Raw genomic sequence first — 144179 nt, forward strand, 5'->3', positions numbered from 1 at the left:
CATTCCCTGTGAGACCAGTATTAGTTTCCGATACACCTCTGCAGGTTCAGTTTATTCCTTGGACCTTCACATTGACGATGAAACACAGAAATGGCATCGGAATTAAATACAAAAGGCACAATGCGCCTTAAGTACAAGAATAGAGACTCTTCTTACTGTCGGTGCTTTGAGCATTCCCTGTGAGACCTGTATTAGTTTCCGCTACACCTCTGCCTCTTCAGTTGATTCCTTGGACCTTCACATTGACGATGAAACACAGAAATGGCATCGGAATTAAATACAAAAGGCACAATGCCGCCTTAAATACAAGAATAGAGACTCTTCTAAAGTTGGTGCTTTGAGCATTCCCTGTGAGACCAGTATTAGTTTCCGATACACCACCGCAGGTTCAGTGTATTCCTTGGACCTTCGCATTGACGATGAAACACAGAAATCGCATCGGAATTAAATACAAAAGGCACAATGCCGCCTTACGTACAAGAATAGAGACTCTTCTTACAGTCGGTGCTTTGAGCATTCCCTGTGAGACCAATATTAGTTTCCGCTACACCTCTGCAGGTTCAGTTTACTCCTTGGACCTTCACATTGACGATGAAAGACAGAAATGGCATCGGAATTAAATACAAAAGGCACAATGCCGCCTTAAGTACGAGAATAGAGACCCTTCTTACAGTCGGTGCTTTGAGCATTCCATGTGAGACCAGTATTAGTTTCCGCTACACCTCTGCAGGTTCAGTTTATTCCTTGGACCTTCACATTGACGATGAAACACAGAAATGGCATCGGAATTAAATACAAAACGCACAATGCCGCCTTAAGTACAAGAATAGAGACTCTTCTTACAGTCGGTGCATTGAGCATTCCCTGTGAGACCAGTATTGGTTTCCGATACACCACTGCAGGTTCAATGTATTCCTTGGACCTTAACATTGACGATGAAACACAGAAATCGCATCGGAATCAAATACAAAAGGCACAATGCAGCCTTAAGTACAACAATAGAGACTCTTCTTACTGTCGGTGCTTTGAGCATTCCCTGTGAGACCAGTATTAGTTTCCGATACACCTCTGCAGGTTCAGTTTATTCCTTTTACCTTCACATTGACGATGAAACACAGAAATGGCATCGGAATTAAATACAAAAGGCACAATGCCGCCTTAAGTACAAGAATAGAGACTCTTCTTACAGTCGGTGCTTTGAGCATTCCCTGTGAGACCAGTATTAGTTTCCGCTACACCTCTGCCTCTTCAGTTTATTCCTTGGACCTTCACATTGACGATGAAACACAGAAATGGCATCGGAATTAAATACAAAAGGCACAATGAGCCTTAAATACAAGAATAGAGACTCTTCTAAAGTTGGTGCTTTGAGCATTCCCTGTGAGACCAGTATTAGTTTCCGATACACCACCGCAGGTTCAGTGTATTCCTTGGACCTTCGCATTGACGATGAAACACAGAAATCGCATCGGAATTAAATACAAAAGGCACAATGCCGCCTTACGTACAAGAATAGAGACTCTTCTTACAGTCGGTGCTTTGAGCATTCCCTGTGAGACCAGTATTAGTTTCCGCTACACCTCTGCAGGTTCAGTTTATTCCTTGGACCATCACATTGACGATGAAACACAGAAATGGCATCGGAATTAAATACAAAATTCACAATGCCGCCTTAAGTACAAGAATAGAGACCCTTCTTACAGTCGGTGCTTTGAGCATTCCATGTGAGACCAGTATTAGTTTCCGCTACACCTCTGCAGGTTCAGTTTATTCCTTGGACCTTCACATTGACGATGAAACACAGAAATGGCATCGGAATTAAGTACAAAACGCACAATGCCGCCTTAAGTACAAGAATAGAGACTCTTCCTACAGTCGGTGCTTTGAGCATTCCCTGTGAGACCAGTATTGGTTTCCGATACACCACTGCAGGTTCAATGTATTCCTTGGACCTTAACATTGACGATGAAACACAGAAATCGCATCGGAATCAAATACAAAAGGCACAATGCAGCCTTAAGTACAAGAATAGAGACTCTTCTTACTGTCGGTGCTTTGAGCATTCCCTGTGAGACCAGTATTAGTTTCCGATACACCTCTGCAGGTTCAGTTTATTCCTTTTACCTTCACATTGACGATGAAACACAGAAATGGCATCGGAATTAAATACAAAAGGCACAATGCCGCCTTAAGTACAAGAATAGAGACTCTTCTTAGAGTCGGTGCTTTGAGCATTCCCTGTGAGACCAGTATTAGTTTCCGCTACACCTCTGCAGGTTCAGTTTATTCCTTGGACCTTCACATTGACGATGAAACACAGAAATCGCATCGGAATTAAATACAAAAGGCACAATGCCGCCTTAAGTACAAGAATAGAGACTCTTCATACAGTCGGTGCTTTGAGCATTCCCTGTGAGACCAGTATTAGTTTCTGATACACCACTGCAGGTTCAATGTATTCCTGGGAACTTCACATTGACGATGAAACACGGAAATCGCATCGGAATCAAATACAAAAGGCACAATGCCGCCTTAAGTACAAGAATAGAGACTCTTCTTACAGTCGGTGCTTTGAGCATTCCCTTTGATACCAGTATTAGTTTCCGATACACCTCTGCAGGTTCAGTTTTTTCCTTGGACCTTCACATTGACGATGAAACACAGAGATGGCATCGGAATTAAATACAAAAGGCACAATGCCGACTTAAGTACAAGAATAGAGACTATTCTTACAGTCGGTGCTTTGAGCATTCCCTGTGAGACCAGTATTAGTTTCCGCTACACCTCTGCAGGTTCAGTTTATTCCTTGGACCTTCACATTGACGATGAAACACAGAAATGGCATCGGAAATAAATACAAAAGGCACAATGCCGCCTTAAGTCCTAGAATAGAGACTCTTCTTACAGTCGGTGCTTTGAGCATTCCCTGTGAGACCAGTATTAGTTTCCGCTACACCTCTGCATGTTCAGTTTATTCCTTAGACCTTCACATTGACGATGAAACATAGAAATCGCATCGGAATCAAATACAAAAGGCACGATGCCGCCTTAAGTACAAGAATAGAGACTCTTCTTACAGTCGGTGCTTTGAGCATTCCCTGTGAGACCAGTATTAGTTTCCGCTACACCTCTGCAGGTTCAGTTTATTCCTTGGACCTTCACATTGACGATGAAACACAGAAATGGCATCGGAATTAAATACAAAACGCACAATGCCGCCTTAAGTACAAGAATAGAGACTCTTCTTACAGTTGGCGTTTTGAGCATTCCCTGTGAGACCAGTATTAGTTTCCGATACACCACTGCAGGTTCAATATACCTTGGGCCTTCACATTGACGATGAAACACAGAAATCGCATCGGAATTAAATACAAAGGTACAATGCCGCCTTAAGTACAAGAATAGAGACTGTTCTTACTGTCGGATCTTTGAGCATTCCCTGTGAGACCAGAATTAGTTTCCGATACACCACTGCAGGTTCAATGTATTCCTTGGAACTTCACATTGACGATGAAACACAGAAATCGCATCGGAGTCAAATACAAAAGGCACAATGCGGCCTTAAGTACAAGAATAGAGACTCTTCTAACAGTCGGTGCTTTGAGCATTCCCTGTGAGACCAGTATTAGTTTCCGATGCACCATTGCAGGTTCAATGTATTCCTTGGACCTTCACATTGACGATGAAACACAGAAATCGCATCGGAATTAAATACAAAAGGCTAATGCCGCCTTAAGTACAAGAATAGAGACTGTTCTTACAGTCGGATCTTTGAGCATTCCCTGTGAGACCAGTATTAGTTTCAGATACACAACTGCAGGTTCAATGTATTCCTTGGAACTTCACATTGACGATGAAACACAGAAATTGCATCGGAATCAAATACAAAAGGCACAATGCCGCCTTATGTACAAGAATAGAGACTCTTCTTACAGTCGGTGCTTTGAGCATTCCCTGTGAGACCTGTATTAGTTTCCGATACACCTCTGCAGGTTCAGTTTATTGCTTGGACCTTCACATTGACGATGAAACACAGAAATGGCATCGGAATTAAATACAAAACGAACAATGCCGCCTTAAGTACAAGAATAGAGACTCTTCTTACAGTCGGTGCTTTGAGCATTCATTGTGAGACCAGTATTAGTTTCCGATACACCACTGCAGGTTCAATGTATTCCTTGCAACTTCACATTGACGATGAAACACAGAAATCGCATCGGAATCAAATACAAAAGGCTCAATGCCGCCTTAAGTACAAGAATAGAGACTGTTCTTACAGTCGGATCTTTGAGCATTCCCTGTGAGCCCAGTATTAGTTTCCGATACGCCACTGCAGGTTCAATGTATTCCTTGGAACTTCACATTGACGATGAAACAAGGAAATCGCATCGGAATCAAATACAAAAGGCACAATGCCGCCTTAGGTACAAGAATAGAGACTCTTCTTACAGTCGGTGCTTTGAGCATTCCCTGTGAGACCAGTATTAGTTTCCGATACACTTCTGCAGGTTCAGTTTATTCCTTGGACCTTCACATTGACGATGAAACACAGAGATGGCATCGGAATTAAATACAAATCGCACAATGCCGCCTTAAGTACAAGAATAGAGCCTCTTCTTACAGTCGGTGCTTTGAGCATTCCCTGTGAGACCAGTATTAGTTTCCGATACACCACTGCAGGTTCAATGTATTCCTTGGACCTTCACATTGACAGTGAAACACAGAAATCGCATCGGAATTAAATACAAAGGCACAATGCCGCCTTAAGTACAAGAATAGAGACTGTTCTTACAGTCGGATCTTTGAGCATTCCCTGTGAGATCAGTATTAGTTTCCGATACACCACTGCAGGTTCAATGTATTCCTTTTAACTTCACATTGACGATGAAACACAGAAATCGCATCGGAATCAAATACAAAAGGCACAATGCCGCCTTATGTACAAGAATAGAGACTCTTCTTACAGTCGGTGCTTTGAGCATTCCCTGTGAGACCTGTATTAGTTTCCGATACACCTCTGCAGGTTCAGTTTATTGCTTGGACCTTCACATTGACGATGAAACACAGAAATGGCATCGGAATAAAATACAAAACGAACAATGCCGCCTTAAGTACAAGAATAGAGACTCTTCTTACAGTCGGTGCTTTGAGCATTCCCTGTGATTCCAGTATTAGTTTCCGATGCACCACTGCAGGTTCAATGTATTCCTTGGAGCTTCACATTGACGATCAAACACAGAAATCGCATCGGAATTAAATACAAAAGGCACAATGCCGCCTTAAGTACAAGAATAGAGACTGTTCTTACAGTCGGATCTTTGAGCATTCCCTGTGAGCCCAGTATTAGTTTCCGATACGCCACTGCAGGTTCAATGTATTCCTTGGAACTTCACATTGACGATGAAACAAGGAAATCGCATCGGAATCAAATACAAAAGGCACAATGCCGCCTTAAGTACAAGAATAGAGACTCTTCTTACAGTCGGTGCTTTGAGCATTCCCTGTGAGACCAGTATTAGTTTCCGATACACTTCTGCAGGTTCAGTTTATTCCTTGGACCTTCACATTGACGATGAAACACAGAGATGGCATCGGAATTAAATACAAATCGCACAATGCCGCCTTAAGTACAAGAATAGAGCCTCTTCTTACAGTCGGTGCTTTGAGCATTCCCTGTGAGACCAGTATTAGTTTCCGATACACCACTGCAGGGTCAATGTATTCCTTGGACCTTCACATTGACGATGAAACACAGAAATGGCATCGGAATTAAATACAAAACTCACTATGCCGCCTTAAGTACGAGAATAGAGCCTCTTCTTACAGTCGGTGCTTTGAGCATGCCCAGTGAGACCAGTATTAGTTTCCGATTCAACACTGCAGGTTTAATGTATTCCTTGGACCTTCACATTGACGATGAAACTCAGAAAACGCATCGGAATTAAATACAAAAGGCACAATGCCGCCTTAAGTACAAGAATAGAGACTGTTCATACAGTCGGATATTTGAGCATTCCCTGTGAGACCAGAATTAGTTTCCGAGACACCACTGCAGGTTCAATGTATTCCTTAGAACTTCACATTGACGATGAAACACAGAAATCGCATCGGAATCAAATACAAAAGGCACAATGCCGCCTTAAGTACAAGAATAGAGACTCTTCTTACAGTCGGTGCTTTGAGCATTCCCTGTGAGACCAGTATTAGTATCCGATACACCTGTGCAGTTTCAGTTTATTCCTTGGACCTTCACATGGATGATGAAACACAGAAATGGCATCGGAATTAAATACAAAACGCACAATGCCGCCTTAAGTACAAGAATAGAGCCTCTTCTTACAGTCGGTGCTTTGAGCATTCCTTGTGAGACCCATATTAGTTTCCGCTACACCTCTGCAGGTTAAGTTTATTCCTTGGTCCTTCACATTGACAATGAAGCACAGAAATCGCATCGGAATTAAATACAAAAGGCACAATGCCGCCTTAAGTACAAGAATAGAGACACTTCTTACAGTCGGTGCTTTGAGCATTCCCTGTGAGACCAGTATTAGTTTCCGATACACCACTGCAGGTTCAATGTATTCCTTGGACTTTCGCATTGACGATGAAACACAGAAATCGCATCGGAATTAAATACAAAAGGCTCAATGCCGCCTTAGGTAAAAGAATAGAGACTCTTCTTACAGTCGGTGCTTTGAGCATTCCCTGTGAGAGCATTTTTAGTTTCCGATACACCACTGCAGGTTCAATGTATTCCATGGAACTTCACATTGACGATGAAACACAGAAATGGCATCGGAATTAAATACAAAAGCACAATGCCGCCTTAAGTACAAGAATAGAGACTCTTCTTACAGTCGGGGCTTTGAGCATTCCCTGTGAGACCAGTATTAGTTTCCGCTACACCTCTCCAGGTTCAGTTTATTCCTTGGACCTTCACATTGACGATGAAACACAGAAATGGCTTCGGAATTAAATACAAAAGGCACAATGCCGCCTTAAGTACAAGAATAGAGACTCTTCTTACAGTCGGTGCTTTGAGCTTTCCCTGTGAGACCAGTATTAGTTTCCGATACACCACTGCAGGTTCAATGTATTCCTTGGAACTTCACATTGGCGATGAAACACAGAAATCGCATCGGAATTAAATACAAAAGGCACAATGCCGCCTTAATTACAAGAATAGAGACTCATCTTACAGTCGGTGCTTTGAGCATTCCCCGTGAGGCCAGTTTTAGTTTCCGCTACACCTCTGCAGGTTCAGTTTATTCCTTGGACCTTCACATTGACGATGAAACACAGATATGGCATCGGAAATAAATACAAAAGTCACAATGCCGCCTTATGTACAAGATTAGATACTGTTCTTAAAGTCGGTGCTTTGAGCATTCCCTGTGAGACCAGTATTAGGTTCCGCTACACCTCTGCAGGTTCAGTTTATTCCTTGGACCTTCACATTGACGATGAAACCCAGAAATCGCATCGGCATTAAATACAAAAGGCACGATGCCGCCTTAAGTACAAGAATAGAGACTCTACTTACAGTCGGTGCTATGAGCATTCCCTGTGAGACCAGTATTAGTTTCCACTACACCTCTGCAGGTTCAGTTTATTCCTTGGACCTTCACATTGACGATGAAACACAGAAATGGCATCGGAATTAAATACAAAACGCACAATGCCGCCTTAAGTACAAGAATAGAGACTCTTCTTACAGTCGGTGCTTTGAGCATTCCCTGTGAGACCAGTATTAGTTTCCGCTACACCTCTGCAGGTTCAGTTTATTCCATGGACCTTCACATTGACGATGAAACACAGAAATCGCATCGGAATTAAATACAAAAGGCACAATGCCGCCTTAAGTACAAGAATAGAGACTCTTCTTACAGTCGGTGCTTTGAGCATTCCCTGTGAGACCAGTATTAGTTTCTGATACACCACTGCAGGTTCAATGTATTCCTTGGAATTTCACATTGACGATGAAACACAGACATCGCATCGGAATAAAATACAAAAGGCACAATACCGCCTTAAGTACAAGAATAGAGACTCTCCTTACAGTCGGTGCTTTGAGCATTCCTAGTGAGACCAGTATTAGTTTCCGCTACACCTCTGCAGGTTCCGTTTATTCCTTGGACCTTCACATTGACGATGAAACACAGAAATGGAATCGGGAATAAATACAAAAGGCACAATGCCGCCTTAAGTACAAGAATAGAGACTCTTCTTTCAGTCGGTGTTTTGAGCATTCCCTGTGAGACCAGTATTAGTTTCCGCTACACCTCTGCAAGTTCATCTTATTCCTTAGACCTTCACATTGACGATGAAACATAGAAATCGCATCGGAATAAAATACAAAAGGCACGATAACGCCTTAAGTACACGAATAGGGACTCTTCTAACAGTCGGTGCTTTGAGCATTACCTGTGAGACCAGTATTCATTTCCGCTACACCTCTGTAGGTTCAGTTTATTCCTTGGACCTTCACATTGACGATGAAACACAGAAATGGCATCGGAATTTAATACAAAAGGCACAATGCCGCCTTAAGTACAAGAATAGAGTCTCTTCGTACAGTCGGTGCTTTGAGCATTCCCTGTGAGACCAGTATTAGTTTCCGATACACCACTGCTGGTTCAATGTATTCCTTGGACCTTCACATTGACGATGAAACACAGAAATCGCATCGGAATTAAATACAAAAGGCACAATGCCGCCTTAAGTACAAGAATAGAGACTGTTCATACAGTCGGATCTTTGAGCATTCCCTGTGAGACCAGTATTAGTTTCCGCTACACCTCTGCAGGTTCAGTTTATTCCTTAGACCTTCACATTGACGATGATACATAGAAATCGCATCGGAATTAAATACAAAAGGCACGATGCCGCCTTAAGTACAAGAAAAGAGACTCTTCTTACAGTCGGTGCTTTGAGCATTCCCTGTGAGACCAGTATTAGTTTCCGCTACACCTCTGCAGGTTCAGTTTATTCCTTGGACCTTCACATTGACGATGAAACACAGAAATGGCATCGGAATTAAATACAAAACGCACAATGCCGCCTTAAGTACAAGAATAGAGCCTCTTCTTACAGTCGGTTCTTTGAGCATTCCCTGTGAGACCAGTATTAGTTTCCGATACACCACCGCAGGTTAAATGTATTTCTTGGACCTTCACATTGACGATGAAACACAGAAATCGCATCCGAATTAAATACAAAAGGCACAATGCCACCTTAAGTACAAGAATAGAGACTGTTCATACAGTCGGATCTTTGAGCATTCCCTGTGAGACCAGAATTAGTTTCCGATACACCACTGCAGGTTCAGTTTATTCCTTGGACCTTCACATTGACGATGAAACACAGAAATGTCATCGGCATTAAATACAAAACGCACAATGCCTCCTTAAGTACAAGAATAGAGATCCTTATTACAGTCGGTGCTTTGAGCATTCCCTGTGAGACCAGTATTAGTTTCCGATACACCACTGCAGGTTCAATGTATTCCTTGGACCTTCGCATTGACGATGAAACACAGAAATCGCATCGGAATTAAATATAAAAGGCACAATGCCGCCTTAGGTACAAGAATTGAGACTCTTCTTACAGTCGGTGTTTTGAGCATTCCCTGTGAGACCAGTATTAGTTTCCGCTACACCTCTGCAGGTTCAGTTTATTCCTTGGACCTTCACATTGACGATGAAACACAGAAATGGAATCGGGAATAAATACAAAAGGCACAATGCCGCCTTAAGTACAAGAATAGAGACTCTTATTACAGTCGGTGTTTTGAGCATTCCCTGTGAGACCAGTATTAGTTTCCGCTACACCTCTGCAAGTTCATCTTATTCCTTAGACCTTCACATTGACGATGAAACATAGAAATCGCATCGGAATAAAATACAAAAGGCACGATAACGCCTTAAGTACACGAAAAGGGACTCTTCTAACAGTCGGTGCTTTGAGCATTACCTGTGAGACCAGTATTCATTTCCGCTACACCTCTGTAGGTTCAGTTTATTCCTTGGACCTTCACATTGACGATGAAACACAGAAATGGCATCGGAATTTAATACAAAAGGCACAATGCCGCCTTAAGTACAAGAATAGAGTCTCTTCGTACAGTCGGTGCTTTGAGCATTCCCTGTGAGACCAGTATTAGTTTCCGATACACCACTGCTGGTTCAATGTATTCCTTGGACCTTCACATTGACGATGAAACACAGAAATCGCATCGGAATTAAATACAAAAGGCACAATGCCGCCTTAAGTACAAGAATAGAGACTGTTCATACAGTCGGATCTTTGAGCATTCCCTGTGAGACCAGTATTAGTTTCCGCTACACCTCTGCAGGTTCAGTTTATTCCTTAGACCTTCACATTGACGATGATACATAGAAATCGCATCGGAATTAAATACAAAAGGCACGATGCCGCCTTAAGTACAAGAAAAGAGACTCTTCTTACAGTCGGTGCTTTGAGCATTCCCTGTGAGACCAGTATTAGTTTCCGCTACACCTCTGCAGGTTCAGTTTATTCCTTGGACCTTCACATTGACGATGAAACACAGAAATGGCATCGGAATTAAATACAAAACGCACAATGCCGCCTTAAGTACAAGAATAGAGCCTCTTCTTACAGTCGGTTCTTTGAGCATTCCCTGTGAGACCAGTATTAGTTTCCGATACACCACCGCAGGTTAAATGTATTTCTTGGACCTTCACATTGACGATGAAACACAGAAATCGCATCCGAATTAAATACAAAAGGCACAATGCCACCTTAAGTACAAGAATAGAGACTGTTCATACAGTCGGATCTTTGAGCATTCCCTGTGAGACCAGAATTAGTTTCCGATACACCACTGCAGGTTCAGTTTATTCCTTGGACCTTCACATTGACGATGAAACACAGAAATGTCATCGGCATTAAATACAAAACGCACAATGCCTCCTTAAGTACAAGAATAGAGATCCTTATTACAGTCGGTGCTTTGAGCATTCCCTGTGAGACCAGTATTAGTTTCCGATACACCACTGCAGGTTCAATGTATTCCTTGGACCTTCGCATTGACGATGAAACACAGAAATCGCATCGGAATTAAATATAAAAGGCACAATGCCGCCTTAGGTACAAGAATTGAGACTCTTCTTACAGTCGGTGTTTTGAGCATTCCCTGTGAGACCAGTATTAGTTTCCGCTACACCTCTGCAGGTTCAGTTTATTCCTTGGACCTTCACATTGACGATGAAACACAGAAATGGCATCGGAATTAAATACAAAAGCACAATGCCGCCTTAAGTACAAGAATAGAGACTCTACTTACAGTCGGTGCTTTGAGCATTCCCTTTGAGACCAGTATCAGTTTCCGCTACACCTCTGCAGGTTTAGTTTATTCCTTGGACCTTCACATTGACGATGAAACACAGAAATGGCTTCGGAATTAAATACAAAAGGCACAAAGCCGCCTTAAGTACAAGAATAGAGACTCTTCTTACAGTCGGTGCTTTGAGCATTCCCTGTGAGAGCATTTTTAGTTTCCGATACACCACTGCAGGTTCAATGTATTCCTTGGAACTTCACATTGACGATGAAACACAGAAATCGCATCGGAATTAAATACAAAAGGCACAATGCCGCCTTAAGTACAAGAATAGAAACTCTTCTTACAGTCGGTGTTTTGAGCATTCCCTGTGAGCCCAGTATTAGTTTCCGCTACACCTCTGCAGGTTCAGTTTATTCCTTGGACCTTCACATTGACGATGAAACACAGAAATAGCATCGGAATTAAATACAAAACGCACAATGCCGCCTTAAATTGAAGAATAGAGACTCTTCTTACAGTCGGTGCTTTGAGTATTCCCTGTGAGACCAGTATTAGTTTCCGATACACCATTGCAGGTTCAATGAATTCCTTGGACCTTAACATTGACGATGAAACACAGAAATCGCATCGGAATTAAATACAAAAGGCACAATGCCGCCTTAAGTACAAGAATAGAGACTCTTCTTATAGTCGGTGCTTTGAGCATTCCCTGTGAGACCAGTATTAGTTTCCGCTACACCTCTGCAGGTTCAGTTTATTCCTTGGACTTTCACATTGACTATGAAACACAGAAATCGCATCGGAATTAAATACAAAAGGATAATGCCGCCTTAAGTACAAGAATAGAGACTCTTCTTACAGTCGGTGCTTTGAGCATTCCCTGTGAGACCAGTATTAGTTTCTGATACACCACTGCAGGTTCAATGTATTCCTTGGAATTTCACATTGACGACGAAACACAGACATCGCATCGGAATAAAATACAAAAGGCACAATGCCGCCTTAAGTACAAGAATAGAGACTCTTCTTACATTCGGTGCTTTGAGCATTCCCCGTGAGTCCAGTATTAGTTTCCGCTACACCTATGCAGGTTCAGTTTATTCCTTGAACCTTCACATTGACGATGAAACACAGAAATGGCATCGGAAATAAATACAAAAGGCACAATGCCGCCTTATGTACAAGAATAGAGACTCTTCTTACAGTCGGTGCTTTGAGCATTCCCTGTGAGACCAGTATTAGTTTCCGCTACACCTCTGCAGGTTCAGTTTATTCCTTGGACCTTCACATTGACGATGAAACACAGAAATCGCATCGGAATTAAATACAAAATGCACGATGCCGCCTTAAGTACAAGAATAGAGACTCTACTTACAGTCGGTGCTTTGAGCATTACCTGTGAGACCAGTATTAGTTTCCACTACACCTCTGCAGGTTCAGTTTATTCCTTGGACCTTCACATTGACGATGAAACACAGAAATGGCATCGGATTTAAATACAAAACGCACAATGCCGCCTTAAGTACAAGAATAGAGACTCTTCTTACAGTCGGTGCTTTGGGCATTCCCTGTGAGACCAGTATTAGTTTCCGAAACACCACTGCAGGTTCAATGTATTCCTTGGACCTTCACATTGACGATGAAACACAGAAATCGCATCGGAATTAAATACAAAAGGCACAATGCCGCCGTAAGTACAAGAATAGAGACTCTTCTTATAGTCGGTGCTTTGAGCATTCCCTGTGAGACCAGTATTAGTTTCCGCTACACCTCTGCAGGTTCAGTTTATTCCTTGGACCTTCACATTGACGATGAAACACAGAAATCGCATCGGAATTAAATACAAAAGGCACAATGCCGCCTTAAGTACAAGAATAGAGACTCTTCTTACAGTCGGTGCTTTGAGCATTCCCTGTGAGACCAGTATTAGTTTCTGATACACCACTGCAGGTTCAGTGTATTCCTCGGAATTTCACATTGACGATGAAAGACAGACATCGCATCGGAATAAAATACAAAAGGCACATTGCCGCCTTAAGTACAAGAATAGAGACTCTTCTTACAGTCGGTGCTTTGATCATTCCCTGTGAGACCAGTATTAGTTTCCGCTACACCTCTGCAGGTTCAGTTTATTCCTTGGACCTTCCCATTGACGATGAAACACAGAAATGGCATCGGAATAAAATACAAAACGCACAATGCCGCCTTAAGTACAAGAATAGAGCCTTTTCTTACAGTCGGTGCTTTGAGCATTCCCTGTGAGACCAGTATTAGTTTCCGATACACCACTGCAGGTTCAATGTATTTCTTGGACCTTCACATTGACGATGAAACACAGAAATCGCATCGGAATTAAATACAAAAGGCACAATGCCGCCTTAAGTACAAGAATAGAGACTGTTCATACTATCGGATCTTTGAGCATACCCTGTGAGACCAGTATTAGTTTCCGCTACAACTCTGCAGGTTCAGTTTATTCCTTACACCTTCACATTGACGATGAAACATAGAAATCGCATCGGAATTAAATACAAAAGGCACGATGCCGCCTTAAGTACAAGAATAGAGACTCTTCTTACAGTCGGTTTTTTGAGCATTCGCTGTGATACCAGTATTAGTTTCCGCTACACCTCTGCAGGTTCAGTTTATTCCTTGGACCTTCACATTGACGATGAAACACAGAAATGGCATCGGAATTAAATACAAAACGCACAATGCCGCCTTACGTACAAGAATAGAGCCTCTTCTTACAGTCGGTGCTTTGAGCATTCCCTGTAAGACCAGTATTAGTTTCCGATACACCACTGCAGGTTCAATGTATTCCTTGGACCTTCACATTGACGATGAAACACAGAAATAGCATCGGAATTAAATACAAAAGGCACAATGCCGCCTTCAGTACACGAATACAGACTCTTCTTACAGTCGGTGCTTTGAGCATTTCCTGTGAGACCTGTATTAGTTTGCGATACACCACTGCAGGTTCAGTGTATTCCTTGGACTTTCACATCGACAATGAAACACAGAAATGTCATCGGAATTAAATACAAAAGGCACAATGCCGCCTTAAGTACAAGAATAGAGCCTCTTCTTACAGTCGGTTCTTTGAGCATTCCCTGTGACCCCAGTATTAGTTTCCGATACACCACTGCAGGTTCAATGTATTCCTTGGACATTCACATTGACGATGAAACACAGAAATCGCATCGGAATTAAATACAAAAGGCACAATGCCGCCTTAAGTACAAGAATAGAGACACTTCTTACAGTCGGTGCTTTGAGCATTCCCTGTGAGACCAGTATTAGTTTCCGCTACACCTCTGCTGGTTCAGTTTATTCCTTGGACCTGCACATTGACGATGAAACACAGATATCGCATCGGAATTAAATACAAAAGGCACAATGCCGCCTTAAGTACAAGAATAGAGACTCTTCTTACAGTCGGTGCTTTGAGCATTTCCTGTGAGACCAGTATTAGTTTCTGATACACCACTGCAGGTTCAATGTATTCCGTGGAATTTCACATTGACGATGAAACACAGACATCGCATCGGAATAAAATACAAAAGGCACAATGCCGCCTTAAGTACAAGAATAGAGACTCCTGTTACAGTCAGTGCTTTGAGCATTCCCTGTGAGACCAGTATTAGTTTCCGATACACCTCTGCAGGTTCGGCTTATTCCTTGGACCTTCAAATGGACGATGAAACACAGAAATGGCATCGGAATTAAATACAAAAGGCACAATGCCGCCTTATGTACAAGAATAGAGACTCTACTTACAGTCGGTGTTTTGAGCATTCCCTGTGAGTCCAGTATTAGTTTCCGATACACCACTGGAGGTTCAATGTATTCCTTGGACCTTAACATTGACGATGAAACACAGAAATCGCATCGATATTAAATACAAAAGGCACAATGCCGCCTTAAGTACAAGAATAGAAACTCTTCTTACAGTCGGTGCTTTGAGCATTCCCTGTGAGACCAGTATTAGTTTCCGCTACACCACTGCAGGTTCAATGTATTCCTTGGAACATCACATTGATGATGAAACACAGAAATCGCATCGGAATTGAATACAAAAGGCACAATGCCGCCTTAGGTACCAGAATAGAGACTCTACTTACAGTCGGTGCTTTGAGCATTCCCCGTGAGTCCAGTATTAGTTTCCGCTACACCTCTGCAGGTTCAGTTTATTCCTTGGACCTTCACATTGACGATGAAACACAGAAATGGCATCGGAAATTAATACAAATGGCACAATGCCGCCTTATGTACAAGAATAGAGACTCTTCTTACAGTCGGTGCTTTGAGCATTCCCTGTGAGACCAGTATTAGTTTCCGCTATACCTCTGCGGGTTCAGTTTATTCCTTGGACCTTCCCATTGACGATGAAACACAGAAATCGCATCGGAATTAAATACAAAAGGCACGATGCCGCCTTAAGTACAAGAATAGAGACTCTACTTACAGTCGGTGCTATGAGCATTCCCTGTGAGACCAGTATTAGTTTCCACTACTCCTCTGCAGGTTCAGTTTATTCCTTGGACCTTCACATTGACGATGAAACACAGAAATGGAATCGGAATTAAATACAAAACGCACAATGCCGCCTTAAGTACAAGAATAGAAACTCTTCTTACAGTCGGTGCTTTGAGCATTCCCTGTGAGACCAGTATTAGTTTCCGATACACCACTGAAGGTTCAATGTATTCCTTGGACCTTAACATTGACGATGAAACACAGAAATCGCACGGAATTAAATACAAAAGGCACAATGCCGCCTTAAGTACAAGAATAGAGACTCTTCTTATAGTCGGTGCTTTGAGCATTCGCTGTGAGACCAGTATTAGTTTCCGCTACACCTCTGAAGGTTCAGTTTATTCCTTGGACCTTCACATTGACGACGAAACACAGAAATGGCATCGGAATTAAATACAAAACGCACAATGCCGCCTTACGTACAAGAATAGAGCCTCTTCTTACAGTCGGTGCTTTGAGCATTCCCTGTAAGACCAGTATTAGTTTCCAATACACCACTGCAGGTTCAATGTATTCCTTGGACCTTCACATTGACGATGAAACACAGAAATAGCATCGGAATTAAATACAAAAGGCAAAATGCCGCCTTAAGTACACGAATACAGACTCTTCTTACAGTCGGTGCTTTGAGCATTTCCTGTGAGACCTGTATTAGTTTGCGATACACCACTGCAGGTTCAGTGTATTCCTTGGACTTTCACATCGACGATGAAACACAGAAATGTCATCGGAATTAAATACAAAAGGCACAATGCCGCCTTAAGTACAAGAATAGAGCCTCTTCTTACAGTCGGTGCTTTGAGCATTCCCTGTGAGACCAGTATTAGTTTCCGATACACCACTGCAGGTTCAATGTATTCCTTGGACATTCACATTGACGATGAAACACAGAAATCGCATCGGAATTAAATACAAAAGGCACAATGCCGCCTTAAGTACAAGAATAGAGACACTTCTTACAGTCGGTGCTTTGAGCATTCCCTGTGAGACCAGGATTAGTTTCCGCTACACCTCTGCAGGTTCACTTTATTCCTTAGACCTGCACATTGACGATGAAACACAGATATCGCATCGGAATTAAATACAAAAGGCACAATGCCGCCTTAAGTACAAGAATAGAGACTCTTCTTACAGTCGGTGCTTTGAGCATTTCCTGTGTGACCAGTATTAGTTTCTGATACACCACTGCAGGTTCAATGTATTCCTTGGAATTTCACATTGACGATGAAACACAGACATCGCATTGGAATAAAATACAAAAGGCACAATGCCGCCTTAAGTACAAGAATAGAGACTCTTCTTACAGTCAGTGCTTTGAGCATTCCCTGTGAGACCAGTATTAGTTTCCGATACACCTCTGCAGGTTCGGCTTATTCCTTGGACCTTCAAATTGACGATGAAACACAGAAATGGCATCGGAATTAAATACAAAAGGCACAATGCCTCCTTAAGTACAAGAAAAGAGACTCTTCTTACAGTCGGTGTTTTGAGCATTCCCTGTGAGTCCAGTATTAGTTTCCGATACACCAGTGCAGGTTCAATGTATTCCTTGGACCTTAACATTGACGATGAAACACAGAAATCGCATCGATATTAAATACAAAAGGCACAATGCCGCCTTAAGTACAAGAATAGAAACTCTTCTTACAGTCGGTGCTTTGAGCATTCCCTGTGAGACCAGTATTAGTTTCCGCTACACCACTGCAGGTTCAATGTATTCCTTGGAACATCACATTGATGATGAAACACAGAAATCGCATCGGAATTGAATACAAAAGGCACAATGCCGCCTTAGGTACCAGAATAGAGACTCTACTTACAGTCGGTGCTTTGAGCATTCCCCGTGAGTCCAGTATTAGTTTCCGCTACACCTCTGCAGGTTCAGTTTATTCCTTGGACCTTCACATTGACGATGAAACACAGAAATGGCATCGGAAATAAATACAAAAGGCACAATGCCGCCTTATGTACAAGAATAGAGACTCTTCTTACAGTCGGTGCTTTGAGCATTCCCTGTGAGACCAGTATTAGCTCCCGCTATACCTCTGCAGGTTAAGTTTATTCCTTGGAACTTCACATTGACGATGAAACACAGAAATCGCATCGGAATTAAATACAATAGGCACGATGCCGCCTTAAGTACAAGAATAGAGACTCTACTTACAGTCGGTGCTATGAGCATTCCCTGTGAGACCAGTATTAGTTTCCACTACTCCTCTGCAGGTTCAGTTTATTCCTTGGACCTTCACATTGACGATGAAACACAGAAATGGAATCGGAATTAAATACAAAACGCACAATGCCGCCTTAAGTACAAGAATAGAAACTCTTCTTACAGTCGGTGCTTTGAGCATTCCCTGTGAGACCAGTATTAGTTTCCGATACACCACTGCAGGTTCAATGTATTCCTTGGACCTTAACATTGCCGATGAAACACAGAAATCGCACGGAATTAAATACAAAAGGCACAATGCCGCCTTAAGGACAAGAATAGAGACTCTTCTTATAGTCGGTGCTTTGAGCATTCCCTGTGAGACCAGTATTAGTTTCCGCTACACCTCTGCAGGTTCAGTTTATTCCTTGGACCTTCACATTGATGATGAAACACAGAAATCGCATCGGAATTAAATACAAAAGGCACAATGCCGCCTTAAGTACACGAATAGAGACTCTTCTTACAGTCGGTGTTTTGAGCATTCCCTGTGAGACCAGTATTAGTTTCTGATACACCACAGCAGGTTCAATGTATTCCTTGGACCTTCACATTGACGATGAAACACAGACATCGAATCGGAATAAAATACAAAAGGCACAATGCCGCCTTCAGTACAAGAATAGAGACTCTTCTTACAGTCGGTGCTTTGATCATTCCCTGTGAGACCAGTATTAGTTTCCGCTACACCTCTGCAGGTTCAGTTTATTCCTAGACCTTCACATTGACGATGAAACACAGAAATGGCATCGGAAATAAATACAAAAGGCACAATGCCGCCTTATGTACAAGAATAGAGACTCTTTTTACAGTCGGTGCTTTGAGCATTCCCTGTGAGACCAGTATTAGTTTCCGCTACACCTCTGCAGGTTCAGTTTATTCCTTAGACCCTCACATTGACGATGAAACATAGAAATCGCATCGGAATAAAATACAAAAGGCACGATAACGCCTTAAGTACAAGAATAGAGACTCTTCTTACAGTCGGTGCTTTGAGCATTCCCTGTGAGACCAGTATTAGTTTCCGCTACACCTCTGCAGGTTCAGTTTATTCCTTGGACCTTCACATTGACGATGAAACACAGAAATGGCATCGGAATTAAATACAAAACGCACAATGCCGCCTTAAGTACAAGAATAGAGCTTCTTCTTACAGTCGGTGATTTGAGCATTCCCAGTGAGACCAGTATTAGTTTCCGATACACCACTGCAGGTTCAATGTATTCCTTGGACCTTCACATTGACGATGAAACACAGAAATCGCTTTGGAATTAAATACAAAAGACACAATGCTGCCTTAAGTACAAGAATAGACACTGTTCATACAGTCGGATCTTTGAGCATTCCCTGTGAGACCAGCATTAGTTTCCGCTACACCTCTGCAGGTTCAGTTTATTCCTTAGACCTTCACATTGACGATAAAACATAGAAATCGCATCGGAATTAAATACAAAAGGCACGATGCCACCTTAAGTACAAGGATAGAGACTCTTCTTACAGTCGGTGCTTTGAGCATTCCCTGTGAGACCAGTATTAGTTTCCGCTACACTTCTGCAGGTTCAGTTTATTCCTTGGACCTTCACATTGACGATGAAACACAGAAATCGCATAGAAATGAAATACAATACGCACAATGCCGCCTTAAGTACAAGAATAGGGCCTCTTCTTACAGTCGGTGTTTTGAGCATTCCCTGTGAGACCAGTATTAGTTTCCGATACACCACTGCAGGTTCAATGTATTCCTTGGACCTTCACATTGACGATGAAACACAGATATCGCATCGGAATTAAATACAAAAGGCACAATGCCGCCTTAAGTACAAGAATAGAGACTGTTCATACAGTCGGATCTTTGAGCATTCCCTGTGAGACCAATATTAGTTTCCGCTACACCTCTGCAGGTTCAGTTTATTCCTTGGACCTTCACATTGACGATGAAACACAGAAATGGCATCGGAATTAAATACAAAAGCACAATGCCGCCTTAAGTACAAGATTAGAGACTCTTCTTACAGTCGGTGCTTTGAGCATTCCCTGTGAAACCAGTATTATTTTCCGCTACACCTCTGCAGGTTCAGTTTATTCCTTGGACCTTCACATTGCCGATGAAACACAGAAATGGCTTCGGAATTAAATACAAAAGGCACAATGCCGCCTTAAGTACAAGAATAGAGACTCTTCTTACAGTCGGTGCTTTGAGCATTCCCTGTGAGACCAGTATTAGTTTCCGATACACCACTGCAGGTTCAATGTATTCCTTGGAACTTCACATTGACGATGAAACACAGAAATCGCATCAGAATTAAATACAAAAGGCACAATGCCGCCTTAAGTACAAGAATATAATCTCTTCTTACAGTCGGTGCTTTGAGCATTCCCTGTGAGACCAGTATTAGTTTCCGCTACACCTCTGCAGGTTCAGTTTATTCCTTGGACCTTCACATTGACGATGAAACAAAGAAATAGCATCGGAATTAAATACAAAACGCACAATGCCGCCTTAAGTACAAGAATAGGGACTCTTCTTACAGTCGGTGCTTTGAGCATTCCCTGTGAGACCAGTATTAGTTTCCGCTACACCTCTGCAGGTTCAGTTTATTCCTTGGACCTTCACATTGACGATGAAACACAGAAATGGCATCGGAATTAAATACAAAACGCACAATGCCGCCTTAAGTACAAGAATAGAGCCTCTTCTTACAGTCGGTGCTTTGAGCATTCCCTGTGAGACCAATATTAGTTTCCGATACACCACTGCAGGTTCAATGTATTCCTTGGACCTTAACATTGCCGATGAAACACAGAAATCGCACGGAATTAAATACAAAAGGCACAATGCCGCCTTAAGGACAAGAATAGAGACTCTTCTTATAGTCGGTGCTTTGAGCATTCCCTGTGAGACCAGTATTAGTTTCCGCTACACCTCTGCAGGTTCAGTTTATTCCTTGGACCTTCACATTGATGATGAAACACAGAAATCGCATCGGAATTAAATACAAAAGGCACAATGCCGCCTTAAGTACACGAATAGAGACTCTTCTTACAGTCGGTGTTTTGAGCATTCCCTGTGAGACCAGTATTAGTTTCTGATACACCACTGCAGGTTCAATGTATTCCTTGGACCTTCACATTGACGATGAAACACAGACATCGAATCGGAATAAAATACAAAAGGCACAATGCCGCCTTCAGTACAAGAATAGAGACTCTTCTTACAGTCGGTGCTTTGATCATTCCCTGTGAGACCAGTATTAGTTTCCGCTACACCTCTGCAGGTTCAGTTTATTCCTAGACCTTCACATTGACGATGAAACACAGAAATGGCATCGGAAATAAATACAAAAGGCACAATGCCGCCTTATGTACAAGAATAGAGACTCTTTTTACAGTCGGTGCTTTGAGCATTCCCTGTGAGACCAGTATTAGTTTCCGCTACACCTCTGCAGGTTCAGTTTATTCCTTAGACCCTCACATTGACGATGAAACATAGAAATCGCATCGGAATAAAATACAAAAGGCACGATAACGCCTTAAGTACAAGAATAGAGACTCTTCTTACAGTCGGTGCTTTGAGCATTCCCTGTGAGACCAGTATTAGTTTCCGCTACACCTCTGCAGGTTCAGTTTATTCCTTGGACCTTCACATTGACGATGAAACACAGAAATGGCATCGGAATTAAATACAAAACGCACAATGCCGCCTTAAGTACAAGAATAGAGCTTCTTCTTACAGTCGGTGATTTGAGCATTCCCTGTGAGACCAGTATTAGTTTCCGATACACCACTGCAGGTTCAATGTATTCCTTGGACCTTCACATTGACGATGAAACACAGAAATCGCTTTGGAATTAAATACAAAAGGCACAATGCTGCCTTAAGTACAAGAATAGACACTGTTCATACAGTCGGATCTTTGAGCATTCCCTGTGTGGACCAGCATTAGTTTCCGCTACACCTCTGCAGGTTCAGTTTATTCCTTAGACCTTCACATTGACGATAAAACATAGAAATCGCATCGGAATTAAATACAAAAGGCACGATGCCACCTTAAGTACAAGGATAGAGACTCTTCTTACAGTCGGTGCTTTGAGCATTCCCTGTGAGACCAGTATTAGTTTCCGCTACACTTCTGCAGGTTCAGTTTATTCCTTGGACCTTCACATTGACGATGAAACACAGAAATCGCATAGAAATGAAATACAATACGCACAATGCCGCCTTAAGTACAAGAATAGGGCCTCTTCTTACAGTCGGTGCTTTGAGCATTCCCTGTGAGACCAGTATTAGTTTCCGATACACCACTGCAGGTTCAATGTATTCCTTGGACCTTCACATTGACGATGAAACACAGATATCGCATCGGAATTAAATACAAAAGGCACAATGCCGCCTTAAGTACAAGAATAGAGACTGTTCATACAGTCGGATCTTTGAGCATTCCCTGTGAGACCAATATTAGTTTCCGCTACACCTCTGCAGGTTCAGTTTATTCCTTGGACCTTCACATTGACGATGAAACACAGAAATGGCATCGGAATTAAATACAAAAGCACAATGCCGCCTTAAGTACAAGATTAGAGACTCTTCTTACAGTCGGTGCTTTGAGCATTCCCTGTGAAACCAGTATTATTTTCCGCTACACCTCTGCAGGTTCAGTTTATTCCTTGGACCTTCACATTGCCGATGAAACACAGAAATGGCTTCGGAATTAAATACAAAAGGCACAATGCCGCCTTAAGTACAAGAATAGAGACTCTTCTTACAGTCGGTGCTTTGAGCATTCCCTGTGAGACCAGTATTAGTTTCCGATACACCACTGCAGGTTCAATGTATTCCTTGGAACTTCACATTGACGATGAAACACAGAAATCGCATCAGAATTAAATACAAAAGGCACAATGCCGCCTTAAGTACAAGAATATAATCTCTTCTTACAGTCGGTGCTTTGAGCATTCCCTGTGAGACCAGTATTAGTTTCCGCTACACCTCTGCAGGTTCAGTTTATTCCTTGGACCTTCACATTGACGATGAAACAAAGAAATAGCATCGGAATTAAATACAAAACGCACAATGCCGCCTTAAGTACAAGAATAGGGACTCTTCTTACAGTCGGTGCTTTGAGCATTCCCTGTGAGACCAGTATTAGTTTCCGCTACACCTCTGCAGGTTCAGTTTATTCCTTGGACCTTCACATTGACGATGAAACACAGAAATGGCATCGGAATTAAATACAAAACGCACAATGCCGCCTTAAGTACAAGAATAGAGCCTCTTCTTACAGTCGGTGCTTTGAGCATTCCCTGTGAGACCAATATTAGTTTCCGATACACCACTGCAGGTTCAATGTATTCCTTGGACCTTCACATTGACGATGAAACACAGAAATCGCATCGGAATTAAATACAAAAAGCACAATGCCGCCTTAGGTACAAGAATAGAGACTCTTCTTACAGTCGGTGCTTTGAGCATTCCCTGTGAGACCAGTATTAGTTTCGGCTACACTTCTGCAGGTTCAGTTTATTCCTTGGACCTTCACATTGACGATGAAACACAGAAATGGCATCGGAATTAAATACAAAAGCACAATGCCGCCTTAAGTACAAGAATAGTGACTCTTCATACAGTCGGTGCTTTGAGCATTCCCTGTGAGACCAGTATTAGTTTCCGCTACACCTCTGCAGGTTCAGTTTATTCCTTGGACCTTCACATTGACGATGAAACACAGAAATGGCTTCTGAATTAAATACAAAAGGAACAATGCCGCCTTAAGTAGTAGAATAGAGACTCTTCTTACAGTCGGTGCTTTGAGCATTCCCTGTGAGACCAGTATTAGTTTCCGATACACCACTGCAGGTTCAATGTATTCCTTGGAACTTCACATTGACGATGAAACACAGAAATGGCATCGGAATTAAATACAAAATGCACAATGCCGCCTTAAGTACAAGAATAGAGACTCTTCTTACAGTCGGTGCTTTGAGCATTCCCTGTGAGACCAGTATTAGTTTCCGCTACACCTCTGCAGGTTCAGTTTATTCCTTAGACCTTCACATTGACGATGAAACATAGATATCGCATCGGAATAAAATACAAAAGGCACGATAACGCCTTAAGTACAAGAATAGAGACTCTTCTTACAGTCGGTGCATTGAGCATTCCCTGTGAGACCAGTATTCGTTTCCGCAAAACCTTTGCAGGTTCAGTTTATTCCTTGGACCTTCACATTGACGATGAAACACTGAAATGGCATCGGAATGAAATACAAAACGCACAATGCCGCCTTAAGTACAAGAATAGAGCCTCTTCTTACAGTCGGTGCTTTGAGCATTCCCTGTGAGACCAATATTAGTTTCCGATACACCCCTGCAGGTTCAATGTATTCCTTGGACCTTCACATTGACGATGAAACACAGAAATCGCATCGGAATTAAATACAAAAGGCACAATGCCGCCTTTAGTACAAGAATAGAGACTGTTCATACAGTCGGATTTTTGAGCATTCCCTGTGAGACCAGTAATAGTTTCCGCTACACCTCTGCAGGTTCTGTTTATTCCTTAGACCTTCACATTGACGATGAAACACAGAAATCGCATCGGAATTAAATACAAAAGGCACGATGCCGCCTTAAGTACAAGAATAGAGACTCTTCGTACAGTCGGTGCTTTGAGCATTCCCTGTGTGACCAGTATTAGTTTCCGATACACCACTGCAGGTTCAATGTATTCCTTGGACCTTCACATTGACGATGAAACACAGAAATGGCATCGGAATTAAATACAAAACGCACAATGCCGCCTTAAGTACAAGAATAGAGCCTCTTCTGACAGTCGGTGCTTCGAGCATTCCCTGTGAGACCAGTATCAGTTTCCGATACACCACTGCAGGTTCAATGTATTCCTTGGACCTTCACATTGACGATGAAATACAGAAATCGCATCGGAATTAAATACAAAAGGCACAATGCCGCCATAAGTACAAGAATAGAGACTGTTCATACAGTCTTATCTTTGAGCATTCCCTGTGATACCAGAATTAGTTTCCGATACACCACTGCAGGTTCAATGTATTCCTTGGAACTTCACATTGACGATGAAACACAGAAATCGCATCGGAATTAAATACAAAAGGCACAATGCCGCCTTAAGTACAAGAATTGAGACTCTTTTTACAGTCGGTGCTTTGAGCATTCCCTGTGAGACCAGTATTAGTATCCGATACACCTCTGCAGGTTCAGTTTATTCCTGGGACCTTCACATTGACGATTAAACACGGAAATGTCATCGGAATTAAATACAAAACGCACAATGGCGCCTTAAGTACAAGAATAGAGCCTCTTCTTACAGTCGGTGCTTTGAGCATTCCCTGTGAGACCAGTATTAGTTTCCGATACACCACTGCAGGTTCAATGTATTCCTTGGACCTTCACATTGACGATGAAACACAGATATCGCATCGGAATTAAATACAAAAGGCACAATGGCGCCTTAAGTACAAGAATAGAGACACTTCTTGCAGTCGGTGCTTTGAGCATTCCCTGTGAGACCAGTATTAGTTTCCGCTACACCTCTGCAGGTTCAGTTTATTCCTTGGACCTTCACATTGACGATGAAACACAGAAATCGCATCGGAATGAAATACAAAAGGCTCAATGCCGCCTTAAGTACAAGAATAGAGATCCTTCTTACAGTCGGTGCTTTGAGCATTCCCTGTGAGACCAGTATTCGTTTCCGCAAAACCTTTGCAGGTTCAGTTTATTCCTTGGACCTTCACATTGACGATGAAACACAGATATCGCATCGGAATTAAATACAAAAGGCACAATGCCGCCTTAAGTACAAGAATAGAGACTGTTCATACAGTCGGATTTTTGAGCATTCCCTGTGAGACCAGTATTAGTTTCCGCTACACCTCTGCAGGTTCTGTTTATTCCTTAGACCTTCACATTGACGATGAAACATAGAAATCGCATCGGAATTAAATACAAAAGGCACGATGCCGCCTTAAGTACAAGAATAGAGACTCTTCGTACAGTCGGTGCTTTGAGCATTCCCTGTGAGACCAGTATTAGTTTCCGCTACACCTCTGCAGGTTCAGTTTATTCCTTGGACCTTCACATTGACGATGAAACACAGAAATGGCATCGGAATTAAATACAAAACGCACAATGCCGCCTTAAGTACAAGAATAGAGCCTCTTCTGACAGTCGGTGCTTTGAGCATTCCCTGTGAGACCAGTATTAGTTTCCGATACACCACTGCAGGTTCAATGTATTCCTTGGACCTTCACATTGACGATGAAATACAGAAATCGCATCGGAATTAAATACAAAAGGCACAATGCCGCCATAAGTACAAGAATAGAGACTGTTCATACAGTCGGATCTTTGAGCATTCCCTGTGAGACCAGAATTAGTTTCCGATACACCACTGCAGGTTCAATGTATTCCTTGGAACTTCACATTGACGATGAAACACAGAAATCGCATCGGAATCAAATACAAAAGGCACAATGCCGCCTTAAGTACAAGAATTGAGACTCTTCTTACAGTCGGTGCTTTGAGCATTCCCTGTGAGACCAGTATTAGTATCCGATACACCTCTGCAGGTTCAGTTTATTCCTTGGACCTTCACATTGACGATGAAACACAGAAATGTCATCGGAATTAAATACAAAACGCAAAATGCCGCCTTAAGTACAAGAATAGAGCCTCTTCTTACAGTCGGTGCTTTGAGCATTCCCTGTGAGACCAGTATTAGTTTCCGATACACCACTGCAGGTTCAATGTATTCCTTGGACCTTCACATTGACGACGAAACACAGATATCGCATCGGAATTAAATACAAAAGGCACAATGCCGCCTTTAGTACAAGAATAGAGACTGTTCATACAGTCGGATTTTTGAGCATTCCCTGTGAGACCAGTATTAGTTTCCGCTACACCTCTGCAGGTTCTGTTTATTCCTTAGACCTTCACATTGACGATGAAACACAGAAATCGCATCGGAATTAAATACAAAAGGCACGATGCCGCCTTAAGTACAAGAATAGAGACTCTTCGTACAGTCGGTGCTTTGAGCATTCCCTGTGTGACCAGTATTAGTTTCCGATACACCACTGCAGGTTCAATGTATTCCTTGGACCTTCACATTGACGATGAAACACAGAAATGGCATCGGAATTAAATACAAAACGCACAATGCCGCCTTAAGTACAAGAATAGAGCCTCTTCTGACAGTCGGTGCTTCGAGCATTCCCTGTGAGACCAGTATCAGTTTCCGATACACCACTGCAGGTTCAATGTATTCCTTGGACCTTCACATTGACGATGAAATACAGAAATCGCATCGGAATTAAATACAAAGGGCACAATGCCGCCATAAGTACAAGAATAGAGACTGTTCATACAGTCTTATCTTTGAGCATTCCCTGTGATACCAGAATTAGTTTCCGATACACCACTGCAGGTTCAATGTATTCCTTGGAACTTCACATTGACGATGAAACACAGAAATCGCATCGGAATTAAATACAAAAGGCACAATGCCGCCTTAAGTACAAGAATTGAGACTCTTTTTACAGTCGGTGCTTTGAGCATTCCCTGTGAGACCAGTATTAGTATCCGATACACCTCTGCAGGTTCAGTTTATTCCTGGGACCTTCACATTGACGATTAAACACGGAAATGTCATCGGAATTAAATACAAAACGCACAATGGCGCCTTAAGTACAAGAATAGAGCCTCTTCTTACAGTCGGTGCTTTGAGCATTCCCTGTGAGACCAGTATTAGTTTCCGATACACCACTGCAGGTTCAATGTATTCCTTGGACCTTCACATTGACGATGAAACACAGATATCGCATCGGAATTAAATACAAAAGGCACAATGGCGCCTTAAGTACAAGAATAGAGACACTTCTTGCAGTCGGTGCTTTGAGCATTCCCTGTGAGACCAGTATTAGTTTCCGCTACACCTCTGCAGGTTCAGTTTATTCCTTGGACCTTCACATTGACGATGAAACACAGAAATCGCATCGGAATGAAATACAAAAGGCTCAATGCCGCCTTAAGTACAAGAATAGAGATCCTTCTTACAGTCGGTGCTTTGAGCATTCCCTGTGAGACCAGTATTCGTTTCCGCAAAACCTTTGCAGGTTCAGTTTATTCCTTGGACCTTCACATTGACGATGAAACACAGATATCGCATCGGAATTAAATACAAAAGGCACAATGCCGCCTTAAGTACAAGAATAGAGACTGTTCATACAGTCGGATTTTTGAGCATTCCCTGTGAGACCAGTATTAGTTTCCGCTACACCTCTGCAGGTTCTGTTTATTCCTTAGACCTTCACATTGACGATGAAACATAGAAATCGCATCGGAATTAAATACAAAAGGCACGATGCCGCCTTAAGTACAAGAATAGAGACTCTTCGTACAGTCGGTGCTTTGAGCATTCCCTGTGAGACCAGTATTAGTTTCCGCTACACCTCTGCAGGTTCAGTTTATTCCTTGGACCTTCACATTGACGATGAAACACAGAAATGGCATCGGAATTAAATACAAAACGCACAATGCCGCCTTAAGTACAAGAATAGAGCCTCTTCTGACAGTCGGTGCTTTGAGCATTCCCTGTGAGACCAGTATTAGTTTCCGATACACCACTGCAGGTTCAATGTATTCCTTGGACCTTCACATTGACGATGAAATACAGAAATCGCATCGGAATTAAATACAAAAGGCACAATGCCGCCATAAGTACAAGAATAGAGACTGTTCATACAGTCGGATCTTTGAGCATTCCCTGTGAGACCAGAATTAGTTTCCGATACACCACTGCAGGTTCAATGTATTCCTTGGAACTTCACATTGACGATGAAACACAGAAATCGCATCGGAATCAAATACAAAAGGCACAATGCCGCCTTAAGTACAAGAATTGAGACTCTTCTTACAGTCGGTGCTTTGAGCATTCCCTGTGAGACCAGTATTAGTATCCGATACACCTCTGCAGGTTCAGTTTATTCCTTGGACCTTCACATTGACGATGAAACACAGAAATGTCATCGGAATTAAATACAAAACGCAAAATGCCGCCTTAAGTACAAGAATAGAGCCTCTTCTTACAGTCGGTGCTTTGAGCATTCCCTGTGAGACCAGTATTAGTTTCCGATACACCACTGCAGGTTCAATGTATTCCTTGGACCTTCACATTGACGACGAAACACAGATATCGCATCGGAATTAAATACAAAAGGCACAATGCCGCCTTAAGTACAAGAATAGAGACACTTCTTACAGTCGGTGCTTTGAGCATTCCCTGTGGGACCAGTATTAGTTTCCGCTACACCTCTGCAGGTTCAGTTTATTCCTTGGACCTTCACATTGACGATGAAACACAGAAATCGCATCGGAATTAAACACAAAAGGCTCAATGCCGCCTTAAGTACAAGAATAGAGATCCTTCTTACAGTCGGTGCTTTGAGCATTCCCTGTGAGACCAGTATTAGTTTCCGATACACCACTGCAGGTTCAATGTATTCCTTGGACCTTCCCATTGACGATGAAACACAGAAATCGCATCGGAATTAAATATAAAAGGCACAATGCCGCCTTAGGTACAAGAATAGAGACTCTTCTTACCGTCGGTGCTTTGAGCATTCCCTGTGAGACCAGTATTAGTTTCCGCTACACCTCTGCAGCTTCAGTTTATTCCTTGGACCTTCACGTTGACGATGAAACACAGAAATGGCATCGGAATTAAATACAAAAGCACAATGCCGCCTTAAGTACAAGAATAGAGACTCTTCTTACAGTCGGTGCTTTGAGCATTCCCTGTGAGACCAGTTTTAGTTTCCGCTACACCTCTGCAGGTTCAGTTTATTCCTTGGACCTTCACATTGACAACGAAACACAGAAATTTCATCGGAAATAAATACAAAATGCACAATGCCGCCTTAAGTACAAGAATAGAGACTCTTCTTACAGTCGGTGCTTTGAGCATTCCCTGTGAGACCAGTATTAGTTTCCGCTACACCTCTGCAGGTTCAGTTTATTCCTTGGACCTTCACATTGACTTTGAAACACAGAAATGGCATCGGAATTAAATACAAAACGCACAATGCCGCCTTAAGTACAAGAATAGAGCCTCTTCTTACGGTCGGTGCTTTGAGCATTCCCTGTGAGACCAGTATTAGTTTCCGATACACCACTGCAGGTTCAATGTATTCCTTGGACCTTCATATTGACGATGAAACACAGAAATCGCATCGGAATTAAATACAAAAGGCACAATGCCGCCTTAAGTAAAAGAATAGAGACTGTTCATACAGTCGGATCTTTATGCATTCCCTGTGAGACCAGTATTAGTTTCCGCTACACCTCTGCAGGTTCAGTTTATTCCTTAGACATTCACATTGACGATGAAACATAGAAATCGCATTGGACTTAAATACAAAAGGCACGATGCCGCCTTAAGTACAAGAATAGAGACTCTTCTTACAGTCGGAGCTTTGAGCATTCCCTGTGAGACCAGTATTAATTTCCGCTACACCTCTGCAGGTTCAGTTTATTCCTTGGACCTTCACATTGACGATGAAACACAGAAATGGCATCGGAATTAAATACAAAACGCACAATGCCGCCTTAAGTACAAGAATAGAGCCACTTCTTACAGTCGGTGCTTTGAGCATTCCCTGTGAGACCAGTATTAGTTTCCGATACACCACTGCAGGTTCAATGTATTCCTTGGACCTTAACATTGACGATGAAACACAGAAATCGCATCGGAACTAAATACAAAAGGCACAATGCCGACTTAAGTACAAGAATAGAGACTGTTCATACAGTCGGATCTTCGAGCATTCCCTGTGAGACCATTATTAGTTTCCGATACACCACTGCAGGTTCAATGTATTCCTTGGAACTTCACATTGACGATGAAACACAGAAATCGCATCGGAATCAAATACAAAAGGCACAATGCCGCCTTAAGTACAAGATTTGAGACTCTTCTTACAGTCGGTGCTTTGAGCATTCCCTGTGAGACCAGTATTAGTATCCGATACACCTCTGCAGGTTCAGTTTATTATTTGGACCTTCACATTGACGATGAAACACAGAAATGGCATCGGAATTAAATATTAAACGCACAATGCCGCCTTAAGTACAAGAATAGAGCCTCTTCTTACAGTCGGTGCTTCGAGCTTTCCCTGTGAGACCAGTATTAGTTTCCGATACACCACTGCAGGTTCAATGTATTCCTTGGACCTTTACATTGACGATGAAACACAGAAATCGCATCGGAATTAAATACAAAAGGCACATTGCCGCCTAAAGTACAAGAATAGAGACACTTCTTACAGTCGGTGCTTTGAGCATTCCTGTGAGACCAATATTAGTTTCCGCTACAACTCTGCAGGTTCAGTTTATTCCTTGGACCTTCACATTGACGATGAAACACATAAAACGCATCGGAATTAAATACAAAAGGCACAATGCCGCCTTAAGTACAAGAATAGAGACCCTTCTTACAGTCGGTGCTTTGAGCATTCCCTGTGAGACCAGTATTAGTTTCCGATACACCACTGCAGGTTCAATGTATTCCTTGGACCTTCGCATTGACGATGAAACACATAAAACGCATCGGAATTAAATACAAAAGGCACAATGCCGCCTTAAGTACAAGAATAGAGACTCTTCTTACAGTCGGTGCTTTGAGCATTCCCTGTGAGACCAGTATTAGTTTCCGCTACACCTCTGCAGGTTAAGTTTATTCCTTAGACCTTCACATTGACGATGAAACATTGAAATCGCATCGGAATAAAATACAAAAGGCACGATAACGCCTTAAGTACAAGAATAGAGACTCTTCTTACAGTCGGTGCTTTGAGCATTCCCTGTGAGACCAGTATTAGTTTCCGCAAAACCTTTGCAGGTTCAGTTTATTCCTTGGACCTTCACATTGACGATGAAACACAGAAATGGCATCGGAATGAAATACAAAACGCACAATGCCGCCTTAAGTACAAGAACAGAGACTCTTCTTACAGTCGGTGCTTTGAGCATTCCCTGTGAGACTAGTATTAGTTTCCGCTACACCTCTGCAGGTTCAGTTTATTCCTTGGACCTTCACATTGACGATGAAACACAGAAATGGCTTCGGAATTAAATACAAAAGGAACAATGCCGCCTTAAGTAGTAGAATAGAGACTCTTCTTACAGTCGGTGCTTTGAGCATTCCCTGTGAGACCAGTATTAGTTTCCGATACACCACTGCAGGTTCAATGTATTCCTTGGAACTTCACATTGACGATGAAACACAGAAATGGCATCGGAATTAAATACAAAAGGCACAATGCCGCCTTAAGTGCAAGAATAGAGACTCTTCTTACAGTCGGTGCTTTGAGCATTCCCTGTGAGACCAGTATTAGTTTCCGCTACACCTCTGCAGGTTCAGTTTATTCCTTAGACCTTCACATTGACGATGAAACATAGAAATCGCATCGGAATAAAATACAAAAGGCACGATAACGCCTTAAGTACAAGAATAGAGACTCTTCTTACAGTCGGTGCTTTGAGCATTCCCTGTGAGACCAGTAATAGTTATCGCAAAACCTTTGCAGGTTCAGTTTATTCCTTGGACCTTCACATTGACGATGAAACACAGAAATGGCATTGGAATGAAATACAAAACGCACAATGCCGCCTTAAGTACAAGAATAGAGCCTCTTCTTACAGTCGGTGCTTTGAGCTTCCCTGTGAGACCAATATTAGTTTCCGATACACCACTGCAGGTTCAATGTATTCCTTGGACCTTCACATTGACGATGAAACACAGAAATCGCATCGGAATTAAATACAAAAGGCACAATGCCGCCTTAAGTACAAGAATAGAGACTGTTCATACAGTCGGATTTTTGAGCATTCCCTGTGAGACCAGTATTAGTTTCCGCTACACCTCTGCAGGTTCTGTTTATTCCTTAGACCTTCACATTGACGATGAAACATAGAAATCGCATCGGAATTAAATACAAAAGGCACGATGCCGCCTTAAGTACAAGAATAGAGACCCTTCTTACAGTCGGTGCTTTGAGCATTCCCTGTGAGACCAGTATTAGTTTCCGATACACCACTGCAGGTTCAATGTATTCCTTGGACCTTCGCATTGACGATGAAACACAGAAATCGCATCGGAATTAAATACAAAAAGCACAATGCCGCCTTAGGTACAAGAATAGAGACTCTTCTTACAGTCGGTGCTTTGAGCATTCCCTGTGAGACCAGTATTAGTTTCCGCTACACCTCTGCAGGTTCAGTTTATTCCTTGGACCTTCACATTGACGATGAAACACAGAAATGGCATCGGAATTAAATACAAAAGCACAATGCCGCCTTAAGTACAAGAATAGAGACTCTTCTTACAGTCGGTGCTTTGAGCATTCCCTGTGAGACTAGTATTAGTTTCCGCTACACCTCTGCAGGTTCAGTTTCTTCCTTGGACCTTCACATTGACGATGAAACACAGAAATGGCTTCGGAATTAAATACAAAAGGAACAATGCCGCCTTAAGTAGTAGAATAGAGACTCTTCTTAAATGTCGGTGCTTTGAGCATTCCCTGTGAGACCAGTATTAGTTTCCGATACACCACTGCAGGTTCAATGTATTCCTTGGAACTTCACATTGACGATGAAACACAGAAATGGCATCGGAATTAAATACAAAAGGCACAATGCCGCCTTAAGTACAAGAATAGAGACTCTTCTTACAGTCGGTGCTTTGAGCATTCCCTGTGAGACCAGTATTAGTTTCCGCTACACCTCTGCAGGTTAAGTTTATTCCTTAGACCTTCACATTGACGATGAAACATAGAAATCGCATCGGAATAAAATACAAAAGGGACGATAACGCCTTAAGTACAAGAATAGAGACTCTTCTTACAGTCGGTGCTTTGAGCATTCCCTGTGAGACCAGTATTAGTTTCCGCAAAACCTTTGCAGGTTCAGTTTATTCCTTGGACCTTCACATTGACGATGAAACACAGAAATGGCATCGGAATGAAATACAAAACGCACAATGCCGCCTTAAGTACAAGAACAGAGACTCTTCTTACAGTCGGTGCTTTGAGCATTCCCTGTGAGACTAGTATTAGTTTGCGCTACACCTCTGCAGGTTCAGTTTATTCCTTGGACCTTCACATTGACGATGAAACACAGAAATGGCTTCGGAATTAAATACAAAAGGAACAATGCCGCCTTAAGTAGTAGAATAGAGACTCTTCTTACAGTCGGTGCTTTGAGCATTCCCTGTGAGACCAGTATTAGTTTCCGATACACCACTGCAGGTTCAATGTATTCCTTGGAACTTCACATTGACGATGAAACACAGAAATGGCATCGGAATTAAATACAAAAGGCACAATGCCGCCTTAAGTACAAGAATAGAGACTCTTCTTACAGTCGGTGCTTTGAGCATTCCCTGTGAGACCAGTATTAGTTTCCGCTACACCTCTGCAGGTTCAGTTTATTCCTTAGACCTTCACATTGACGATGAAACATAGAAATCGCATCGGAATAAAATACAAAAGGCACGATAACGCCTTAAGTACAAGAATAGAGACTCTTCTTACAGTCGGTGCTTTGAGCATTCCCTGTGAGACCAGTATTAGTTATCGCAAAACCTTTGCAGGTTCAGTTTATTCCTTGGACCTTCACATTGACGATGAAACACAGAAATGGCATTGGAATGAAATACAAAACGCACAATGCCGCCTTAAGTACAAGAATAGAGCCTCTTCTTACAGTCGGTGCTTTGAGCATTCCCTGTGAGACCAATATTAGTTTCCGATACACCACTGCAGGTTAAATGTATTCCTTGGACCTTCACATTGACGATGAAACACAGAAATCGCATCGGAATTAAATACAAAAGCCACAATGCCGCCTTAAGTACAAGAATAGAGACTGTTCATACAGTCGGATTTTTGAGCATTCCCTGTGAGACCGGTATTAGTTTCCGCTACACCTCTGCAGGTTCTGTTTATTCCTTAGACCTTCACATTGACGATGAAACATAGAAATCGCATCGGAATTAAATACAAAAGGCACGATGCCGCCTTAAGTACAAGAATAGAGACTCTTCTTACAGTCGGTGCTTTGAGCATTCCCTGTGAGACCAGTATTAGTTTCCGCTACACCTCTGCAGGTTCAGTTTATTCCTTGGACCTTCACATTGACGATGAAACACAGAAATCCCATCGGAATTAAATACAAAAGGCACAATGCCGCCTTAAGTACAAGAATAGAGACCCTTCTTACAGTCGGTGCTTTGAGCATTCCCTGTGAGACCAGTATTAGTTTCCGATACACCACTGCAGGTTCAATGTATTCCTTGGACCTTCGCATTGACGATGAAACACAGAAATCGCATCGGAATTAAATACAAAAAGCACAATGCCGCCTTAGGTACAAGAATAGAGACTCTTCTTACAGTCGGTGCTTTGAGCATTCCCTGTGAGACCAGTATTAGTTTCCGCTACACCTCTGCAGGTTCAGTTTATTCCTTGGACCTTCACATTGACGATGAAACACAGAAATGGCATCGGAATTAAATACAAAAGCACAATGCCGCCTTAAGTACAAGAATAGAGACTCTTCTTACAGTCGGTGCTTTGAGCATTCCCTGTGAGACTAGTACTAGTTTCCGCTACACCTCTGCAGGTTCAGTTTATTCCTTGGACCTTCACATTGACGATGAAACACAGAAATGGCTTCGGAATTAATTACAAAAGGAACAATGCCGCCTTAAGTAGTAGAATAGAGACTCTTCCTACAGTCGGTGCTTTGAGCATTCCCTGTGAGACTAGTATTAGTTTCCGCTACACCTCTGCAGGTTCAGTTTATTCCTTGGACCTTCACATTGACGATGAAACACAGAAATGGCTTCGGAATTAAATACAAAAGGAACAATGCCACCTTAAGTAGTAGAATAGAGACTCTTCTTACAGTCGGTGCTTTGAGCATTCCCTGTGAGACCAGTATTAGTTTCCGATACACCACTGCAGGTTCAATGTATTCCTTGGAACTTCACATTGACGATGAAACACAGAAATGGCATCGGAATTAAATACAAAAGGCACAATGCCGCCTTAAGTACAAGAATAGAGACTCTTCTTACAGTCGGTGCTTTGAGCATTCCCTGTGAGACCAGTATTAGTTTCCGCTACACCTCTGCAGGTTCAGTTTATTCCTTAGACCTTCACATTGACGATGAAACATAGAAATCGCATCGGAATAAAATACAAAAGGCACGATAACGCCTTAAGTACAAGAATAGAGACTCTTCTTACAGTCGGTGCTTTGAGCATTCCCTGTGAGACCAGTATTAGTTATCGCAAAACCTTTGCAGGTTCAGTTTATTCCTTGGACCTTCACATTGACGATGAAACACAGAAATGGCATTGGAATGAAATACAAAACGCACAATGCCGCCTTAAGTACAAGAATAGAGCCTCTTCTTACAGTCGGTGCTTTGAGCATTCCCTGTGAGACCAATATTAGTTTCCGATACACCACTGCAGGTTCAATGTATTCCTTGGACCTTCACATTGACGATGAAACACAGAAATCGCATCGGAATTAAATACAAAAGGCACAATGCCGCCTTAAGTACAAGAATAGAGACTGTTCATACAGTCGGATTTTTGAGCATTCCCTGTGAGACCAGTATTAGTTTCCGCTACACCTCTGCAGGTTCTGTTTATTCCTTAGACCTTCACATTGACGATGAAACATAGAAATCGCATCGGAATTAAATACAAAAGGCACGATGCCGCCTTAAGTACAAGAATAGAGACTCTTCTTACAGTCGGTGCTTTGAGCATTCCCTGTGAGACCAGTATTAGTTTCCGCTACACCTCTGCAGGTTCAGTTTATTCCTTGGACCTTCACATTGACGATGAAACACAGAAATGGCATCGGAATTAAATACAAAAGGCACAATGCCGCCTTAAGTACAAGAATAGAGCCTCTTCTTACAGTCGGTGCTTTGAGCATTCCCTGTGAGACCAGTATTAGTTTCCGCTACACCTCTGCAGGTTCCGTTTATTCCTTGGACCTTCACAATGACGATGAAACACAGAAATGGCTTCGGAATTAAATACAAAACGCACAATGCCGCCTTAAGTACAAGAATAGAGACTCTTCTTACAGTCGGTGCTTCGAGAATTCCCTGTGAGACCAGTATTAGTTTCCGCTACACCTCTGCAGGTTCAGTTTATTCCTTGGACCTTCACATTGACGATGAAACACAGAAATCCCATCGGAATTAAATACAAAAGGCACAATGCCGCCTTAAGTACAAGAATAGAGACCCTTCTTACAGTCGGTGCTTTGAGCATTCTCTGTGAGACCAGTATTAGTTTCCGATACACCACTGCAGGTTCAATGTATTCCTTGGACCTTCGCATTGACGATGAAACACAGAAATCGCATCGGAATTAAATACAAAAAGCACAATGCCGCCTTAGGTACAAGAATAGAGACTCTTCTTACAGTCGGTGCTTTGAGCATTCCCTGTGACACCAGTATTAGTTTCGGCTACACCTCTGCAGGTTCAGTTTATTCCTTGGACCTTCACATTGACGATGAAACACAGAAATGGCATCGGAATTAAATACAAAAGCACAATGCCGCCTTAAGTACAAGAATAGAGACTCTTCTTACAGTCGGTGCTTTAAGCATTACCTGTGAGACTAGTATTAGTTTCCGCTACACCTCTGCAGGTTCAGTTTATTCCTTGGACCTTCACATTGACGATGAAACACAGAAATGGCTTCGGAATTAAATACAAAAGGAACAATGCCGCCTTAAGTAGTAGAATAGAGACTCTTCTTACAGTCGGTGCTTTGAGCATTCCCTGTGAGACCAGTATTAGTTTCCGATACACCACTGCAGGTTCAATGTATTCCTTGGAACTTCACATTGACGATGAAACACAGAAATGGCATCGGAATTAAATACAAAAGGCACAATGCCGCCTTAAGTACAAGAATAGAGACTCTTCTTACAGTCGGTGCTTTGAGCATTCCCTGTGAGACCAGTATTAGTTTCCGCTACACCTCTGCAGGTTAAGTTTATTCCTTAGACCTTCACATTGACGATGAAACATAGAAATCGCATCGGAATAAAATACAAAAGGCACGATAACGCCTTAAGTACAAGAATAGAGACTCTTCTTACAGTCGGTGCTTTGAGCATTCCCTGTGAGACCAGTATTAGTTTCCGCAAAACCTTTGCAGGTTCAGTTTATTCCTTGGACCTTCACATTGACGATGAAACACAGAAATGGCATCGGAATGAAATACAAAACGCACAATGCCGCCTTAAGTACAAGAATAGAGCCTCTTCTGACAGTCGGTGCTTTGAGCATTCCCTGTGATACCAGTATTAGTTTCCGATACACCACTGCAGGTTCAATGTATTCCTTGGACCTTCACATTGACGATGAAATACAGAAATCGCATCGGAATTAAATACAAAAGGCACAATGCCGCCATAAGTACAAGAATAGAGACTGTTCATACAGTCGGATCTTTGAGCATTCCCTGTGAGACCAGAATTAGTTTCCGATACACCACTGCAGGTTCAATGTATTCCTTGGAACTTCACCTTGACGATGAAACACAGATATCGCATCGGAATCAAATAGAAAAGGCACAATGCCGCCTTAAGTAGAAGAATTGAGACTCTTCTTACAGTCGGTGCTTTGAGCATTCCCTGTGAGACCAGTATTAGTATCCGATACACCTCTGCAGGTTCAGTTTATTCCTTGGACCTTCACATTGACGATGAAACGCAGAAATGTCATCGGAATTAAATACAAAACGCACAATGCCGCCTTAAGTACAAGAATACAGCCTCTTCTTACAGTCGGTGCTTTGAGCATTCCCTGTGAGACCAGTATTAGTTTCCGATACACCACTGCAGGTTCAATGTATTCCTTGGACCTTCACATTGACGATGAAACACAGATATCGCATCGGAATTAAATACAAAAGCACAATGCCGCCTTAAGTACAAGAATTGAGACTCTTTTTACAGTCGGTGCTTTGAGCATTCCCTGTGAGACCAATATTAGTTTCCGATACACCACTGCAGGTTCAATGTATTCCTTGGACCTTCCCATTGACGATGAAACACAGAAATCGCATCGGAATTAAATATAAAAGGCACAATGCCGCCTTAAGTACAAGAATAGAGACTCTTCTTACAGTCGGTGCTTTGAGCATTCCCTGTGAGACTAGTATTAGTTTCCGCTACACCTCTGCAGGTTCAGTTTATTCCTTGGACCTTCACATTGACGATGAAACAAGGAAATGGCTTCGGAATTAAATACAAAAGGAACAATGCCGCCTTAAGTAGTAGAATAGAGACTCTTCTTACAGTCGGTGCTTTGAGCATTCCCTGTGAGACCAGTATTAGTTTCCGATACACCACTGCAGGTTCAATGTATTCCTTGGAACTTCACATTGACGATGAAACACAGAAATATCATCGGAATTAAATATAAAAGGCACAATGCCGCCTTAAGTACAAGAATAGAGACTCTTCTTACAGCCGGTGCTTTGAGCATTCCCTGTGAGACCAGTATTAGTTTCCGCAAAACCTTTGCAGGTTCAGTTTATTCCTTGGACCTTCACATTGACGATGAAACACAGAAATGGCATCGGAATGAAATACAAAACGCACAATGCCGCCTTAAGAACAAGAATAGAGCCTCTTCTTACAGTCGGTGCTTTGAGCATTCCCTGTGAGACCAATATTAGTTTCCGATACACCACTGCAGGTTCAATGTATTCCTTGGACCTTCACATTGACGATGAAACACAGAAATCGCATCGGAATTAAATACAAAAGGCACAATGCCGCCTTAAGTACAAGAATAAAGACTGTTCATACAGTCGGATTTTTGAGCATTCCCAGAGAGACCAGTATTAGTTTCCGCTACACCTCTGCAGGTTCTGTTTATTCCTTAGACCTTCACATTGACGATGAAACATAGAAATCGCATCGGAATTGAATACAAAAGGCACGATGCCGCCTTAAGTACAAGAATAGAGACTCTTCTTACAGTCGGTGCTTTGAGCATTCCCTGTGAGACCAGTATTAGTTTCCGCTACACCTCTGCAGGTTCTGTTTATTCCTTGGACCTTCACATTGACGATGAAACACAGAAATGGCATCGGAATTAAATACAAAACGCACAATGCCGCCTTAAGTACAAGAATAGAGCCTCTTCTTACAGTCGGTGCTTTGAGCATTCCCTGTGAGACCAGTATTAGTTTCCGCTACACCTCTGCAGGTTCAGTTTATTCCTTGGACCTTCACATTGACGATGAAACACAGAAATGGCATCGGAATTAAATACAAAACGCACAATGCCGCCTTAAGTACAAGAATAGAGCCTCTTCTTACAGTCGGTGCTTTGAGCATTCCCTGTGAGACCAGTATTAGTTTCCGCTACACCTCTGCAGGTTCAGTTTATTCCTTGGACCTTCACATTGACGATGGAACACAGAAATCGCATCGGAATTAAATACAAAAGGCACAATGCCGCCTAAAGTACAAGAATAGAGACCCTTCTTACAGTCGGTGCTTTGAGCATTCCCTGTGAGACCAGTATTAGTTTCCGATACACCACTGCAGGTTCAATGTATTCCTTGGACCTTCGCATTGACGATGAAACACAGAAATCGCATCGGAATTAAATACAAAAAGCGCAATGCCGTCTTAGGTACAAGAATAGAGACTCTTCTTACAGTCGGTGCTTTGAGCATTCCCTGTGAGACCAGTATTAGTTTCCGCTACACCTGTGCAGGTTCAGTTTATTCCTTGGACCTTCACATTGACGATGAAACACAGAAATGGCATCGGAATTAAATACAAAAGCACAATGCCGCCTTAAGTACAAGAATAGAGACTCTTCTTACAGTCGGTGCTTTGAGCATTCCCTGTGAGACTAGTATTAGTTTCCGCTACACCTCTGCAGGTTCAGTTTATTCCTTGGACCTTCACATTGACGATGAAACACAGAAATGGCTTCGGAATTAAATACAAAAGGAACAATGCCGCCTTAAGTAGTAGAATAGAGACTCTTCTTACAGTCGGTGCTTTGAGCATTCCCTGTGAGACCAGTATTAGTTTCCGATACACCACTGCAGGTTGAATGTATTCCTTGGAACTTCACATTGACGATGAAACACAGAAATGGCATCGGAATTAAATACAAAACGCACAATGCCGCCTTAAGTACAAGAATAGAGACTCTTCTTACAGTCCGTGCTTTGAGCATTCCCTGTGAGACCAGTATTAGTTTCCGCTACACCTCTGCAGGTTAAGTTTATTCCTTAGACCTTCACATTGACGATGAAACATAGAAATCGCATCGGAATAAAATACAAAAGGCACGATAACGCCTTAAGTACAAGAATAGAGATTCTTCTTACAGTCGGTGCTTTGAGCATTCCCTGTGAGACCAGTATTAGTTTCCGCAAAACCTTTGCAGGTTCAGTTTATTCCTTGGACCTTCACATTGACGATGAAACACAGAAATGGCATCGGAATGAAATACAAAACGCACAATGCCGCCTTAAGTACAAGAATAGAGCCTCTCCTGACAGTCGGTGCTTTGAGCATTCCCTGTGAGACCAGTATTAGTTTCCGATACACCACTGCAGGTTCAATGTATTCCTTGGACCTTCACATTGACGATGAAATACAGAAATCGCATCGGAATTAAATACAAAAGGCACAATGCCGCCATAAGTACTAGAATAGAGACTGTTCATACAGTCGGATCTTTGAGCATTCCCTGTGAGACCAGAATTAGTTTCCGATACACCACTGCATGTTCAATGTATTCCTTGGAACTTCACATTGTCGATGAAACACAGAAATCGCATCGGAATCAAATAGAAAAGGCACAATGCCGCCTTAAGTAGAAGAATTGAGACTCTTCTTACAGTCGGTGCTTTGAGCATTCCCTGTGAGACCAGTATTAGTATCCGATACACCTCTGCAGGTTCAGTTTATTCCTTGGACCTTCACATTGACGATGAAACGCAGAAATGTCATCGGAATTAAATACAAAACGCACAATGCCGCCTTAAGTACAAGAATAGAGCCTCTTCTTACAGTCGGTGCTTTGAGCATTCCCTGTGAGACCAGTATTAGTTTCCGATAGCCCACTGCAGGTTCAATGTATTCCTTGGACCTTCACATTGACGATGAAACACAGATATCGCATCGGAATTAAATACAAAAGGCACAATGCCGCCTTAAGTACAAGAATTGAGACTCTTCTTACAGTCGGTGCTTTGAGCATTCCCTGTGAGACCAATATTAGTTTCCGATACACCACTGCAGGTTCAATGTATTCCTTGGACCTTCCCATTGACGATGAAACACAGAAATCGCATCGGAATTAAATATAAAAGGCACAATGCCGCCTTAGGTACAAGAATAGAGACTCTTCTTACCGTCGGTGCTTTGAGCATTCCCTGTGAGACCAGTATTAGTTTCCGCTACACCTCTGCAGGTTCAGTTTATTCCTTGGACCTTCACATTGACGATGAAACACAGAAATGGCATCGGAATTAAATACAAAAGCACAATGCCGCCTTAAGTACAAGAATAGAGACTCTTCTTACAGTCGGTGCTTTGAGCATTCCCTGTGAGACCAGTATTAGTTTCCGCTACACCTCTGCAGGTTCAGTTTATTCCTTGGACCTTCACATTGACGATGAAACACAAAAATGGTTTCGGAATTAAATACAAAAGGAACAATGCCGCCTTAAGTAGTAGAATAGAGACTCTTCTTACAGTCGGTGCTTTGAGCGTTCCCTGTGAGACCAGTATAAGTTTCCGATACACCACTGCAGGTTCAATGTATTCCTTGGAACTTCACATTGACGATGAAACACAGAAATCGCATCGGAATTAAATACAAAAGGCACAATGCCGCCTTAAGTACAAGAATAGAGACTCTTCTTACAGTCGGTGCTTTGAGCATTCCCTGTGAGACCAGTATTAGTTTCCGCTACACCTCTGCAGGTTCAGTTTATTCCTTAGACCTACACATTGACGATGAAACATAGAAATCGCATCGGAATAAAATACAAAAGGCACGATAACGCCTTAAGTACAAGAATAGAGACTCTTCTTACAGTCGGTGCTTTGAGCATTCCCTGTGAGACCAGTATTAGTTTCCGCAAAACTTTTGCAGGTTCAGTTTATTCCATGGACCTTCACATTGACGATGAAACACAGAAATGGCATCGGAATGAAATACAAAACGCACAATGCCGCCTTAAGTACAAGAATAGAGCCTCTTCTTACAGTCGGTGCTTTGAGCATTCCCTGTGAGACCAATATTAGTTTCCGATACACCACTGCAGGTTCAATGTATTCCTTGGACCTTCACATTGACGATGAAACACAGAAATCGCATCGGAATTAAATACAAAAGGCACAATGCCGCCTTAAGTACAAGAATAGAGACTGTTCATACAGTCGGATTTTTGAGCATTCCCTGTGAGACCAGTATTAGTTTCCGCTACACCTCTGCAGGTTCTGTTTATTCCTTAGACCTTCACATTGACGATGAAACACAGAAATCGCATCGGAATTAAATACAAAAGGCACGATGCCGCCTTAAGTACAAGAATAGAGACTCTTCTTACAGTCGGTGCTTTGAGCATTCCCTGTGAGACCAGTATTAGTTTCCGCTACACCTCTGCAGGTTCAGTTTATTCCTTGGACCTTCACATTGACGATGAAACACAGAAATGGCATCGGAATTAAATACAAAAGGCACAATGCCGCCTTAAGTACAAGAATAGAGCCTCTTCTTACAGTCGGTGCTTTGAGCATTCCCTGTGAGACCAGTATTAGTTTCCGCTACACCTCTGCAGGTTCAGTTTATTCCTTAGACCTTCACATTGACGATGAAACACAGAAATGGCATCGGAATTAAATACAAAACGCACAATGCCGCCTTAAGTACAAGAATAGAGCCTCTTCTTACAGTCGGTGCTTTGAGCATTCCCTGTGAGACCAGTATTAGTTTCCGCTACACCTCTGCAGGTTCAGTTTATTCCTTGGACCTTCACATTGACGATGAAACACAGAAATCGCATCGGAATTAAATACAAAAGCACAATGCCGCCTTAAGTACAAGAATAGAGACTCTTCTTACAGTCGGTGCTTTGAGCATTCCCTGTGAGACTAGTATTAGTTTCCGCTACACCTCTGCAGGTTCAGTTTATTCCTTGGACCTTCACATTGACGATGAAACACAGAAATGGCTTCGGAATTAAATACAAAAGGAACAATGCCGCCTTAAGTAGTAGAATAGAGACTCTTCTTACAGTCGGTGCTTTGAGCATTCCCTGTGAGACCAGTATTAGTTTCCGATACACCACTGCAGGTTCAATGTATTCCTTGGAACGTCACATTGACGATGAAACACAGAAATGGCATCGGAATTAAATACAAAAGGCACAATGCCGCCTTAAGTACAAGAATAGAGACTCTTCTTACAGTCGGTGCTTTGAGCATTCCCTGTGAGACCAGAATTAGTTTCCGATACACCACTGCAGGTTCAATGTATTCCTTGGACCTTCACATTGACGATGAAATACAGAAATCGCATCGGAATTAAATACAAAAGGCACAATGCCGCCATAAGTACTAGAATAGAGACTGTTCATACAGTCGGATCTTTGAGCATTCCCTGTGAGACCAGAATTAGTTTCCGATACACCACTGCAGGTTCAATGTATTCCTTGGAACTTCACATCGACGATGAAACACAGAAATCGCATCGGAATCAAATAGAAAAGGCACAATGCCGCCTTAAGTAGAAGAATTGAGACTCTTCTTACAGTCGGTGCTTTGAGCATTCCCTGTGAGACCAGTATTAGTATCCGATACACTTCTGCAGGTTCAGTTTATTCCTTGGACCTTCACATTGACGATGAAACGCAGAAATGTCATCGGAATTAAATACAAAACGCACAATGCCGCCTTAAGTACAAGAATAGAGCCTCTTCTTACAGTCGGTGCTTTGAGCATTCCCTGTGAGACCAGTATTAGTTTCCGATAGCCCACTGCAGGTTCAATGTATTCCTTGGACCCTCACATTGACGATGAAACACAGATATCGCATCGGAATTAAATACAAAAGGCACAATGCCGCCTTAAGTACAAGAATTGCGACTCTTCTTACAGTCGGTGCTTTGAGCATTCCCTGTGAGACCAATATTAGTTTCCGATACACCACTGCAGGTTCAATGTATTCCTTGGACCTTCCCATTGACGATGAAACACAGAAATCGCATCGGAATTAAATATAAAAGGCACAATGCCGCCTTAGGTACAAGAATAGAGACTCTTCTTACCGTCGGTGCTTTGAGCATTCCCTGTGAGACCAGTATTAGTTTCCGCTACACCTCTGCAGGTTCAGTTTATTCCTTGGACCTTCACATTGACGATGAAACACAGAAATGGCATCGGAATTAAATACAAAAGCACAATGCCGCCTTAAGTACAAGAATAGAGACTCTTCTTACAGTCGGTGCTTTGAGCATTCCCTGTGAGACCAGTATTAGTTTCCGCTACACCTCTGCAGGTTCAGTTTATTCCTTGGACCTTCACATTGACGATGAAACACAGAAATGGCTTCGGAATTAAATACAAAAGGAACAATGCCGCCTTAAGTAGTAGAATAGAGACTCTTCTTACAGTCGGTGCTTTGAGCGTTCCCTGTGAGACCAGTATTAGTTTCCGATACACCACTGCAGGTTCAATGTATTCCTTGGAACTTCACATTGACGATGAAACACAGAAATGGCATCGGAATTAAAAAAAAAATTCACAATGCCGCCTTAAGTACAAGAATAGAGACTCTTCTTACAGTCGGTGCTTTGAGCATTCCCTGTGAGACCAGTATTAGTTTCCGCTACACCTCTGCAGGTTCAGTTTATTCCTTAGACCTTCACATTGACGATGAAACATAGAAATCGCATCGGAATAAAATACAAAAGGCACGATAACGCCTTAAGTACAAGAATAGAGACTCTTCTTACAGTCGGTGCTTTGAGCATTCCCTGTGAGACCAGTATTAGTTTCCGCAAAACTTTTGCAGGTTCAGTTTATTCCATGGACCTTCACATTGACGATGAAACACAGAAATGGCATCGGAATGAAATACAAAACGCGCAATGCCGCCTTAAGTACAAGAATAGAGCCTCTTCTTACAGTCGGTGCTTTGAGCATTCCCTGTGAGACCAATATTAGTTTCCGATACACCACTGCAGGTTCAATGTATTCCTTGGACCTTCACATTGACGATGAAACACAGAAATCGCATCGGAATTAAATACAAAAGGCACAATGCCGCCTTAAGTACAAGAATAGAGACTGTTCATACAGTCGGATTTTTGAGCATTCCCTGTGAGATCAGTATTAGTTTCCGCTACACCTCTGCAGGTTCTGTTTATTCCTTAGACCTTCACATTGACGATGAAACACAGAAATCGAATCGGAATTAAATACAAAAGGCACGATGCCGCCTTAAGTACAAGAATAGAGACTCTTCTTACAGTCGGTGCTTTGAGCATTCCCTGTGAGACCAGTATTAGTTTCCGCTACACCTCTGCAGGTTCAGTTTATTCCTTGGACCTTCACATTGACGATGAAACACAGAAATGGCATCGGAATTAAATACAAAAGGCACAATGCCGCCTTAAGTACAAGAATAGAGCCTCTTCTTACAGTCGGTGCTTTGAGCATTCCCTGTGAGACCAGTATTAGTTTCCGCTACACCTCTGCAGGTTCAGTTTATTCCTTAGACCTTCACATTGACGATGAAACACAGAAATGGCATCGGAATTAAATACAAAACGCACAATGCCGCCTTAAGTACAAGAATAGAGCCTCTTCTTACAGTCGGTGCTTTGAGCATTCCCTGTGAGACCAGTATTAGTTTCCGCTACACCTCTGCAGGTTCAGTTTATTCCTTGGACCTTCACATTGACGATGAAACACAGAAATCGCATCGGAATTAAATACAAAAGCACAATGCCGCCTTAAGTACAAGAATAGAGACTCTTCTTACAGTCGGTGCTTTGAGCATTCCCTGTGAGACTAGTATTAGTTTCCGCTACACCTCTGCAGGTTCAGTTTATTCCTTGGACCTTCACATTGACGATGAAACACAGAAATGGCTTCGGAATTAAATACAAAAGGAACAATGCCGCCTTAAGTAGTAGAATAGAGACTCTTCTTACAGTCGGTGCTTTGAGCATTCCCTGTGAGACCAGTATTAGTTTCCGATACACCACTGCAGGTTCAATGTATTCCTTGGAACTTCACATTGACGATGAAACACAGAAATGGCATCGGAATTAAATACAAAAGGCACAATGCCGCCTTAAGTACAAGAATAGAGACTCTTCTTACAGTCGGTGCTTTGAGCATTCCCTGTGAGACCAGTATTAGTTTCCGCTACACCTCTGCAGGTTAAGTTTATTCCTTAGACCTTCACATTGACGATGAAACATAGAAATCGCATCGGAATAAAATACAAAAGGCACGATAACGCCTTAAGTACAAGAATAGAGACTCTTCTTACAGTCGGTGCTTTGAGCATTCCCTGTGAGACCAGTATTAGTTTCCGCAAAACCTTTGCAGGTTCAGTTTATTCCTTGGACCTTCACATTGACGATGAAACACAGAAATGGCATCGGAATGAAATACAAAACGCACAATGCCGCCTTAAGTACAAGAATAGAGCCTCTTCTGACAGTCGGTGCTTTGAGCATTCCCTGTGAGACCAGTATTAGTTTCCGATACACCACTGCAGGTTCAATGTATTCCTTGGACCTTCACATTGACGATGAAATACAGAAATCGCATCGGAATTAAATACAAAAGGCACAATGCCGCCATAAGTACTAGAATAGAGACTGTTCATACAGTCGGATCTTTGAGCATTCCCTGCGAGACCAGAATTAGTTTCCGATACACCACTGCAGGTTCAATGTATTCCTTGGAACTTCACATTGACGATGAAACACAGAAATCGCATCGGAATCAAATAGAAAAGGCACAATGCCGCCTTAAGTAGAAGAATTGTGACTCTTCTTACAGTCGGTGCTTTGAGCATTCCCTGTGAGACCAGTATTAGTATCCGATACACCTCTGCAGGTTCAGTTTATTCCTTGGACCTTCACATTGACGATGAAACGCAGAAATGTCATCGGAATTAAATACAAAACGCACAATGCTGCCTTAAGTACAAGAATAGAGCCTCTTCTTACAGTCGGTGCTTTGAGCATTCCCTGTGAGACCAGTATTAGTTTCCGATAGCCCACTGCAGGTTCAATGTATTCCTTGGACCTTCACATTGACGATGAAACACAGATATCGCATCGGAATTAAATACAAAAGGCACAATGCCGCCTTAAGTACAAGAATTGAGACTCTTCTTACAGTCGGTGCTTTGAGCATTCCCTGTGAGACCAATATTAGTTTCCGATACACCACTGCAGGTTCAATGTATTCCTTGGACCTTCCCATTGACGATGAAACACAGAAATCGCATCGTAATTAAATATAAAAGGCACAATGCCGCCTTAGGTACAAGAATAGAGACTCTTCTTACCGTCGGTGCTTTGAGCATTCCCTGTGAGACCAGTATTAGTTTCCACTACACCTCTGCAGGTTCAGTTTATTCCTTGGACCTTCACATTGACGATGAAACACAGAAATGGCATCGGAATTAAATACAAAAGCACAATGCCGCCTTAAGTACAAGAATAGAGACTCTTCTTACAGTCGGTGCTTTGAGCATTCCCTGTGAGACCAGTATTAGTTTCCGCTACACCTCTGCAGGTTCAGTTTATTCCTTGGACCTTCACATTGACGATGAAACACAGAAATGGCTTCGGAATTAAATACAAAAGGAACAATGCCGCCTTAAGTAGTAGAATAGAGACTCTTCTTACAGTCGGTGCTTTGAGCGTTCCCTGTGAGACCAGTATTAGTTTCCGATACACCACTGCAGGTTCAATGTATTCCTTGGAATTTCACATTGACGATGAAACACAGAAATGGCATCGGAATTAAATACAAAAGGCACAATGCCGCATTAAGTACAAGAATAGAGACTCTTCTTACAGTCGGTGCTTTAAGCATTCCCTGTGAGACCAGTATTAGTTTCCGCTACACCTCTGCAGGTTCAGTTTATTCCTTAGACCTTCACATTGACGATGAAACATAGAAATCGCATCGGAATAAAATACAAAAGGCACGATAACGCCTTAAGTACAAGAATAGAGACTCTTCTTACAGTCGGTGCTTTGAGCATTCCCTGTGAGACCAGTATTAGTTTCCGCAAAACTTTTGCAGGTTCAGTTTATTCCATGGACCTTCACATTGACGATGAAACACAGAAATGGCATCGGAATGAAATACAAAACGCACAATGCCGCCTTAAGTACAAGAATAGAGCCTCTTCTTACAGTCGGTGCTTTGAGCATTCCCTGTGAGACCAATATTAGTTTCCGATACACCACTGCAGGTTCAATGTATTCCTTGGACCTTCACATTGACGATGAAACACAGAAATCGCATCGGAATTAAATACAAAAGGCACAATGCCGCCTTAAGTACAAGAATAGAGACTGTTCATACAGTCGGATTTTTGCGCATTCCCTGTGAGACCAGTATTAGTTTCCGCTACACCTCTGCAGGTTCTGTTTATTCCTTAGACCTTCACATTGACGATGAAACACAGAAACCGATTCGGAATTAAATACAAAAGGCACGATGCCGCCTTAAGTACAAGAATAGAGACTCTTCTTACAGTCAGTGCTTTGAGCATTCCCTGTGAGACCAGTATTAGTTTCCGCTACACCTCTGCAGGTTCAGTTTATTCCTTGGACCTTCACATTGACGATGAAACACAGAAATGGCATCGGAATTAAATACAAAACGCACAATGCCGACTTTAGTACAAAAAGACTGACTCTTCTTACTGACTATGTTTTGAACCATTCCTGTGACACTAGTTATAGATTCCGATGCCTCACTTCAGGTTTACTGTATCCCTCTGACCTCCCTTTTGACGATGAAACACAGGAATTGCATCGGAAATAAATAGAAAAGGCACAATGCCGACTCAAGTACAAGGAGACTGACTGTTCCTACTCTCTATGCTTGAACCATTCCTTTGTCACTAGTTATACATTCCGATGATTCACTTCAGATTTATTGTATCCCTCTGACCTTCTTATTGACGTGAAACACAGAAATTGCATCGGAATTAAATAGAAATGGCACAATGACGACTTAAGTACAAGAAGACTGACTCTGCTTACTGTCAATGTTTTGAACCATTCCTGTGACACTAGTTATAGATTCCGATGCCTCACTTCAGGTTTACTGTATTCCTTGGACCTTCTTATTGACCATAAAACACAGAAACCGCATCGGAATGAAGTACAAAAGGCACAATGCCGACTTAAGAACAAGAAAACTGACTCTTCCTACTGTCTATATTTTGAACCAATCGTGTGACACTAGTTATGGATTCCGATGCTTCACTTCAGGTTTACTGTATCCCTCTGACCTTCTTATGGTCAATGAAACACAGAAATTGCATCAGAATTAAATAGAAAAGGCACAATGCCGACTGAAGTACATGAAGACTGATTCTTCCAACAGTCTATGTTTTGAATCATTCCTGTGACACTTGTTATGCATTCCGATGCTTCACTTCAGGTTTGCTGTATTCCTCTGACCTTCTTATGGTCAATGAAAGACAGAAATTGCATCAGAATGAAATAGAAAAGGCACATTGCCGACTTAAGTACAAGAAGACTGACTCTTCTTACTGACTATGTTTGAACCATTCCTGTGACACTAGATATAGACTCCGATGCCTCACTTCAGGTTTACTGTATCCCTTTGACGTTCTTATTGATGATGAAACACAGAAATTGCATCGGAATGAAATAGAAAAGGCACAATGCCGACTTAGGTATAAGAAGACTGACTCTTCTTACTGTCTATGTTTTGAACCGATCCTGTGACACTAGTTATAGATTCCGATGCTTCACTTCAGGTTTACTGAATCCATTGGACCTTCTTATTGACGATGAAACACCGAAATTGCATCGGAATTATATACGAAAGGCACAATGCCGACTTAACTACAAGAAGACTGACTTTTCTTACCGACTATGTTTTGAACCATTCCTGTGACACCACTTGTAGATTCCGATGCTTCACTTCAGGTTTACTGTATCCCTCTGACCTTCTTATTGACGATGAAACACAGAAATAGCATCGGAATTAAATAGAAAAGGCACATAGCCGACTTAAGTACAAGAAGACTGACTCTTCTTACTGTCTATGTTTTGAACCAATCCTGTGACACTAGTTATAGATTCCGATGCTTCACTTCAGGTGTACTGCATCGCTAGGACCTACTTATTGACGATGAAACACATAAATTGCTTCGGAATTAGATTGAAAAGGCACAATGCCAACTTAAGTACAAGAAGACTGACTTTTCTTACCGACTATGTTTTGAACCATTCCTGTGACACTATTTATAGATTCCGATGCCTCACTTCAGGTTTACTGTATCCCTTGGACCTTCTTATTGACGATGAAACACAGAAATTGCATCGGAATTAAATACAAAATGCACAATGCCGACTTAAGTACAAGGAGACTGACTCTTCCTACTGTCTATGTTTTGAACCATTCCTGAGACACTAGTAATTGATTCCGATGCTTCACTTCAGGTGTAGTGTATCCCTCTGACCTTCTTATTGACGATGAAACACAGAAATTACATCGGAATTAAATTGAAAAGGCACAATGCTGACTTAAGTACAAGAAGACTGACTCTTCTTACTGTCTATGATTTGAACCATTCCTGTGACACTAGTTACAGATTACGATGCTTCACTTCAGGTGTACTATATCCCTTGGAACTTCTTATTGACGATGAAACACAAAAATTGCATCGGAATTAAATACAAAAGGCAGAATGCCAACTTAAATGCAAGTAGACTGACTCCTTCTACTGTCTATGTTTTGAACCATTCCTGTGACACTAGTTATAGATTCCGATGCTACACTTCAGGTTTACTGTATCCCTGTGACCTTCTTATTGACGATGAAACACTGAAATTTGCATCGGAAGTAAATAGAAAAGGCACAATGCCGACTTAAGTACAAGAGGACTGACTCTTCTTACTGACTATGTTTTGAACCATTCCTGTGACACTAGTTATAGATTCCGATTCTTCACTTCAGGTTTACTGTATCCCTTGGACCTTCTTATTGACGATGAAACACAAAAATTGCATCGGAATTAAATTCAAAAGGCATAGTGCCGACTTAAGTACATGTAGACTGACTTTTCCTACTGTGTATGTCATGAACCATTCCTGTGACACTAGTTAAAGATTCCGATGCTTCACTTCAGGTTTATGGTATCCCTTGGACCTTCTTATTGACGATGAAACACCGAAATTTCATCGGAATTAAATACGAAACACAATGCCGACTTAAGTACAAGAAGACTGACTCTTCTTACTGACTATGTTTGAACCATTCCTGTGACTCCACTCATAGATTCCGATGCTTCACTTCAGGTTTACTGTATCCCTCTGACCTTCTTATTGACGATGAAACACAGAGATTGCGTCGGAATTAAATAGAAAAGGCACAATGCCGACTTAAGTACAAGAAGACTGACTCTTCTTACTGTCTATGTTATGAACCATTCCTGTGACACTAGTTATAGATTCCGATGCTTCACTTCAGGTGTACTGCATCCCTTGGACCTTCTTATAGCCAATAAAACACAGAAATTGCATCGGAATTAAATAGAAAAGGCACAATGCCGACTTAAGTACAAGAAGACTGACTCTTCCTACTGAGTATGTTGTGAACCATTCCTGTGACACTAGTTATACATTCCAATGCCTTACTTCAGGTTTACTGTATTCCTTGGACCTTCTTATTGACGATGAAACACTGAATTTGCATCGGAATTGAATACAAAAGGCATAATGCCAACTTAAGTACAAGAAGACTGACTCTTTCTACTGTCTATGTTTTGAACCAATCCTGTGACACTAGTTATGAATTCCGATGCTTCACGTCAGGTTTACTGTTTCCCTCTGACCGTCTTATTCACGATGAAACACAGAAATTGCATCGGAATTAAATAGAAAAGGCACAATGCCGACTAAAGTACATGAAGACTGATTCTTCCAACTGTCTATGTTTTGAATCATTCCTGTGACACTAGTTATACATTCCGATGCTTCACTTCAGGTTTACTGAATCCCTCTCACCTTCTTTTTGACGATGAAACACAGGAATTGCATCGGAAATAAATACAATGGGCACAATGCCGACTTAAGTACAAGAAGACTGACTCTTCCTACTGTCTATGCTTTGAACGATTCCTGTGACACTAGTTATACATTCCGATGCTTCACTTCAGGTTTACTGTATCCCTCGGACCTTCTTATTGACGATGAAACACAGAAATGGCATCGGAATTAAATAGAAAAGTCACAATGCCGACATAAGAACAAGAAGACTGACTCTTCCTACTGTCTATGTTTTGAACCATTCCAGTGACACTAGTTATAGATTCCGTTGCTTCACTTCAGGTTTACTGAATCCCTATGACCTTCTTATTGTCGATGAAACACAGAAATTGCATCGGAAATAAATAGAAAAGGCACAATGTCGACTTAAGAACAAGAAGACTGACTCTTCTTACTGACTATGTTTTGAACCATTCCTGTGACACTAGTTATAGATTCCGATTCTGCACTTCTGGTTTACTGTATCCCTTGGAACATCTTATTGACGATGAAACACAGAAATTGCATCGGAATTAAATAGAAAAGGCACAATGCCGACTTAAGTACAAGAAGACTGACACTTCTTACTGACGATGTTTGAACCATTCCTGTGACACTAGTTATAGATTCCGATGCTTCACTTCATATTTATTGTATCCCTTGGACCTTCTTATTGACGATGAAACACCGAAATTTCATCGGAATTAAATACGAAAGACACAGTGCCGACTTAAGTACAAGAAGACTGACTCTTCTTACTGACTCTGTTTGAACCATTCCTGTGACACCACTTATAGATTCCGATGCTTCACTTCAGGTTTACTGTATCCCACTGACCTTCTTATTGACGATGAACTCAGAGATTGCGTCGGAATTAAATAGAAAAGGCACAATGCCGACTTAAGTACAAGGAGACTGACTCTTTTTACTGTCTATGTTATGAACCATTCCTGTGACACTAGTTATAGATTCCGATGCTTCACTTCAGGTGTACTGCATCCCTTGGACCTTCTTATTGCCGATAAAACACAGAAATTGCATCGGAATTAAATACAAAAGGCACAATGCCGACTTAAGTACAAGAAGACTGACTCTTCCTACAGTCTATGCTTTGAACCAATCCTGTGACACTAGTTATGAATTCCGATGCTTCACTTCAGGTTTACTGTATCCCTCGGACCTTCTTATTGACGATGAAACACAGAAATTGCATCGGAATTAAATAGAAAATGCACAATGCCGACTTAAGTACATGAAGACTGATTCTTCCAACTGTCTATGTTTTGAATCATTCCTGTGACACTAGTTATACATTCCGATGCTTCACTTCAGGTTTACTGTATCCTTTTGACCTTCTTTTTGACGATGAAACACAGGAATTGCATCGGAAATAAATACAAAAGGCACAATGCCGAATCAAGTAGAAGAGGACTGACTCTTCCTACTGTCTATGCTTTGAACGATTCCTTTGACACTAGTTATACATTCCGATGCCTCACTTCAGGTTTACTGTATCCCTCTGGCCTTCGTATTGACGATGAAACACAGAAATGGCATCGGAATTAAATAGAAAAGTCACAATGCCGACTTAAGAACAAGAAGACTGACTCTTCCTACTGTCTATGTTTTGAACCATTCCAGTGACACTAGTTATAGATTCCGTTGCTTCACTTCAGGTTTACTGTATCCCTCTGACCTTCTTAATGACGATGAAACACAGAGACTGCGTCGGAATTAAATAGAAAAGGCACAATGACAACTTAAGTACAAGAAGACTGACTCTGCTTACTGTCAATGTTTTGAAACATTCCTGTGACACTAGTTATAGATTCCGATGCCTCACTTCAGGTTTACTGTATTCCTTGGACCTTCTTATTGACCATAAAACACAGAAACCGCATCGGAATGAAGTACAAAAGGCACAATGCCGACTTAAGAACAAGAAGACTGACTCTTCCTACTGTCTATATTTTGAACCAATCGTGTGACACTAGTTATGGATTCCGATGCTTCACTTCAGGTTTACTGTATCCCTCTGACCCTCTTGTTGACGATGAAACACAGAAATTGCATCGGAATTAAATAGAAAAGGCACAATGCCGACTGAAGTACATGAAGACTGATTCTTCCAACAGTCTATGTTTTGAATCATTCCTGTGACACTAGTTATGCATTCCGATGCTTCACTTCAGGTTTGCTGTATTCCTCTGACCTTCTTATGGTCAATGAAACAAAGAAATTGCATCAGAATTAAATAGAAAAGGCACAATGCCGACTTAAGTACAAGAAGACTGACTCTTCTTACTGACTATGTTTGAACCATTCCTGTGACACTAGATATAGACTCCGATGCCTCACTTCAGGTTTTCTGTATCCCTTTGACCTTCTTATTGATGATGAAACACAGAAATTGCATCGGAATGAAATAGAAAAGGCACAATGCCGACTTAGGTATAAGAAGACTGACTCTTCTTACTGTCTATGTTTTGAACCGATCCTGTGACACTAGTTATAGATTCCGATGCTTCACTTCAGGTTTACTGAATCCCTTGGACCTTCTTATTGACGATGAAACACCGAAATTACATCGGAATTATATACGAAAGGCACAATGCCGGCTTAACTACAAGAAGACTGACTTTTCTTACCGACTATGATTTGAACCATTCCTGTGACACCACTTGTAGATTCCGATGCTTCACTTCAGGTTTACTGTATCCCTCTGACCTTCTTATTGACGATGAAACACAGAAATAGCATCGGAATTAAATAGAAAAGGCACATAGCCGACTTAAGTACAAGAAGACTGACTCTTCTTACTGTCTATGTTTTGAACCAATCCTGTGACACTAGTTATAGATTCCGATGCTTCACTTCAGGTGTACTGCCTCGCTAGGACCTACTTATTGACGATGAAACACATAAATTGCTTCGGAATTAGATTGAAAAGGCACAATGCCAACTTAAGTACAAGAAGACTGACTTTTTTACCGACTATGTTTTGAACCATTCCTGTGACACTATTTATAGATTCCGATGCCTCACTTCAGGTTTACTGTATCCCTTGGACCTTCTTATTGACGATGAAACACAGAAATTGCATCGGAATTAAATACAAAATGCACAATGCCGACTTAAGTACAAGAAGACTGACTCTTCCTACTGTCTATGTTTTGAACCATTCCTGAGACACTAGTAATTGATTCCGATGCTTCACTTGAGGTGTAGTGTATCCCTCTGACCTGCTTATTGACGATGAAACACAGAAATTACATCGGAATTAAATAGAAAAGGCACAATGCTGACTTAAGTACAAGAAGACTGACTCTTCTTACAGTCTATGATTTGAACCATTCCTGTGACACTAGTTACAGATTCCGATGCTTCACTTCAGGTGTACTATATCCCTTGGAACTTCTTATTGACGATGAAACACAAAAATTGCATCGGAATTAAATACAAATGGCAGAATGCCAACTTAAATGCAAGTAGACTGACTCTTTCTACTGTCTATGTTTTGAACCATTCCTGTGACACTAGTTATAGATTCCGATGCTACACTTCAGGTTTACTGTATCCCTGTGACCTTCTTATTGACGATGAAACACTGAAATTTGCATCGGAAGTAAATAGAAAAGGCACAATGCCGACTTAAGTACAAGAGGACTGACTCTTCTTACTGACTATGTTTTGAACCATTCCTGTGACACTAGTTATAGATTCCGATTCTTCACTTCAGGTTTACTGTATCCCTTGGACCTTCTTATTGACGATGAAACACAAAAATTGCATCGGAATTAAATTCAAAAGGCATAGTGCCGACTTAAGTACATGTAGACTGACTTTTCCTACTGTGTATGTCATGAACCATTCCTGTGACACTAGTTATAGATTCCGATGCTTCACTTCAGGTTTATGGTATCCCTTGGACCTTCTTATTGACGATAAAACACCGAAATTTCATCGGAATTAAATACGAAACACAATGCCGACTTAAGTACAAGAAGACTGACTCTTCTTACTGACGATGTTTGAACCATTCCTGTGACACTAGTTATAGATTCCGATGCTTCACTTCATATTTATTGTATCCCTTGGACCTTCTTATTGACGATGAAACACCGAAATTTCATCGGAATTAAATACGAAAGACACAGTGCCGACTTAAGTACAAGAAGACTGACTCTTCTTACTGACTATGTTTGAACCATTCCTGTGACACCACTTATAGATTCCGATGCTTCACTTCAGGTTTACTGTATCCCACTGACCTTCTTATTGACGATGAACTCAGAGATTGCGTCGGAATTAAATAGAAAAGGCACAATGCCGACTTAAGTACAAGGAGACTGACTCTTCTTACTGTCTATGTTATGAACCATTCCTGTGACACTAGTTATAGATTCCGATGCTTCACTTCAGGTGTACTGCATCCCTTGGACCTTCTTATTGCCGATAAAACACAGAAATTGCATCGGAATTAAATACAAAAGGCACAATGCCGACTTAAGTACAAGAAGACTGACTCTTCCTACTGTCTATGCTTTGAACCAATCCTGTGGCACTAGTTATGAATTCCGATGCTTCACTTCAGGTTTACTGTATCCCTCTGACCTTCTTATTGACGATGAAACACAGAAATTGCATCGGAATTAAATAGAAAATGCACAATGCCGACTTAAGTACATGAAGACTGATTCTTCCAACTGTCTATGTTTTGAATCATTCCTGTGACACTAGTTATACATTCCGATGCTTCACTTCAGGTTTACTGTATCCTTTTGACCTTCTTTTTGACGATGAAACACAGGAATTGCATCGGAAATAAATACAAAAGGCACAATGCCGAATCAAGTAGAAGAAGACTGACTCTTCCTACTGTCTATGCTTTGAACGATTCCTGTGACACTAGTTATACATTCCGATGCCTCACTTCAGGTTTACTGTATCCCTCTGGCCTTCGTATTGACGATGAAACACAGAAATGGCATCGGAATTAAATAGAAAAGTCACAATGCCGACTTAAGAACAAGAAGACTGACTCTTCCTACTGTCTATGTTTTGAACCATTCCAGTGACACTAGTTATAGATTCCGTTGCTTCACTTCAGGTTTACTGTATCCCTCTGACCTTTTTATTGACGATGAAACACAGAAATTGCATCGGAAATAAATAGAAAAGGCACAATGGCGGCTTAAGTACAAGAAGACAGACTCTACTTACTGACTACGTTTTAAACCATTCCTGTGACACTAGTTATAGATTCCGATGCCTCACTTCAGGTTTACTGTATTCCTTGGACCTTATTATTGACGATAAAACACAGAAATTGCATCGGAATTAAATACAAAAGGCACAATGCCGACTTACGAACAAGAAGACTGACTCTTCCTACTGTCTATGTTTTGAACCAATAGTGTGATACTAGTTATGGATTCCGATGCTTCACTTCAGGTTTACTGTATCCCTCTGACCTACTTATTGACGATGAAACTCAGAGATTGCGTCGGAATTAAATAGAAAAGGCACAATGCCGATTTAAGTACAAGGAGACTGACTCTTCTTACTGTCTATGTTATGAACCATTCCTGTGACACTAGTTATAGATTCCGATGCTTCACTTCAGGTGTACTGCATCCCTTGGACCTTCTTATTGCCGATAAAACACAGAAATTGCATCGGAATTAAATACAAAAGGCACAATGCCGACTTAAGTACAAGAAGACTGACTCTTCCTACTGTCTATGCTTTGAACCAATCCTGTGGCACTAGTTATGAATTCCGATGCTTCACTTCAGGTTTACTGTATCCCTCTGACCTTCTTATTGACGATGAAACACAGAAATTGCATCGGAATTAAATAGAAAATGCACAATGCCGACTTAAGTACATGAAGACTGATTCTTCCAACTGTCTATGTTTTGAATCATTCCTGTGACACTAGTTATACATTCCGATGCTTCACTTCAGGTTTACTGTAGCCCTCTGACCTTCTTTTTGACGACGAAACACAGGAATTGCATCGGAAATAAATACAAAAGGCACAATGCCGAATCAAGTAGAAGAAGACTGACTCTTCCTACTGTCTATGCTTTGAACGATTCCTGTGACACTAGTTATACATTCCGATGCCTCACTTCAGGTTTACTGTATCCCTCTGGCCTTCGTATTGACGATGAAAGACAGAAATGGCATCGGAATTAAATAGAAAAGTCACAATGCCGACTTAAGAACAAGAAGACTGACTCTTCCTACTGTCTATGTTTTGAACCATTCCAGTGGCACTAGTTATAGATTCCGTTGCTTCAATTCAGGTTTACCGTATCACTCTGACCTTTTTATTGACGATGAAACACAGAAATTGCATCGGAAATAAATAGAAAAGGCACAATGGCGACTTAAGTACAAGAAGACTGACTCTACTTACTGACTACGTTTTGAACCATTCCTGTGACACTAGTTATAGATTCCGATGCCTCACTTCAGGTTTACTGTATTCCTTGGACCTTATTATTGACGATAAAACACAGAAATTGCATCGGAATTAAATACATAAGGCACAATGCCGACTTACGAACAAGAAGACTGACTCTTCCTACTGTCTATGTTTTGAGCCAATCGTGTGACACTAGTTATGGATTCCGATGCTTCACTTCAGGTTTACTGTATCCCTCTGACCTTCTTATTGACGATGAAACTCAGAGATTGCGTCGGAATTAAATAGAAAAGGCACAATGCCGATTTAAGTACAAGGAGACTGACTCTTCTTAAAGTCTATGTTATGAACCATTCCTGTGACACTAGTTATAGATTCCGATGCTTCACTTCAGGTGTACTGCATCCCTTGGACTTCTTATTGCCGATAAAACACAGAAATTGCATCGGAATTAAATACAAAAGGCTCAATGCCGACTTAAGTACAAGAAGACTGACTCTTCCTACTGTCTATGCTTTGAACCAATCCTGTGACACTAGTTATGAATTCCGGTGCTTCACTTCAGGTTTACTGTATCCCTCTGACCTTCTTATTGACGATGAAACACAGAAATTGCATCGGAATTAAATAGAAAATGCACAATGCCGACTTAAGTACATGAAGACTGATTCTTCCAACTGTCTATGTTTTGAATCATTCCTGTGACACTAGTTATACATTCCGATGCTTCACTTCAGGTTTACTGTATCCCTCTGACCTTCTTTTTGACGATGAAACACAGGAATTGCATCGGAAATCAATACAAAAGGCACAATGCCGAACCAAGTAGAAGAAGACTGACTCTTCCTACTGTCTATGCTTTGAACGATTCCTGTGACACTAGTTATACATTCCGATGCCTCACTTCAGGTCTACTGTATCCCTCTGGCCTTCGTATTGACGATGAAACACAGAAATGGCATCGGAATTAAATAGAAAAGTCACAATGCCGACTTAATAACAAGAAGACTGACTCTTCCTACTGTCTATGTTTTGAACTATTCCAGTGACACTAGTTATAGATTCCGTTGCTTCACTTCAGGTTTACTGTATCCCTCTGACCTTCTTATTGACGATGAAACACAGAAATTGCATCGGAAATAAATAGAAAAGGCACAATGGCGACTTAAATACAAGAAGACTGACTCTTCCTACTGTCTACGTTTTGAGTTATTCCTGTAACACTAGTTATAGATTCCGATGCCTCGCATCACGTTTACTGTATCCCTCTGACCTTCTTGTTGACGATGAAACACAGAAATTGCATCGGAATTAAATACGAAAGGCACAATGACTACTTAAGTACAAAAAGACTGACTCTCCCTACTGTCTATGTTTTGAACCATTCCAGTGACACTAGTTATAGATTCCGATGCTTCACTTCAGGTTTGCTGTATCCCTCTGACCTTCTTATTGACGATGAAACACACAAATTGCATCGGAATTAAATAGAAAAGGCACAATGCCGACTTAAGTACATGATGACTGATTCTTCCAACTGTCTATGTTTTGAATCGTTCCTGTGACACTAGTTATACATTCCGATGCCTCACTTCAGGTTTACTGTATCCCTCTGACCTTCTTTTTGACGATGAAACACAGGAATTGCATCGGAAATAGATACAAAAGGCACAATGCCGAATCAAGTAGATGAAGACTGACTCTTCCTACTGTCTATGCTTTGAACGATTCCTGTGACACTAGTTATACATTCCGATGCTTCACTTCAGGTTTACTGTATCCCTCTGAAGTTCTTATTGACGATGAAACACAGAAATTGCATCGGAAATAAATAGAAAAGGCACAATGGCGACCGAAGTACAAGAAGACTGACTCTTCTTACGGACTATGTTTTGAACCATTCCTGTGACACTAGTTATAGATTCCGATTCAGCACTTCAGGTGTACTGCATCCCTTGGACCTTCGTATTGCCGATAAAATACAGAAATTGCATCGGAGATAAATAGAAAAGTCACAATGCCGACCTAAGTACAAGAAGACTGACTCTTCCTACTGACTATGTTTTGAACCATTCCTGTGACAATAGTTATAGATTCCGATGCCTCACTTCAGGTTTACTGTATCCCTCTGACCTTCTTGTTGACGATGAAACACAGAAATTGCATCGGAATTAAATAGAAAAAGCACAATGCCGACTTAAGTACATGAAGACTGATTCTTCCTACAGTCTTTGTTTTGAATCATTCCTGTGACACTAGTTATACATTCCGATGCTTCACTTCAGCTTTGCTGTATCCCTCTGACCTTCTTATTGACGATGAAGCACAGAAATTGCATCGGAATTAAATACAAAAGGCACAATGCCGACTTAAGTACGAGAAGACTGACTCTTCCTACTGTCTATGTTTTGAACCATTCCTGTGACACTAGTTATAGATTCCGTTGTTTCACTTCAGGTTTACTGTATCCCTCTGACTTTCTTATTGACGATGAAACACAGAAATTGCATCGGAAGTAAATAGAAAAGGCACAATGCCGACTTAAGTACAAGAAGACTGACTCTTCTTGCTGACTATGTTTTGAACCATTCCTGTGACACTAGTTATCGATTCCGATTCTTCACTTCTGGTTTACTGTATCCCTTGGACCTTCCTATTGACGATGAAACACAAAAATTGCATCGGAATTAAATACAAGAGGCATAATGCAGACTTAAGTACATGTAGACTGACTCTTCCTACTGTCTATGTTTTGAACCATTCCTGTGACACTAGTTATAGATTCCGATGATTCACTTTAGGTTTACTGTATCCCTCTGACCGTCTTATTGATGATGAAACACAGAAATTGCGTCGGAAATAAATACAAAAGGCACAATGCCGACTCAAGTACAAGGAGACTGACTCTTCCTACTGTCTATGTTATGAATCATTCCATGGACACTAGTTATACATTCCGATGCTTCACTTCAGATTTACTGTATCCCTCTGACCGTCTTATTGACGATGAAACACAGAAATTGCATCGGAATTAAATAGAAAAGGCACAATGCCGACTTAAGTGCAAGAAGACTGACTCTTCTTGCCGACTATGTTTTGAACCATTCCTGTGACAATAGTTATAGATTCCGATGCCACACTTCAGGTTTACTGTATCCCTTGGACTATCTTATTGACGATGTAACACAGAAATTGCATCGGAATTAAATACAAAATGCACAATGCCGACTTAAGTACAAGAAGACTGACTCTTCCCACTGTCTATGTTTTGAACCATTCCTGTGACACTAGTAGTAGATTCCGATGATTCACTTCAGGTGTAGTGTATCCCTCTGACCTTCTTATTGACGATGAAACACAGAAATTGCGTCGGAATTAAATAGAAAAGGCACAATGCTGACTTAAGTACAAGAAGACTGGCTCCTCATACTGACTATGTTTTGAACCATTCCTGTGACACTAGGTATAGATTCCGATTCTTCACTTCATTTTTACTGTATCCCTTGGACCTTCTTATTGACGATGAAACACAAAAATTGCGTCGGAATTAAATACAAAATGCACAATGCCGACTTAAGTACATGTAGACTGGCTCTTCCTACTGCCTAAGATTTGAACCATTCCTGTGAACTCTAGTAATAGATTCTGATGCATCACTTCAGGTCTACTGTATCCCTCTGACCTTCTTATTGACGATGAAACACAGAAATTGCATCGGAATTAAATACAAAAGCACAATGCCGACTTAAGTACAAGAAGACTGACTCTTCGTACTGTCTATGTTTAGAACCATTCCTGTGGCACTAGTTATACATTCCGATTCTTCACTTCAGGTTTACCGTATCCCTTGGACCTTCTTATTGACGATGAAACACCGAAGTTGCATCGGAATTAAATACGAAAGGCACAATGCCGACTTAAGTACAAGAAGACTGACTCTTCTTAATGACTATGTTTGACCCACTCCTGTGACACCACTTATAGATTCCGATGCTTCACTTCAGGTTTACTGTATCCCTCTCACCTTCTTATTGACGATGAAACACAGAAATTGCGTCAAAAAGGAATAGAAATGGCACAATGCCGACTTAAGTACAAGAAGACTGACTCTTCCTACTGTCTATGTTTTGAACCATTCCTGTGACACTAGTTATAGTTTCCGCTGATTCACTTCAGGTTTACTGAATCCCTCTGACCTTCTTATTGACGATGAAACAGAGATATTGCATCGGAATTAAATAGACAAGGCACAATGCCGACTTAAGTACAAGAAAAATGACTCTTCTGCTGTCTACGTTTTTTACCATCCTGTGAGACTAGTTATAGATTCCGATGCTTCACTTCAGGTTTACTGTATCCCTCTGAACTTCTTATTGATGATGAAACACAGAAATTGCATCGGAATAAAATACAAAAGGCACAATGCCGACCTAAGTACAAGAAGACTGACTCTTCATACTCTCTATGCTATAAACCATTCCTGTGACACTAGTTATAGATTCCGATGCTTCACTTCAGGTTTACTGTATCCCTTGGACCATCTTATTGACGACGAAACACAGAAACTGAATCGGAATTAAATAGAAAAGGCACAATGCCGACCTAAGTACAAGAAGACTGACTCTTCTTACTATGTTTTGAACCATTCCTGTGACACTAGTTATAGATATCGATGCTTCACTTCAGGTTTACTGTATCCCTTGGACCTTCTTATTGACAATGAAACACCGAAGTTGCATCGGAATTAAATACGAAAGGCACAAGTACAAGAAGACTGACTCTCCCTACTGACTATGTTTTGAACCCGTCCTGTGACACTAGTTATAGATTCCGATGCCTCACTTCAGGTTTATTGTATTCCTTGGACCTTCTTATTGACGATGAAACACAGAAATTGCATCGGAATTAAATACAAAAGGCACAATGCCGACGTAAGTACAAGAAGACTAACTCTTCCTACTGTCTATGTTTTGAACCATTCCTGTGACACTAGTTATAGATTCCGATGATTCACTTCAGGTTTACTCTACCCCTCTGACCTTCTTATTGACGATGAAACACAGAAATTGCATCGGAATTAAATAGACAAGGCACAATGCCGACTTAAGTACAAGAAGAATGACTCCTCTGCTGTCTATGTTTTTTACCATCCTGTGAGACTAGTTATAGATTCCGATGTTTCACTTCAGGTTTACTGTATCCCTCTGACCTTCTTATTGATGATGAAACACAGAAATTGCATCGGAAATAAATACAAAAGGCACAATGCCGACTCAAGTACAAGAAGACTGACTCTTCCTACTATCTATGTTTTGAACCATTCCTGTGACACTAGTAATACAGTCCGATGCTTCACTTCAGGTTTACTGTATCCCTCTGACCTTCTTATTGACGATGAAACACAGAAATTGCATCGGAATTAAATAGAAAAGGCACAACGCCGATTTAAGTATAAGAAGACTGACTCTTCTTGCTGACTATGTTTAGAACTATTTCTGTGAGCCTACTTATAGATTCCGATGCTTCAGGTTTACTGTATCCCTTTGAACTTCTTATTGACGATGAAACACAGAAATTGCATCGGAATTAAATAAAAAGGCACAATGCCGAATTAAGTACAAGAAGACTGATCCTTATTACTGACTATGATTTGAACCATTCCTGTGACACTAGTTATAGATTCCGATGCTTTACTTCAGGTCTACTGTATCCCCCTGACCTTCTTAATGGCGATGAAACACAGAAATTGCATCGGAATTAGATACAAAAAGCACAATGCCGACTTAAGTACAAGAGGACTGACTCTTCTTACTGTCTATGTTTTGAAACATTCCTGTGACACTAGTTATAGATTCCGATGCTTCACTTCAGGTTTACTGTATCCTTTCGGCCTTCTTATTGACGACGAAACACAGAAATTGAATCGGAGTTAAATTGAAAAGGCACAATGCCGACCTAAGTACAAGAAGACTGACTCTTCTTACTGACTATGTTTTGAACCTTTCCTGTGACACTAGTTATAGATTCCGATGCTTCACTTCAGGTTTACTGTATCCCTTGGACCTTCTTATTGACGATGAAACACCGAAGTTGCATCGGAATTAATACGAAAGGCACAATGCCGACTTAAGTACAAGAAGACTGACTCTTCTTAATGACTATGTTTGAACCATTCCTGTGACACCACTTATAGATTCCGATGCTTCACTTCAGGTTTACTGTATCCCTCTCACCTTCTTATTGACGATGAAACACAGAAATTGCATCGGAAATAAATACAAAAGGCACAATGCCGAATCAAGTGGAAGAAGACTGACTCATCCTACTGCCTATGTTTTGAGCGATTCCTGTGACTCTAGTTATAAATTCCGATGCACCTCTTCTGGTTTATTGTATCCCTCTGACCTTCTTATTGACGATGAAACACAGATATTGCATCGGAATTAAATAGAAAGGGGACAATGCTGACATAAGTACAGAAAGACTAACTCTTCTTACTGACTATGTTTTGAACCATTTCTGTGACACTAGTTATAGATTCCGATGTTTCATTTCAGGTTTACTGTATCCATCTGACCTTCTTATTGACGATGAAACACAGAAATTGCATCGGAATTAAATAGAAAAAGCACAATGCCGACTTAAATATAAGAAGACTGACTCATCCTACCGTCTACGATTTTGAATCATTCCTGTAACACTAGTTATAGATTCCGATGCCTCACATCAGGCTTACTGTATCCCTCTGACCTTCTTATTGACGATGAAACACAGAAATTGCATCGGAAGTAAATACTAAAGGCACAATGTCGTCATAAGTACAAAAAGACTGACTCTTCCTACTGTCTATGTTTTGAACCATTCCTGTGACACTAGTTATAGATGTCGATGCTTCACTTCAGGTTTACTGTATCCCACTCACCTTCCTATTGACGATGAAGCACAGAAATTGCGTCTGAATCAAATAGAAATGGCACAATGCCGACTTAAGTACAAGAAGACTGACTCATCTCACTGTCAATGTTTTGAACCATTCCTGTGACACTAGTTATAGATTCCGATGCTTCACTTCAGGATTACAGTATCCCTCTGACCTTCTAGTTTACGATGAAACACAGAAATTGCTTCGGAATTAGATAAAAAAAGCACAATGCTGACTTAAGTACAAGAGGACTGACTCTTCTTACTGTCTATGTTTTGAAACATTCCTGTGACACTACTTATAGATTCCGATGCTTCACTTCAGGTTTACTGTATCCCTTGGACCTTCTTATTGACGACGAAACACAGAAATTGCATCGGAATTAAATAGAAAGGGCACAATGCCGACTTAAATACAAGAAGACTGACCCTTCCTTTTGTCTATGTTTTGAACCATTCCTGTGACGCTAGTTATAGATTCCGATGCTTCACTTCAGGTTCACTGTATCCCTCTGACCTTCTTATTGACGATGAAAAACAGAAATTGCATCGGAATTAAATAGAAAAGGCACAATGCCGACTTAAGTACAAGAAGACTGACTCTTCTTACTGTCTATGTGTCGAACCATTCCTGTGACACTAGTTATAGATTCCGATGCTTCACCTCAGGTTTACTGTATCCCTTCGACCTTCTTATTGACGATTAATCACAGAAATTGAATCGGAATTCAGTAGGAAAGGCACAATGCCGACTTCTGTACAAGAAGACTGACTCATCTTACTGTCTGTGTTTTGAACCATTCCTGTGACACTAGTTATAGATTCCGATGCTTCACTTCAGGTGTACTGTATTCCTTGGACCTTCTTATTGACGGTGAAACACAGAAATTACATCGGAATTAAATACAAAATTCACAATGCCGACTTAAGTACAAGTAGTCTGACTCTTCCTACTGTCTATGTTTTGAACCATCCCTGTGACACTAGTTATAGATTCTGATGCTTCACTTCAGGTTTACTGTATCCCTCTGACCTTTATGTTGACGACGATACACAGAAATTGCATCGGAATTAAATAAAAAGCACAATGCCGACATAAGGACAAGACGACTGACTCTTCCTACTGTCTATGATTTGAACCATTCCTGTGACACTAGTTATACATTCCGATGCTTCACTTCTGGTTTACTGTATCCCTCTGACATTCCTATTGACGATGAAACATAGAAATTGCATCGGAATTAAATAGAAAAGGGACAATGCCGACATAAGTACAAAAAGACTGACTCTTCTTACTGACTATGTTTTGAACCATTTCTGTGACACTAGTTATAGATTCCGATGCTTCACTTCAGGTTTACTGTATCCATCTGACCATCTTATTGACGATGAAACACAGAAATTGCATCGGAATTAAATAGAAAAGGCACAATGCCGACTTAAATACAAGAAGACTGACTCATCCTACTGTCTACGTTTTGAATCATTCCTGTAACACTAGTTATAGATTCCGATGCCTCATATCAGGTTTACTGTATCCCTCTGACCTTCTTATTGGCGATGAAACACAGAAATTGCATCGGAATTAAATAGAAATGGCACAATGCCGACTTAAGTACAAGAAGACTGACTCTTCTTACTGTCTATGCTTTGAACCATTCCTGTGACACTAGTTATAGATTCCGATGCTTCACTTCAGGTTTACTGTATCCCTCCGACCTTCTAATTGATGATGAAACTCAGACATTGCATCGGAATTAGATACAAAATGCACAATGCCGACTTAAGTACAAGAGGACTGACTCTTCTTACTGTCTATGTTTTGAAACATTCCTGTGACACTAGTTATTGATTCCGATGCTTCACTTCAGGTTTACTGTATCCCTTGGACCTTCTTGTTGACGACAAAACACAGAAATTGCATCGGTACTAAATAGAAAAGGCACAATGCCGATTTAAATACAAGAAGACTGACCCTTACTATTGTCTATGCTTTGAACCATTCCTGTGACGCTAGTTATAGTTTCCGATGCTTCACTTCAGGTTCACTGTATCCCTCTCACCTTCTTATTGACGATGAAACACAGAAATTGCGTCGGAATTAAATAGAAATGGCACAATGCCGACTTAAGTACAAGAAGACTGACTCTTCTTACTGTCTATGTTTTGAACCATTCCTGTGAGACTAGTTATAGATTCCGATCCTTCACTTCAGGTTTACTGTATCCCTTGGCCGTTCTTGTTGACGATGAAACACAAAAATTGCATCGGAATTAAATAAAAAAGGCACAATGCCGACTTAAGTACAAGAAGACTGACTCTTCTTACTGACTATGTTTTGAACAATTCCTGTGACGCTAGTTATAGATTCCGACGCTTCACTTCAGGATTACTGTATCCCTCTGACCTTCTAATTGACGATGAAACTCAGAAATTGCATCGGAATTAAATAGAAAAAGCACAATGCCTACTTAAGTACAAGAAGACTGACTCTTCTTACTGACTATGTTGTGAACATGTCCTGTGAGACTAGTTTTGGATTCCAATGTTTCACTATATGTTTACTGTATCCCGTGGACCTTCTTATTGACGATGAAACACAGAAATTGCATCGGAATTAGATACAAAAGGCACAGTGCCGACTTAAGTACAAGAAGACTGACTCTTCATACTGTCTATGTGTTGAACCATTCCTGTGACACTAGTTATAGATTCCGATGCTTCACCTCAGGTTTACTGTATCCCTCTGACCTTCCTATTGAAGATGAAACACAGATATTGAATCGGAATTAAATAGAAAAGGCACAATGCCGACTTATGTAAAAGAAGACTGACTCATCTTACTGTCTGTGTTTTGAACCATTCCTGTGACACTAGTTATAGATTCCGATGCTTCACTTCAGGTTTACTGTATCCTTCTGACCTTCTTATTGACGATAAAACACAGAAATTGCATCGGAAATAAGTACAAAAGGCACAATGCCGACTTAGGTACAAGAAGACTGACTCTTCTTACTGTCTATGTTTTGAACCATTCCTGTGACACTAGTTATTGATTCCGATGCTTCACTTCAGGTTTACTGTATCCCTTGGATCTTCTTATTGACGATGATACAAAGAAATTTCATCGGAATTAAATACAAAAGGCACAATGCCGACCTAAGTACAAGAAGACTGACTCTTCGTACTATCTATGTTTGAACTATTCCTGTGACACTAGTTATAGATTCCGATGCTTTACTTTAGGTTTACTGTATACCTTGGTCCTTCTTATCGACGTTGGAACACAGAAATTGCATCGGAATTAAATACAAAAGGCACAATGCCGTCTTAAGTACAAGAAGACTGACTCTTGCTACTGACTATGTTTTGAACCCGTCCTGTGACTCTAGTTATAGGTTCCGATGCCTCACTTCAGGTTTATTGTATTCCTTGGACCTTCTAATTGACGATGAAACACAGAAATTGCATCGGAATTAAATACAAAAGGCACAATGCCGACTTAAGTACAAGAAGACTGACTCTTCCTACTGTCTAGCATCGGAATCTATAACTAGTGTCACAGGAATGGTTCAAACATACACGTCAGGTTTACTGTATCCATCTGACCTTCTTATTGACGATGAAACACAGAAATTGCATCGGAATTAAATAGAAAAGGCACAATGCCGACTTAAGTACATGAAGACTGATTCTTCCTATTGTCTATGTTTAGAATCATTCCTGTGACACTAGTTAGACATTCCGATGCTTCACTTCAGGTTTACTGTATCCCTCTGACCTTCCTATTGACAATGAAACACAGAAATTGCATCAGAATTAAATAGAAAAGGGACAATGCCGACATAAGTACAAAAAGACTGACTCTTCTTACTGACTATGTTTTGAACCATTTCTGTGACACTAGTTATAGATTCCGATGGTTCACTTCAGGTTTACTGTATCCATCTGACCTTCTTATTGACAGTGAAACACAGAAACTGCATCGGAATTAAATAGAAAAGGCACAATGCCGACTTAAATACAAGAAGACTGACTCATCCTCCTGTCTACGTTTTGAATCATTCCTGTAACACTAGTTATAGATTCCGATGCCTCACATTTGGTTTACTGTGTCCCTCTGACCTTCTTATTGGCGATGAAACACAGAAATTGCATCGGAAGTAAATACAAAAGGCACAATGCCGACTTAAGTACAAAAAGACTGACTCTTCCTACTGTCTATGTTTTAAACCATTCCTGTGACACTAGTTATAGATTCCGATGCTTCACTTCAGGTTTACTGTATCACTCTCACCTTCTTATTGACGATGAAACACAGAAATTGCGTCGGAATTAAATAGAAATGGCACAGAGCCGACTTAAGTACAAGAAGACTGACTCTTCTTACTGTCTATGTTTTGTACCATTCCTGTGACACTAGTTATAGATTCGGATGCTTCCCTTCAGGTGTACTGTATTCCATGGACCTTCTTATTGACGATGAAACACTGAAATTGCATCGGAATTAAATACAAAAGGCACAATGCCGACTTAAGTACAAGACGACTGACTCTTCCTACTGTCTATGAAGTGAACCATTTCTGTGACACTAGTTATAGATTACGATGCTTCACTTCAGGTTTACTGTATCCCTCTGACCTTGTTATTGACGATGAAACACAGAAATTGCATCAGAAATAAATACAAATGGCACAATGCCGAATCAAGTAGAATAAGACTGACTCTTCCTACTGTCTATGTTTTGAACGATTCCTGTGACACTAGTTATACATTCCGATGCTTCACTTCTGGTTTACTGTATCCCTCTGATCTTCTTATTGACGATGAAACACAGAAATTGCATCGGAATAAAATAGAAAAGGGACAATGCCGACAGAAGTACAAAAAGACTGACTCTTCTTACTGACTATGTTTTGAACCATTTCTGTGACACTAGTTATAGATTCCGATGGTTCACTTCAGGTTTACTGTATCCATCTGACCTTCATATTGACGATGAAACACAGAAATTGCATCGGAATTAAATAGAAAAGGCTCAATGCCGACGTAAATACAAGAAGACTGACTCATCCTACTGTCTACGTTTTGAATCATTCCTGTAACACTAGTTACAGATTCCGATGCCTCACATCTGGTTTACTGTATCCCTCTGACCTTCTTATTGGCGATGAAACACACAAATTGCATCGGAAGTAAATAGAAAAGGCACAATGCCGACTTAAGTACAAAAAGACTGACTCTTCCTACTGTCTATGTTTTAAACCATTCCTGTGACACTAGTTATAAATTCCGATGCTTCACTTCAGGTTTACTGTATCCCTCTCACCTTCTTATTGACGATGAAACACAGAAATTGCGTCGGAATTAAATAGAAATGGCACAATGCCGACTTAAGTACAAGTAGATAGACTCTTCTTACAGTCTATGTTTGAACCATTCCTGTGACACTATTTATAGATTCCGATGCCTCACTTCAGGATTACTGTATCCCTCTGACTTTCTAATTGACGATGAAACTCAGAAATTGCATCGGAATTAGATACAAAAAGGACAATGCCGACTTAAGTACAACAAGTCTGACTCTTCTTACTGTCTATGTTTTGAAACATTCCTGTGACACTAGTTATAGATTCCGATGCTTCACTTCAGGTTTACTGTATCCCTTGGACCTTCTTATTGAGGACAAAACACAGAAATTGCATCGGAATTAAATAGAAAAGGCACAATACTGACTTAAACACAAGAAGACTGACCCTTCCTATTGTCTATGTTTTGAACCATTCCTGTGACGCTAGTTATAGATTCCGATGCTTCACTTCAGGGTCACTGTATCCCTCTCACCATCTTATTGACGATGAAACACAGAAATTGCGTCGGATTAAATAGAAATGGCACAATGCCGACTTAAGTACAAGAAGACTGAGTCTTCTTACTGTCTGTGTTTTGAACCATTCCTGTGACACTAGTTATAGATTCCGATGCTTCACTTCAGGTTTACTGTATCCCTCAGACCTTCTTATTGACGATGATACACAGAAATAGCATCGCAATTAGATACAAAAAGCACAATGCCGACTTAAGTACAAGAGGACTGACTCTTCTTGCTGTCTATGTTTTGAAACATTCCTGTGACACTGGTTATAGATTCCGATGCTTCACTTCAGGTTTACTGTATCCCATGGACCTTCTTATCGACGATGAAACACAGAAATTGCATCGGAATTAAATAGAAAAGGCATAAATGCCGACGTAAATACAAGAAGACTGACTCATCCCACTGTCTACGTTTTGAATCATTCCTGTAACACTAGTTATAGATTCCGATGCCTCACATCTGGTTTACTGTATCCCTCTGACCTTCTTATTGGCGATGAAACACACAAATTGCATCGGAAGTAAATAGAAAAGGCACAATGCTGACTTAAGTACAAGAAGACTGACTCTTCTTACTGTCTATGATTTAACCCATTCCTGTGACACTAGTTATTGATTCCGATGCTTAACTTGATGTGTACTGTATCCCTTGGACCATCTTATTGACGATGATACACAGAAATTGCATCGGAAATAAATACAAAAGGAACAATGCCGACTTAAGTACAAGTAGACTGACTCTTCTTACTGTCTATGTTTTGAACCATTCCTGTGACACTAGTTATAGATTGTGATGCTTCACTTCAGTTTAACTGTATCCCTCTGACCTTCTTATTGACGATGAAACACAGGTATTGCATCGGAATTAAATACAAAAGGCACAATGCCGACTTAAGTACAAGAAAACTGACTCTTCTTACTGTCTATGTTTGGAACCATTCCTGTGACACTAGTTATGGATTCTTTTGCTTCACTTCAGGTTTACTGTATCCCTCTGACCTTCTTATTGATTATGAAGCACAGAAATTGCATCGGAATTAAATACAAAAGGCACAATGCCGACTTAAGTACAAGCAAACTGACTCTTCTTACTGTCTATGTTTTGATCCATTCCTGTGAAACTAGTTATAGATTCCGATGCTTCACTTCACTTTTACTGTATCCCTCTGACCCTCTTATTGACGATGAAACATAGAAATTGCATCGGAATTAGATAGAAGAGGAACGATGCCGACTTAAGTACAAGTAAACTGACTCTTCATACTGTCTATGTTTTAAACCATTCCTGTGACACTAGTTATAGATTCCGATGCTTCACTTCTGGTTTACTGTATCCCTCTGACCTTCTTATTGAAGATGAAACACAGATATTGCATCGGAATTAAATACAAGAGGCACAATGCCGACTTAAGTACAAGAAAACTGTCTCTTCTTACTGTCTATGTTTTGAACCATACCTGTGACACTAGTTATAGATTCCGATGCTTCACTTCAGGTTTACTGTATCCCGCTGAACTTCTTATTGACGATGATACACAGAAATTGCATCGGAATTAAACACAAAAGGCACAATGCCGACTTAAGTACAACAAAACTGACTCTTCTTACTGTCATTGTTTTGATCCATTCCTGTGACACTAGATAGAGATTCCGATGCTTCACTTCAGGTTCACTGTATCCCTCTGACCTTCTTATAGACGATGAAACGCAGAAATCGAATCGGAATTAAAAACAAAAAGCACAATGCCGACTTAAGTACAAGATAACTGACACTTCTTACTGTCTATGTTTTGAACCATTCATGTGACACTAGTTATAGCTTTCGATGCTTCACTTCAGGTTTACTGTATCCATCAGACCTTCTTATTGACGATGAAACACAGAAATTGCATCGGAATCAAATAAAAAAAGCACAATGCCGACTTATGTACAAGAAAACTGACTCTTCTTACTGTCTATATTTGAACCATTCATGTGACACTAGTATTAGATTCCGATGCTTCACTTCAGGTTTACTGTATCCCACTGACCTTCTTATTGACGATGAAACACAGAAATTTCATCGGAATCAAATACAAAAGGCACAATGCCGACTTAAGTACAAGTAAACTGCCACTTCTTACTGTCTATGTTTCGAACCATTCCTGTGACACTAGTTATAGATTCCGATGCTTCACTTCTAGTTTACTGTATCCCTCTGACCTTCTTGTTGAGGATGAAACACAGATATTGCTTCGGACTTAAATACAAAGGGCACAATGCCGACTTAAGTACAAGAAAACTGACTCTTTTTACTGTCTATGTTTTGAACCATTCCTGTGACACTAGTTATAGATTGCAATGCTTCACTTCAACTTTACTGTATCACTCTGACCTTCTTATTGACGATGAAACACAGAAATTTCATCGGAATCAAATACAAAAGGCACAATGCCGACTTAAGTACAAGTAAACTGCCACTTCTTACTGTCTATGTTTCGAACCCTTCCTGTGACGCTAGTTATAGATTCGGATGCTTCACTTCAGGTTTACTGTATCCCTCTGACCTTCTTATTGACGATGAAGCACAGAAATTGCATCGGAACTAAATACAAAAGGCACAATGCCGACATAAGTACAAGAAAACAGACTCCTCTTACTGTCTATGTTTTCAACCATTCATGTGACACTAGTTATAGATTCTGATGCTTCACTTCGGGTTTACTGTATCCCTTGGACCCTTTTATTGACGATGAAACTCAGAAATTGCATCGGAATTAAATACAAAAGGCACAATGCCGACTTAAGTACAAGATATCTGACTCATCTTACTGTCTACGGTTTGAACCATTCCTGTGACACTAGTTATAGATTCCGATGCTTCACTTTAGGTTTACTGTATCACTCTGACCTTCTTATTGACGATGAAACACAGATATTGCATCGAAATTAAATACAAACGGCACAATGCCGACTTAAGTACAAGAAAACTGACTCTTCTTACTCTCTATGTTTTAACCATTCATGTGACACCAATTATAGATTGCGATGCTTCACTTCAGGTTACTGTATCCCTCTGACCTTCTTATTGACGATGAAACTGAGAAATTGCATCGGAATTAAATACAAAAGGCACAATGACGACCTAAGTACAAGAAAACTGTTCCTACTGTCTATGATTTGATCCATTCATGTGACACTAGTTATAGCTTCCGATGCTTGACTTCAGGTTTACTGTATCCATCAAACCTTCTTATTGACGATGAAACACAGAAGTTGCATCGGAATTAAATACAAAAGGCACAATGCCGACTTATGTACAAGAAAACTGACTCTTCTTACTGTCTATGGTTGCACCACTCATGTGACACTAGTTATAGATTCCGATGCGTCACTTCAGGTTTACTGTATCCCTCTGACAATCTTATTGACGATGAAACACAGAAATTGCATCGGAATTAAATACAAAAGGCACAATTCCGACTTAAGTACAAGAAAACTGACTCGTCTTACTGTCTATGATTGAACCATTCCTGTAACACTAGTTATAGATTCCGATTATTCACTTCATGTTTACTGTATCCCTCTAACCTTCTTATTGACGATGACACACAGAAATTACATCGGAATTAAATAGAAAAGGCACAATGCCGACTTAAATACAAGAAAACTGACCCTTCTCACTGTCTATGTTTTGAACCATTCCTGTGACACTAGTTTTAGATTCCGATGCTTCACTTCAGGTTTACTGTACCCCTCTGACCTTCTTATTGACGACGAAACACAGAAATTGCATCGGAATTAAATAGCAAAGGCACAATGCCGACTTAAGTACAAGAAAACTGACTCATATTACTGTCTATGTTTGAACCATTCATGTGACACTAGGTATAGATTCCGATGCTTCACTTCAGGTTTACTGTATCCCTCTGACAATCTTATTGACGATGAAACACAGAAGTTGCATCGGAATTAAATACAAAAGGCACAATGGAGACTTAAGTACAAGATAACTGACTCTTCTTACTGTCTATGTTTGAACCATTCATGTGACACTGGGTATAGATTCCGATGCTTCACTTCAGGTTTACTGTATAACTCTGACCTTCTTATTGACAATGAAACACAGAAATTGCATCGGAATTAAATACAAAAGGCACAATGCCGACTTAAGTACAAGAAAACTGACTCTTCTTGCTGTCTATGTTTTGAACCATTCATGTGACACTAGTTTTAGATACCGATGCTTCACATCAGGTTTACTGTATCCCTCTGACCTTTTTATTGACGATGAAACACAGAAATTGCATCGGAATTAAATAGCAAAGGCACAATGCCGACTTAAGTACAAGAAAACTGACTCATCTTACTGTCTATGTTTTGAACCATTCCTGTGACACTAGTTATAGATTCCGATGATTCACTTCAGGTATTCTGTTTCCCTCAGAGCTTCTTATTGACGATGAAACACAGAAATTGCATCGGAAATATATACAAAAGGCACAATGCCGACTTAAGTACAAGAAAACTGACTCTTCTTACTGTCTATGTTTTGAACCATTCATGTGACACTAACAATAGATTCCGATGCTTCACTTCAGGTTTACTGTATCCCTCTGACCTTCTTATTGACGATGAAACACAGAAATTGCATGGGAATGAAATAGAAAAGGAACAATGCCGACGTAGGTACAAGAAAACTGACTCTTCTTACTGTCTATGATTTGAACCATTCCTGTGACACTAGTTATAAATTCCGATGCTTCACTTCAGGTTGACTGTATCCCTCTGACCTTCTTATTGACGATGAAACACAGAAATTGCATCGGAATTAAATACAAAAGGCACAATGCCGACTTAAGTACAAGAAAACTGACTCTTCATACTGTCTATGTTTGAACCATTCCTGTGACACTAATTATTGATTCCGACGCTTCACTTCAGGTTTACTGTATCCCTCTGACCTTCTTGTTGACATTGAAACACACAAATTGCACCGGAATTACATACAAAAGGCACAATGCCGACTTAAGTACAAGACAACTCACTATTCTTTCTGTCTATGTTTTAAACCATTCCATTAACACTAGTTACAGATTCCGATGCTTGACTTCAGGTTTACTGTATCCCTCTGACCTTCTTATTGACGATGAAACACAGAAATTGCATCGGAGTTAAATACAAAAGGCACAACGCCGACTAAAGTACAGGAAAACTGACTCTTCTTATAGTCTATGTTTGAACCATTCCTGTGACACTAGTTATAGATTCCGATGCTTCACATCAGGTTTACTGTATCCTTCTGACCTTCTTTTTGACTATGGAACACAATTATTGCATCGGAATTAAATACAAATGGCACAATGCCGACTTAAGTACAAGAAAACTGACTCTTTTTACAGTCTATGTTTTGAACCATTCCAGTGACACTAATTATAGATTAAGATGCTTCACTTCAGGTTTACTGTATCTTTCTGACTTTCGTATTGACGATGAAACACAGATATTGCATCGGCATTAAATACAAATGGCACAATTACGACTTAAGTACAAGAAACCTGACTCTTCTTACTGTCTTAGTTTTGAACCATTCCTGTGACACGAGTTATAGATTCCGATGCTTCACTTCAGGTTTACTGTTTTCCTCTGACCTTCTTATTGACGGTAAAACACAGAAATTGCAACGAAATGAAATGCAAAAGGCACAATGCCGACTTAAGTACAAAAAAACTGATTCTCTTACTGTCTATGATTTGATCCATTCCTGTGACACTAGTTATAGATTCCGATGCTTCACTTCAGGTTTACTGTATCCCTCTGACCTTCTTATTGACGGTGAAACATAGAAATTGCATCGGAATTAGATAGAAAAGGAACAATGCAAACTTAAGTACAAGAAAACTGACACTTCATACAGTCTATGTTTTGAACCATTCCTGTTACACTAGTAATAGTTTTCGATGCTTCACTTCAGGTTTACTGTATCCCTCTGACCCTCTTATTGAAGATGAAACACAGGTATTGCATCGGAATTAAATACAAAAGGCACAATGCCGACTTAAGTACAAGAAAACTGACTCTTCTTACTGTCTATGTTTTGAACCATTCGTGCGACACTAGATATAGATTCCGATGCTTCACTTCAGGTTTACTGTATCCCTCTGACCTTCTTATTGACGATGAAACGCAGAAATCGCGTCGGAATTAAATACAAAAAGCACAATGCCGACTTAAGTACAAGAAAACTGACTCTTCTTACATTCTATCCTTTGAACCATTCATGTGACACTAGTTATAGCTTCCGATGCTTCACTTGAGGTTTACTGTATCCATCAGTCCTTCTTATTGACGATGAAACACAGAAATTGCATCGGAATTAAATGAAAATGGCACAATGCCGACTTAAGTACAAGAAAACTGACTCTGCTTTCTGTCTGTGATTGAACTATTCCTGTGACACTAGTTATAGATTCCGATGCTTCACTTCAGGTTTACTGTATCCCTCTGACCTTCTTATTGACGATGATACACAGTAATTGCATCGGAATTAAATCCAAAAGGCACAATGCCGACTTAAGTACAACCAAACTGACTCTTCTTACTGTCTATGTTTTGTTCCATTCCTGTGAAACTAGTTATAGATTCCGATGCTTCACTTCAGGTTTACTGTATCCCTCTGACCTTCTTATTGACGATGAAACATAGAAATTGCATCGGAATCAGATAGAAAAGGAACAATGCCGACTTAAGTACAAGTAAACTGCCTCTTCATACTATCTATGTTTTGACTCTTCTTACTCTCTATGTTTTGAACCATTCATGTGACACCAATAATAGATTCCGATGCGTCACTTCAGGTTTGCATCGGAATTAAATACAAAAGGCACAATGCCGACTTAAGTACAACCAAACTGACTCTTCTTACTGTCTATGTTTTTTTCCATTCCTGTGAAACTAGTTATAGATTCCGATGCTTCACTTCAGGTTTACTGTATCCCTCTGACCTTCTTATTGACGATGAAACATAGAAATTGCATCGGAACAGATAGAAAAGGAACAATGCCGACTTAAGTACAAGTAAACTGCCTCTTCATACTGTCTATGTTTTGACTCTTCTTACTCTCTATGTTTTGAACCATTCATGTGACACCAATTATAGATTCCGATGCGTCACTTCAGGTTTACTGTATCCCTCTGACATTCTTATTGACGATGAAACACAGAAATTGCATCGGAATTAAATACAAAAGGCACAGGGACGACCTAAGTACAAGAAAACTCTTCCTACTGTCTATGATTTGAACCATTCATGTGACACTAGTTATAGCTTCCGATGCTTGACTTCAGGTTTACTGTATCCATCAGACCTTCTTATTGACGATGAAACACAGAAATTGCATCGGAATTAAATACAAAAGGCACAATTCCGACTTAAGTACAAGAAAACTGACTCTTCTTACTGTCTATGATTGAACCATTCCTGTGACACTAGTTATAGATTCCGATGCTTCACTTCATGTTTACTGAATCCCTCTGACCTTCTTATTGACGATGACACACAGAAAATGCATCGGAATTAAATACAAAAGGCACAATGCCGGCTTAAGTACGAGAAAACTGACTCCTCTTAATGTCTATGCTTTGAACCATTCCTGTGACACTTGTTATAGATTCCGATGCTTCACTTCATTTTTACTGTATCCCTCTGATTTTCGTATTGACGATGAAACACAGAAATTGCATCGGAATGAAATAGAAAAGTCACAATGCCGACTTAAGCACAAGAAAACTGACTCTTCTTACTGTCAATGCTTTAAAACAATTCCTGTGACACTAGTTATAGAATCCGATGCATCACTTCTGGTTTACTGTATCCTTCTGACCCATTTTTGACGATGAAGCACAGATATTTCTTCGGAATTAAATACAAAAGGCACAATGCCGACTTAAGTACAAGGAAACTGACTCTTCTTACTGTCTATGTTTTCAACCATTCCTTCGTCACTAGTTATAGATTCTGATGCTTCACTTCAGCTTTACTGTATCCCTCTGACCTTCTAATTGACGATGAAACACAGAAACTACATCGGAATTAAACAGAAAAGGCACAATGCCGACTTAAATACAAGAAAACTGACTCTTCTTACTGTCTATGTTTTGAACCATTCCTTCGACACTAGTTATAGATTCCAATGCTTCACTTCAGCTTTACTGTATCCCTCTTACCTTCGTATTGACGATGAAACACAGATATTGCATCGGAATTAAATGCAAAAGGCACAACGCCGACATAAGTACAAGAAAACTGAATCTTCTTACTGTCTATGTTTTGATCCATTCCTGTGACACTAGTTATAGATTCCGATGCTTCACTTCAGGTTTACTGTATCCCTCTGACCTTCTTATTGACGGTGAAACATAGAAATTGCATCGGAATTAGATAGGAAAGGAACAATGTAAACTTAAGTACAAGAAAACTGACACTTCATACAGTCTATGTTTTGAACCATTCCTGTTACACTAGTTATAGATTTCGATGCTTCACTTCAGGTTTACTGTATCCCTCTGACCCTCTTATTGAAGATGAAACACAGGTATTGCATCGGAATTAAATACAAAAGGCACAATGCCGACTTAAGTACAAGAAAACTGACTCTTCTTACTGTCTATGTTTTGAACCATTCCTGTGACACTAGATATAGATTCCGATGCTTTACTTCAGGTTTACTGTATCCCTCTGACCTTCTTATTGACGTCGAAACGCAGAAATCGCGTCGGAATTCAATACAAAAAGCACAATGCCGACTTAAGTACAAGAAAACTGACTCTTCTTACATTCTATCCTTTGAACCATTCATGTGACACTAGTTATGGCTTCCGATGCTTCACTTGAGGTTTACTGTATCCATCAGACCTTCTTATTGACGACGAAACACAGAAATTGCATCGGAATTAAATGCAAATGGCACAATGCCGACTTATGTACAAGAAAACTGACTCTTCTTACTGTCTATATTGAACCATTCATGTGACACTAGTCACAGATTCCGATGCAACACTTCTGGTTTACTGTATCCCTCTGACCTTCTTATTGACGATGAAACACAGAAATTAGATCGGAATTAAATACAAAAGGCACAATGCCGACTTAAGTCACAAGAAAACTGACTCTTCTTTCTGTCTGTGATTGAACTATTCCTGTGACACTAGTTATAGATTCCGATGCTTCACTTCAGGTTTACTGTATCCCTCTGACCTTCTTATTGACGATGATACACAGTAATTGCATCGGAATTAAATACAAAAGGCACAATGCCGACTTAAGTACAACCAAACTGACTCTTCTTACTGTCTAAGTTTTGTTCCATTCCTGTGAAACTAGTTATAGATTCCGATGCTTCACTTCAGGTTTACTGTATCCCTCTGACCTTCTTATTGACGATGAAACATAGAAATTGCATCGGAATCAGATAGAAAAGGAACAATGCCGACTTAAGTACAAGTAAACTGCCTCTTCATACTGTCTATGTTTTGAACCATTCCTGCGACACTAGTTATAGATTCCGATATTTCACTTCAGGTTTACTGTATACCTCTGACCTTCTTATTGAAGATGAATCACAGATATTGCATCGGAATGAGATACAAAAGGCACAATGCCGACTTAAGTCCAAGAAAACTGACTTTTCTTACTGTCTATGTTTTGATCCATTCCTGTGACACTAGTTACAGATTCTGATGCTTCACTTCAGGTTTACTGTATCCCTCTGACCTTCTTATTGACGATGAAACATAGAAATTGCATCGGAATTAGATAAAAAAGGAACAATGCCGACTTATGTACAAGAAAACTGACTCTTCATACTGTCTATGCTTTGAACCATTCCTGTGACACTAGTTATATATTCCGATGCTTCACTTCAGGTTTACTGTATCCCTCTGACCTTCTTATTGAAGACGAAACACAGATATTGCATCGGAATAAAATACAAAAGGCACAATGTCGACTTAAGTACAAGAGAACTGACTCTTCTTACTGTCTATGTTTTGAACCATTCCTGTGACACTAGTTATAGATTCCGATGCTTCACTTCAGGTTTACTGTATTACTCTGACCTTCTTATTGACGATGAAGCACAGAAATTGCATCGGAATTAAATCACAAAGGCACAATGCCAACTTAAGTACAAGCAAACTGACTCTTCTTACTGTCTATGTTTTGATCCATTCCTGTGAAACTAGTTATAGATTCCGATGCTTCACTTCACTTTTACTGTATCCCTCTGACCTTCTTATTGACGATGAAACATAGAAATTGCATCGGAATTAGATAGAAGAGGAACAATGCCGACTTAAGTACAAGTAAACTGACTCTTCATACTGTCTATGTTTTGAACCATTCCTGTGACACTAGTTATAGATTCCGATGCTTCACTTCCGGTTTACTGTGTCCCTCTGACCTTCTTATTGAAGATGCAACACAGATATTGCTCGGAATTAGATACAAAAGGCACAATGCCAACTTAAGTACAAGAAAACTGACTCTTCTTACTGTCTATGTTTTGATCCATTCCTGTGACACCAGTTACAGATTCCGATGCTTCACTTCAGGTTTACTGTATCCCTCTGATCTTCTTATTGGCTATGAAACTTAGAAATTGCATCGGAATTAGATAGAAAAGGAACAATGCCGACTTAAGTAGAAGAAAACTGACTCTTCATACTGTCTATGTTTTGAACCATTCCTGTGACACTAGTTATAGATTCCGATGCTTCACTTCTGGTTTACTGTATCCCTCTGACCTTCTTATTGAAGATGAAATACAGATATTGCATCGGAATTAAATACAAACGGCACAATGCCGACTTAAGTACAAGAAAACTGACTCTTCTTACTCTCTATGCTTTGAACCATTCATGTGACACCAATTATAGATTCCGATGCTTCACTTCAGGTTACTGTATCCCTCTGACCTTCTTATTGACGATGAAACACAGAAATTGCATCGGAATTAAATACAAAAGGCACAATGACGACCTAAGTACAAGAAAACTCTTCCTACTGTCTGTGATTTGAACCATTCATGTGACACTAGTTATAGCTTCCGATGCTTGACTTCAGGTTTACTGCATCCATCAGACCTTCTTATTGACGATGAAACACAGAAATTGCATCGGAATTAAATACAAAATGCACAATGCCGACTTATGTACAAGAAAACTGACTCTTCTTACTGTCTATGGTTGCACCACTCATGTGACACTAGTTATAGATTCCGATGCGTCACTTCAGGTTTACTGTATCTTTCTGACATTCTTATTGACGATGAAACACAGAAATTGCATCGGAATTAAATACAAAAGCACAATTCCGACTTAAGTACAAGAAAACTGACTCTTCTTACTGTCTATATATGAACCATTCATGTGACACTAGTTATAGATTCCGATGCTTCACTTCAGGTTTACTGTATCCCTCTGACCTTCTTATTGACGATGAAACACAGAAATTTCATCGGAATCAAATACAAAAGGCACAATGCCGACTTATGTACAAGTAAACTGCCACTTCTTACTGTCTATGTTTCGAACCCTTCCTGTGACGCTAGTTATAGATTCGGATGCTTCACTTCAGGTTTACTGTATCCCTCTGACCTTCGTATTGACGATGAAGCACAGAAATTGCATCGGAACTAAATACAAAAGGTACAATGCCGACTTAAGTACAAGAAAACAGACTCCTCTTACTGTCTATGTTTTCAACCATTCATGTGACACTAGTTATAGATTCTGATGCTTCACTTCGGGTTTACTGTATCCCTTGGACCCTTTTATTGACGATGAAACTCAGAAATTGCATCGGAATTAAATACAAAAGGCACAATGCCGACTTAAGTACAAGATATCTGACTCATCTTACTGTCTACGGTTTGAACCATTCCTGTGACACTAGTTATAGATTCCGATGCTTCACTTTAGGTTTACTGTATCACTCTGACCTTCTTATTGACGATGAAACACAGATATTGCATCGAAATTAAATACAAACGGCACAATGCCGACTTAAGTACAAGAAAACTGACTCTTCTTACTCTCTATGTTTTAACCATTCATGTGACACCAATTATAGATTGCGATGCTTCACTTCAGGTTACTGTATCCCTCTGACCTTCTTATTGACGATGAAACTGAGAAATTGCATCGGAATTAAATACAAAAGGCACAATGACGACCTAAGTACAAGAAAACTGTTCCTACTGTCTATGATTTGAACCATTCATGTGACACGAGTTATAGCTTCCGATGCTTGACTTCAGGTTTACTGTATCCATCAGACCTTCTTATTGACGATGAAACACAGAAGTTGCATCGGAATTAAATACAAAAGGCACAATGCCGACTTATGTACAAGAAAACTGACTCTTCTTACTGTCTATGGTTGCACCACTCATGTGACACTAGTTATAGATTCCGATGCGTCAGTTCAGGTTTACTGTATCCCTCTGACATTCTTATTGACGATGAAACACAGAAATTGCACCGGAATTAAATACAAAAGGCACAATTCCGACTTAAGTACAAGAAAACTGACTCGTCTTACTGTCTATGATTGAACCATTCCTGTAACACTAGTTATAGATTCCGATTATTCACTTCATGTTTACTGTATCCCTCTAACCTTCTTATTGACGATGACACACAGAAATTACATCGGAATTAAATAGAAAAGGCACAATGCCGACTTAAATACAAGAAAACTGACCCTTCTCACTGTCTATGTTTTGAACCATTCCTGTGACACTAGTTTTAGATTCCGATGCTTCACTTCAGGTTTACTGTACCCCTCTGACCTTCTTATTGACGATGAAACACAGAAATTGCATCGGAATTAAATACAAAAGGCACAATGCCGACTTAAGTAGAAGATAACTGACTTATCTTACTGTCTATGTTTGAACCATTCATGTGACACTAGGTATAGATTCCGATGATTCACTTCAGGTTTACTGTATAACTCTGACCTTCTTATTGACAATGAAACACAGAAATTGCATCGGAATTAAATACAAAAGGCACAATGCCGACTTAAGTACAAGAAAACTGACTCTTCTTGCTGTCTATGTTTTGAACCATTCATGTGACACTAGTTTTAGATACCGATGCTTCACATCAGGTTTACTGTATCCCTCTGACCTTTTTATTGACGATGAAACACAGAAAATGCATCGGAATTAATTACCAAAGGCACAATGCTGACTTAAGTACAAGAAAACTGACTCATCTTACTGTCTATGTTTTGAACCATTCCTGTGACACTAGTTATAGATTCCGATGATTCACTTCAGGTATTCTGTTTCCCTCAGAGCTTCTTATTGACGATGAAACACAGAAATTGCATCGGAAATATATACAAAAGGCACAATGCCGACTTAAGTACAAGAAAACTGACTCTTCTTACTGTCTATGTTTTGAACCATTCATGTGACACTAACAATAGATTCCGATGCTTCACTTCAGGTTTACTGTATCCCTCTGACCTTCTTATTGACGATGAAACGCAGAAATTGCATGGGAATGAAATAGAAAAGGAACAATGCCGACGTAGGTACAAGAAAACTGACTCTTCTTACTGTCTATGATTTGAACCATTCCTGTGACACTAGTTATAAATTCCGATGCTTCACTTCAGGTTGTCTGTATCCCTCTGAACTTCTTATTGACGATGAAACACAGAAATTGCATCGGAATTAAATACAAAAGGCACAATGCCGACTTAAGTACAAGAAAACTGACTCTTCCTACTGTCTATGTTTGAACCATTCCTGTGACACTAATTATTGATTCCGACGCTTCACTTCAGGTTTACTGTATCCCTCTGACCTTCTTGTTGACATTGAAACACACAAATTGCACCGGAATTACATACAAAAGGCACAATGCCGACTTAAGTACAAGACAACTCACTATTCTTTCTGTCTATGTTTTAAACCATTCCATTAACACTAGTTACAGATTCCGATGCTTGACTTCAGGTTTACTGTATCCCTCTGACCTTCTTATTGACGATGAAACACAGAAATTGCATCGGAGTTAAATACAAAAGGCACAACGCCGACTAAAGTACAGGAAAACTGACTCTTCTTATAGTCTATGTTTGAACCATTCCTGTGACACTAGTTATAGATTCCGATGCTTCACATCAGGTTTACTGTATCCTTCTGACCTTCTTTTTGACTATGGAACACAATTATTGCATCGGAATTAAATACAATTGGCACAATGCCGACTTAAGTACAAGAAAACTGACTCTTCTTACAGTCTATGTTTTGAACCATTCCAGTGACACTAATTATAGATTAAGGTGCTTCACTTCAGGTTTACTGTATCTCTCTGACTTTCGTATTGACGATGAAACACAGATTTGCATCGGAATTAAATACAAATGGCACAATTGCGACTTAAGTACAAGAAACCTGACTCTTCTTACTGTCTTAGTTTTGAACCATTCCTGTGACACGAGTTATAGATTCCGATGCTTCACTTCAGGTTTACTGTTTTCCTCTGACCTTCTTATTGACGGTAAAACACAGAAATTGCATCGGAATGAAATGCAAAAGGCACAATGCCGACTTAAGTACAAAAAAACTGATTCTCTTACTGTCTATGATTTGATCCATTCCTGTGACACTAGTTATAGATTCCGATGCTTCACTTCAGGTTTACTGTATCCCTCTGACCTTCTTATTGACGGTGAAACATAGAAATTGCATCGGAATTAGATAGAAAAGGATTAATGCAAACTTAGGTACAAGAAAACTGACACTTCATACAGTCTATGTTTTGAACCATTCCTGTTACACTAGTTATAGATTTCGATGCTTCACTTCAGGTTTACTGTATCCCTCTGACCCTCTTATTGAAGATGAAACACAGGTATTGCATCGGAATTAAATACAAAAGGCACAATGCCGACTTAAGTACAAGAAAACTGACTCTTCTTACTGTCTATGTTTTGAACCATTCGTGCGACACTAGATATAGATTCCGATGCTTCACTTCAGGTTTACTGTATCCCTCTGACCTTCTTATTGACGATGAAACGCAGAAATCGCGTCGGAATTAAATACAAAAAGCACAATGCCGACTTAAGTACAAGAAAACTGACTCTTCTTACATTCTATCCTTTGAACCATTCATGTGACACTAGTTATAGCTTCCGATGCTTCACTTGAGGTTTACTGTATCCATCAGTCCTTCTTATTGACGATGAAACACAGAAATTGCATCGGAATTAAATGCAAATGGCACAATGCCGACTTAAGTACAAGAAAACTGACTCTTCTTTCTGTCTGTGATTGAACTATTCCTGTGACACTAGTTATAGATTCCGATGCTTCACTTCAGGTTTACTGTATCCCTCTGACCTTCTTATTGACGATGATACACAGTAATTGCATCGGAATTAAATACAAAAGGCACAATGCCGACTTAAGTACAACCAAACTGACTCTTCTTACTGTCTATGTTTTGTTCCATTCCTGTGAAACTAGTTATAGATTCCGATGCTTCACTTCAGGTTTACTGTATCCCTCTGACCTTCTTATTGACGATGAAACATAGAAATTGCATCGGAATCAGATAGAAAAGGAACAATGCCGACTTAAGTACAAGTAAACTGCCTCTTCATACTGTCTATGTTTTGACTCTTCTTACTCTCTATGCTTTGAACCATTCACGTGACACCAATTATAGATTCCGATGCGTCACTTCAGGTTTGCATCGGAATTAAATACAAAAGGCACAATGCCGACTTAAGTACAACCAAACTGACTCTTCTTACTGTCTATGTTTTGTTCCATTCCTGTGAAACTAGTTATAGATTCCGATGCTTCACTTCAGGTTTACTGTATCCCTCTGACCTTCTTATTGACGATGAAACATAGAAATTGCATCGGAATCAGATAGATAAGGAACAATGCCGACTTAGGTACAAGTAAACTGCCTCTTCATACTGTCTATGTTTTGACTCTTCTTACTCTCTATGCTTTGAACCATTCATGTGACACCAATTATAGATTCCGATGCGTCACTTCAGGTTTACTGTATCCCTCTGACATTCTTATTGACGATGAAACACCGAAATTGCATCGGAATTAAATACAAAAGGCACAATGACGACCTAAGTACAAGAAAACTCTTCCTACTGTCTATGATTTGAACCATTCATGTGACACTAGTTATAGCTTCCGATGCTTGACTTCAGGTTTACTGTATCCATCAGACCTTCTTATTGACGATGAAACACAGAAATTGCATCGGAATTAAATACAAAAGGCACAATGCCGACTTATGTACAAGAAAACTGACTCTTCTTACTGTCTATGGTTGCACCACTCATGTGACACTAGTTATGGATTCCGATGCGTCACTTCAGGTTTACTGTATCCCTCTGACATTCTTATTGTCGATGAAACACAGAAATTGCATCGGAATTAAATACAAAAGGCACAATTCCGACTTAAGTACAAGAAAACTGACTCTTCTTACTGTCTATGATTGAACCATTCCTGTGACACTAGTTATAGATTCCGATGCTTCACTTCATGTTTACTGAATCCCTCTGACCTTCTTATTGACGATGACACACAGAAAATGCATCGGAATTAAATACAAAAGGCACAATGCCGGCTTAAGTACAAGAAAACTGACTCCTCTTAATGTCTATGCTTTGAACCATTCCTGTGACACTTGTTATAGATTCCGATGCTTCACTTCATTTTTACTGTATCCCTCTGATTTTCGTATTGACGATGAAACACAGAAATTGCATCGGAATTAAATAGAAAAGTCACAATGCCGACTTAAGTACAAGAAAACTGACTCTTCTTACTGTCAATGCTTTAAAACCATTCCTGTGACACTAGTTATAGAATCCGATGCATCACTTCTGGTTTACTGTATCCTTCTGACCTTTTTATTGACGATTAAGCACAGATATTTCTTCGGAATTAAATACAAAAGGCACAATGCCGACTTAAGTACAAGGAAACTGACTCTTCTTACTGTCTATGTTTTCAACCATTCCTGTGACACTAGATATAGATTCCGATGCTTTACTTCAGGTTTACTGTATCCCTCTGACCTTCTTATTGACGACGAAACGCAGAAATCGCGTCGGAATTCAATACAAAAAGCACAATGCCGACTTAAGTACAAGAAAACTGACTCTTCTTACTTTCTATCCTTTGAACCATTCATGTGACACTAGTTATAGCTTCCGATGCTTCACTTGAGGTTTACTGTATCCATCAGACCTTCTTATTGACGACGAAACACAGAAATTGCATTGGAATTAAATGCTAATGGCACAATGCCGACTTATGTACAAGAAAACTGACTCTTCTTACTGTCTATATTGAACCATTCATGTGACACTAGCCATAGATTCCGATGCAACACTTCTGGTTTACTGTATCCCTCTGACCTTCTTATTGACGATGAAACACAGAAATTAGATCGGAATTAAATACAAAAGGCACAATGCCGACTTAAGTCACAAGAAAACTGACTCTTCTTTCTGTCTGTGATTGAACTATTCCTGTGACACTAGTTATAGATTCCGATGCTTCACTTCAGGTTTACTGTATCCCTCTGACCTTCTTATTGACGATGATACACAGTAATTGCATCGGAATTAAATACAAAAGGCACAATGCCGACTTAAGTACAACCAAACTGACTCTTCTTACTGTCTAAGTTTTGTTCCATTCCTGTGAAACTAGTTATAGATTCCGATGCTTCACTTCAGGTTTACTGTATCCCTCTGACCTTCTTATTGACGATGAAACATAGAAATTGCATCGGAATTAGATAAAAAAGGAACAATGCCGACTTATGTACAAGAAAACTGACTCTTCATACTGTCTATGCTTTGAACCATTCCTGTGACACTAGTTATAGATTCCGATGCTTCACTTCAGGTTTACTGTATCCCTCTGACCTTCTTATTGAAGATGAAACACAGATATTGCTTCGGAATTAAATACAAGAGGCACAATGCCGACTTAAGTACAAGAAAACTGACTCTTCTTACTGTCTATGTTTTGAACCATTCCTATGACACTAGTTATAGATTCCGATGCTTCACTTCAGGTTTACTGTATCCCTCTGACCTTCTTATTGACGATGAAGCACAGAAATTGCATCGGAATTAAGTACAAAAGGCACAATGCCGACTTAAGTACAAGCAAACTGACTCTTCTTACTGTCTATGTTTTGATCCATTCCTGTGAAACTAGTTATAGATTCCGATGCTTCACTTCACTTTTACTGTAACCCTCTGACCTTCTTATTGACGATGAAACATAGAAATTGCATCGGAATTAGATAGAAGAGGAACAATGCCGACTTAAGTACAAGTAAACTGACTCTTCATACTGTCTATGTTTTGAATCATTCCTGTGACACTAGTTATAGATTCCGATATTTCACTTCAGGTTTACTGTATACCTCTGACCTTCTTATTGAAGATGAATCACAGATATTGCATCGGAATTAGATACAAAAGGCACAATGCCGACATAAGTCCAAGAAAACTGACTTTTCTTACTGTCTATGTTTTGATCCATTCCTGTGACACTAGTTAATGATTCCGATGCTTCACTTCAGGTTTACTGTATCCCTCTGACCTTCTTATTGACGATGAAACATAGAAATTGCATCGGAATTAGATAAAAAAGGAACAATGCCGACTTATGTACAAGAAAACTGACTCTTCATACTGTCTATGCTTTGAACCATTCCTGTGACACTAGTTATAGATTACGATGCTTCACTTCAGGTTTACTGTATCCCTCTGACCTTCTTATTGAAGATGAAACACAGATATTGCATCGGAATTAAATACAAAAGGCACAATGCCGACTTATGTACAAGAAAACTGACTCTTCTTACTGTCTATGGTTGCACCACTCATGTGACACTAGTTATAGATTCCGATGCGTCAGTTCAGGTTTACTGTATCCCTCTGACATTCTTATTGACGATGAAACACAGAAATTGCACCGGAATTAAATACAAAAGGCACAATTCCGACTTAAGTACAAGAAAACTGACTCGTCTTACTGTCTATGATTGAACCATTCCTGTAACACTAGTTATAGATTCCGATTATTCACTTCATGTTTACTGTATCCCTCTAACCTTCTTATTGACGATGACACACAGAAATTACATCGGAATTAAATAGCAAAGGCACAATGCCGACTTAAATACAAGAAAACTGACCCTTCTCACTGTCTATGTTTTGAACCATTCCTGTGACACTAGTTTTAGATTCCGATGCTTCACTTCAGGTTTACTGTACCCCTCTGACCTTCTTATTGACGATGAAACACAGAAATTGCATCGGAATTAAATACAAAAGGCACAATGCCGACTTAAGTACAAGATAACTGACTCTTCTTACTGTCTATGTTTGAACCATTCATGTGACACTAGGTATAGATTCCGATGCTTCACTTCAGGTTTACTGTATAACTCTGACCTTCTTATTGACAATGAAACACAGAAATTGCATCGGAATTAAATACAAAAGGCACAATGCCGACTTAAGTACAAGAAAACTGACTCTTCTTGCTGTCTATGTTTTGAACCATTCATGTGACACTAGTTTTAGATACCGATGCTTCACATCAGGTTTACTGTATCCCTCTGACCTTTTTATTGACGATGAAACACAGAAAATGCATCGGAATTAATTACCAAAGGCACAATGCTGACTTAAGTACAAGAAAACTGACTCATCTTACTGTCTATGTTTTGAACCATTCCTGTGACACTAGTTATAGATTCCGATGACTCACTTCAGGTATTCTGTTTCCCTCAGAGCTTCTTATTGACGATGAAACACAGAAATTGCATCGGAAATATATACAAAAGGCACAATGCCGACTTAAGTACAAGAAAACTGACTCTTCTTACTGTCTATGTTTTGAACCATTCATGTGACACTAACAATAGATTCCGATGCTTCACTTCAGGTTTACTGTATCCCTCTGACCTTCTTATTGACGATGAAACACAGAAATTGCATGGGAATGAAATAGAAAAGGAACAATGCCGACGTAGGTACAAGAAAACTGACTCTTCTTACTGTCTATGATTTGAACCATTCCTGTGACACTAGTTATAAATTCCGATGCTTCACTTCAGGTTGACTGTATCCCTCTGACCTTCTTATTGACGATGAAACACAGAAATTGCATCGGAATTAAATACAAAAGGCACAATGCCGACTTAAGTACAAGAAAACTGACTCTTCCTACTGTCAATGTTTGAACCATTCCTGTGACACTAATTATTGATTCCGACGCTTCACTTCAGGTTTACTGTATCCCTCTGACCTTCTTGTTGACATTGAAACACACAAATTGCACCGGAATTACATACAAAAGGCACAATGCCGACTTAAGTACAAGACAACTCACTATTCTTTCTGTCTATGTTTTAAACCATTCCATTAACACTAGTTACAGATTCCGATGCTTGACTTCAGGTTTACTGTATCCCTCTGACCTTCTTATTGACGATGAAACACAGAAATTGCATCGGAGTTAAATACAAAAGGCACAACGCCGACTAAAGTACAGGAAAACTGACTCTTCTTATAGTCTATGTTTGAACCATTCCTGTGACACTAGTTATAGATTCCGATGCTTCACATCAGGTTTACTGTATCCTTCTGACCTTCTTTTTGACTATGGAACACAATTATTGCATCGGAATTAAATACAATTGGCACAATGCCGACTTAAGTACAAGAAAACTGACTCTTCTTACAGTCTATGTTTTGAACCATTCCAGTGACACTAATTATAGATTAAGATGCTTCACTTCAGTTTTACTGTATCTCTCTGACTTTCGTATTGACGATGAAACACAGATATTGCATCGGAATTAAATACAAATGGCACAATTACGACTTAAGTACAAGAAACCTGACTCTTCTTACTGTCTTCGTTTTGAAGCATTCGTGTGACACGAGTTATAGATTCCGATGCTTCACTTCAGGTTTACTGTTTTCCTCTGACCTTCTTATTGACGGTAAAACACAGAAATTGCATCGGAATGAAATGCAAAAGGCACAATGCCGACTTAAGTACAAAAAAAACTGATTCTCTTACTGTCTATGATTTGATCCATTCCTGTGACACTAGTTATAGATTCCGATGCTTCACTTCAGGTTTACTGTATCCCTCTGAACTTCTTATTGACGGTGAAACATAGAAATTGCATCGGAATTAGATTGAAAAGGATTAATGCAAACTTAGGTACAAGAAAACTGACACTTCATACAGTCTATGTTTTGAACCATTCCTGTTACACTAGTTATAGATTTCGATGCTTCACTTCAGGTTTACTGTATCCCTCTGACCCTCTTATTGAAGATGAAACACAGGTATTGCATCGGAATTAAATACAAAAGGCTCAATGCCGACTTAAGTACAAGAAAACTGACTCTTCTTACTGTCTATGTTTTGAACCATTCGTGCGACACTAGATATAGATTCCGATGCTTCACTTCAGGTTTACTGTATCCCTCTGACCTTCTTATTGACGATGAAACGCAGAAATCGCGTCGGAATTAAATACAAAAAGCACAATGCCGACTTAAGTACAAGAAAACTGACTCTTCTTACATTCTATCCTTTGAACCATTCATGTGACACTAGTTACAGCTTCCGATGCTTCACTTGAGGTTTACTGTATCCATCAGTCCTTCTTATTGACGATGAAACACAGAAATTGCATCGGAATTAAATGCAAATGGCACAATGCCGACTTAAGTACAAGAAAACTGACTCTTCTTTCTGTCTGTGATTGAACTATTCCTGTGACACTAGTTATAGATTCCGATGCTTCACTTCAGGTTTACTGTATCCCTCTGACCTTCTTATTGACGATGATACACAGTAATTGCATCGGAATTAAATACAAAAGGCACAATGCCGACTTAAGTACAACCAAACTGACTCTTCTTACTGTCTATGTTTTGTTCCATCCTGTGAAACTAGTTATAGATTCCGATGCTTCACTTCAGGTTTACTGTATCCCTCTGACCTTCTTATTGACGATGAAACATAGAAATTGCATCGGAATCAGATAGAAAAGGAACAATGCCGACTTAAGTACAAGTAAACTGCCTCTTCATACTGTCTATGTTTTGACTCTTCTTACTCTCTATGCTTTGAACCATTCATGTGACACCAATTATAGATTCCGATGCGTCACTTCAGGTTTGCATCGGAATTAAATACAAAAGGCACAATGCCGACTTAAGTACAACCAAACTGACTCTTCTTACTGTCTATGTTTTGTTCCATTCCTGTGAAACTAGTTATAGATTCCGATGCTTCACTTCAGGTTTACTGTATCCCTCTGACCTTCTTATTGACGATGAAACATAGAAATTGCATCGGAATCAGATAGAAAAGGAACAATGCCGACTTAGGTACAAGTAAAATGCCTCTTCATACTGTCTATGTTTTGACTCTTCTTACTCTCTATGCTTTGAACCATTCATGTGACACCAATAATAGATTCCGATGCGTCACTTCAGGTTTACTGTATCCCTCTGACATTCTTATTGACGATGAAACACAGAAATTGCATCGGAATTAAATACAAAAGGCACAATGACGACCTAAGTACAAGAAAACTCTTCCTACTGTCTATGATTTGAACCATTCATGTGACACTAGTTATAGCTTCCGATGCTTGACTTCAGGTTTACTGTATCCATCAGACCTTCTTATTGACGATGAAACACAGAAATTGCATCGGAATTAAATACAAAAGGCACAATGCCGACTTATGTACAAGAAAACTGACTCTTCTTACTGTCTATGGTTGCACCACTCATTCGACACTAGTTATGGATTCCGATGCGTCACTTCAGGTTTACTGTATCCCTCTGACATTCTTATTGTCGATGAAACACAGAAATTGCATCGGAATTAAATACAAAAGGCACAATTCCGACTTAAGTACAAGAAAACTGACTCTTCTTACTGTCTATGATTGAACCATTCCTGTGACACTAGTTATAGATTCCGATGCTTCACTTCATGTTTACTGAATCCCTCTGACCTTCTTATTGACGATGACACACAGAAAATGCATCGGAATTAAATACAAAAGGCACAATGCCGGCTTAAGTACTAGAAAACTGACTCCTCTTAATGTCTATGCTTTGAACCATTCCTGTGACACTTGTTATAGATTCCGATGCTTCACTTCATTTTTACTGTATCCCTCTGATTTTCGTATTGACGATGAAACACAGAAATTGCATCGGAATTAAATAGAAAAGTCACAATGCCGACTTAAGTACAAGAAAACTGACTCTTCTTACTGTCAATGCTTTAAAACAATTCCTGTGACACTAGTTATAGAATCCGATGCATCACTTCTGGTTTATTGTATCCTTCTGACCTTTTTATTGACGATTAAGCACAGATATTTCTTCGGAATTAAATACAAAAGGCACAATGCCGACTTAAGTACAAGGAAACTGACTCTTCTTACTGTGTATGTTTTCAACCATTCCTTCGTCACTAGTTATAGATTCCGATGCTTCACTTCAGCTTTACTGTATCCCTCTGACCTTCTAATTGACGATGAAACACAGAAATTACATCGGAATTAAACAGAAAAGGCACAATGCCGACTTAAATACAAGAAAACTGACTCTTCTTACTGTCTATGTTTTGAACCATTCCTTCGACACTAGTTATAGATTCCAATGCTTCACTTCAGATTTACTGTATCCCTCTTACCTTCGTATTGACGATGAAACACAGAAATTGCATCGGAATTAAATGCAAAAGGCACAACGCCGACATAAGTACAAGAAAACTGAATCTTCTTACTGTCTATGTTTTGATCCATTCCTGTGACACTAGTTATAGATTCCGATGCTTCACTTCAGGTTTACTGTATCCCTCTGACCTTCTTATTGACGGTGAAACATAGAAATTGCATCGGAATTAGATAGGAAAGGAACAATGCAAACTAAAGTACAAGAAAACTGACACTTCATACAGTCTATGTTTTGAACCATTCCTGTTACACTAGTTATAGATTTCGATGCTTCACTTCAGGTTTACTGTATCCCTCTGACCCTCTTATTGAAGATGAAACACAGGTATTGCATCGGAATTAAATACAAAAGTCACAATGCCGACTTAAGTACAAGAAAACTGACTCTTCTTACTGTCTATGTTTTGAACCATTCCTGTGACACTAGATATAGATTCCGATGCTTTACTTCAGGTTTACTGTATCCCTCTGACCTTCTTATTGACGACGAAACGCAGAAATCGCGTCGGAATTCAATACAAAAAGCACAATGCCGACTTAAGTACAAGAAAACTGACTCTTCTTACTTTCTATCCTTTGAACCATTCATGTGACACTAGTTATAGCTTCCGATGCTTCACTTGAGGTTTACTGTATCCATCAGACCTTCTTATTGACGACGAAACACAGAAATTGCATCGGAATTAAATGCAAATGGCACAATGCCGACTTATGTACAAGAAAACTGACTCTTCTTACTGTCTATATTGAACCATTCATGTGACACTAGCCATAGATTCCGATGCAACACTTCTGGTTTACTGTATCCCTCTGACCTTCTTATTGAAGATGAAACACAGAAATTAGATCGGAATTAAATACAAAAGGCACAATGCCGACTTAAGTCACAAGAAAACTGACTCCTCTTTCTGTCTGTGATTGAACTATTCCTGTGACACTAGTTATAGATTCCGATGCTTCACTTCAGGTTTACTGTATCCCTCTGACCTTCTTATTGACGATGATACACAGTAATTGCATCGGAATTAAATACAAAAGGCACAATGCCGACTTAAGTACAACCAAACTGACTCTTCTTACTGTCTAAGATTTGTTCCATTCCTGTGAAACTAGTTATAGATTCCGATGCTTCACTTCAGGTTTACTGTATCCCTCTGACCTTCTTATTGACGATGAAACATAGAAATTGCATCGGAATCAGATAGAAAAGGAACAATGCCGACTTAAGTACAAGTAAACTGCCTCTTCATACTGTCTATGTTTTGAACCATTCCTGCGACACTAGTTATAGATTCCGATATTTCACTTCAGGTTTACTGTATACCTCTGACCTTCTTATTGAAGATGAATCACAGATATTGCATCGGAATTAGATACAAAAGGCACAATGCCGACTTAAGTCCAAGAAAACTGACTTTTCTTACTGTCTTTGTTTCGATCCATTCCTGTGACACTAGTTACAGATTCCGATGCTTCACTTCAGGTTTACTGTATCCCTCTGACCTTCTTATTGACGATGAAACATAGATATTGCATCGGAATTAGATAAAAAAGGAACAATGCCGACTTATGTACAAGAAAACTGACTCTTCATACTGTCTATGCTTTGAACCATTCCTGTGACACTAGTTATAGATTCCGATGCTTCACTTCAGGTTTACTGTATCCCTCTGACCTTCTTATTGAAGATGAAACACAGATATTGCATCGGAATTAAATACAAGAGGCACAATGCCGACTTAAGTACAAGAAAACTGACTCTTCTTACTGTCTATGTTTTGAACCATTCCTGTGACACTAGTTATAGATTCCGATGCTTCACTTCAGGTTTACTGTATCCCTCTGACCTTCTTATTGACGATGAAGCACAGAAATTGCATCGGAATTAAGTACAAAAGGCACAATGCCGACTTAAGTACAAGCAAACTGACTCTTCTTACTGTCTATGTTTTGATCCATTCCTGTGAAACTAGTTATAGATTCCGATGCTTCACTTCACTTTTACTGTAACCCTCTGACCTTCTTATTGACGATGAAACATAGAAATTGCATCGGAATTAGATAGAAGAGGAACAATGCCGACTTAAGTACAAGTAAACTGACTCTTCATACTGTCTATGTTTTGAATCATTCCTGTGACACTAGTTATAGATTCCGATGCTTCACTTCCGGTTTACTGTGTCCCTCTGACCTTCTTATTGAAGATGCAACACAGATATTGCTCGGAATTAGATACAAAAGGCACAATGCCAACTTAAGTCCAAGAAAACTGACTCTTCTTACTGTCTATGTTTTGATCCATTCCTGTGACACTAGTTACAGATTCCGATGCTTCACTTCAGGTTTACTGTATCCCTCTGATCTTCTTATTGGCTATGAAACTTAGAAATTGCATCGGAATTAGATAGAAAAGGAACAATGCCGACTTAAGTAGAAGAAAACTGACTCTTCATACTGTCTATGTTATGAACCATTCCTGTGACACTAGTTATTGATTCCGATGCTTCACTTCTGGTTTACTGTATCCCTCTGACCTTCTTATTGAAGATGAAATACAGATATTGCATCGGAATTAAATACAAACGGCACAATGCCGACTTAAGTACAAGAAAACTGACTCTTCTTACTCTCTATGCTTTGAACCATTCATGTGACACCAATTATAGATTCCGATGCTTCACTTCAGGTTACTGTATCCCTCTGACCTTCTTATTGACGATGAAACACAGAAATTGCATCGGAATTAAATACAAAAGGCACAATGACGACCTAAGTACAAGAAAACTCTTCCTACTGTCTGTGATTTGAACCATTCATGTGACACTAGTTATAGCTTCCGATGCTTGACTTCAGGTTTACTGCATCCATCAGACCTTCTTATTGACAATGAAACACAGAAATTGCATCGGAATTAAATACAAAATGCACAATGCCGACTTATGTACAAGAAAACTGACTCTTCTTACTGTCTATGGTTGCACCACTCATGTGACACTAGTTATAGATTCCGATGCGTCACTTCAGGTTTACTGTATCCCTCTGACATTCTTATTGACGATGAAACACAGAAATTGCATCGGAATTAAATACAAAAGCACAATTCCGACTTAAGTACAAGAAAACTGACTCTTCTTACTGTCTATGATTGAACCATTCCTGTGACACTAGTTATAGATTCCGATGCTTCACTTCATGTTTACTGGATCCCTCTGACCTTCTTATTGACGATGACACACAGAAAATGCATCGGAATTAAATACAAAAGGCACAATGCCGACTTAAGTACAAGAAAACTGACTCCTCTTACTGTCTATGCTTTGAACCATTCCTGTGACACTTGTTATAGATTCCGATGCTTCACTTCATTTTTACTGTATCCCTCTGATCTTCTTATTGACGATGAAACACAGAAATTGCATCGGAATTAAATAGAAAAGTCACAATGCCGACTTAAGTACAAGAAAACTGACTCTTCTTACTGTCAATGCTTTAAAACAATTCCTGTGACACTAGTTATAGAATCCGATGCATCACTTCTGGTTTACTGTATCCTTCTGACCTTCTTATTGACGATGAAACACAGATATTTCTTCGGAATTAAATACAAAAGGCACAATGCCGACTTAAGTACAAGAAAACTGACTCTTCTTACTGTCTATGTTTTGAACCATTCCTTTGTCACTAGTTATAGATTCCGATGCTTCACTTCAGCTTTACTGTATCCCTCCGACCTTCTAATTGTCGATGAAACACGGAAATTACATCGGAATTAAACAGAAAAGGCACAATGAAGACTTAGATACAAGAAAACGGACTCTTCTTACTGTCTATGTTTGAACCATTCCTTCGACACTAGTTATAAATTCCGATGCTTCACTTCAGCTTTACTGTATCCCTCTTACCTTCGTATTGACGATGAAACACAGAAATAGCATCGGAATTAAATGCAAAAGACACAACGCCGACATAAGTACAAGAAAACTGACCCTTCTCACTGTCTATGTTTTGAACCATTACTGTGACACTAGTTTTAGATTCCGATGCTTCACTTCAGGTTTACTGTATCCCTCTGACCTTCTTATTGACGATGAAACACAGAAATTGCATCGGAATTAAATACAAAAGGCACAATGCCGACTTAAGTACAAGATAACTGACTCTTCTTACTGTCTATGTTTGAACCATTCATGTGACACTAGTTATAGATTCCGATGCTTCACTTCAGGTTTACTGTATAACTCTGACCTTCTTATTGACGATGAAACACAGAAATTGCATCGGAATTAAATACAAAAGGCACAATGCCGACTTAAGTACAAGAAAACTGACTCTTCTTGCTGTCTATGTTTTGAACCATTAATGTGACACTAGTTATAGATACCGATGCTTCACTTCAGGTTTACTGTATCCCTCTGACCTTTTTATTGACGATGAAACACAGAAATTGCATCTAAATTAAATACCAAAGGCACAATGCCGACTTAAGTACATGAAAACTGACTCTTCTCACAGTCTATGTTTTGAACCATTCCTGTGACACTAGATATAGATTCCGATGATTCACTTCAGGTATACTGTTTCCCTCAGAGCTTCTTGTATGATGAAACACAGAAATTGCATCTTAAATATTTACAAAAGGCACAATGCCGACTTAAGTACAAGAAAACTGTCTCTTCTTACTGTCTATGTTTTGAACCATTCATGTGACACTAACAATAGATTCCGATGCTTCACTTCAGGTTTACTGTATCCCTCTGACCTTCTTATTGACGATGAAACACAGAAATTGCATGGGAATGAAATAGAAAAGGAACAATGCCGACTTAGGTACAAGAAAACTGACTCATCTTACTGTCTATGTTTTGAACCATTCCTGTGACACTAGTTATAAATTCCGATGCTTCATTTCAGGTTTACTGTATCCTTCTGACCTTCTTATTGACTATGGAACACAGATATTGCAACGGAATGAAATTCAAATGGCACAATGACGACTTAAGTACAAGAAAACTGACTCTTCTAACTGTCTATGTTTTGAACCATTCCTGTGACACTAGTTATAGATTCCGATGCTTGTCTTCAGGTTTACAGTATCCCTCTGACCTTCTTATTGACGATGAAACACAGAAATTGCATCGGAGTTAAATACAAAAGACACAATGCCGACTTAAGTACAAGAAAGCTGACTCTTCTTACAGTCTATGTTTTGAACCATTCCAGTGACACTAATTATAGATTAAGATGCTTCACTTCAGGTTTACTGTATCCCTCTGACTTTCGTATTGACGATGAAACACAGATATTGCATCGGAATTATATACAAATGGCACAATTATGACATAAGTACAAGAAAACTGACTCTTCTTACTGTCTATGTTTTGAACCATTTCTGTGACACGAGTTATAGATTCCGATGCTTCACTTCAGGTTTACTGTATTCCTGTGACCTTCTTATTGACGGTAAAACACAGAAATTGCATCGGAATGAAATGCAAAAGGCACAATGCCGACTTAAGTACAAAAAAACTGAATCTTCTTACTGTCTATGTTTTGAACCATTCCTGTGACACTAGATATAGATTCCGATGATTCACTTCAGGTATACTGTTTCCCTCAGAGCTTCTTATACGATGAAACACAGAAATTGCATCGGAAATATATACAAAAGGCACAATGCCGACTTAAGTACAAGAAAACTGACTCTTCTTACTGTCTATGTTTTGAACCATTCATGTGACACTAACAATAGATTCCGATGCTTCACTTCAGGTTTACTGTATCCCTCTGACCTTCTTATTGACGGTGAAACATAGAAATTGCATCGGAATTAGATAGAAAAGGAACAATGCAAACTTAAGTACAAGAAAACTGACACTTCATACTGTCTAAGTTTTGAACCATTCCTGAGACACTAGTTATAGATTCCGATGCTCACTTCAGGTTTACTGTATCCCACTGACCTTCTTATTGAAGATGAAACACAGATATTGCATCGGAATTAAATACAAAAGGCACAATGCCGACTTAAGTACAAGAAAACTGACTCTTCTTACTGTCTATGTTTCGAACCATTCCTAGGACACTAGTTATTGATTCCGATGCTTCACTTCAGGTTTACTGTATCCCTCTCACCTTCTCATTGCCGATGAAACACAGAAATTGCATCGGAATTATATACAAAAGGCACAATGCCGACATAAGAACAAGAAATCTGACTCTTCTTACTGTCTACGGTTCGAACCATTCCTGTGACACTAGTTATAGATTCCGATGCTTCACTTTAGGTTTACTGTATCCCTCTGACCTTTTTATTGACGATGAAACACAGAAATTGCATCGAAATTAAATACAAACGGCACAATGCCGACTTAAGTACAAGAAAACTGACTCTTCTTACTCTCTATGTTTTGAACCATTCATGTGACACCAATTACAGATTCCGATGCTTCACTTCAGGTTACTGTATCCCTCTGACCTTCTTATTGACGATGAAACACAGATATTGCATCGGAATTAAATACAAAAGGCACAATGACGACCTAAGTACAAGAAAACTCTTCCTACTGTCTATGATTTGAACCATTCATGTGACACTAGTTATAGCTTCCGATGGTTCACTTCAGGTTTACTGTCTCCATCAGACCTTCTTATTGACGATGAAACATAGAAATTGCATCGGAATTAGATAGAAAAGGAACAATGCCGACTTAAGTACAAGAAAACTGACTCTTCATACTGTCTATGCTGTGAACCATTCCTGGGACACTAGTTATAGATTGCGATGCTTCACTTCAGGTTTACTGTATCCCTCTGACCTTCTTATTGAAGATGAAACACAGATATTGCATCCTAATTAAATACAAAAGGCACAATGCCGACTTAAGTACAAGAAAACTGACTCTTCTTACTGTCTATGTTTTGAACCATTCCTGTGACACTAGTTATAGATTCCGATGCTTCACTTCAGGTTTACAGTATCCCGCTGACCTTCTTATTGACGATGATACACAGAAATTGCATCGGAATTAAATACAAAAGGCACAATGCCGACTTAAGTACAAGACAACTGACTCTTCTTACTGTCTATGTTTTGATCCATTCCTGTGACACTTGATATAGATTCCGATGCTTCACTTCATGCTTACTGTATCCCTCTGACCTTCTTATTGACGATGAAACGCAGAAATTGCATCGGAATCAAATACAAAAAGCACAAAGCCGACTTATGTACAAGAAAACTGACTCTTCTTACTGTCTATGTTTGAACCATTCATGTGACACTAGTTATAAATTCCGATGCTTCACTTCAGGTTTACTGTATCCCTCTGACCTTCTTAATGACGATGAAGCACAGAAATTGCATCGGAATTAAATACAAAAGGCACAATGCCGACTTAAGTCACAAGAAAACAGACTCTTCTTTCTCTCTATGATTGAACCATTCCTGTGACGCTAGTTATTGATTCCGATGCTTCACTTCAGGTTTACTGTATCCCTCTGAACTTCATATTGACGATGAAACACAGAAATTTCATCGGAATTAAATACAAAAGGCACAATGCCGACTTAAGTACAAGTAAACTGCCACTTCTTACTGTCTATGGTTTGAACCATTCCTGTGACACTAGTTATAGATTCCGATGCTTCACTTAAGGTTTACTGTATCCCTCTGACCTTCTTATTGAAGATGAAACACAGATATTGCATCGGAATTAAATACAAAAGGCACAATGCCGACTTATGTTCAAGAAAACTGACCCTTTTTACTGTCTATGTTTTGAACCATTCCTGTGACACTAGTTATAGATTCCGATGCTTCACTTCAAGTTTACTGTATCCCTCTGACCTTCATATTGACGATGAAACACAGAAATTGCATCGGAAGTAAATACAAAAGGCACAATGCCGACTTAAGTACAAGAAAACTGTCTCTTCTTACTGTCTATGTTTTGTACCATTCCTGTGACACTATATAGATTCCGATGCTTCACTTCAGGTTTACTGTATCCCTCTGACCTTCTTATTGACGATGAACCGCAGAAATCGCATAGGAATTAAATACAAAAATTACGTTGCCGACTTAAGTACAAGTAAACTGACTCTTCTTACTGTCTATGTTTTGAACCATTCCTGTGACACTAGTTATAGATTACGATGCTTTACTTTAGGTTCACTGTATCCCTCTGACCTTCTTATTGACGATAAAACACAGAAATTGCATCGGAATTAAATACAAAAGGCACAATGCCGACATAAGTACATGAAAACTGACTCTTCTTACTGTCTATGTTTTGAACCATTCCTGTGACACTAGTTATAGATTCCGATGCTTCACTTCAATTTTAATGTATCCGTCTGACCGTCTTATTGACGATGAAACACAGATATTGCATCGGAATTAAATACAAAAGCCACAATGCCGACTCAAGTGCAAGTAGTCTGGCACTTCTTACTGCCTATGATTTGAACCTTTCCTGCGAGACCGGTTTCAAATTCCGATGCTTCACTTCAGGTTTACTGTGTCCCTTGGACCTTCGTATTGACGACGAACATAGATATTGCATCGGAATTAAATAGAAAATGCACAATGCCGACTTCAGTACAAGATAACTGACTCTTTTTCCTGTCTATGTTTTGAACCATTCCTGTGACACTAGTTATAGCTTCCGATGCTTCACTTCAGGTTTACTGTCTCCATCAGATCTTCTTATTGACGATGAAACACAGAAATTGCATCGGAAATAAAAACAAAAGGCACAATGCCGACTTATGTACAAGAAAACTGGCTCTTCTTACTGTCTACGTTTGAACCAATCATGTGACACTACTTATAGATTCCGATGCTTCACTTCACTTTCACTGTATCCCTCTGACCTTCTTATTGACGATGAAACATAGAAATTGCATCGGAATTAGATAGAAAAGGAACAATGCCGACTTAAGTACAAGAAAACTGACTCTTCATACTGTCTATGCTGTGAACCATTCCTGGGACACTAGTTATAGATTGCGATGCTTCACTTCAGGTTTACTGTATCCCTCTGACCTTCTTATTGAAGATGAAACACAGATATTGCATCGGAATTAAATACAAAAATCACAATGCCGACTTAAGTACAAGACAACTGACTCTTCTTACTGTCTATGTTTTGAACCATTCCTGTGACACTAGTTATAGATTCCGATGCTTCACTTCAGGTTTACAGTATCCCGCTGACCTTCTTATTGACGATGATACACAGATATTGAATCGGAATTAAATACAAAAGGCACAATGCCGACTTAAGTACAAGACAACTGACTCTTCTTACTGTCTATGTTTTGATCCATTCCTGTGACACTTGATATAGATTCCGATGCTTCACTTCAGGCTTACTGTATCCCTCTGACCTTCTTATTGACGATGAAACGCAGAAATCGAATCGGAATTAAATACAAAAAGCACAATGCCGACTTAAGTACAAGATAACTGACTCTTCTTACTGTCTATGTTTTGAACCATTCATGTGACACTAGTTTTAGCTTCCGATGCTTCACTTCAGGTTTACTGTATCCATCAGACCTTCTTATTGACGATTAATCACGGAAATTGCATCGGAATCAAATACAAAAAGCACAATGCCGACTTAAGTACAAGAAAACTGACTCTTCTTACTGTCTATGTTTGAACCATTTATGTGACACTAGTTATAGATTCCGATTCTTCACTTCAGGTTTACTGTATCCCTCTGACCTTCTTAATGACGGTGAAGCACAGAAATTGCATCGGAATTAAATATAAAAGGCTCAATGCCGACTTAAGTCACAAGAAAACAGACTCTTTTTTCTCTCTATGATTGAACCATTCCTGTGACGCTAGTTATTGATTCCGATGCTTCACTTCAGGTTTACTGTATCCCTCTGAACTTCTTATTGACGATGAAACACAGAAATTTCATCGGAATTAAATACAAAAGGCACAATGCCGACTTAAGTACAAGTAAACTGCCACTTCTTACTGTCTGTGGTTTGAACCATTCCTGTGACACTAGTTATTGATTCCGATGCTTCACTTCAAGTTTACTGTATCCCTCTGACCTTCATATTGACGATGAAACACAGAAATTGCATCGGAATTAAATACAAAAGGCACAATGCCGACTTAAGTACAAGAAAACTGTCTCTTCTTACTGTCTATGTTTTGAACCATTCCTGTGACACTAGTTATAGATTCCGATGCTTCACTTCAGTTTTAATGTATCCGTCTGACCGTCTTATTGACGATGAAACACAGATATTGCATCGGAATTAAATACAAAAGCCACAATGCCGACTCAAGTGCAAGTACTCTGGCACTTCTTACTGCCTATGATTTGAACCTTTCCTGTGAGACCGGTTTCAAATTCCGATGCTTCACTTCAGGTTTACTGTATCCCTTGGACCTTCTTATTGACGACGAACACAGAAATTGCATCGGAATTAAATAGAAAATGCACAATGCCGACTTCAGTACACGATAACTGACTCTTTTTCCTGTCTATGTTTTGAACCATTCCTGTGACACTAGTTATAGCTTCCGATGCTTCACTTCAGGTTTACTGTCTCCATCAGATCTTCTTATTGACGATGAAACACAGAAATTGCATCGGAAATAAATACAAAAGGCACAATGCCGACTTATGTACAAGAAAGCTGACTCTTCTTACTGTCTACGTTTGAACCAATCATGTGACACTACTTATAGATTCCGATGCTTCACTTCACTTTCACTGTATCCCTCTGACCTTCTTATTGACGATGAAACATAGAAATTGCATCGTAATTAAATAGAAAAGGAACAATGCCGACTTAAGTACAAGAAAACTGACTCTTCATACTGTCTATGCTTTGAACCATTCCTGTGACACTAGTTATAGATTCCGATGCTTCACTTCAGGTTTACTGTATCCCACTGACCTTCTTATTGACGATGAAACACAGAAATTGCATTGGAATTAAATACATAATGCACAATGCCGACTTAAGTACAAGAAAACTGACTTTTCTTACTGTCAATGTTTTGAACCATTCCTGTGACACTAGTTATAGATTCCGATGCCTCACTTCAGGTTTACAGTATCCCGCTGACCTTCTTATTGACGATGATACACAGAAATTGCATCGGAATTAAATACAAAAGGCACAATGCCGACTTAAGTACAAGACAACTGACTCTTCTTACTGTCTATGTTTTGATCCATTCCTGTGACACTTGATATAGATTCCGATGCTTCACTTCAGGCTTACTGTATCCCTCTGACCTTCTTATTGACGATGAAACGCAGAAATCGAATCGGAATTAAATACAAAAAGCACAATGCCGACTTAAGTACAAGATAACTGACTCTTCTTACTGTCTATGTTTTGAACCATTCATGTGACACTAGTTTTAGCTTCCGATGCTTCACTTCAGGTTTACTGTATCCATCAGACCTTCTTATTGACGATTAATCACGGAAATTGCATCGGAATCAAATACAAAAAGCACAATGCCGACTTAAGTACAAGAAAACTGACTCTTCTTACTGTCTATGTTTGAACCATTTATGTGACACTAGTTATAGATTCCGATTCTTCACTTCAGGTTTACTGTATCCCTCTGACCTTCTTAATGACGATGAAGCACAGAAATTGCATCGGAATTAAATACAAAAGGCTCAATGCCGACTTAAGTCACAAGAAAACAGACTCTTTTTTCTCTCTATGATTGAACCATTCCTGTGACGCTAGTTATTGATTCCGACGCTTCACTTCAGGTTTACTGTTTCCCTCTGAACTTCTTATTGACGATGAAACACAGAAATTTCATCGGAATTAAATACAAAAGGCACAATGCCGACTTAAGTACATGTAAACTGCCACTTCTTACTGTATGTGGTTTGAACCATTCCTGTGACACTAGTTATAGATTCCGATGCTTCACTTAAGGTTTACTGTATCGCTCTGACCTTCTTATTGAAGATGAAACACAGATATTGCATCGGAACTAAATACAAAAGGCACAATGCCGACTTATGTTCAAGAAAACTGACTCTTTTTACTGTCTATGTTTTGAACCATTCCTGTGACACTAGTTATAGATTCCGATGCTTCACTTCAAGTTTACTGTATCCCTCTGACCTTCATATTGACGATGAAACACAGAAATTGCATCGGAATTAAATACAAAAGGCACAATGCCGACTTAAGTACAAGAAAACTGTCTCTTCTTACTGTCTATGTTTTGAACCATTCCTGTGACACTATATAGATTCCGATGCTTCACTTCAGGTTTACTGTATCCCTCTGACCTTCTTATTGACGATGAAACGCAGAAATCGCATAGGAATTAAATACAAAAATTACGTTGCCGACTTAAGTACAAGTAAACTGACTCTTCTTACTGTCTATGTTTTGAACCATTCCTGTGACACTAGTTATAGATTCCGATGCTTTACTTTAGGTTCACTGTATGCCTCTGACCTTCTTATTGACGATAAAACACAGAAATTGCATCGGAATTAAATACAAAAGGCACAATGCCGACATAAGTACATGAAAACTGACTCTTCTTACTGTCTATGTTTTGAACCATTCCTGTGACACTAGTTATAGATTCCGATGCTTCACTTCAGTTTTAATGTATCCGTCTGACCGTCTTATTGACGATGAAACACAGATATTGCATCGGAATTAAATACAAAAGCCACAATGCCGACTCAAGTGCAAGTACTCTGGCACTTCTTACTGCCTATGATTTGAACCTTTCCTGTGAGACCGGTTTCAAATTCCGATGCTTCACTTCAGGTTTACTGTATCCATCAGATCATCTTATTGACGATGAAACACAGAAATTGCATCGGAAATAAATACAAAAGGCACAATGCCGACTTATGTACAAGAAAGCTGACTCTTCTTACTGTCTACGTTTGAACCAATCATGTGACACTACTTATAGATTCCGATGCTTCACTTCACTTTCACTGTATCCCTCTGACCTTCTTATTGACGATGAAACATAGAAATTGCATCGGAATTAGATAGAAAAGGAACAATGCCGACTTAAGTACAAGAAAACTGACTCTTCATACTGTCTATGCTTTGAACCATTCCTGTGACACTAGTTATAGATTCCGATGCTTCACTTCAGGTTTACTGTATCCCACTGACCTTCTTATTGACGATGAAACACAGAAATTGCATTGGAATTAAATACAAAAGGCACAATGCCGACTTAAGTACAAGAAAACTGACTCTTCTGACTGTCAATGATTTGAACCATTCCTGTGACACTAGTTATGGATTCCGATACTTAACCTCAGATTTACTGTATCCCTCTGACCTACTTATTGACGATGAAACACAGAAATTGCAACGGAATTAAATACAAAAGGCACAATGCCGACTTAAGTACAAGAAATCTGACTCTTCATACTGTCTACGGTTTGAACCATTCCTGTGACACTAGTTATGGATTCCGATGCTTCATTTTAGGTTTACTGTATCCCTCTGACCTTCTTATTGACGATGAAACACAGAAATTGCATCGAAATTTAATACAAACGGCACAATGCCGACTTAAGTACAAGAAAACTGACTCTTCTTACTCTCTATGTTTTGAACCATTCATGTGACACCAATTATAGATTCCGATGCTTCACTTCAGGTTTACTGTATCCCGCTGACCTTCTTATTTACGATGATACACAGAAATTTCATCGGAATTAAATACAAAAGGCACAATGCCGACTTAAGTACAAGAAAACTGACTCTTCTTACTGTCTATGATTTGATCCATTCCTGTGACACTAGATATAGATTCCGATGCTTCACCTCAGTTTTACTGAATCCCTCTGACCTTCTTATTGACGATGAAACACAGAAATTGCATCGGAATTAAATACTAAAGGCACAATTCCGACGTAAGTCCAAGAAAACTGACTCTTCTTACTGTCTATGCTTTGATCCACTCCTGTGACACTAGTTATAGATTCCGATGCTTCACATCAGGTTTACTGTATCCCTCTGACCTTCTTAATAACGATGAAACGCAGAAATCGAATCGGAATTAAATACAAAAAGCACAATGCCGACTTAAGTACAAGATAACTGAATCTTCTTACTGTCTATGTTTTGAACCATTCATGTGACACTAGTTATAGCTTCCGATGCTTCACTTCAGGTTTACTGTATCCATCAGACCTTCTTATTGACGATTAATCACAGAAATTGCATCGGAATCAAATACAAAAAGCACAATGCCGACTTATGTACAAGAAAACTGACTCTTCTTACTGTCTATGATTGAACCATTCATGTGACACTAGTTATAGATTCCGATGCTTCACTTCAGGTTTACTGTATCCCTCTGACCTTCTTAATGACGATGAAACACAGAAATTGCATCGGAATTAAATACAAAAGGCAAAATGCCGACTTAAGTCACTAGAAAACTGACTCTTCTTTCTGTCTATGATTGAACCATTCCTGTGACACTAGTTATTGATTCCGAAGCTTCACTTCAGGTTTACTGTATCCCTCTGAACTTCTTATTGACGATGAAACACAGAAATTTCATTGGAATTAAATACAAAAGGCACAATGCCGACTTAAGTACAAGTAAACTGCCACTTCTTACTGTCTATGGTTTGAACCATTCCTGTGACACTAGTTATAGATTCTGATGCTTCACTTAAGGTTTACAGTATCCCTCTGACCTTCTTATTGAAGATGAAACACAGATATTGCATCGGAATTAAATACAAAAGGCACAATGCCGACTTATGTACAAGAAAACTGACTCTTTTTACTGTCTATGTTTTGAACCATTCCTGTGACACTAGGTATAGATTCCGATGCTTCACTTCAAGTTTACTGTGTCCCTCTGACCTTCATATTGACGATGAAACACAGAAATAGCATCGTAATTAAATACAAAAGGCACAATGCCGACTTAAGTACAAGAAAACTGTCTCTTCTTACTGCCTATGTTTTGAACCATTCCTGTGACACTATATATAGATTCCGATGCTTCACTTCAGGTTTACTGTATCCCTCTGACCTTCTTATTGACGATGAAACGCAGAAATCGCATAGGATTTAAATACAAAAATTACGTTGCCGACTTAAGTACAAGTAAACTGACTCTTCTTACTGTCTATGTTTTGAACCATTCCTGTGACACTAGTTATAGATTCCGATGCTTTACTTTAGGTTCACTGTATCCCTCTGACCTTCTTATTGACGATAAAACACAGAAATTGCATCGGAATTAAATACAAAAGGCACAATGCCGACATAAGTACATGAAAACTGACTCTTCTTACTGTCTATGTTTTGAACCATTCCTGTGACACTAGTTATAGATTCCGATGCTTCACTTCAGTTTTAATGTATCCATCAGACCTTCTTATTGACGATTAATCACGGAAATTGCATCGGAATCAAATACAAAAAGCACAATGCCGACTTATGTACAAGAAAACTGTCTCTTCTTACTGTCTATGTTTGAACCATTCATGTGACACTAGTTATAGATTCCGATTCTTCACTTCAGGTTTACTGTATCCCTCTGACCTTCTTAATGACGATGAAGCACAGAAATTGCATCGGAATTAAATACAAAAGGCACAATGCCGACTTAAGTCACAAGAAAACAGACTCTTTTTTCTCTCTATGATTGAACCATTCCTGTGACGCTAGTTATTGATTCCGATGCTTCACTTCAGGTTTACTGTATCCCTCTGAACTTCTTATTGACGATAAAACACAGAAATTTCATCGGAATTAAATACAAAAGGCACAATGCCGACTGATGTACAAGTAAACTGCCACTTCTTACTGTCTATGGTTTGAACCATTCCTGTGACACTAGTTATAGATTCCGATGCTTCACTTAAGGTTTACTGTATCCCTCTGACCATCTTATTGAAGATGAAACACAGATATTGCATCGGAACTAAATACAAAAGGCACAATGCCGACTTATGTTCAAGAAAACTGACTGTTTTTTCTCTCTATGATTGAACCATTCCTGTGGCACTAGTTATAGATTCCGATGCTTTACTTTAGGTTCACCTATCCCTCTGACCTTCTTATTGACGATAAAACACAGAAATAGCATCGGAATTAAATACAAAAGGCACAATGCCGACATAAGTACATGAAAACTGACTCTTCTTACTGTCTATGTTTTGATCCATTCCTGTGACACTAGTTATAGATTCCGATGCTTCACTTCAGTTTTAATGTATCCGTCTGACCGTCTTATTGACGATGAAACACAGATATTGCATCGGAATTAAATACAAAAGCCACAATGCCGACTCAGGTGCAAGTACTCTGGCACTTCTTACTGCCTATGATTTGAACCTTTCCTGTGAGACCGGTTTCAAATTCCGATGCTTCACTTCAGGTTTACTGTATCCCTTGGACCTTCTTATTGACGACGAACACAGAAATTGCATCGGAATTAAATAGAAAATGCACAATGCCGACTTCAGTACAAGATAACTGACTCTTTTTCCTGTCTATGTTTTGAACCATTCCTGTGACACTAGTTATAGCTTCCGATGCTTCACTTCAGGTTTACTGTCTCCATCAGATCTTCTTATTGACGATGAAACACAGAAATTGCATCGGAAATAAATACAAAAGGCACAATGCCGACTTATGTACAAGAAAACTGACTCTTCTTACTGTCTACGTTTGAACCAATCATGTGACACTACTTATAGATTCCGATGCTTCACTTCACTTTCACTGTATCCCTCTGACCTTCTTATTGACGATGAAACATAGAAATTGCATCGGAATTAGATAGAAAAGGAACAATGCCGACTTAAGTACAAGAAAACTGACTCTTCATACTGTCTATGCTTTGAACCATTCCTGTGACACTAGTTATAGATTCCGATGCTTCACTTCAGGTTTACTGTATCCCACTGACTTTCTTATTGACGATGAAACACAGAAATTGCATTGGAATTAAATACAAAATGCACAATGCCGACTTAAGTACAAGAAAACTGACTCTTCTTACTGTCAATGTTTTGAACCATTCCTGTGACACTAGTTATAGACTCCGATGCTTCACTTCAGGTTTACTGTATCCCGCTGACCTTCTTATTGACGATGATACACAGATATTGCATCGGAATTATATACAAAAGGCACAATGCCGACTTAAGAACAAGAAAACTGACTCTTCTTACTGTCTATGCTTTGATCCATTCCTGTGACACTAGATATAGATTCCGATGCTTCACTTCAGGTTTACTGTATCCCTCTGACCTTCTTATTGACGATGAAACGCAGAAATCGAATCGGATTTAAATACAAAAAGCACAATGCCGACTTAAGTACCAGATAAATGACTCTTCTTACTGTCTATGTTTTGAACCATTCATGTGACACTAGTTATTGATTCCGATGCTTCACTTCAGGTTTACTGTATCCCTCTCACCTTCTCATTGACGATGAAACACAGAAATTACATCGGAATTAAATACAAAAGGCACAATGCCGACTTAAGTACAAGAAAACTGACTCTTCTGACTGTCAATGATTTGAACCATTCCTGTGACTCTAGTTATGGATTCCGATACTTAACCTCAGATTTACTGTATCCCTCTGACCTACTTATTGACGATGAAACACAGAAATTGCAACGGAATTAAATACAAAAGGCACAATGCCGACTTAAGTACAAGAAATCTGACTCTTCATACTTTCTACGGTTTGAACCATTCCTGTGACACTAGTTATGGATTCCGATGCTTCATTTTAGGTTTACTGTATCCCTCTGACCTTCTTATTGACGATGAAACACAGAAATTGCATCTAAATTTAATACAAACGGCACAATGCCGACTTAAGTACAAGAAAACTGACCCTTCTTACTCTCTATGTTTTGAACCATTCATGTGACACCAATTATAGATTCCGATGCTTCACTTCAGGTCTACTGTATCCCGCTGACCTTCTTATTGACGATGATACACAGAAATTTCATCGGAATTAAATACAAAAGGCACAATGCCGACTTAAGTACAAGAAAACTGACTCTTCTTGCTGTCTATGTTTTGATCCATTCCTGTGGCACTAGATATAGATTCCGATGCTTCACTTCAGTTTTACTGAATCCCTCTGACCTTCTTATTGACGATGAAACACAGAAATTGCATCGGAATTAAATACTAAAGGCACAATTCCGACGTAAGTCCAAGAAAACTGACTCTTCTTACTGTCTATGCTTTGATCCATTCCTGTGACACTAGTTATAGATTCCGATGCTTCACATCAGGTTTACTGTATCCCTCTGACCTTCTTAATAACGATGAAACGCAGAAATCGAATCGGAATTAAATACAAAAAGCACAATGCCGACTTATGTACAAGAAAACTGACTCCTCTTACTGTCTATGTTTGAACCATTCATGTGACACTAGTTATAGATTCCGATGCTTCACTTCAGGTTTACTGTATCCCTCTGACCTTCTTAATGACGATGAAACACAGAAATTGCATCGGAATTAAATACAAAAGGCACAATGCCGACTTAAGTCACAAGAAAACTGACTCTTCTTTCTGTCTATGATTGAACCATTCCTGTGACACTAGTTATTGATTCCGAAGCTTCACTTCAGTTTTACTGTATCCCTCTGAACTTCTTATTGACGATGAAACACAGAAATTTCATCGGAATTAAATACAAAAGGCACAATGCCGACTTAAGTACAAGTAAACTGCCACTTCTTACTGTCTATGGTTTGAACCATTCCTGTGACACTAGTTATAGATTCTGATGCTTCACTTAAGGTTTACTGTATCCCTCTGACCTTCTTATTGAAGATGAAACACAGATATTGCATCGGAATTAAATACAAAAGGCACAATGCCGACTTATGTACAAGAAAACTGACTCTTTTTACTGTCTATGTTTTGAACCATTCCTGTGACACTAGGTATAGATTCCGATGCTTCACTTCAAGTTTACTGTATCCCTCTGACCTTCATATTGACGATGAAACACAGAAATTGCATCGTAGTTAAATACAAAAGGCACAATGCCGACTTAAGTACAAGAAAACTGTCTCTTCTTACTGCCTATGTTTTGAACCATTCCTGTGACACTATATATAGATTCCGATGCTTCACTTCAGGTTTACTGTATCCCTCTGACCTTCTTATTGACGATGAAACGCAGAAATCGCATAGGAATTAAATACAAAAATTACGTTGCCGACTTAAGTACAAGTAAACTGACTCTTCTTACTGTCTACGTTTTGAACCAGTCCTGTGACACTAGTTATAGATTCCGATGCTTTACTTTAGGTTCACTGTATCCCTCTGACCTTCTTATTGACGATAAAACACAGAAATTGCATCGGAATTAAATACAAAAGGCACAATGCCGACATAAGTACATGATAACTGACTCTTCTTACTGTCTATGTTTTGAACCATTCCTGTGACACTAGTTATAGATTCCGATACTTCACTTCAGTTTTAATGTATCCATCAGACCTTCTTATTGACGATTAATCACGGAAATTGCATCGGAATCAAATACAAAAAGCACAATGCCGACTTATGTACAAGAAAACTGACTCTTCTTACTGTCTATGTTTGAACCATTCATGTGACACTAGTTATAGATTCCGATTCTTCACTTCAGGTTTACTGTATCCCTCTGACCTTCTTAATGACGATGAAGCACAGAAATTGCATCGGAATTAAATACAAACGGCACAATGCCGACTTAAGTCACAAGAAAACAGACTCTTTTTTCTCTCTATGATTGAAGCATTCCTGTGACGCTAGTTATTGATTCCGATGCTTCACTTCAGGTTTACTGTATCCCTCTGAACTTCTTATTGACGATGAAACACAGAAATTTCATCGGAATTAAATACAAAAGGCACAATGCCGACTGAAGTACAAGTAAACTGCCACTTCTTTTTGTCTATGGTTTGAACCATTCCTGTGACACTAGTTATAGATTCCGATGATTCACTTCAAGTTTACTGTATCCCTCTGACCTTCATATTGACGATGAAACACAGAAATTGCATCGGAATTAAATACAAAAGGCACAATGCCGACTTAAGTACAAGAAAACTGTCTCTTCTTACTGTCTATGTTTTGAACCATTCCTGAGACACTATATAGATTCCGATGCTTCACTTCAGGTTTACTGTATCCCTCTGACCTTCTTATTGACGATGAAACGCAGAAATCGCATAGGAATTAAATACAAAAATTACGTTGCCGACTTAGGTACAAGTAAACTGACTCTTCTTACTGTCTATGTTTTGAACCATTCCTGTGACACTAGTTATAGATTCCGATGCTTTACTTTAGGTTCACTGTATAACTCTGACCTTCTTATTGACGATAAAACACAGAAATAGAATCGGAATTAAATACAAAAGGCACAATGCCGACATAAGTACATGAAAACTGACTCTTCTTACTGTCTATGTTTTGAACCATTCCTGCGACACTAGTAATAGATTCCGATGCTTCACTTCAGTTTTAATGTATCCGTCTGACCGTCTTATTGACGATGAAACACAGATATTGCATCGGAATTAAATACAAAAGCCACAATGCCGACTCAAGTGCAAGTACTCTGGCACTTCTTACTGCCTATGATTTAAACCTTTCCTGTGAGACCGGTTTCAAATTCCGATGCTTCACTTCAGGTTTACTGTTTCCCTTGGACCTTCTTATTGACGACGAACACAGAAATTGCATCGGAATTAAATAGAAAATGCACAATGCCGACTTCAGTACAAGATAACTGACTCTTTTTCCTGTCTATGTTTTGAACCATTCCTGTGACACTAGTTATAGCTTCCGATGCTTCACTTCAGGTTTACTGTCTCCATCAGATCTTCTTATTGACGATGAAACACAGAAATTGCATCGGAAATAAATACAAAAGGCACAATGCCGACTTATGTACAAGAAAACTGACTCTTCTTACTGTCTACGTTTGAACCAATCATGTGACACTACTTATAGATTCCGATGCTTCACTTCACTTTCACTGTATCCCTCTGACCTTCTTATTGACGATGAAACATAGAAATTGCATCGGAATTAGATAGAAAAGGAACAATGCCGACTTAAGTACAAGAAAACTGACTCTTCATACTGCCTATGCTTTGAACCATTCCTGTGACACTAGTTATAGATTCCGATGCTTCACTTCAGGTTTACTGTATCCCACTGACCTTCTTATTGACGATGAAACACAGAAATTGCATTGGAATTAAATACAAAATGCACAATGCCGACTTAAGTACAAGAAAACTGACTCTTCTTACTGTCAATGTTTTGAACCATTCCTGTGACACTAGTTATAGATTCCGATGCTTCACTTCAGGTTTACTGTATCCCGCTGACCTTCTTATTGACGATGACACACAGATATTGCATCGGAATTATATACAAAAGGCACAATGCCGACTTAAGAACAAGAAAACTGACTCTTCTTACTGTCTATGCTTTGATCCATTCCTGTGACACTAGATACAGATTCCGATGCTTCACTTCAGGTTTACTGTATCCCTCTGACCTTCTTATTGACGATGAAACGCAGAAATCGAATCGGATTTAAATACAAAAAGCACAAAGCCGACTTAAGTACAAGAAAACTGACTCTTCTGACTGTCAATGATTTGAACCATTCCTGTGACACTAGTTATGGATTCCGATACTTAACCTCAGATTTACTGTATCCCTCTGACCTACTTATTGACGATGAAACACAGAAATTGCAACGGAATTAAATACAAAAGGCACAATGCCGACTTAAGTACAAGATATCTGACTCTTCATACTGTCTACGGTTTGAACCATTCCTGTGACACTATTTATGGATTCCGATGCTTCATTTTAGGTTTACTGTATCCCTCTGACCTTATTATTGACGATGAAACACAGAAATTGCATCGAAATTTAATACAAACGGCACAATGCCGACTTAAGTAGAAGAAAACTGACACTTCTTACACTCTATGTTTTGAACCATTCATGTGACACCAATTATAGATTCCGATGCTTCACTTCAGGTTTACTGTATCCCACTGACCTTCTTATTGACGATGATACACAGAAATTTCATCGGAATTAAATACAAAAGGCACAATGCCGACTTAAGTACAAGAAAACTGACTCTTCTTACTGTCTATGTTTTGATCCATTCCTGTGACACTAGATATAGATTCCGATGCTTCACTTCAGTTTTACTGAATCCCTCTGACCTTCTTATTGACGATGAAACACAGAAATTGCATCGAAATTAAATACTAAAGGCACAATTCCGACGTAAGTCCAAGAAAACTGACTCTTCTTACTGTCTATGCTTTGATCCATTCCAGTGACACTAGTTATAGATTCCGATGCTTCACATCAGGTTTACTGTATCCCTCTGACCTACTTAATAACGATGAAACGTAGAAATCGAATCGGAATTAAATACAAAAAGCACAATGCCGACTTAAGTACAAGATAACTGACTCTTCTTACTGTCTATGTTTTGAACCATTCATGTGACACTAGTTATAGCTTCCGATGCTTCACTTCAGGTTTACTGTATCCATCAGACCTTCTTATTGACGATTAATCACAGAAATTGCATCGGAATCAAATACAAAAAGCACAATGCCGACTTATGTACAAGAAAACTGACTCTTCTTACTGTCTATGTTTGAACCATTCATGTGACACTAGTTATAGATTCCGATGCTTCACTTCAGGTTTACTGTATCCCTCTGACCTTCTTAATGACGATGAAACACAGAAATTGCATCGGAATTAAATACAAAAGGCACAATGCCGACTTAAGTCACAAGAAAACTGACTCTTCTTTCTGTCTATGATTGAACCATTCCTGTGACACTAGTTATTGATTCCGAAGCTTCACTTCAGGTTTACTGTATCCCTCTGAACTTCTTGTTGACGATGAAACACAGAAATTTCATCGGAATTAAATACAAAAGGCACAATGCCGACTTAAGTACAAGTAAACTGCCACTTCTTACTGTCTATGGTTTGAACCATTCCTGTGACACTAGTTATAGATTCTGATGCTTCACTTAAGGTTTACTGTATCCCTCTGACCTTCTTATTGAAGATGAAACACTGATATTGCATCGGAATTAAATACAAAAGGCACAATGCCGACTTATGTACAAGAAAACTGACTCTTTTTACTGTCTATGTTTTGAACCATTCCTGTGACACTAGGTATAGATTCCGATGCTTCACTTCAAGTTTACTGTATCCCTCTGACCTTCATATTGACGATGAATCACAGAAATTACTTCGAAATTAAATACAAAAGGCACAATGCCGACTTAAGTACAAGAAAACTGACTCTTCATACTGTCTATGTATTGATCCATTCCTGTGACACTATATATAGATTCCGATGCTTCACTTCAGGTTTACTGTATCCCTCTGACCTTCTTATTGGCGATAAAACATAGAAATTGCATCGGAATTAAATAGAAAAGGAACAGTGCCGACTGAAGTACAAGAGAACTGACTCTTCTTACTGTCTATGTTTTGAACCATTCCTATGACACTAGTTAAAGATTCCGATGCTTCACTTCACGTTTACTGTATCCCTCTGACCTTCTTATTAACGATGAAAAGCAGAAATTGCATCGGAATTAAATTGAAAAGGCACAATGCCGACTTAAGTACAAGAAAACGGACTCTTCTTACTGTCTATGATTTGAACCATTCCTGTAACACTAAATATAGATCCCGATGCTTCACTTCAGGTTTACTGTATCCCTCGGACCTTCTTATTGACGATGAAACACAGAAATTGCATCGGAATTAAATACAAAAGGCACAATGCCGACTTAAGTACAAGAAAGCTGACTCTTCTAACTTTCTATGTTTCGAACCATTCATGTGACACTAGTTATAGATTCCGATGCTTCACTTCCGGTTTACTGTATCCCTCTGACCTTCTTATCGACGATGAAACACAGAAATTGCATCGGAATTATATACAAAAGGCACAATCCCGACTTAAGTACAAGGGAACTGACTCTTCTTACTGTCTATGTTTTGAACCATTTTTGTGACACTATATAAAGATTCCGATGCTTCACTTCAGGTTTACTGTATCCCTCTGACCTTCTTATTGACGATGAAACGCAGAAATCGCATAGGAATTAAATACAAAAATTACGTTGCCGACTTAAGTACAAGTAAACTGACTCTTTTTACTGTCTATGTTTTGAACCATTCCTGTGACACTAGTTATAGATTCCGATGCTTTACCTTAGGTTCACTGTATCCCTCTGACCTTCTTATTGACGATAAAACACAGAAATTGCATCGGAATTAAATACAAAAGGCACAATGCCGACATAAGTACATGAAAACTGACTCTTCTTACTGTCTATGATTTGAACCATTCCTGTGACACTAGTTATACATTCCGATGCTTCACTTCAGTTTTAATGTATCCGTCTGACCGTCTTATTGACGATGAAACACAGATATTGCATCGGAATTAAATACAAAAGCTCAATGCCGACTCAAGTGCAAGTACTCTGGCACTTCTTACTGCCTATGATTTGAACCTTTCCTGTGGGACCGGTTTCAGATTCCGATGCTTCACTTCAGGTTTACTGTATCCCTTGGACCTTCTTATTGACGACGAACACAGAAATTGCATCGGATTTAAATAGAAAATGCACAATGCCGACTTTAGTACAAGATAACTGACTCTTTTTCCTGTCTATGTTTTGAACCATTCCTGTGACACTAGTTATAGATTCCGATGCTTCACTTCATGTTTAGTGTCTCCAGCTGACTCTCTGATTGACGATGAAACACAGAAATTGCATCGGAATTAAATACAAAAGGCACAATGACGACTTAAGTACAAGAGGACTGACTGTTCCTACAGTCTATGTTCTGAACCATTCCTGTGACACTAGTTATAGGTACCGATGCTTCACTTCAGGTTTACTGTATCCCTCTGACCGTCTCATTGACGATGAAACACAGGAATTGCATAGGAATTAAATACAAAAGGCACAATGCCGGCTCAGGTACAAGAAGTCTTTCCCTTCTTACTGTCTATGTTTTGAACCTTTCCTGTGAGTCCGGTTTTAGATTCCTATGCTTCACATCAGCATTACTGTATCCCTTGGACCTTCTTAAAGACGACGAAACACAGATATTGCATCGGAATTAAATAGAAAAGGCACAATGCCGACTTAAGTACAAGGGAACTGACTCTTCTTACTGTGTATGCTTTGAACCATTCCTATGACACTAGTAATAGATTCTGATGCTTCACTTCAGGTTCACTGTACCCTCTGACTTTCTCATTGACGATGCAACACTGAAATTGCATCGGACTTAAATACAAAAGGCACAATGCCGACTTAAGTACAAGAAAACTGACTCTTCTTACTGTCTTTGCTTTAAACCATTCCTGTGACACTAGCTATAGATTCCGATGCTTCACTTCAGGTTAACTGTATCCCACTGATCTTCTTCTTGACGATGAAACACAGAAATTGAATCGGAATTACATACAAAAGTCACAACGCCGACTTAAGTACAAGAAAACTGACTCTTCTTACTGTCAATGTTTTGAAAGGTTCCTGTTACACTAGTTATAGATTCCGATGCTTCCCTTCAGGTTTACTGTATTCCTCTGACCTTCTTATTGACAATGAAACACAGAAATTGCATCGGAATTAAATGCAAAAGACACAATGCCGACTTAAGTACAAGAAAACTGACTCTTCTTACTGTCTATGTTTTAAACCATTCACGTGACACTATTTATAGATACCGATGCTTTACTCCAGGTTTATTGTATCCCTCTGACCTTCTTATTGACGATGAATCACAGAAATTACTTCGAAATTAAATACAAAAGGCACAATGCCGACTTAAGTACAAGAAAACTGACTCTTCTTACTGTCTATGTTTGAACCATTCCTGTAACACTAAATATAGATCCCAATGCTTCACTTCAGGTTTACTGTATCCCTCTGACCTTCGTATTGACGATGAAACACAGAAATTGCATCGGAATTAAATACAAAAAGCACAATGCCGACTTAAGTACAAGAAAGCTGACTCTTCTAACTTTCTATGTTTTGAACCATTCATGTGACACTAGTTATAGATTCCGATGCTTCACTTCAGGTTTACTGTATCCCTCTGACCTTCGTATCGACGATGAAACACAGATATTGCATCGGAATTAAATACAAAAGCCACAATGCCGACTCAAGTGCAAGTACTCTGGCACTTCTTACTGCCTATGATTTGAACCTTTCCTGTGAGACCGGTTTCAGATTCCGATGCTTCACTTCAGGTTTACTGTATCCCTTGGACCTTCTTATTGACGACGAACACAGAAATTGCATCGGAATTAAATAGAAAATGCACAATGCCGACTTCAGTACAAGATAACTGACTCTTTTTCCTGTCTATGTTTTGAACCATTCCTGTGACACTAGTTATGGATTCCGATGCTTCACTTCATGTTTAGTGTCTCCAGCTGACTCTCTGATTGACGATGAAACACAGAAATTGCATCGGAATTAAATACAAAAGGCACAATGACGACTTAAGTACAAGAAGACTGACTCTTCCTACTGTCTATGTTCTGAACCATTCCTGTGACACTAGTTATAGGTACCGATGCTTCACTTCAGGTTTACTGTATCCCTCTGACCGTCTTATTGACGATGAAACACAGAAATTGCATAGGAATTAAATACAAAAGGCACAATGCCGGCTCAGGTACAAGAAGTCTTTCTCTTCTTACTGTCTATGTTTTGAACCTTTCCTGTGAGTCCGGTTTTAGATTCCTATGCTTCACATCAGCATTACTGTATCCCTTGGACCTTCTTATTGACGACGAAACACAGATATTGCATCGGAATTAAATAGAAAAGGCACAATGCCGACTTAAGTACAAGGGAACTGACTCTTCTTACTGTGTATGCTTTGAACCATTCCTGTGACACTAGCTACGGATTCCGATGCTTCACTTCAGGTTAACTGTATCCCTCTGACCTTCTTATTGACGATGAAACACAGAAATTGAATCGGAATTACATACAAAAGGCACAACGCCGACTTAAGTACAAGAAAACTGACTCTTGTTACTGTCTATGTTTTGAAAGGTTCCTGTGACACTAGTTATAGATTCAGATGCTTCCCTTCAGGTTTACTGTATTCCTCTGACCTTCTTATTGACGATGAAACACAGAAATTGCATCGGAATTAAATACAAATGGCACAATGACGACTTAAGTACAAGAAAATTGACTCCTCTTACTGTCTATGTTTTGAACCATTCCTGTGACACTAGTTATAGATTCCGATGCTTCACTTCAGGTTTACAGTATTCCTCTGACCTTCTTATTGACGATGCAACACAGAAATTGCATCGGAATTAAATATAAAGGGCACAATGCCGACTTAATTACAAGAAAAGTGACTCTTCTTACAGTCTATGTTTTGAACCATTCCTAAGACACTAGTTTAAGATTCCGATGCTTCACTTCAGGTTTACTGTATCCCTCTGACCTTCTTATCGACGATGAAACACAGAAATTGCATCGGAATTATATACAATAGGCACAATCCCGACTTAAGTACAAGGGAACTGACTCTTCTTACTGTGTGTGTTTTGAACCATTTCTGTGACACTAGCTATAGATTCCGATGCTTCACTTCAGGTTAACTGTATCCCTCTGACCTTCTTCTTGACGATGAAACACAGAAATTGAATCGGAATTACATACAAAAGGCACAACGCCGTCTTAAGTACAAGAAAACTGACTCTTCTTACTGTCAATGTTTTGAAAGGTTCCTGTTACACTAGTTATAGATTCCGATGCTTCCCTTCAGGTTTACTGTATTCCTCTGATCTTCTTATTGACGATGAAACACAGAAATTGCATCGGAATTAAATACAAAAGACACAATGCCGACTTAGGTACAAGAAAACTGACTCTTCTTACTGTCTATGTTTTAAACCATTCACGTGACACTATTTATAGATACCGATGCTTTACTCCAGGTTTACTGTATCCCTCTGACCTTCTTATTGACGATGAATCACAGAAATTACTTCGGAATTAAATACAAAAGGCACAATGCCGACTTAAGTACAAGAAAACTGACTCTTCTTACTGTCTATGTTTTGATCCATTCCTGTGACACAATTTATAGATTCCGATGCTTCACTTCAGGTTTACTGTATTCCTCTGACCTTCTTGTTGACGATGAAACACAGAAATTGCAACGGAATTAAATAGAAAAGGAACAATGCCGACTTAAGTACAAGAAAACTGACTCTTCTTACTGTCTATGTTTTAAACCATTCACGTGACACTATTTATAGATACCGATGCTTTACTCCAGGTTTACTGTATCCCTCTGACCTACTTATTGACGATGAATCACAGAAATTACTTCGAAATTAAATACAAAAGGCACAATGCCGACTTAAGTACAAGAAAACTGACTCTTCTTACTGTCTATGTTTTGATCCATTCCTGTGACACTAGTTATAGATTCCGATGCTTCTCTTCAGGTTTACTGTATCCCTCTGACCTTCATATTGACGATGAAACATTGACATTGCATCGGAATTAAATAGAAAAGGAACAGTGCCGACTTAAGTACAAGAGAACTGACTCTTCTTACTGTCTATGTTTTGAACCATTCCTATGACACTAGTTAAAGATTCCGATGCTTCACTTCAGGTTTACTGTCACCCTCTGACCTTCTTATTGACGATGAAACACAGAAATTACATCGGAATTAAATACAAGAAGCACAATGCCGACTTAAGTACAAGAAAACTGACTCTTCTTACTGTCTATGTTTTGAACCATTCATGTGACACTAGTTATAGATTCCGATGCTTTACTCCAGGTTTACTGTATCCCTCTGACCTTCTTGTTGACGATGAATGACAGAAATTGCTTCGGAATTAAATACAAAATGCACAATGCCGACTTAAGTACAAGAAAACTGACTCTTCTTACTGTCTAAGTTTTGAACCATTCCTGTGACACTAGTTATAGATTCCGATGCTTCACTTCAGGTTTACTGTATGCCTCTGACCTTCCCATTGTTGATGAAACACAGAAATTGCATCGGAATTAAATACAAAAAGCACATTTCCGACTTCAGTACAAGAAAACTGACGCTTCTTTCTTGTGAATGTTTTGAACCATTCCTGTGACACTAGTTATAGATTCCGACGCTTCACTTTAGGTTTACTGTATCCCTCTGACCTTCTTATTGACGATGAAACGTAGAAATTGCATCGGAATTAAATAGAAAAGGAACAATGCCGACTTAAGTACAAGAAAACTGACTCTTCTTACTGTCTATGTTTTGAACCATTCCTGTGACATTAGTTATAGATGCCGATACTTCACTTTAGGTTTACTGTATCCCTCCAACCTTCTTATTGACGATGAAACACAGAAATTGCATCGGAATTAAATAGAAAAGGCACAATTCCGAATTAAGTACAAGAAAACTGACCCTTCTTACTGTCTATGTTTTGATCCATTCCTGTGACACTTGATATAGATTCCGATGCTTCACTTCAGGCTTACTGTATCCCTCTGACCTTCTTATTGACGATGAAACGCAGAAATCGAATCGGAATTAAATACAAAAAGCACAATGCTGACTTAAGTACAAGATAACTGACTCTTCTTACTGTCTATGTTTTGAACCATTCATGTGACACTAGTTATAGCTTCCGATGCTTCACTTCAGGTTTACTGTATCCACCAGACCTTCTTATTGACGATTAATCACAGAAATTGCATCGGAATCAAATACAAAAGGCACAATGCCGACTTATGTACAAGAAAACTGACTCTTCTTACTGTCTATGTTTGAACCATTCATGTGACACTAGTTATAGATTCCGATGCTTCACTTCAGGTTTACTGTATCCCTCTGACCTTCTTATTGACGATGAAACTCAGAAATTGCATCCTAATTAAATACAAAAGGCACAATGCCGACTTAACTACAAGGAAACTGCCTCTTCTTACTGTCTATGTTTTGAACCATTCCTGTGACACTAGTTATAGTTGCCGATTCTTCACGTCATGCTTACTGCATCCCTCTGACCTTCTTGTTGTTGATGAAACACAGAAATTGCATCGGAATTAAATACAAAAGGCACAACGCCGAATTAAGTACAAGAAAACTGACTCTTCTTACTGTCTATGTTTTGATCCATTCCTGTGACACTAGTTATAGATTCCGATGCTTCACTTCAGGTTTACTGTATCCCTCCGACATACTTATTGACGATGAAACATAGAAATTGCATCGGAATTAAATAGAAAAGGAACAATGCCGACTTAAGTACAAGAATACTGACTCTTCTTACTGTCTATGTTTAGAACCATTCCTGTGACACTAGTTATAGATGCCAATGCTTCACTTAAGGTTTACTGTATCCCTCTGACTTTCTTATTGACGATGAAACACAGAGATTGCATCGGAATTAAATAGAAAAAGCACAATGCCAAATTAAGTACAAGAAAACTGACTCTTCTTACTGTCTATGTTTTGAACCACTCATGTGACACTAGTTATAGATTCCAATGCTTCACTTCAGGTTTACTGTATCTCTCTGACCTTCTTATTGACGATGAAACACAGAAATCGCATCGGAATTAAATACAAAAGGCACAATGCCGACTTAAGTACAAGATAACTGACTCTTCTTACTGTCTATGTGTTGAACCATTCATGTGACACTAGTTATAGATTCCGATGCTTCACTTCATTTTTACTGTATCCCTCTGACCTTCTTATTGACGATGAATCACAGAAATTGCATCGGAATTAAATACAAAAGGCACAATGCCGACTTAAGTACAAGAAAACTGACTCTTCTTACTGTCTATGTTTTCAACCATTCATGTGACACTAGTTATAGATGCCGATGCTTCACTTTAGGTTTACTGTATACCTCCAACCTTCTTATTGACGATGAAACACAGAAATTGCATCGGAATTAAATAGAAAAGGCACAATGCCGTCTTAAGTACAAGAAAACTGACTCTTCTTACTCTCTATAATTTGAACCATTCATGTGACACCAATTATAGATTCCGATGCCTCACTTCAGGTTTACTGTATCCCGCTGACCTTCCTATTGACGATGATACACAGAAATTTCATCGGAATTAAATACAAAAGGCACAATGCCGTCCTAAGTACAAGAAAACTGACTCTTCTTACTGTCTATGATTTGATCCATTAATGTGACACTAGTTATAGATTCCGATGCTTCACATAAGGTTTACTGTATCCCTCTGACCTTCTTATTGACGACGAAACATAGAAATTGCATCGGAATTAGATAGAAAAGGAACAATGCCGACTTAAGTACAAGAAAACTGACTCTTCATACTGTTTATGCTGTGAACCATTCCTGTGACACTAGTTATAGATTGCGATGCTTCACTTCAGGTTTACTGTATCCCTCTGACCTTCTTATTGAAGATGAAACACAGATATTGCATCGGAATTAAATACAAAAGGCACAATGCCGACTTAAGTACAAGAAAACTGACTCTTCTTACTGTGTATGGTTTGAACCATTCCTGTGACACTAGTTATAGATTCCGATGCTTCACTTTAGGTTTACTGTATCCCGCTGACCTTCTTATTGACGATGATACACAGAAATTGCATCGGAATTAAATACAAAAGGCACAATGCCGACTTAAGTACAAGACAACTGACTCTTCTTACTGTCTGTGTTTTGATCCATTCCTGTGACACTTGATATAGATTCCGATGCTTCACTTCAGGCTTACTGTATCCCTCTGACCTTCTTATTGACGATGAAACGCAGAAATAGAATCGGAATTAAATACAAAAAGCACAATGCTGACTTAAGTTCAAGATAACTGACTCTTCTTACTGTCTATGTTTTGAACCATTCATGTGACACTAGTTATAGCTTCCGATGCTTCACTTCAGGTTTACTGTATCCATCAGACCTTCTTATTGACGATTAATCACAGAAATTGCATCGGAATCAAATACAAAAAGCACAATGCCGACTTATGTACAAGAAAACTGACTCTTCTTACTGTCTATGTTTGAACCATTCATGTGGCACTAGTTATAGATTCCGATGCTTCACTTCAGGTTTACTGTATCCCTCTGACCTTCTTAGTGACGATGAAACACAGAAATTGCATCGGAATTAAATACAAAAGGCACAATGCCGACTTAAGTCACAAGAAAACTGACTCTTCTTTCTGTCTATGATTGAACCATTCCTGTGACACTAGTTATTGATTCTGATGCTTCACTTCAGGTTTACTGTATCCCTCTGAACTTCTTATTGACGATGAAACACAGAAATGTCATCGGAATTAAATACAAAAGGCACAATGCCGACATAAGTACATGAAAACTGACTCTTCTTACTGTCTATGTTTTGAACCATTCCTGTGACACTAGTTATAGATTCCGATGCTTCACTTCAAGTTTACTGTATCCCTCTGACCTTCATATTGACGATTAAACACAGAAATTGCATCGGAGTTAAATACAAAAGTCACAATGCCGACATAAGTACATGAAAACTGACTCTTCTTACTGTCTATGTTTTGAACCATTCCTGTGACACTAGTTATAGATTCCGATGCTTCACCTCAGTTTTAATGTATCCGTCTGACCGTCTTATTGACGATGAAACACAGATATTTCATCGGAATTAAATACAAAAGCCACAATGCCGACTCAAGTGCAAGTACTCTGGCACTTCTTACTGCCTATGATTTGAACCTTTCCTGTGAGACCGGTTTCAGATTCCGATGCTTCACTTCAGGTTTATTGTATCCCTTGGACCTTCTTAATGACGACAAACACAGAAATTGCATCGGAATTAAATAGAAAATGCACAATGCCGACTTCAGTACAAGATAACTGACTCTTTTTCCTGTCTATGTTTTGAACCATTCCTGTGACACTAGTTATAGATTCCGATGCTTCACTACATGTATAGTGTCTCCAGCTGTCTCTCTGATTGACGATGAAACACAGAAATTGCATCGGAATTAAATACAAAAGGCACAATGACGACTTAAGTACAAGAAGACTGACTCTTCCTACTGTCTATGTTCTGAACCATTCCTGTGACACTAGTTATAGATACCGATGCTTCACTTCAGGTTTACTGTATCCCTCTGACGTTCTTATTGACGATGAAACACAGAAATTGCATAGAAATTAAATATAAAAGGCACAATGCCGGCTCAGGTACTAGAAGACTTTCTCTTCTTACTGTCTATGTTTTGAACCTTTCCTGTGAGACCGGTTTTAGATTCCTATGCTTCACATCAGAATTACTGTATCCCTTGGACCTTCTTATTGACGACGAAACACAGATATTGCATCGGAATTAAATAGAAAAGGCACAATGCAGACTTAAGTACAAGGGAACTGACTCTTCTTACTGTCTTTGTCTTGAACCATTCCTGTGACACTAGCTATAGATTCCGATGCTTCACTTCAGGTTAACTGTACCCTCTGACTTTCACATTGACGATGCAACACTGAAATTGCATCGGAATTAAATACAAAAGGCACAATGCCGACTTAAGTACAAGAAAACTGACTCTTCTTACTGTCTTTGCTTTAAACCATACCTGTGACATTAGCTATAGATTCCGATGCTTCACTTCAGGTTAACTGTATCCCTCTGACCTTCTTATTGACTATGAAACACAGAAATTGAATCGGAATTACATACAAAAGGCACAACGCCGACTTAAGTACAAGAAAACTGACTCTTCTTACTGTCTATGTTTTGAAACGTTCCTGTGACACTAGTTATAGATTCCGATGCTTCACTTCAGGTTTACTGTATAACTCTGACCTTCTTATTGACGATGAAACACAGAAATTGCATCGGAATTAAATACAAATGGCACAATGACGACTTAAGTACAAGGAAATTGACTCTTCTTACTGTCTATGTTTTGAACCATTCCTGTGACAATAGTTATAGATTCCGATGCTTCACTTCAGGTTTACTGTATCCCTCTGACCTTCTTATCGACGATGAAACACAGAAATTGCATCGGAATTAAATACAAAAGGCACAATCCCGACATAAGTACAATGGAACTGACTCTTCTTACTGTGTATGATTTGAACCATTCCTGTGACACTAGTTATAGTTTCCGATGCTTCACTTCAGGTTCACTGTATCCCTCTGACCTTCTCATTGACGATGAAACACTGAAATTGTATCGGAATTAAATACAAAAGGCACAATGCCGACTTAAGTACAAGGAAACTGACTCTTCTTACTGTCTTTGTCTTGAACCATTCCTGTGACACTAGCTATAGATTCCGATGCTTCACTTCAGGTTAACTGTATTACTCTGACCTTCTTCTTGACGATGAAACACAGAAATTGAATCGAAATACCATACAAAAGGCACAACGCCGACTTAAGTACAAGAAAACTGACTCTTCTTACTGTCTATGTTTTGAAAGGTTCCTGTTACACTAGTTATAGATTCCGATGCTTCCCTTCAGGTTTACTGTATTCCTCTGACCTTCTTATTGACGATGAAACACAGAAATTACATCGGAATTAAATACAAGAAGCACAATGCCGACTTAAGTACAAGAAAACTGACTCTTCTTACTGTCTATGTTTTGAACCATTCATGTGACACTAGTTATAGATTCCGATGCTTTACTCCAGGTTTACTGTATCCCTCTGACCTTCTTGTTGACGATGAATGACAGAAATTGCTTCGGAATTAAATACAAACTGCACAATGCCGACTTAAGTACAAGAAAACTAACTCTTCTAACTGTCTATGATTTGAACCATTCATGTGACACTAGTTATGGATTCCGTTGCTTCACTTCAGGTTTACTGTATCCCTCTGACCTTCTTATTGACGATGAAACACAGAAATTGCATCGGAATTAAATACAAAAAGCACAATGCCGACTTAAGTACAAGAAAACTGACTCTTCTTACTGTCTAAGTTTTGAACCATTCCTGTGACACTAGTTATAGATTCCGATGCTTCACTTCAGGTTTACTGTATGCCTCTGACCTTCCTATTGTTGATGAAACACAGAAATTGCATCGGAATTAAATACAAAAAGCACATTTCCGACTTCAGTACAAGAAAACTGACGCTTCTTTCTTGTGAATGTTTTGAACCATTCCTGTGACACTAGTTATAGATTCCGATGCTTCACTTTAGGTTTACTGTATCCCTCTGACCTTCTTATTGACGATGAAACGTAGAAATTGCATCGGAATTAAATAGAAAAGGAACAATGCCGACTTAAGTACAAGAAAACTGACTCTTCTTACTGTCTATGTTTTGAACCATTCCTGTGACATTAGTTATAGATGCCGATACTTCACTTTAGGTTTACTGTATCCCTCCAACCTTCTTATTGACGATGAAACACAGAAATTGCATCGGAATTAAATAGAAAAGGCACAATTCCGAATTAAGTACAAGAAAACTGACCCTTCTTACTGTCTATGTTTTGATCCATTCCTGTGACACTTGATATAGATTCCGATGCTTCACTTCAGGCTTACTGTATCCCTCTGACCTTCTTATTGACGATGAAACGCAGAAATCGAATCGGAATTAAATACAAAAAGCACAATGCTGACTTAAGTACAAGATAACTGACTCTTCTTACTGTCTATGTTTTGAACCATTCATGTGACACTAGTTATAGCTTCCGATGCTTCACTTCAGGTTTACTGTATCCACCAGACCTTCTTATTGACGATTAATCACAGAAATTGCATCGGAATCAAATACAAAAGGCACAATGCCGACTTATGTACAAGAAAACTGACTCTTCTTACTGTCTATGTTTGAACCATTCATGTGACACTAGTTATAGATTCCGATGCTTCACTTCAGGTTTACTGTATCCCTCTGACCTTCTTATTGACGATGAAACTCAGAAATTGCATCCTAATTAAATACAAAAGGCACAATGCCGACTTAACTACAAGGAAACTGCCTCTTCTTACTGTCTATGTTTTGAACCATTCCTGTGACACTAGTTATAGTTGCCGATTCTTCACGTCATGCTTACTGCATCCCTCTGACCTTCTTGTTGTTGATGAAACACAGAAATTGCATCGGAATTAAATACAAAAGGCACAACGCCGAATTAAGTACAAGAAAACTGACTCTTCTTACTGTCTATGTTTTGATCCATTCCTGTGACACTAGTTATAGATTCCGATGCTTCACTTCAGGTTTACTGTATCCCTCCGACATACTTATTGACGATGAAACACAGAGATTGCATCGGAATTAAATAGAAAAAGCACAATGCCGAATTAAGTACAAGAAAACTGACTCTTCTTACTGTCTATGTTTTGAACCACTCATGTGACACTAGTTATAGATTCCAATGCTTCACTTCAGGTTTACTGTATCTCTCTGACCTTCTTATTGACGATGAAACACAGAAATCGCATCGGAATTAAATACAAAAGGCACAATGCCGACTTAAGTACAAGATAACTGACTCTTCTTACTGTCTATGTGTTGAACCATTCATGTGACACTAGTTATAGATTCCGATGCTTCACTTCATTTTTACTGTATCCCTCTGACCTTCTTATTGACGATGAATCACAGAAATTGCATCGGAATTAAATACAAAAGGCACAATGCCGACTTAAGTACAAGAAAACTGACTCTTCTTACTGTCTATGTTTTCAACCATTCATGTGACACTAGTTATAGATGCCGATGCTTCACTTTAGGTTTACTGTATACCTCCAACCTTCTTATTGACGATGAAACACAGAAATTGCATCGGAATTAAATAGAAAAGGCACAATGCCGTCTTAAGTACAAGAAAACTGACTCTTCTTACTCTCTATAATTTGAACCATTCATGTGACACCAATTATAGATTCCGATGCCTCACTTCAGGTTTACTGTATCCCGCTGACCTTCCTATTGACGATGATACACAGAAATTTCATCGGAATTAAATACAAAAGGCACAATGCCGTCCTAAGTACAAGAAAACTGACTCTTCTTACTGTCTATGATTTGATCCATTAATGTGACACTAGTTATAGATACCGATGCTTCACATAAGGTTTACTGTATCCCTCTGACCTTCTTATTGACGACGAAACATAGAAATTGCATCGGAATTAGATAGAAAAGGAACAATGCCGACTTAAGTACAAGAAAACTGACTCTTCATACTGTTTATGCTGTGAACCATTCCTGTGACACTAGTTATAGATTGCGATGCTTCACTTCAGGTTTACTGTATCCCTCTGACCTTCTTATTGAAGATGAAACACAGATATTGCATCGGAATTAAATACAAAAGGCACAATGCCGACTTAAGTACAAGAAAACTGACTCTTCTTACTGTGTATGGTTTGAACCATTCCTGTGACACTAGTTATAGATTCCGATGCTTCACTTTAGGTTTACTGTATCCCGCTGACCTTCTTATTGACGATGATACACAGAAATTGCATCGGAATTAAATACAAAAGGCACAATGCCGACTTAAGTACAAGACAACTGACTCTTCTTACTGTCTGTGTTTTGATCCATTCCTGTGACACTTGATATAGATTCCGATGCTTCACTTCAGGCTTACTGTATCCCTCTGACCTTCTTATTGACGATGAAACGCAGAAATAGAATCGGAATTAAATACAAAAAGCACAATGCTGACTTAAGTTCAAGATAACTGACTCTTCTTACTGTCTATGTTTTGAACCATTCATGTGACACTAGTTATAGCTTCCGATGCTTCACTTCAGGTTTACTGTATCCATCAGACCTTCTTATTGACGATTAATCACAGAAATTGCATCGGAATCAAATACAAAAACCACAATGCCGACTTATGTACAAGAAAACTGACTCTTCTTACTGTCTATGTTTGAACCATTCATGTGGCACTAGTTATAGATTCCGATGCTTCACTTCAGGTTTACTGTATCCCTCTGACCTTCTTAGTGACGATGAAACACAGAAATTGCATCGGAATTAAATACAAAAGGCACAATGCCGACTTAAGTCACAAGAAAACTGACTCTTCTTTCTGTCTATGATTGAACCATTCCTGTGACACTAGTTATTGATTCTGATGCTTCACTTCAGGTTTACTGTATCCCTCTGAACTTCTTATTGACGATGAAACACAGAAATTTCATCGGAATTAAATACAAAAGGCACAATGCCGACATAAGTACATGAAAACTGACTCTTCTTACTGTCTATGTTTTGAACCATTCCTGTGACACTAGTTATAGATTCCGATGCTTCACTTCAAGTTTACTGTATCCCTCTGACCTTCATATTGACGATTAAACACAGAAATTGCATCGGAATTAAATACAAAAGTCACAATGCCGACATAAGTACATGAAAACTGACTCTTCTTACTGTCTATGTTTTGAACCATTCCTGTGACACTAGTTATAGATTCCGATGCTTCACCTCAGTTTTAATGTATCCGTCTGACCGTCTTATTGACGATGAAACACAGATATTTCATCGGAATTAAATACAAAAGCCACAATGCCGACTCAAGTGCAAGTACTCTGGCACTTCTTACTGCCTATGATTTGAACCTTTCCTGTGAGACCGGTTTCAGATTCCGATGCTTCACTTCAGGTTTATTGTATCCCTTGGACCTTCTTAATGACGACAAACACAGAAATTGCATCGGAATTAAATAGAAAATGCACAATGCCGACTTCAGTACAAGATAACTGACTCTTTTTCCTGTCTATGTTTTGAACCATTCCTGTGACACTAGTTATAGATTCCGATGCTTCACTACATGTATAGTGTCTCCAGCTGACTCTCTGATTGACGATGAAACACAGAAATTGCATCGGAATTAAATACAAAAGGCACAATGACGACTTAAGTACAAGAAGACTGACTCTTCCTACTGTCTATGTTCTGAACCATTCCTGTGACACTAGTTATAGATACCGATGCTTCACTTCAGGTTTACTGTATCCCTCTGACGTTCTTATTGACGATGAAACACAGAAATTGCATAGAAATTAAATACAAAAGGCACAATGCCGGCTCAGGTACTAGAAGACTTTCTCTTCTTACTGTCTATGTTTTGAACCTTTCCTGTGAGACCGGTTTTAGATTCCTATGCTTCACATCAGAATTACTGTATCCCTTGGACCTTCTTATTGACGACGAAACACAGATATTGCATCGGAATTAAATAGAAAAGGCACAATGCCGACTTAAGTACAAGGGAACTGACTCTTCTTACTGTCTTTGTCTTGAACCATTCCTGTGACACTAGCTATAGATTCCGATGCTTCACTTCAGGTTAACTGTACCCTCTGACTTTCACATTGACGATGCAACACTGAAATTGCATCGGAATTAAATACAAAAGGCACAATGCCGACTTAAGTACAAGAAAACTGACTCTTCTTACTGTCTTTGCTTTAAACCATACCTGTGACATTAGCTATAGATTCCGATGCTTCACTTCAGGTTAACTGTATCCCTCTGACCTTCTTATTGACTATGAAACACAGAAATTGAATCGGAATTACATACAAAAGGCACAACGCCGACTTAAGTACAAGAAAACTGACTCTTCTTACTGTCTATGTTTTGAAACGTTCCTGTGACACTAGTTATAGATTCCGATGCTTCACTTCAGGTTTACTGTATAACTCTGACCTTCTTATTGACGATGAAACACAGAAATTGCATCGGAATTAAATACAAATGGCACAATGACGACTTAAGTACAAGAAAATTGACTCTTCTTACTGTCTATGTTTTGAACCATTCCTGTGACACTAGTTATAGATTCCGATGCTTCACTTCAGGTTTACTGTATTCCTCTGACCTTCTTATTGACGATGCAACACAGAAATTGCATCGGAATTAAATATAAAAGGCTCAATGCCGACTTAATTACAAGAAAAGTGACTCTTCTTACAGTCTATGTTTTGAACCATTCCTGTGACACTAGTTATAGATTCCGATGCTTCACTTCAGGTTTACTGTATAACTCTGACCTTCTTATTGACGATGAAACACAGAAATTGCATCGGAATTAAATACAAATGGCACAATGACGACTTAAGTACAAGAAAATTGACTCTTCTTACTGTCTATGTTTTGAACCATTCCTGTGACAATAGTTATAGATTCCGATGCTTCACTTCAGGTTTACTGTATCCCTCTGACCTTCTTATCGACGATGAAACACAGAAATTGCATCGGAATTAAATACAAAAGGCACAATCCCGACATAAGTACAATGGAACTGACTCTTCTTACTGTGTATGATTTGAACCATTCCTGTGACACTAGTTATAGTTTCCGATGCTTCACTTCAGGTTCACTGTATCCCTCTGACCTTCTCATTGACGATGAAACACTGAAATTGTATCGGAATTAAATACAAAAGGCACAATGCCGACTTAAGTACAAGGAAACTGACTCTTCTTACTGTCTTTGTCTTGAACCATTCCTGTGACACTAGCTATAGATTCCGATGCTTCACTTCAGGTTAACTGTATTACTCTGACCTTCTTCTTGACGATGAAACACAGAAATTGAATCGAAATACCATACAAAAGGCACAACGCCGACTTAAGTACAAGAAAACTGACTCTTCTTACTGTCTATGTTTTGAAAGGTTCCTGTTACACTAGTTATAGATTCCGATGCTTCCCTTCAGGTTTACTGTATTCCTCTGACCTTCTTATTGACGATGAAACACAGAAATTGCATCGGAATTAAATACAAAAGACACAATGCCGACTTAAGTACAAGAAAACTGACTCTTCTTACAGTCTATGTTTTAAACCATTCACGTGACACTATTTATAGGTACCGATGCTTTACTCCAGGTTTACTGTATCCCTCTGACCTTCTTATTGACGATGAATCACAGAAATTACTTCGGAATTAAATACAAAAGGCACAATGCCGTCTTAAGTACAAGAAAACTGACTCTTCTTACTGTCTATGTTTTGAACCATTCCTATGACACTAGTTAAAGATTCCGATGCTTCACTTCACGTTTACTGTATCCCTCTGACCTTCTTACTGACGATGAAACACAGAAATTACATCGGAATTAAATACAAAAAGCACAATGCCGACATAAGTACAAGGAAACTGACTCTTCTTACTGTCTGTTTGGATCCATTCCTGTGACACTAGTTATAGATTCCGATGCTTCACGTCAGGTGTACTGTATCCCTCTGACCTTCTTATTAACGATGAAACATAGAAATTGCATCGGAATTACATAGAAAAGGAACAATGCCGACTTAAGTACAAGAAGACTGACTCTTCTTACTGTCTATGTTTTGAACCATTCCTGTGACACTAGTTTTAGATTCTGATGCTTCACTTCAGGTTTACTGTATCCCTCTGTCCTTCTTATTGACGATGAAACACAGAAATTGCATCGGAATTAAATAGAAAAGGCACAATGCCGACTTAAGTAGAAGAAAACTGATTCGTCTTGCTGTCTGTGTTTTGAACCATTCCTGTGACACTAAATATAGATTCCGATGCTTCACTTCAGGTTTACTGTATCCCTCTGACCTTCTTATTGACGATGAAACACAGAAATTGCATCGGAATTAAATACGAAAAGCACAATGCCGACTTAAGTACAAGAAAACTATCTCTTCTAACTGTCTATGATTTGAACCATTCATGTGACACTAGTTATATATTCCGATGCTTCACTTCAGGTTTACTGAATCCCTCTGACCTTCTTATTGACGATGAAACACAGAAATTGCATCGGAATTAAATACAAAAGGCACAATGCCGACTTAAGTACAAGAAAACTGACTCTTCTTACTGTCTAAGTTTTGAACCATTCCTGTGACACTAGTTATAGATTCCGATGCTTCACTTCAGGTTTACTGTATCCCTCTGACCTTCTTATTGTTGATGAAACACAGAAATTGCATCGGAATTAAATACAAAAAGCACAATGCCGACTTCAGTACAAGAAAACTGACTCATCTTTCTTGTCAATGTTTTGAACCATTCCTGTGACACTAGTTATAGATTCCGATGCTTCACTTTAGGCTTACTGTATCCCTCTGACCTTCTTATTGACGATGAAACACAGAAATTGCATCGGAATTAAATACAAAAAGCACAATGCCGACTTAAGTACAAGAAAGCTGACTCTTCTAAATTTCTATGTTTTGAAACATTCATGTGACACTAGTTATAGATTCCGATGCTTCACTTCAGGTTTACTGTATCCCTCTGACCTTCTTATTGACGATGAAACACAGAAATTGCATCGGAATTAAATACTAAAAGCACAATGCCGTCTTAAGTACAAGAAAACTGACTCTTCCTACTGTCTTTGGTTTGAACCATTACTGTAACACTAGTTATAGATTCCGATGCTTCACTTCAGGTTTACTGTCACCCTCTGACCTTCTTATTGACGATGAAACACAGAAATTACATCGGAATTAAATACAAGAGGCACAATGCCGACTTAAGTACAAGAAAACTGACTCTTCTTTCTTGTCAATGTTTTGAACCATTCCTGTGACACTAGTTATAGATTCCGATGCTTCACTTTAGGCTTACTGTATCCCTCTGACCTTCTTATTGACGATGAAACATAGAAATTGCATCGGAATTAAATAGAAAAGGAACAATGCCGACTTAAGTACAAGAAAACTGACCCTTCTTACTGTCTATGATTTGAACCATTCCTGTGACACTAGTTATAGATGCCGATGCTTCACTTTAGGTTTACTGTATCCCTCCAACCTTCTTATTGACGATGAAACACAGAAGTTGCATCGGAATTAAATAGAAAAGGCACAATTCCGAATTAAATACAAGAAAACTGACCCTTCTTACTGTCTATGTTTTGAACCATTCCTGTGACAGTAGATATTGATTCCGATGCTTCACTTCAGGTTTACCGTATCCCTCTGACATTCTTATTGACGATGAAACACAGATATTGCGACGGAATTAAATACAAATGGCACAATGACGACTTAAGTACAAGAAAACTGACTCTTCTTACTGTCTATGTTTTGAACCATTCCTGTGGCACTAGTTATATATTCCGATGGTTCACTTCAGGTTTACCGTATTCCTCTGACCTTCTTAGTGACGATGAAACACAGAAATTGCATCGGAATTAAATACAAAAGGCACAATGCCGACTTAAGTACAAGAAAACTGACTCTTCTTACTGTCTAATTTTTGAACCATTCCTGTGACACTAGTTATAGATTCCGATGCTTCACTTCACGTTTACTGTATCCCTCTGACCTTCTTATTGACGATGAAACTCAGAAATTGCATCGGAATTAAATACAAAAGGCACAATGCCGACTTAAGTACAACGAAACTGATTCTTCTTACTGTCTATGTTTTGAACCATTCCTGTGACACTAGTTATAGTTGCCGATTCTTCACGTCAGGTTTACTGCATACCTCTGACCTTCTTATTGTTGATGAAACACAGAAATTGCATCGGAATTAAACACAAAAGGCACAACGCCGAATTAAGTACAAGAAAACTGACTCTTCTTGCTGTCTATGTTTTGATCCATTCCTGTGACACTAGTTATAGATTCCGATGCTTCACTTCACGTTTACTGTATCCCTCTGACCTTCTTACTGACGATGAAACACAGAAATTACATCGGAATTAAATACAAAAAGCACAATGCCGACATAAGTACAAGGAAACTGACTCTTCTTACTGTCTATGTTTGGATCCATTCCTGTGACACTAGTTATAGATTCCGATGCTTCACGTCAGGTGTACTGTATCCCTCTGACCTTCTTATTGACGATGAAACATAGAAATTGCATCGGAATTAAATAGAAAAGGAACAATGCCGACTTAAGTACAAGACGACTGACTCTTCTTACTGTCTATGTTTTGAACCATTCCTGTGACACTAGTTTTAGATTCTGATGCTTCACTTCAGGTTTACTGTATCCCTCTGTCCTTCTTATTGACGATGAAACACAGAAATTGCATCGGAATTAAATAGAAAAGGCACAATGCCGACTTAAGTACAAGAAAACTGATTCGTCTTGCTGTCTGTGTTTTGAACCATTCCTGTGACACTAAATATAGATTCCGATGCTTCACTTCAGGTTTACTGTATCCCTCTGACCTTCTTATTGACGATGAAACACAGTAATTGCATCGGAATTAAATACGAAAAGCACAATGCCGACTTAAGTACAAGAAAACTATCTCTTCTAACTGTCTATGATTTGAACCATTCATGTGACACTAGTTATATATTCCGATGCTTCACTTCAGGTTTACTGAATCCCTCTGACCTTCTTATTGACGATGAAACACAGAAATTGCATCGGAATTAAATACAAAAGGCACAATGCCGACTTAAGTACAAGAAAACTGAATCTTCTTACTGTCTAAGTTTTGAACCATTCCTGTGACACTAGTTATAGATTCCGATGCTTCACTTCAGGTTTACTGTATCCCTCTGACCTTCTTATTGTTGATGAAACACAGAAATTGCATCGGAATTAAATACAAAAAGCACAATGCCGACTTCAGTACAAGAAAACTGACTCTTCTTTCTTGTCAATGTTTTGAACCATTCCTGTGACACTAGTTATAGATTCCGATGCTTCACTTTAGGCTTACTGTATCCCTCTGACCTTCTTATTGACGATGAAACACAGAAATTGCATCGGAATTAAATACAAAAAGCACAATGCCGACTTAAGTACAAGAAAGCTGACTCTTCTAAATTTCTATGTTTTGAACCATTCATGTGACACTAGTTATAGATTCCGATGCTTCGCTTCAGGTTTACTGCATCCCTCTGACCTTCTTATTGACGATGAAACACAGAAATTGCAACGGAATTAAATACTAAAAGCACAATGCCGTCTTAAGTACAAGAAAACTGACTCTTCCTACTGTCTTTGGTTTGAACCATTACTGTAACACTAGTTATAGATTCCGATGCTTCACTTCAGGTTTACTGTCACCCTCTGACCTTCTTATTGACGATGAAACACAGAAATTACATCGGAATTAAATACAAGAGGCACAATGCCGACTTAAGTACAAGAAAACTGACTCTTCTTTCTTGTCAATGTTTTGAACCATTCCTGTGACACTAGTTATAGATTCCGATGCTTCACTTTAGGCTTACTGTATCCCTCTGACCTTCTTATTGACGATGAAACATAGAAATTGCATCGGAATTAAATAGAAAAGGAACAATGCCGACTTAAGTACAAGAAAACTGACTCTTCTTACTGTCTATGATTTGAACCATTTCTGTGACACTAGTTATAGATGCCGATGCTTCACTTTAGGTTTACTGTATCCCTCCAACCTTCTTATTGACGATGAAACACAGAAGTTGCATCGGAATTAAATAGAAAAGGCACAATTCCGAATTAAATACAAGAAAACTGACCCTTCTTACTGTCTATGTTTTGAACCATTCCTGTGACAGTAGATATTGATTCCGATGCTTCACTTCAGGTTTACCGTATCCCTCTGACATTCTTATTGACGATGAAACACAGATATTGCGACGGAACTAAATACAAATGGCACAATGACGACTTAAGTACAAGAAAACTGACTCTTCTTACTGTCTATGTTTTGAACCATTCCTGTGGCACTAGTTATATATTCCGATGGTTCACATCAGGTTTACCGTATTCCTCTGACCTTCTTAGTGACGATGAAACACAGAATTTGCATCGGAATTAAATACAAAAGGCACAATGCCGACTTAAGTACAAGAAAACTGACTCTTCTTACTGTCTATGTTTTGAACCATTCCTGTGACACTAGTTATAGATTCCGATGCTTCACTTCAGGTTTACTGTATCCCTCCGACCTTCTTATTGACGATGAAACACAGAAATCGGATCGGAATTAAATACAAAAGGCACAATGCCTACTTAAGTTCAAGAAAACTGACTCTTCTTACTGTCTAAGTTATGAACCATTCCTGTGACACTAGTTATAGATTCCGATGCTTCACTTCAAGTTTACCGTGTCCCTTTGACCTTCTTATTGACGATGAAACACAGAAATTGCATCGGAATTAAATAGAAAAGGCACAATGCCGACTTAACTACACGAAAACTGACTCTTCTTACTGTCTATGTTTTGAACCATTCCTGTGACACTAGTTAATGATTCCGATGCTACACCTCAGGTTTACTGTATCCCTGTGACCTTCTTATTGACGATGAAACACAGAAATTACAACGGAATTTTATACAAAAGGCACAATGCCGACTTAAGTTCAAGAAAACTGACTCTTCCTACTGTTTATATTTTGAACCATTCCTATGACACTAGTTATAGATTCCGATGATTCACTTCAGGTTTACTGTATCCCTCTGACCCTCTTATTGACGATGAAACATAGAAATTGCATCGGAATTAAATACGAAAGGCACAATGCCGACTAATGTACAAGAAATCTGACTGTTCTTACTGTCTATGTTTTGAACCATTCCTGTGACACTAGTTATAGATTCCGATGCTTCACTTCCGGTTTACTGTATCCTTCTGACCTTCTTATTGACGATGAAACACAGAAATGGCTTCGGAATTAAATACAAAAGGCACAATGTCGACTTAAGTACAAGATAACTGACTCTTCTTACTGTCTATGTGTTGAACCATTCATGTGACACTAGTTATAGATTCCGATGCCTCACTTCACTTTTACTGTATCCCTCTGACCTTCTTATTGACGATGAATCACAGAAATTACATCGCAATTGAATACAAAAGGCACAATGCCGACTTAAGTACTAGAAAACTGACTCTTCTTACTGTCTATGTTTTCAACCATTCCTGTGACACTAGTTATAGATGCCGATGCTTCACTTTAGGTTTACTGTATCCCTTCAACCTTCTTATTGACGATGAAACACAGATATTGCATCGGAATGAAATAGAAAAGGCACAATGCCGAATTAATGACAAGAAAACTGACCCTTCTTACTGTCTATGTTTTGAACTTTTCCTGTGACACTAAATATTGATTCCGATGCTTCACTTCAGGTATACTATATCCCTCTGACCCTCTGATTGATGATGAAACACTAAAATTGCATCGGAATTAAATACAAAAGGCACAATGCCGACTTATGTACAAGAAAACTGACTCTTCTTACTCTCTATAATTTGAACCATTCATGTGACACTAATTATAGATTCCGATGCTACACTTCAGGTTTACTGTATCCCTCTGACCTTCGTATAGACGGTGAAACACAGAAATTGCATCGGAATTAAATAGAAAATGCACAATGCCGACTTAAGTACAAGAAAACTGACTCTTCTTTACTGTCTATGTTTTGAACCATTCCTGTGACACTAGTTATATATTCCGATGCTTCACTTCAGGTTTACTGTATCCCTC

This window comes from Schistocerca americana, chromosome 7 (assembly GCF_021461395.2).
Source record: "Schistocerca americana isolate TAMUIC-IGC-003095 chromosome 7, iqSchAmer2.1, whole genome shotgun sequence".
Taxonomy (NCBI): Eukaryota; Metazoa; Arthropoda; class Insecta; order Orthoptera; family Acrididae; genus Schistocerca; species Schistocerca americana.